A 124853-nucleotide genomic window follows, 5' to 3' on the forward strand; every position below is an offset into this window, starting at 1 on the left:
TTCTATTTGAAACTATTAGAAATTCGTCTAAAAAATAAGAGAAACATTATTGAACTTATTGAAAGTATGGAAGAACTAATACATCAAAAAAAATTTAATTGAACAATCAAATATGTTATTGTCTAAAATCTTAGAGCGAATCACATTGAATATTCATACCGTATAAAAGAAACATAACCTCTAGCCCTAGCAAAAAGTTTAGGTTGCCTTTAGAGAAAGAAAAATACAAAGTTTTCTCTGCCAAAATTCGTTTTACACAGCCTTCCTTCAAAACCCTAACGTAAAAGTGTCATAAGAAAATAAAACTTTTACTATTCTAATTTTCGTCCAAGTTTACAGCAGTAACTTGTGAGTTAATTTCGGCCTTCAAAAATTGAGAATTTCAAAAAACTCAAAACTGAAAAGTTATAGATATTTAAGTCACGGTTCCAACCCATTTAGCCTTGTGTCAATTGAATTTTTGATGAGAGAGAAACGCCCAAAATACTGATTAGTGCTCAAATCAATTTTTTCCTTTTCAGATTTCGCCTCTTTGATTTCTTTCCTTATTTGAAGCTTCCAATCATGGTAGACGATCCAAGCACTCTAGCTACAACTCCTTAGACATTTAAGCATGGTCCTTTAACTCCACTTAATTCTAGTTTAGCCTCCATTCTCTCACAAATTCATGTAAACTCATCTTTCTCACATGATTTCCTGAAAGTAGAAAATTACACACAATGAATGACATCTTGTTTAAGAAATTATGTAGAGATAAAAATAGGGCTAATGCAAATCATGACTTAATTATACAAATAGTAATAAAGAGATAACCCCCACATAAATATATAACAAGTATACATTTTAAGGCGTTATCATATAGCTAAGTACGTTTTACTATATGTAGATACTTTAGGATAGGCTTGTAATGTAAGATTTCTTGTACCATGTTTTCTTATTAGTGGATTTTTCGAGAGTGGTGACTTGAAATTCACCCGATAAGGTTTTGCTTGTAAGGAAACCCCTTTGTGATCAAATCACCCGTGTCAAACTTATTTTCACTACACATAATTTAGTTTGGTGATTTGATTGTGCCTTAATATGATTTGCATGTAATTTGACTAATTAATGAACTTGAAAATTTTGATTAATTAACTAGGGTCAATCTATAACCCCACAAAGATTCCATAACTAATAAATTGGAAAAAGTGCAAGCTACACCCCTAAAGTTTGGGTTTTTTGGAATTTTCACTCTAAAGTTTCATAATTTAAATTTTACCCCATAGAATTATTCTTTGTTTGCATCAGCAACACACTCATCCAAATTTTTCGCTAAGTGTCACACAATAGTGCCTGAAGTGTTTAATTTGTCCAATAAAATGATGAAATGTAATTTTTGTACCGTAAAATAATTTTAAATAATGTTTAATTATGAAAGTTTTTTTTATGCTACAATAATGGTGTGGCATAATGAAATCGTTAAGGTGTAAATAAAGTTGTTAAAATTCTATTTCAGCCTTCAAGGGTGAGTTTAGAAGTTAGTTTTAACACTTGTTTTAGTTATATAAATAACAAACTCTTAATTCATACATTGTTTAATTTTGAGGAATTGTACATTGTTTAATTAATTCAATACTATCTAAAAATAAGTGTGAGTTTAAGAGGTTTAAAGCCTGTGCTGTGTATCGAAAAGTTAGGCCCTTTTGGATATACATCGCTGTAAATTTCTTTAAAAAATCTTATCCCCTCTCCCCGTATATGTGTTAAAAATACTTAGTATTCTAAAAAAAAAAAAAAAATACTACAAGAAAATAAAAAAAAATTCAATGCAGAAAATTTCTCAGTGTCTAAAAAGGACGACATGCTAAAAAAGAAACGGTGGGAAACTAATTATATTGAAGTTACACCTGTTTTCTCCAAAAAAAAGAAGTTACACCTAAACACCTCTGCTTTCAATTTTAATTTTCCTATCTAGCTAGCAAAAGATAGAAAAAAGACAACATTACATCTCTTTTTCTAATATTGCACAATTAAACCTTGTTGGAGTATCATTTATTTAACAAACTGCATCAAATCTCCCCATTTCTTACCTTTAATTAATTAGTCCATGCAAGAATCTTAAATTTTGGAAAGATTCAAAGATTGTTGCATTTGACATTAGCCTAAAAAGATAGCTTATTTTACTATATTTAGCTTATTTTTGCTATTATTTATGGGTCCTACTGCACTTTCTGATATTATTTATGAATCTCACTGTACTATTTCAACTAACTTTTACTTTTCAATGCTTTCAACAAAAAGTTTTCAATTTCAATTAAATAAACTATTTTTAAATGAACATGTACATTTTAGCTCGAAAATCTCCAGCAGAATAGGTAAACAAAAAAGAGAAAATCTCTGACTATAAATATAGGAGCAAGATGGAAGAGCGGCAGTGCAGTGCATACAAAGTAGGAATAAAAAATGGTTCGAATTTGTATTATCACCCTTTTCCTTCTGGCTACGCAGCTTCATTGGTCATTCACTCATGGTTCTAGTGACACAGTTAGAAAGGTGAATATATTTTGATAATTTGTATGAACATTAATTATTATGTATATTATTTAATATTATAATTTCCTTCATATAATCAGAAATTTGTTTTTCATTACCACATAGGCGTACATCGTGTATTTGGGAGAGGCACCGCAGTCAAAAGCCTCTGCTACTGAGCTTCATCACAACTTGCTTTCTTCAGTTGTTAGAGAGTAAGTGGGATGACAAAATATCTAAACATTGCATGGTTACATCTACTCATGTTCAATTCAAACAATACTAGTTTTCCATTTGTTTCTTACATGGAATAGTTTTTTTTTTTTTTTTTGTGGTGATTTGTACCTGGAATAGTTCATGTAGAAATTTGTAAATGAGATATAAAGAAAAGAGACAGGAAAAGAGAGAAAATACTAGAGTTTACATGATTCAAGCTAATGACCAACATCTACTAGACGAGCCCAAAAGACTATATTTTCTCATACACCTTTCATGATAGTAAATTGTAATAGAATCCGTATTTATAATAGAATTACATACAAGAGTAAAAAATAATCTTAATTTGAATTGCATATTAAACATTAATGAACCCCTTGACTTGAAAAAAAAATAATATATAATATTTTTTTATTAGTTCAAAATATCTTTAAAAATATTATTGCACACTCTGATCACAGATCATTCCAGTCCGAAACCAAATAAAACCACGCATTAGTGCCTCCCAAAACTTTTGGTTTTAAAGTTAGTTATTCAAGAAAAAAAAAATACTAAAGTTAGGAATGTTCAAGTTTTTTATTGGCTAAGTAGATACTTAGTGTATTATTAATGCATGAATGAGTGTGTTAATATAGTGAGTTGAGTTTTGTCAATTAGTTCAAATTTTTTTTTATTTATTTATAAAAACAATGACAAATGCATAAAACTAAAAATGTTATACAAATTTAACAGAATAAAATAGTCACCCGTATCCATATTGAAAATAGATAATGACAATTGATAATGAATTATTACGTAACAATTTCAAAATATGGAGACTTGTAAAATTAAATTGTAAGACTTCATATATTTGTATATTTTTTTATTTCTTATCAATAACTTGATATACTTAAGTTCTTTTTTTATTAAATTTTATTTACTTTAAGTTTCTTAATGACTCTTCTGAAATAAATTCCCAAAGCCGCCATTGCGATCAATCCCTTAATTTGTTCACTAATCCCAAACTTTTCTCTACCAATTAATTTTGATTTGGTCTTCACTTTCATGGAAAGTAAATTATACATTCCAACCGTTCAACTTCATATATAACTAATTGGGTAGAGTGTGATTCATACATGGGTCAAAGATTTGGTGGTGGGGAGGGTTCCATAATGGCTAGGACTTAAGACTTAGGAGCTTATCAATATGTATAGCATCGGACTTTTCTATGCATATAAAATTAGTTTTAAGGGTGTAATCCATATATGATATGACATCACATCTAGCATGCAATAAATTGTAACATTTGGGTAGACAATTAAACGATTGAGTATTGCCCTTTTTCAGTGACCATATTGCCCAACAGTCCAGAATATATAGCTACACAAAGAGCTTTAATGCATTTGCAGCAAACCTGTTGCCACAAGAAGTTCAAAGGCTACAAGGTGCATATTAAAAACTTCATGTTACACATCATTTCTTTCCTTTTTTTTTTTTTTTTCTTGGGGTGATTGTCTTATATAATTTATATACATATATGCATCTATTACAGAGAACGAAAATGTGGTGTCGGTGTTTCCTAGCAAAATGCGAAAACTTCATACCACAAGATCATGGGATTTCTTAGGAATGCCTCAATCAGTGAAGAGAAATCATCAAATTGAAAGTAATATTATTGTTGGTGTATTAGATACAGGTACTAAGTTAAGATTACTTCTCATAGAGTTTTGATTTTTCCATGTTACCTGTCATCATGGAGGAATTTTAATCACTTTTCTAATCTTTCCTTTCTTCTCCCCTTATTTTCTAGGAATTTATATTGATGCTCCAAGTTTTGACGACAAAGGACTAGGACCTCCTCCATCAAAATGGAAGGGTACATGCCAAGTCAAACGCAACTTCCCTCGCTGTAACAAGTAAACAATCTCAATCTCTCTCCTAGATTGTGACCTACCACAAAACAATATGTCTAGTAACACAATATTTGATTAATTAATTTTTTTTTCACAATAGTTTAATATGGCGATGCACAATAAAAATTATGTCGAATGAATCTAAATGAAAAAAAAATGTTGTCTTTTTTAATATTACTTCTGTGCATGCATGGGCGTCTCATTTAATTTCCAAGCCATTCACCATTTTATGCAGCAAGGTAATAGGTGCAAGGTTCTACAACCACGGTTTCAAAATTCCCAACCCAAGTCCGTTAGATGAGGAGGGCCACGGCAGTCACACTTCGTCCACCATAGCAGGTGCCTCGATAGCAGGGGCGAGCTTATACGGTTTAGCCAAAGGCACAGCTCGAGGTGGGGTTCCATCAGCACGCATTGCAGTGTACAAGGTGTGTTGGGAAGGAGGTTGCAGTGATACAGACATTTTGGCTGAACTGGATGATGCCATTAGTGATGGAGTTGACTTGATATCAATATCCATCGGAGGATCTTCGAGTAGCTATTTTGACAATCCCATTGCGATCGGTGCCTTTCATGCAATGAAGAAGGGGATTTTGACAACATGTTCAGCTGGGAATGAAGGCCCAAGATTTTATTCTGTGGGGAACACAGCTCCTTGGATAATGACTGTTGGTGCTACTGGCATGGATAGGCAGTTTAGGACTCCAATTGAACTTGGAAATGGCATAAAAACTTCTGTAAGTTCCTTTTTTTTTGTGGAGAAGATTGATGTAAATTACTTCTTTCTAATATTTGATGAGTCTTTGAGTTCTATAATATTTAATAATGAGTCTAATATTTCTTCATTGATTTGTGTATGGGTTTTTAAAATATATCCCAATATATATGATTTTAAAATATACATTTACTGGTGCTTTTTATAACAGGGATCTTCCATCAACACGTTTGCACCAAATAAACGGATGTACCCTCTAACCACTGCGGCAAAAGCAGCCAATGGAAGTTTACCAAGAAATCAAAATCCCTGGTAATTAAAAGGAATTTTAACCGACACAAACTCTTGACGCGAGGATCACTTTACAAGTATAAGTTCTTGTGGGATAAAGGGAAGCAGGGCAAGGAGTAGAGTTCAAATTTCTAAAAAAGAGGTTCACACACATACACTTAAATTATGTTAGAGCAGAATTATTGTTTCAGATTTAATTGAAGATCATCTAAACTAATATATATTCAGAGTCAGACTGCTAAAATTAGTAGCGCTAATCAATTAAAGAATTGGGCAGGTTGTGTGCTGAAGGGAGTCTAGACGCAAATAAGGTCAAGGGAAAGATTGTGCTATGCAAAAGAGATCTAACTCAAGATTACGTGAAGGACATAGGTGGGTTGGGGGCGATTATATCTCGCCCACAGCAGTTAGATTTGAGCTTTGCATTTGTCATCCCTGCTGCCTTCATTGACACTAATGTTAGTATCGAAATTGAGAAATATGAAAACTCAACCAGGTAAGTATGAGGAACCTTTTCTTTTTCTTTCATTCTACACATTTTTATTTTCTAATTGATATTTTAACTTTCTTTACGGATTTTTTTTTTCATTGGTAAAACTTTCAGAACCCCTCGGGCTGTCATATACAAGTCTATAACAGTACGCAATGCCGCGACACCCTTTGTGGCTTCCTTTTCATCCCGAGGTCCGAACCCAATCTCTTCCACCGTACTTAAGGTAACCCTTGCAATGATTACCAGTACAGGCATTAATTTGTGTATTTTTTTTTTTTAGCATATATACTAGAATGAGGGTTTTAAATTGTGTTTGATTTGCAGCCGGATATTGTGGCACCTGGAATAAATATTCTAGCTGCTTACTCTAAACTTGCATCAGTGACTGGGGATCCTGAAGACAACCGATTTGGTGTATATAATATAATTTCTGGAACATCAATGGCTTGCCCTCATGTGGCTGGTGCTGCTGCCTATGTCAAATCATTCCACCCTAATTGGTCTCCCTCTGCAATCAAATCGGCCTTAATGACAACTGGTTAGTCCCCTTTAATTCTCCCATTTTAACTAATGATGTGTTAAAGATTTGTGCCACTTTACACGAACCACCACTTGAATTGAATGGTGTCAATTAGAGGTTATTAGTGTTTAATTGAAATTCTCCAATGCAATCTCATTGCTCATTGTTTACCAGCACTGTTGTTAATACTTAATATGCCAATTGGTTTAGAGTAAATATTACGCATGTTAATATATATCTATCATGACTAATTAATTCAAATCTTAATTGTGAAACAAAATTTCTTTGTGATTGATGGAGATGATTATTTTTTAACAAGAAATTAATAATTTTCGTTTATAAGTGATATTAGAGATGCTACAAATTTTATTGCACTACCCTTACAAATTTTACATTTATCTATAGTACTTTTAGCAAAAAAAATTTTAGTTTCAACAAAATAAACGGATCCTAAACAGATTCCTTAGTGTGTTAACCTCAAGTAGTAAAATTTATAATAATCTTAACGTATATATTCCGTCTAGATCAAGATATCATCCCATACTTCCCTAAAATAAATAATTTTTATATAAAAAATTACGCTTTTTGAGTGTTTTATATATAATTTTGCTTCTTCTTAATTGATGATCAGCATCTGAATTGAAAATCAAAAATTTCGAATCTGAGTTAGCCTATGGGGCCGGCCAAATCGACCCGGTTAGGGCAGTAGATCCCGGTTTGATCTATGATGTGTCAACGTCCGGCTACATCCGCTTCCTATGTAATGAGGGTTACAACATGACAGCTCTACGATTGTTCACTGAAGTGCCCACAAATTGCTCAAGTGTCCCTGACATTGGAGGACATGATGCCCTAAATTACCCATCCATGTATTTGGAAGTTAATAACATTAACTCTAGTGTATCAGCCATCTTTCATAGGACAGTTACAAATGTGGGCTCTCCAAAATCTATATACAAGGCAATTGTCAAGGCGCCAGCAGTTCTAAGTGTCACTGTTGTTCCGAACCAACTAGCTTTTAGTCACTTGAACGAGAAAAAATCTTTCACGGTTGTCATAAAGGGGCCACCATTGAACAATGTTACCAGTTTATCAGCATCACTGGAATGGAATGACATTAAACACAAAGTTAAGAGCCCTATCCTCCTTTTTTGGGCCTTATAGGTCAAATTATTTTAATGTCTAATAATGTAGAGCTTGGCAAGCTTTTTGAATAAATCATAAATGGGTGCAAGCTTGTTATTTAACTCTGTTTTTTATGTGAAGCTTAGTTTTTTTTTTTTTTTTTGATGGGAAGATTGAAACTTTTATTGCTAATGAGAAATAGAGGTTACATCTTGGATAAGGGTTTGCTCAATACAACAAGGGTCCTCTTCAATCCAAGCAATGTAGTCAGCTATGCTAGATCCATGCTTTGCTAAAATGTGGGCTGGTAAGTTGCCCTATCTTCTAATATGAGAATATCCCACACTCCTAAAATCCCCACTGATATCTAATATACCTTGGACAATTGAAGCTACTGAGGATGGGGGTGGAGAAATATTACATAGTGCATTATAAACGACCAAGGAGTCTCCTTCCAGAATAACATCACTGTTGGGAAATTTCCAGCAAAACAAGGTGTATATTGATGCTCTATTACTTTTTTGATAAGCTAATGCTCTATTACTTGATTCCGTAAGAATGATGGAAATCCATTGTTAAGGGCAGTTACGAAATTAGGTCACCACTCAATGACGTTTTCTAGTCAAACTTTTTAGAAGTACTACCAATATAGAATGAGACTTGGAAGCTCCTACAACATGTGGTTACTAGAAAACAATGTAGGTAATTAATCTTAAGGAATGCTAAGAATGTGCTGGGCATGTGAACCAATTGGTTCTAAACTTATTAAATAAAAAATTCTTTGATAATGATAAAATGATTTAAATTAGTTAGTAATACTAGCCTCATCACATGTGCTTCGTGTATGCGATGAGGCTTTTTTGTAGCAAAAAACAAACCTATGTTTTTATTTTATATATATAATTTTTATTTTGAGATTCTAATTTATAAGTAGATCAACAGGAGAGTGATCCCATTTTTTAGGCAATGTTTTAGTGAAAGTTAATGTTATATTTTTACCAGATTGTTCTTTAGTTTTATATCTACTTAAACATAGGGGTGTAGAGGTATTTTTGAAAAAAAAAAAAAAAGAATCTCAAATAGGAGAAACCTCTTAAATAGTAGTATAGTTAAAATGAGATTCTAAATCAGATATTCAGTTCTTACCTCCTACCAAGCCTTTACTATCATTGACTTTGTCTACATGTCCACACACAAAAAAAAAAAAAAAAAACCCCTATAATTGACTTAGGTATTAGGTCTTTTTAGTACTACTAGTCTACTACTACTACGGGTTCATTGATTATACTTAAATTAGAGATACAAATTGAGATTAAAATTTCCCAAGTTCCTACTTCCTATTGAACTAACTATCATTGACTTTTTTCTTTTTTCTTTTTAAAACAACTATCATTGACTTAGATATTTGATCTTTTTATTAGTAATAATATTATTTGTTACATTAGAAACTCTAATAATATAATCCTCTGATCTTCTTTCTCTCTTCCTTTTGTTCACCCATCTCTCTCTCTCTCTCTCTCTCTCTCTCTCTCTCTCTTTCTCTTTTACAAGTTTTACTATATTAACCTTAAAAAATAGAGAAATGCTATGCTCACAATAAATCGTAAATGGTAGGCTATCATTGGTTGCTATTGATAGGCAAAAAAAAATTTAAGTGATGAGTTTAAGTTAAAATTGATAACAATTTACCATTTAAAATTTGTTGTGAAGTGTTTGTGAACGTAGCACGTCTTTAGAAAATAAGGTGCCAACTTTTGCCATAACATAAAAGAAAAAAATTATTATAATATTGTTGTTGTGACATGAGTTGCTTTAAGTTTTCTTTTTTAAATTAACTTTAATAGCTTATAATTTTTTGTTTTTCTTTTGATATTTTCCTTTTAGATTATTGCATCTTAGAGTACTCCCTTTCTCAACCTTAACTATTTTTTTAGATTAACTCTTTCTCAACCTTAATTTCCATTATATCACCTAATTTTAGATCTCGACCTATTCTTAATTTCTTACATTCTGTATTTTTTATAATGTCACTATTAGAATTGTGAAAGCAACTCCATTATATTCGATGATCAAAACTATACAAGGAAATAGCCTTTATATAGGAAGGCTTATGTATAAGTTTGTTTGCAGTAAATGTAATATGAGTGACAGACAGCCAACCTAAAGTGGGCCTAGAGCTCGGTAAATTTGTACAACTAGCAACACAAAATGTCTTGTAGGGTGTGATTTGTGGCTCGAGGTCCTTATGAAGGTGAATGTCATGGGCTTTATAGATGGGCCTCCTTAGGTATGGGCGGACCCAATAACTGGCTTGCAGAACCTGGTATGTTTTGAGTTTGTTTTCTCTATAAATATAGCTACCATTTTTCTTTGTTTTAAAAAAAATAATAAAAATCCTCAAAAAAATATGTAATAGATGTGGTTGGATTCCATAAGGGCAGTCATGAGATTACGTCACCACTCAATGATGCTATCTAGTCAACTTTTCAAGAAGTAATAAAGAATTAGACTTGGAAGCTCCTGCACTGTAACCTTTGCCATTTGGGGTGTTTGGTAAGGGATTTTAAACAATAATTTTTAGTGTATAAACAAAATTATACGTATTTTTACATATTTTTTCACCTATAAATATTTTTAAAAAATACAAATAACGTTACTAGAACAACAATACCAAACACCCCCTTGGTAATTAGAAAACAACGCAGGTAATCTTACTGAATGCTTTGTGCTGGCCATGTGAACCAATTGGCTATAAATTTATTAATTAAAAGACTCATTGACTATAATTAAATAATTTAAATCAGTGATATAAAAAGAGATTTAAAATCAAATGTACAAGCTCCTAAAGGTATTTGATCAATAGACATATTTTCATTAAATAGACATCTTTTAGGTCAATAGACACATTTTCTGTCAATAGACATATTTTCATTCAATAGAAATTCTTAATATATATCTAATATGAAAGATTATAACTTTTTCAATAGGCACATTTTGGTATAAATATTACAATCTATCTTGTATACACCTATATATGTAACACTATCCAAACTAAAGACGCAACATTCTATCTCTTATTCATTCCCACAAAAAACTAATAAATAAATAAAACATTGTTTTCTTCTGTCTAACTAATAAAACTTCCATTTCTTAAGAGAGTGTGTTGTGTGTAGTATAACTTGCCCACTCTCCCTTAAAAGATACCGTGGTTTTTAAGTGGAGTTTTGGCGTGCTTTTGTGTTAGAACTACCCTTTTCCCACTCCCTTGTGTGTGTGTTTGTTTCTCAAAATAAATAAATAAAACTTGTGCTATTTTTTTCAATATCATTTTTTTTTTTAATTTCATGCATTATTTTTACTACTCCAACTCAAAAACAATGGTTTTTTTTTTAATTCTTTTTTTTTTATACCTGGAACTCATCCAATAGATTTTCCCCTGCATAGCATGAGCTATATATATATACACACGAAAATCTACAACCAAAATCTTAAAAAAAAAAAAGGGGCAAGACCTAATTAATCAATTAACTCAAATTCTATAAAATAGAATTTTTGTGTACTAGGTACATGCACATGCTACATCAATTGTGGTAATATTGGTATGATATCTAAGGGAAAATGATTAAGATTTTAAGGGTCATAAGTTTTGGTATTGGCACATCCTTTAACAAAACACACTTTATGTGTTTTGAGTCTTAGTTTCTAGTGTTTTAAAGAAGACATCATTGGGATAGACAAGTTTAATAAACAAGTGGTATGGTTGAAAACACAAGACTGCTTAAGAAAAATTGTATTTGCAAGTTTCGATACATGGCTCAATACCTATCAATCTATATTAAGATTTAATGAACCTCGATACCTAGCTTGACACCTCTTGATATATCAAGCTTTGGGAAAACTAAATGTTTAGTTCTATTTTCGGCCCATTATGACTTGACTTTCTAGGAATTTGTGCACTAGAGTTCTTGAGCATATAAAAGATATATTTTACAACCGTCATCAAAGAGATAGAGAGACACACACATAATAGGAGTTGCTGCGACGTTTGAGAGCCTAGGGTTGTGTGCCAAGCTACTTTCAGTTCAACCAAGCGTGGATTAAAGAACGTTGCAAAGCTACAACAATCAAAAAGGCTATTGTGGAGTTAGTCATGGATAGGGATATTCATGCGAAGGAAAAATCTTCTCCAAGATCAAGTCCAATTGGGGACTAGAGCTAAGACAAGTATAGATAAGTAGTTTCTATTGTATGTAGGTACTTTAGGATAGGCTTATAAGGTAAGATTTCTTGTAATTGTAACATCTTTTTTCTTATTAGTGGATTCTTTGAGAGTGGTGACTTGAAATCCACCCAATAAGGTATTTCTTGTAAGGAAACCCCTTCGTGATCAAATCACCCATGTCAAACTTATTCCCATTACACTTAGTTTAATTTGGTGATTTGATTGTGCCTTAATATGATTTGCATGTAATTTGACTAATTAATCAACTTGGAAAATTTGATTAATTAACTAGGGTCAATCTATAACCCCACAAAGATTCCATAACTAAAAAAAAAGGCAAAAGTGCAAGCTACACCCCTAAAGTTTGGGTTCTTTGGAATTTTCACTCTAAAGTTTCATAATTTAAATTTTACCCCATAAAATTATTCTTTGTTTGCATCAGTAGCACAATTGTAAATTTCCATTAAGTGTCACATAATCTTGCCTGAAGCATTTAATTTGTCCAATAAAATGATGAAACGTAATTTTTGTACCATAAAATAATTTTAAATAATGTTTAATTATGAAAGTTTTTTTTTATGCTACAATAATGGTGTGGCATGATGAAAATATTAAGTTGTAAATAAAGTTTTTAAAATTCTATTTCAGCCTTCAAAGGTGAGTTTAGAAGTTAGTTTTAACACTTGTTTTAGTTATATAAATAACAAACACTTAATTCAGACATTGTTTAATTTTGAGGAATTGTACATTGTTTAATTAATTCAATACAAAAAAAAAATGATCTAAAAATAAAAAAATTCAATGCAGAAAATTTCTCAGCGTCTCTTCTTAAAAAGGACGACAAGCTAAAAAAGAAATGGTGGGAAACTAATTACATTGAAGTTGCACCTGTTTTCTCAAAAAAGAAGAAGAAGAAGAAGTTACTCCTAAACACCTCTGCTTTCAATTCTAATTTTACTATCTAGCAAAAGATAGAAAAAAGACAACATTACTTCTCTTTTTTTAATATTGCACAATTAAACCTTGTTGGAGTATCATTTATTTAGCAAACTGCATCAAATCTCCCCATTCCTTACCTTTAATTAATTAGTCTATGCAAGAATCTTAAATTTTGGAAAAATTCAAAGATTGTTGCATTTGGCATTGACTTAAAAATCTAGTTTATTTTACTATTTATCTTATTTTTACTATTATTCATTAGTCTTGTTGCACTTTTTGATATTATTCATAGATCTCATTGTACTATTTCAGCTAATTTTTACCTTTTATTTACAGTACTTTCAGCAAAAAAAAAAAAAAAATGTTTTAACTAAATAAGCTGTTTTCAAACAGACATTACATTTTAGCTCTGACTATAAATATAGGAGCAAAACAGAAAGGAAGGAAAAACAGTAGTACAAAGGAGGGATAAAAAATGGTTCGAATTTGTATGATCACCCTTTTCCTTCTGGCTACGCAGCTTCATTGGTCATTCACTCATGGTTCTAGTGACGCAGTTAGAAAGGTGAATATATTTTGATAATTTGTATGAACATTAGTTATGTACATTATTTAATATTATAATTTCCTTCATATAATCAGAAATTTGTTTTTCATTACCACATAGGCGTACATCGTGTATTTGGGAGAGGCACCGCAGTCAAAAGCCTCTGCTACTGAGCTTCATCACAACTTGCTTTCTTCAGTTGTTAGAGAGTAAGTGGGATGACAAAATATCTAAACATTGCATGCTTACATCTACTCATGTTCAATTCAAACAATACTAGTTTTCCATTTGTTTCTTACATGGAATAGTTTTTTTTTTTTTTTGGTGGTGATTTGTACCTGGAATAGTTCATGTAGAAATTTGTAAATGAGATATAAAGAAAAGAGACAGGAGAAGAGAGAAAATACTAGAGTTTACATGATTCAAGCTAATGACCAACATCTACTAGACGAGCCCAAAAGACTATATTTTCTCATACACCTTTCATTATAGTAAATTGCAATAGAATCCATATTTATAATAGAATTACATACAAAAGAAAAAATAATCTAAATTTGAATTGTATATTAAATATTAATTGTCTCAATCCCATGATTTTCTCTAGCAATCAAGCAAGGGCGGCAGCACATAGGCCTCAGGGGGTTCAAATGAATATAATATATAATATTTTTTTATTAGTTCAAAATATCTTTAAAAATATTATTGCATACTTTGATCACAGATCAGTCCAATCCAAAACCAAACAAAAACACACATCAGTGCGTCCCAAAATTTTTAGTTATAAAGTTAGTGATTCAAGAAGAAAAGAATACTAAAGTTAGGAATGGTCAAGTTTTTTATTGGTTAAGTAGATACTTAGTGTATCATTTATGCATAAATAAGTGTGTTAATACAGTGAATTGAGTTTTGTCAATTAGTTCAAAACATTTTTATGAAAACAATGACAAATGCATAAAAATAAAAATGTTATAGAAATTTAACAAAATAAAATAGTCACACCTATAGCCTACCCATATTGAAAATAGATAATGACAATTGATAATAAACTACTATGTAACTATTTCAAAATATGAAGACTTGTAGAAGGAAATTGTAAAACTTCATATATTTGTGTGTGTGTGTGTGTGTGTGTGTTTTTTTTTTTTTCTTATCAATAACTTGATATATTTAAGTTATTTTTTATTAAATTTTATTTACTTTAAGTTTCTTAATGACCTTTCTGAAATAAATCCTGAAGCCGCCATTGCAATCAATCCCTTAATTTGTTCACTAATCCCAAACTTTTCTCTACAAATTAATTTTGATTTGGTCTTCACTTTCATGGAAAGCAAATTATGCATTCCAACTATTCAACTTCATATGTAACAAATTGGGTAGAGTATATTTCATACATGGGTCAAAGCTTTGGTGGTGGGGAGGGTTCCACAATGGCTAGTACTTAAGACTAGACATGGCAAAACTGTCAAAATTTTCTGATTTGACCCAAACCCAATTTTTTTGACCCAAAGCAAAAACGAATTAACCCGTGACCCGACTCGTGTTTTTTTATGACGGGTTAACCTGACCCGACCCGACCCGAACCGAACCCAAGCCATTTTTTAAACTTTTTTTTTTGGGTAAAAAAAAAAGAAGAAGATAAAATTAAGACAATAATGGTTTAATTGTTTTTTGTGAGATTTAAGGAAACAATTGAGACATTTACATGCAAATTAATTGAAAGATAAGTAGTTGAGTATTCTATAATGAGAAAAAAAATTTAGATATCAAATAGCAAAATACATGCCAAGATAATATGATTACAATAGAGTTAAAAATATAGATTTAAAATGGTTGACATGTGTGAGAAACATTCACAAGTGTAAAAATAGTGAAGCCAAAGTATCAAATTAGCATAAATTATGAACGCTTAGACCTATTTTTTAACAATTTATGTTCAAAATAATTAGCTTTTCAAAATAAATTATGATATTTCCTAGAGTGTGTGTTGCTTAATAATAATATGATATTCATAAAAGAAACCATGTATAAATAAGTAAACAATCAAATTTTAATGTATATCTCAAATTAAAATAGAGTATTAACCACAATTGATAATAGATTATAAAATTAATTTTCATGATTGTAAATTTCTTATATGTTTTTATTCTTTGTCAAATAAGTTATCCAATAAGTCATTTGTAATTTTGTATTATATTTTGAGATGTTGATATTGTGTAGAAATAAAACTTGTGTATTTGTTTAACTTATCTTTGTGTTATTTTATTTTAGATAGCAATGTTAGGATTTGTATTATTTTAAAATTATTGAATAAGTATTAATAAGTTTAACTGAATTCGTTCTTGAAATAAATGATGAATTCAAAGTAATGCATTTCACATCAAGTAATTTGTTATGTGACTTTCTAAATGGCAAAAATATATGTTGTTTTCTTTATAAAAAAAAAATCATGTGAAAATACAAGTCAAATCGATCTGACCCGCAACCCAATTGATCCGAACCTGTTTTTAACCCGCTTAAAATGACCTATTTTTGACCCACTTCCCGATTGACCTGACCCGACCCAACCTGACTGTTTTGCCATATCTACTTAAGACTTAGGAGCTTATCAATATGTATAGCATCGGGCTTTTCTATGCATATAAAATTAGTTTTAAGGGTGTAATCCATATATGATATGACATCACATCTCGCATGCAATAAATTGTAACATTTGGGTAGACAATTAAACGATCGATTTTCGCTGTTTTTCAGTGACCATATTGCCCAACAATCCAGAATATATAGCTACACAAAGAGTTTTAATGCATTTGCAGCAAACCTATTGCCACAAGAAGTTCAAAGACTAAAAGGTGCATATTAAAAACTTCATGTTACACATCATTTCTATTTCTATTTCTTTTTCTTTTTTTCTTGTGGTGATTGTCTTATGTAATTATATACATATATGCATCCATTACAGAGAACGAAAATGTGGTGTCGGTGTTTCCTAGCAAAATGCGAAAACTTCATACCACAAGATCATGGGATTTCTTAGGAATGCCTCAATCAGTGAAGAGAAATCATCAAATTGAAAGTAATATTATTGTTGGTGTAGTAGATACAGGTACTAAGTTAAGATTACTTCTCATAGAGTTTTGACTTTTCCATGTTACTTGTCATCGTGGAGGAATTTTAATCACTTTTCTAATCTTTCCTTTCTCCTTCCCTTATTTTTTAGGAGTTTATATCGATGCTCCAAGTTTTGACGACAAAGGACTAGGACCTCCTCCATCAAAATGGAAGGGTACATGCCAAGTCAAAGGCAACTTCTCTGGCTGTAACAAGTAAACAATCTCAATCTCTCTCCTAGATTGTGACCCACCACAAAACAATGTCTAGTATCACAATATTTGATTAATTTTCTTTTTTTCACAATAGTTTAATATGGCGATGCACAATAAAAGTTATGTTGAATGATTCTAAATGAAAGTAATTTTACTCCAATCATAAAATATCATATCAACCATTTTGGAAAAAAATGTTGTCTTTTTCAATATTACTTCTGTGCATGCATGGGTGTCTCATTTAATTTCCAAGCCATTCACCATTTTATGCAGCAAGGTAATAGGTGCAAGGTTCTACAACTACGGTTTCAAAATTCCCAACCCAAGTCCATTAGATGAGGACGGCCACGGCAGTCACACCTCGTCCACCATAGCAGGTTCTTCGATAGCAGGGGCAAGCTTATACGGTTTAGCCAAAGGCACAGCTCGAGGTGGGGTTCCATCAGCACGCATTGCAGTGTACAAGGTGTGTTGGGAATTTGGTTGCAGTGATATAGACATTTTGGCTGCACTGGATGATGCCATTAACGATGGAGTTGACTTGTTATCATTATCCCTCGGAGGGGATTCGAGTAACTATTTTGAAAATCCCATTGCGGTTGGTGCCTTTCATGCAATGAAGAAGGGGATTTTGACAACATGCTCAGCTGGGAATGACGGCCCAAGTTATTATACTGTGGAGAACACAGCTCCTTGGATATTGACTGTTGGTGCTACTGGCATGGATAGGCAGTTTAGGACTCTGGTTGAAGTTGGAAATGGCATAAAAACTTCTGTAAGTTCCTTTTTTTTTTTTCTTTTTTTTTTTGAGAAGATTGATGCAAGTTACTTATTTCTAATATTTGATCAGTCTTTGAGTTCCATAATATTTAATAATGAGTCTAATATTTCTTCATTATTGATTTGTGTATGAGTTTTTAAAATATATCCCAATATATATGATTTTAACATATACATTTATTGGTGCTTTTTATAACAGGGATTTTCCATCAACACGTTTTCGCCAAATAAGCGGATGTACCCTCTAACCACTGCGACAAAAGCAGTCAATGGAAGTATACCACGAAATCAAAATCCCTGGTAATTAAAAGGAATTTTAATTGACACATACACTTAACGCGATGATTACTATACAAGTATAAGTTCTTGTGGGGTAAAGGGAAGAAGAGTAGGGACTATAGTTCAAATCTCTAGAAAAGAGTATCACACACGTACACTTAGATTATGTTAGAAAAAGATTATTATTTCAGATTTAATTGAAGATCACCTAAACTAATATATATTCAGAGTCAGACTGCTAGAATTAGTAGCACTAATCAATTAAAGAATTGGGCAGGTTGTGTGATGTAGGGAGTCTGGACGCGAATAAGGTCAAGGGAAAGATTGTGCTATGCAAACAAGATCTAACTCAAGATTACATTAAGGACATAGGTGGGTTGGGGGCGATTGTATCTCTCTCACAGCAGTCAGATGTGGGGTCTACATTTGTCATCCCTGTTGCCTTCATTGACACTAATTCTAGTAACAAAATTGAGAAATATGTTAACTCAACCAGGTAAGTGTGGGGAACCATTTTTTTTTTTTTTTCATTCTACACATTTTTATTTTCTAATTGATATTTTAACTTTCTTTACGGTTTTTTTTTTTTTTTTCATTGGTAAAACTTTCAGAGCCCCTCGGGCTGTCATATACAAGTCTACAACAGTACGCAATGCTGCGACACCCTTTGTGGCTTCCTTTTCATCCCGAGGTCCGAACCCAATCTCTTCCACCATACTTAAGGTAACCCTTGCAATGATTACCAATATAGGCATAAATTTGTGTATTTTTTTTTTAGCATATATACTAGAATGAGGGTTTTAAATTATGTTTGATTTGCAGCCAGATATTGTGGCACCTGGAATAGATATTCTAGCTGCTTACTCTAAACTTGCATCAGTGACTGCGGAACCTGAAGACAACCGATTTGGTGTGTATAATATAATTTCTGGAACATCAATGTCTTGCCCTCATGTGGCTGGTGCTGCTGCCTATGTCAAATCATTCCACCCTAATTGGTCTCCCTCTGCAATCAAATCGGCCTTAATGACAACTGGTTAGTCCCCTTTAATTCTCCCATTTTAACTCATGATGTGTTAAAGATGTGTGCCACTTTACAAGAACCACCACTTGAATTGAATGGTGTCAATTAGAGGTTATTAGTGTTTAATTGGAATTCTCCAATGCAATCACATTGCTTATTGTTTACCAGCAATGTTGTTAATACTTAATATGCCAATTGGTTTAGAGTAAATGTTACACATGTTAATATATAACTATTGTGACCACCGCACACCTTTGGTGGGATGGTCACTCCACAAGTATTAGTACTTGTGGGTGTGGAGTGTGGTGGGGGCGGGGGGGAAGGGCCGGAGTTCAAGTCTCTAGAAGGGAGTTTCATACATATATACACTTAGATTATGTTAGAGTAGAATATTGTGACTATTTAATTCAAATCTTAATTGTGAAATGGAATTTCTCCGTAATTAATGAAGAAAATTATTTTCTAATAAGAAATTAATAATATTCATTTATAGTTCCTCAAAAAAAAAATCAATATTCATTTATAGGTGATGTTAGAGATGCTACAAATTTTTTTGCACTACCCTTACAAACTAGTGTGACACTATTCACAAAAAGTAATTTAAATATGTATTTATTAGTTATTGAAGTTGCACAAATCAAATTTATAATCACTTTAGTGAGTTAACCTCAAGTAGTAAAATTTGTAATAATCTTAACCTCGTATGTATGTAAACACATATATAGATCAAGATATCATCCCATACTTCCCTAAAAAAATAATTTTTATATTTATGAAAATTAGGCTTTCTGAGTGCTTTATTTATAATTTTGCTTCTTTTTAATTGATGATCAGCATCTGAATTGAAAATAAAAGATGTCGAAACTGGGTTAGCCTATGGGGCCGGCCAAATCGACCCGGTTAGGGCAGTGGATCCCGGTTTGATCTATGATGTGTCAACGTCCGACTACATCCGCTTCCTATGTAATGAGGGTTACACCGGGACAGCTCTACGATTGTTCACTGATGCGCCCACAAATTGCTCAAGTGTCCCTGACATTGGAGGACTTGATGCCCTAAATTACCCATCCATGTATTTGGAACTTAATGACACTAACTCTAGTGTATCAGGCATCTTTCATAGGACAGTTACAAATGTGGGCTCTCCAAAATCTATATACAAGGCAATTGTCAAGGCGCCAGCAGTTCTCAAAGTCACTGTTGTTCCGAACCAACTAGTTTTTAGTCACTTGAACGAGAAAAAATCTTTCACGGTTGTCATAAAGGGGCCACCGTTGGACAATGTTACCAGTTTATCAGCATCACTGGAATGGAATGACACTAAACACAGAGTTAAGAGCCCTATCCAACTTTTTTGGGCCGTATAGGCCAAATTATTATAATGTCTAGTAATGTAGAGCTTGGCAAGCTTTTAGTATAAATCATAAATGGGTGCAAGCTTGATATTTATCTCTGTTTTTTATGTGAAGTTTAGTTGATTTCAAATTTGCACACCGCAATTCAGAGTTATTGATACTCTAAAATTTAAATGTATGTTTGGCTGCTATTTAATTTTTTTTTTCTTTTCTAAGTAATAGAAACAAACAAAGTATTTATAATTTACCATTTTGTTGTAATATAATTCAATAATAGTAGGACAGAAGATATTTGGACTCTTTATAAAAACTAGTTTAGAAAAAACACATTAATGAAATGGCCTGACATATGTCATTTATGGTAACTCTAACCTTATTTGAAATTTTGTGACGAAAGAGTGCTCCAATAATATATAGCTTATTAGGTAGTTAGATTGAGCACTACAGAACAATTGACACAAGAGCCATAAAAATATTAAATAGTTGTGAATTCACTAAAATAAATCTTAGTCCTTTAAAATATATATGTGTGTGTGTGTGTGTGTTTTTTAATATAATTTTTCTACGATTTATATATATGAGAAACAATAATTGAAGAATATTTGCATTTTTTTAGTAGGCATGAAACATACTTATTTATATTAACCACCATATCATGCAATTTTCAATTTACGAACACACACGCACATTAAAAATTTTACAATGAAATTTATTCAAATTTTTTTTTTTATACATCGATAGTTTAGGGATATGAATCATGAATGTTTCTATTGGAAATTGAGGTGCCAACCAATTAACCTATAAGATTCTTGGCAAACTTATTGAAATATTGCAGAAAACTAATAATAAGTTGCACCGCACGTCATGCAAGAATTTAGCTTGTTTCAAAAACAATTGAAATCAACAAGCCTTGCCCTTCACAAGCACTAACTCTCCCAACCCTCTGAAGATGCAATGGAAGTACTGTGACATGTGGTGGAAAAGTGGCATATGCAACTCCACCCTAATCCTATCAATGTCTTCAAAGTAGGGAAGGTAAGGCAAGAACACCATATCTGTGCTTGAAATGAGTGCACTCCCCAACATGAAAAGCATTAAGTTTTTGACAAACTGAGCCACTCTCAAAGTCAAAATCGGTTGCCAACATGAGTAATGGGAATAAAACAGGTTAGCTGTGCCCATCACCTTTCCCCAAGGGTGAGAGATTTCCAAGTGCTTGCTTAATGGCTTTCTTGTTGACTCCAATGTCATAGTCCATCCTCAGCACAGCCCACCAATCTTGATACTTTTAAATGACAATGAAGACTTCAATCATAAGACCACTTCACCCAAATGCCGGAAGAGCAAGGTGTTCCTTGTGTCCCAAAAATGCCTAAGAGCGCTCATGATCATAAGGGATTTATACCTCTGCGTAGTTAGATGCTCATCATTCTTTAAATTGAATCCAAGAAATCTTTCATTTAATGGTGGGTTGATTTTGGCCAAGAGCTTAAAACAAGAGCCTTGGTTCTTACAGGTTTCAGCTTGCCGAAGAGTTCAAGAATACAACAGTACCAAGATAAAGCATGCTAGTCATCCCACACATTTAACACTCCAAATAACTAAAAAGCCACTTCATTGAGACATTTCCACAAATTCCAAGATTCACTAATATCACACATTGGTCCAAGTCATTCCAAAAGGCACAATACAAGTCTCATACTCACTCAAACACAAGCGTTGGTGATTTGAAGGCCGGTGGCTTCAGTGGAGAAGAACTTTTTGCGTGGGCCTTGAATCCCCGCTCCTCTACCAGTCTTCCCATTTCAACAAGAACAGTAATAGCTCGAACAGAGATTGAAGCCTTTGTTCTAAGTGCTACTGATTTTAAGTTTGTGGCCTCTCAGTTTCAGCGTCTTCATAGCAAAAAGTTCCAGCATATTTTCAGGCAGGTCTTTAAGCTAATCTTATCAACATTTTGGATGATTATTGTCAACATTCTCCAAACAAAGTGAGGCTATAAAAAAAAATAGTTCAGAAATTGTACAAAAAGTTGTGGCCATTAATTTTTCGTTTAATTTTAAATCAAAATACCACGGTTATCCCATCAAAATCTACAATGGCCGTCACATTGTATTTCTATACAAACAATTTTAAAAAGAATATGATATCTTTTCCTTGGTTTGTGATACTCTTTCATTGTTAGAATTGAATATTCATAGTGACTTTGAAGAAAAATTACATTAGAACTCTAAGATCTCTTAGAAACATTCGAAGCCATGATAAGTCAGCAGTGCCAGTAGCTAAGGAACGAGCCTCTGCCTCAATTAAGGAGCGAGAAAAGTGTGTGTGTTTTTTTAATAAGTAAATAATGCTTCATTAAAAAAAAACTAAACTTTACAAAAGAAAGTTTTAAGGAAATTTACAGTGATGTATATCCAAAATTGCTCAACTCTTGGATACACAGTATAGACTTTAAACCTCTTTAACTCACACACTCTTTCTAATGTGGGATTAACCTATTGTTTTTTCTTTTGAAAATACTAAATATTTTAACACACACACACGAGGAAAGGAGAGAAGGTTTTAAAGAAGCTTACCGTGGGAATAAACAAATAAACAAGGATATGTAACATATATCAACCATAACAAATAAACAAGTACCAATAATTATGGAGGACAAAGCTCATTAACAAATAAACAAGGATATGTAACATATATCAACAATAAATCCACTTAATCATCAACAAAAAAAGAACCAACTTTCTTCAAAATAATCCTCAAGCTATTAATACAAAAAAAAAAAACTATTAATATTTTTGGATCATTAATTTAATATCTTTTGAATTGTGGATTTCTTGGTACTGATATGCAAATGACCCATTATTAAGGCTGCATTTGTTTTGGTGTCTTGAAAATACTTCGGCAAAACATTTTTCAATATTTATCTCGTATGTAAAATAAAAAATTATATAAAAAAAAACTTTTTTTTTGTTTTCCTTTTTTTCCAACAAGACATTCCTGTATAAATTCATAAATTGCATCATAAACCATGGAAGTTAATGTTCAAAACACACCACTTAGCTTGCTTGAAACATAAGTATCGATTATTCTCGCATTACCCTAATACTACATGTAACAATAAATTTATCAATTCCATATCCATCCAAGTTAATACATAAACATTCCAACTCTACAACTATTCCATACACATAACCATTCCACAACATTGTTCTATATCCATGATACTTCCATCCCAATTCCAATACATAATGATTACAAAACACACAGATTATTCGGAATCCAAAACACTACCATTTATAATATTATTTATAATCTCCAATTGCTTTGGGCACCTTCAGTGCTTTCTAAGTTGCTGGAGCAAATGGGCTTGAGAGGACTGTAATGGATAAGTACTAAGAACAGAGAAACTCCAAATAAAATAAAAAAGCAAAAAACAAGCAAAACCACCCCCATCGACCTGTCTCTCTCTCTTGTCATTGCTTCACGAATCAATAGTGCCAAAAGGCCCAAAAAACAACTGAATACAAGAACTCATTATAACCTGTCATTTAATTAACACATAAAAGAAGGCAGAAAATTATTAGTGAAACAAAATTGAAATAGAGCTTAACGTTTAAAAAAAGACCAAAACTTCCAACTTTACCTTGGAATTAGTCAATGTTGAATCTTTGAGCAAGTACCGCAACTCTACTTATCCAAAAAAAAAAAAAAAAGTTCCACAACTCTAACCAAAACAAAAGAGCAAGTTCCAAAGAATTTCATTTATGATCAATTTACAGGGACATTATTTCCCATTTCCCTCAACCCCAAAATCAAATTCATACAAGAGACCTAAAAATATACTAGAGTCAATTGTAGAAAATGAACCTTAACATGAAAAGCATTCAAAAAAACAAAGAGGTTCATGCATATCATTGTACTCCACAACTCATCAACCCCATTTGCGTACATCCCCTTCACCACATGATACAACAGAGAACCCAAAACACATAACATTCAGTCATAAGGACCAACAAGCGACATATGGGGACTGGGTAGCTATAACAAATATAATCTCGCACCATTTTTCCTAATTGGGCAGAGAAACTAGACATCAGAGGACCCAAATCACAGACAACTTTCATATAGAAGAGCGAACCTGCAAATCATATATGAGTAGCTACCAAACCTCTTAATTTACATCATCTTTCAGATCAGGAAGCATAGGGAATAAAAAAAATAAAAAGGAAGCCACTAAATCACAGCTAATTCCATTCTGTTTGCTCTGTTTTGGTTGGAATGAGTTAAAAATTCCATACAACCCACTAGTATGTAGCAAATATGTTACATTCGTTAATAAATAACTTTATTAATTACATTCATTAATGAAGAAGTTCATTAACGTGTCATTACTTTGTAACTCCATTCTAACACATTGATTCATCTATCGTTCATACCTAAAATCACTATAATGACAACACCTCTTATAGGAGGCAAGTTACTGGTAATGACACGATAGATTTATTAAGGTCAATGTTCAACGTGCATAAATCTCATTATGAAAGGACTATCAAGATTATTATGCACTAACCATTGAAGACTAGCCCTTATTGTCTTTCATAGCCTAAGCAATTTTAACTTTTGCCTCCTTTCCATCATGGTCCAATAATGTACCTATAAGAATAGGCTACATCATGATGGATATGGTCAAGTCAAGAACTATAACGAAATGATTCATATTCTTAGTCTACAAAATCAAGAAGACTTATTTCAATATACCAATATTTTACATCATAAAAATATTGCAAAATTTCACAAGAAATTTGAATAATAAATTATTGATAATAGAGACATTATAAAATATCACGTTGGGCCACATTATTATAACACCTAATACCCCCAAAATGCCATAAAATGACCCAAATATTGCTAAAACCTAAAAAATGAATAAGTAAAATTGGTGAAATATTCACTCACACACACATCACCCTAGTGTCACACATTTCAAACACATACCACATATTTCCCCAATAAAACTTCCAAGGGTTCGAGTAAGTGTGTGTCGAATGCCAAGGGTTCGGTAGAAACTCACAACCTATAACAATATCAATAACCATAACAATAACATTTTTACATTTTTTTATGTTGACATTGAAACCAAGGCGAAAATACATTTTTTTGATCGCTATGTTTTGACTTGAATTCCAGAAGTGCACCATTAACACACTAATTGTTGACATGGCCATTCAAGTAATAATAAAAAAATTTATTTGGAATTTCAAAAATGCCATGGCAGATCAATAATTAGTTTTTATTTTTATTTTTTTAATCTTGAATCAAATAATATAAGAAAATTGTTGTAGATAAATTATTAAGGAAGTCAATACCGTACCGGAGGTTGTACCGGTTTGGCCACCGGTACGATATATTTCGGATACTAGTCAATACCGGTGTACCGTTTCGGGTTTACCGCTATTTTATATATATATATATACACACACACACACACACACACACACACACACACCAAAATCTCTAGAACCATGTTTATAAACATATAATATTTCACTTATATTATAGTAAATATAAAAGTTTATTATAAAACATTACCTCAATTCAGAACAAATTATTCATAGTTTTAGACTTTAGTATCAAATAAAAGAGAAAAAAAAAACACAATATAAAAAAAAGAAAGCTTAGTTGTTCATTGCATACTAAGAAAAGAAATAATACTAAGAAGTTAATGTAAATAAGTTACCATTATGCCTTTACAAAAATTCAAAAATTACAAAACTAAAATAAAAAAATAAAAAAAACTTTTTTCTGTACCGGCTGGTATTGCCCGAAATTGGCCAATATGGCCGGTACAGCCGGTATTTTTTCCGGTACAATATAAAAGTGTGCTAGTACCTGTGTATTGGCCGGTACCGGTACGGTATCGGCCACACTGTAAATTACATTCACAAATCAAAAACAATAATTGTAACAAAAAAACTGATGCTATTATATATAATAACTACTAAGCAAATTCAATGATACTACATACTAGTCTAAAACTTATAAAAATATAAAGGAAAAATAGTTAATACCTTTTTGTATTTTTGGAAGAGGCCACACAATATTGCTCCCGCAATATGCGGGAGCTTTAGGTTTTTTATACAAATTTGACAAATTTGATTATAGGATTCTGCCACCAACGGTAGTTTGAACTACAAAACATGTCCAATGAAATCCCTAATGGTTTCAATTTGTTCCAAATGTTAAGAGGTCATTAAATTGGACAATTGAAAATTGGAGGACAAAATGTTGATATCCCCAAACCACATTGGGTAGTTTGTAATTTACCTTATAAAGATGCAAGTGAAATTACATTGCTCACCCTCTAAATAACATTACTCATCCTCTAAAATGTCACTCGATAAAATGCTAAAAATGACACATATACTGCTGAAACCTTAAAAAAGAGTAAGTAAAATGATTAAAAGACTCACACACACATTGCCCCAGTGTCATTCATTTCAAACACATATCACATATTTTTCGAAGAAAACTTCCAAGGTTTCTAGTAAGTGAGACCCAAATGCCAAAAGAACTAGTATCCATAAAATCGATAGAAACTCACAATTTGTAAAAATAACCGTAACCATAACATTTTATATTTTTTTAATGTTAACACCAAAGCCAAATCTCCACCTAACAATGTATTGAGGTGCTTTATACAACCCTTATAACATATCCAGCAACATATCCAATGAATTTTTAGAGATAGGCATATAGTTTTAATAGCATCTAAAGTTTGTAGTAAATATTTCTAGAAATTATAGTTGCTTGAATTTAAAATTTTTGACATTGTCATCATCCAAGTCTACAATTTTGTTAATGGACTTCATAATTCTCTATTCGGCCTTCCCTTTTAAAAGCTTTCTTGCCTTTTGGATTGAATGACAACAATCCATTTGCCTTTGCATTTGCTAGTTCTCTCTTTGAAGTTGATCAAGTACCGTAGATGACTCAACTTAATATGTTTTTGAAACTCTTAACCCTTTCACATATAGCTTTGACTACAGTGATTCTTCCATGGATTCTATCATAGTATCGATTGTAATTAATTGCTTAGGTTCATTGATCATGTCTTTTTGTCTCTTTTATTGATTTTTATTTTTATTTTCTTTAAAATGTAGTTAGTGATTGAATTTTTATGTTTATTTTTATTTACTATTTACTTTTAGATTGAGTTCCATGAAAAGTTGATTCTAAAAGGAAGTGGTGGATTTTTTATGGGTTTCAAAGAAGTTGTGAGCATGAAAGAGTGGTACAAGAATTGGGGATTTCTTAATATTGTTATTTTTAGAGCATTAGTTGTTGAATGTTTTTATATTTACCCTAAAAGTTGCAACCTTCAAAAGATCTCTTTTGGGAAGGGTATACATATATATTGTTTCTTAGTCTATTGGAATAATTGAAATATTTATTTGAATTTCTATGTATTCAAGATAGTAGGATGTTATAAACCCTTCAAACCAGTAATGTCTCTCATTTTAAACGAGTTTAGGTTTATGTTGAAAATATGCTTTCAATTAATAAAATGGAAAGGAAAAAATATTTATTATATCATGTCACTTTTGACACTTGATTTGATGGCTCTTGAACCTTCCTATTATGTATCATTCATAACTTAGTTTCATCAGCAATATTCTGTATTTTTGTGGTACCTTTGTTTACAATGTATGAATTGGTGGAGGTAGACCCTTTTCTCTACTCAATTTGTTATTGTTATTTGTTATTTATTTTTGTTTTTGTTTTTGTTTTTGTGCAAGATAGTAAACAGATGTAAATATTCTAATAAGTTAACCAAAAAGGCTAATCCAAACCAATTGCACACAAGCATTATGTCATGATAATGATAGTAAACTTTTTGTTACCAATACAAAACTTAATAGGAACAAACTCATAATCAATTAATTAGTAGCAGCTGATAGTATATAAATAATTGTAAACTTGTAATACTTAAACACTTCTTCTTCTCCTTTTATGGTTATTGATATTGTTATTGTTATTGTTATTGTTTTTACTTCCCCAAATTAAATAGTTGAAAATTCATTCACTTCTTATTTGCACGTCATTAAAGTATCTTAATCCTTCTTTTTTCATGTCTACTTTTGTTGTTGTCTTTTTGGAGTGCTTGATGAAACAAATTGTACATAGTCTAGTATGTGAGTTTTGTTTACCAACAGCACTCTAAGAAAAGATAGATTTTTGCTTAAAAAAAACTGTGAGTTTTGTTTAGAAAAATTCTAGTGCCACAAACTAGTGCACAAATTTGTGGCACAAGATGAACTCTTTTGTTCACCAATAATTTTTGCTTTGTTGTTCCCAAAAAATAAAAAGGGTCAACATCAATATCAATGCGACAGGTAGGTTCAACTCACACTCTAAGAAAAGCAATGAAAAATCCCAATCTGATTTAAGTTGTTATTCTAATAAGCTAAGTGCCGAAGTCAATCCAAATGAGCATTAGGACCACAAGACCAATTGTTGAGATAGATTTGCTAAGACGCACAAAGAACTCAGAACAACCCAAATGATGTAAGGCCCTATTGTATAGCAATTAAGCCATAGCAAGATATGAATGCTGTCGGGAAGTAGATGAGCCGAAGACTCAAAGTCACAGTATTAGGTGGAAAGGAGTGCGAAAGTCCATGGGAAAGTATCCCAAAATTTGCTAAGACGCTCTCAATCTCCCAAAATTTTTCTGTCCAATATCAGTATGAGGAAGCACCAAGTTGATTCAGGTAAGTTTCAAAGAATTTTGAGTCAGACAAGAAAATTGTAGTGACTGAATACTATATAATTTCAACTTTGAACATTTCTGTATTTCGTAATTTTTGGTTGCAGAATTTGTAGCCAACAACTCGCACTGTGGTAGTACAGTAAGGGAAGAAAGAAGTGAATCACTAGTAGAGTACTCTGTTTTCCCATCAGCCAACTCAGAGTCCGGCAGTTTTAGTTTGATATGGAATGGAACAAATCCGGACTCCCCTATTTCCATTCCATCAATCTTCCCAGCCATTAACACAGATAGTGAAAATGATGATAGTTCAGAATCCAACGAAACATCTCCAAGATTCTCTGATAATTCCAATTCCATAGTGTCATTATTCCCACCAGCCAGGTCTGCAACAGACAGTCCCGAAAATTATGAGATAATAACTACAAGATTTTCCATTCCATCAATCTTCCCAGCCATTAACACAGATAGTGAAAATGATGGTAGTTCAGAATCCAACGAAACATCTCCAAGATTCTCTCACAATTCCAATTCCATACTGTCATTATTCCCACCAGCCAGGTCTGCTACAGACAGTCCTGAAAATTATGAGATAATAATTACAAGTTTTTCCAGTCCATTAATATTCCCACCCACCATTTCCGACACTGAGACTAACGATAGTTGTTCAGAGTCTAACCAATCACCTCGGGCACAATTCTCTTGTTCGTCACTATTCCCACCAGCCGGGTCTGAAACAGACAGTAGTAGCGCCAAAAATTATGAAATAATACTTGGTCAGATCTTGCCCACCCCAAACTTGAGGATCTTCACTTTTACAGAATTAAAGGTTGCAACCAAGAATTTTAGACCTGATACAGTACTTGGTGAAGGAGAATTTGGGCAGGTTTTTAAGGGTCTGCTCAAGGATAAGGGGCAATCCATGAGTGGAAAACCCAAGAATTTTAGACCTGATACAGTGCTTGGTGGAGGAGGATTTGGGCAGGTCTTTAAGGGTTGGCTCAAGTATATGAGGCAATCCAAGAGTGGAAATAGGATGGCAATTACTGTCAAAAAATTGAGCACCGAGGGCCTGCAAGGATTTCAGGAGTGGCTGGTAATTCTACCAACTTGCTAGGGAAGAATATATAGTTGTGAAGTTCATGTGTTTTGAATTCCTTTCGTCCTTTCAGTTGCACTTTTACTGTGCTTATTGTTGCTATATTTGTCCTTGCTTGTTTCTTTTTAATGTACCCTTCTTCACTTCAAGAAAAAGATCATGCAAAAGGTAATTGGACAGGAAAGGTAGTTGCAAATGGTATAAACCACTTTCAATTGTAGTCATGTAAGATCTTATTCACGACTTCTCTTTCTTGTTTGGGTTAATTGCAGCTATCCACCCAAACCTATAAGCTCATTGCAATGTTTATCATCATTTTTTATTTTCCTTGCAATCAACACCCTGATTCGAGATCAATTTGTAATGTTCACTACGCTTTTTAAAATTAGTGGGCTGATTAGGTGGTGGGATGCTCTAATGTGTTAGCTTTCATTAACCTGCAATGTCCACCCTAACCAACTCACTAATTTGTTAGATTTTAGACACTAATTTGGATGGTTGGGTAAACATTGCTAATTAAGTTCAAATTAGCACGTTGATTTCAAAGATTTGAGATTTAGAGCAGACATTGCAAACAATCCCATATTTTATATTTTTATGATGATAACTATAATGAACCCTTTGATATATTATATCCAAAAGAAACCTTTGGATATGTTATTTTTCTGTCTTAAATACTGTAAACAATTGCAGAGAAAAAGAGAAAGGAAAAAATGTATTCAGTTGTGATTTGGTTTTACTTTGGCTGAACTGCAGCTTCCTCATTGCTACTAAGTCTGGGGTACACAATACTATTCTGGTTTATAATGATTAGTGCAAATGGTGCCTAACATAACTAGTTTTAGTGGAGACCAAGGCTTTATAGACAATTAATTACCTGATGTTGTGAATGCTCGTTCTGTATTAAATTAAGCCACAGTTCTTTTTTTTTTCTAAAACACATCAGAGCCCCCCCCCCCCCCCCCCCCCCCCCCCCTTTTCCAACACACACACATGCATTATTTGGAGTTTGGTTAGATGTTTCACTAATTTTCTTTTTAACATTACATTTAAACCATTTTAAATATGTATGCTTATCTCAGTGCTAATTTATTGGTGCAGTCAGAGGTGAATCTCTTAGGAAGACTCTCTCATCCTAACCTAATCAAGCTGTTAGGCTACTGCAGGGAGGACAGAGAGTTTCTCCTCATTTATGAATTCATGCCAAAAGGCAGCCTAGAAAACCATCTGTTTGGAAGTAAGAGCTTAAAACATAATTGAATTCTATTACTGTCCATATGTGCAGGGAATGTTCTGTGAATGTGATTCAAATATAAAAGTTCATTTGGTTCACCATGCACATCTTTTATTTATGCAGGGGGGTCAGCTGTTCAGCCTCTTCCATGGGATATACGGCTTAAGATTGCAATTGGAGCAGCTCGGGGCCTGGCATTTTTGCACACATCTGATAAGCAAGTTGTTTATGGAGATTTTAAACCCTCCAATATACTGCTGGATGGGGTGAATTTCTATTGGAAAGTGAAAAACTATCAAATTACAAGAGATGCACTAAGGAATGATATATTGCTACTGTCCCTAGCCCATTGATTATTATATCATCTTTTCATCTTGTTCACATTTCCAACCTTTATGCACACCCATTTTTCCCTTTGTGAACTCACCTCTCACAATTGATGCACCACGTCATGAAATTAAAAAGTTTAAAAATTCCTTGGTCACAAAAAGAATGTCTCACAAATAAATTTTGAACTTGTCTAACTTTTGGTTTTATTGCAGTCCTATACTGCCAAGATATCAGAATTTGGCTTGGTGAAGTTGGGTCCATCAGCTAGTCAATCACATGTGACAACACGAGTAATGGGCACGTATGGTTATGCAGCTCCAGAGTATATTGCCACAGGTATTATTTCTGCCAAAACTTTTGGACTTTTGGTGCTCTTGAGGCCAAATGAGGGTGAGGCTTAAGCTTGACCTAAATTTTGGCAAACTTCAGCTACTTAACCCTGAATTTTTTAAAAGCTGTGCCATGACAATATGTTATGCTGATTATACAGGGCATCTGTACATCAAGAGCGACGGGTATGGTTTTGGTGTTGTTTTAGTTGAGATACTAACAGGTTTACGGGCATTTGATACAAAACGTCCAAGTGGGAAACATAAACTGGTAGATTGGATCAAACCGTATCTATCAGAAAGAATTAAGTTGAAACAAATCATGGACTACCGGTTGGAGGGAAAATATCTATCCAAGGATGCATTCTATATATCTCAGCTTGCTTTAAAGTGCCTTGCAGCTGAACCTAAGCACCGACCATCAATGAAAGAAGTTTTAGAAAAATTGGTACGGTTTGAAGCTGCCAATGAAAGATCAAGGGAGCCTAGAAATCATGCTAGTCATCCTATGGTTCATCGACAAGGCCAGTAGCCTTTGTATGAGAAAACTAATTTGGTGAAAACTGATTTGCTCAGATTCATTCATTGAATAAAATTCCTATATATACAAGCTAAGTAAGGTAAGCAATTGATCTGTTCTATAACTGACTTAACAGACTCACACATGTAAACAGTAAATAAGAAACTTAACAAACTAAAACTCATGCGTGATTAAGCTAACTAACTCTATTAACAAAAACTACAGGTCGTTTACTGTACAAACATGAACTAAGCTACAATGTCGTTTAGACAGACTTAGATGCATCGTTGATTCCTTTATCTCTAGAGCTCGAAGCTTAATCCCTTGAGGACTGAGCTTGATTCCTGGTGGACTGAGCTGTTAGTTCTTCATTACTTGAGTCTTCAAGCTCTGCACTATGTGAATCTTTGAGCTGCTTTGGTGCAATGGCTTGACTTCCTTCATTCCTTTGCCTTTGATACTCCCCCTTCAAGATGGACTAAGGAAGGATATATATATTAATCAGTCCCATCTTGGATATTAACTCAGAAAATTGCTTGTAACTCAAAGCTTTAGTCAACAAGTCAGCCAATTGATATTAAGTTCTCACATGATTCAACTTAATCACTATAGCTAGAACTTTATCTCTCACAATATGGCAATCAATCTCAATGTGTTTGGTCCTCTCATAAAACATTGGATTGGAACCTATATGCAAGGCTAATTGGTTGTCACAAAATAACAATGCTTCTCTATCTTGACCAACCTGCTAGTCCCTCAATAAGTAAAGAATCCACACAATTTCACATGTTGACACAGCCATAACTCTATATTCTGCCTCAACTTAAGATCTTGATATAGTGGATTGTTTCTTTGACTTCCAAGAGACTAATGAATCCCTAATAAAGATGCAATACCCTGTAATTGACCTTCTTGTATTACGACAAGATGCCCAATCTGAATCACTAAACCCTTTGACATGAAGTTTTGAACTTGCAGAGAAGAAAACTTCTTTCCCTAGCTCGTTCTTTAATAATGCAAGACCTTTAGAGCAGTGCAAAATGAGGCTTCCTTGGCTTTTCCATAAATTGGCTCAACTTGTGCACTACAAACGTGATGTCTAGTTTGGTGATAGTCAAGTAAAGCAACTTACTTACAAGCCTTCTATATTGACTTGGATCATCAAGCAACTCACCCTCATTTTTGCTGAGTTTCAAGGTATGATCCATAGGAACCGTAGCAGGCTTGCATCCAAGTAAACCAGCATCCTCTAATATCTATAGAGCATATTTCCTTTGACACAAGAAAATTACCTTTGCTGTTCTAGCAACCTGCAAACCAAGAAGGTATTTCAATTCCCCTAAATCCTTCAACTTAAATTTTTGATCTAACAAAACCTTAAATTCCTCAACTTGCTTTTTGTCATTGCTTGCAATTAGGACATCATCAATATAAACTTACAACACAATGAAAGAATCACCTTGTTTTCTGGTGAATAAAGAGCAATCTGCCTTGGATTGAACAAATCCAAAACCAATCAAAGTAGTAGAAAATTTGGAAAACCACATTCTAGATGCCTGTTTAAGACCATTGGGTGACTTGTTGAGCTTGCCAACCACTTGTGACTTTGACTACTCCTCCTTGCTATGAAAGCCTAGTGAAAGAGATATGTAAACTTCCTCATGCAGATCTCCATGGAGAAATGCATTATTGACATCAAGTTGCTAAGAAACTAGCCTTTCATAACAACAATAGCAAGCACACATTTGACAGAAACCATTTTGGCCACAAGGGAGAAAGTGTCAAGGTAATCCAATCCCTCGTTCTGGGTGAAACCCTTAGCAATCAACCTAGTTAGGACCTCAATATAAAATTTAAACTTTTCATGTCAGTCAATTTGATGCAATTGCATTATTGCACCCTCATGCAATGCAATACCTACCGGATCCTGAAAGAGACACTTTTGTCAATGGTATATCTCAACTAATGGTGCAGTCAATAAATGTAAAGATCCCTCTTCTAGAAAGTAGAAACACTTTATTTGGGATGACCCGTTTTGTATTTATGTCAGACACTTGACATGTCTGAGACACATCTACATGTGTGTCATAGTCGTGTTTATTTTTTTATTTAAAAAAAATATTAAGCAATACGATCAAGACACAAGAACAAAAGGAATTAAATACCCTTTCGCATTCATGCTTTGAATAGTAATAGTGCATTTAAAAAATTAATAAATATATTTATTATTAGTTTGTATTCTAATTTCTAAACATCCTTCAATAGTTGTGGATTTGGTTTATTATCTATTATTAATCTTAATTTGATATATATTTAATATTAAATAAAAAATTTATTAATAATATATAAAATATATATATATATATATATAATAATTATTTAATAGACATGTCCCACTATATCTATGCCTTAATTTTTTTCAAAAATTTCCTTGTCATTCCTATACCAGTACCCGTGTTCATACTTCTCAGTCCCTCTTCCATGAAGTTTTCGTAATACAATGTTCCAACGAGGGTGTCCCACACGTTTTGACATCAATTGAGCCTTAGGAAGATGTGGATTCAAGTCATCTGTTGTACTCAAATTTTAAGGACTTAAGAGGTAAAACAAAAATTTTAATGAAGAAAAGATGGGATTGCATCTAATGGATGAAGATAAAATAATAATAAGTAAATAAGGTAAACATATTGCTAAGAAAATCGTTTAAAATTTCATTTTTTTTTCCTAATAGACTTGTTTGGTAATGTTATTCTAATAACATTGTTTATATTTTTTAAAAATACGTGTATGTGAAAAAGTGTAAAATGTACAATATTATTTAAATACTAAAAATTATTGTTTAAACAATAATAACAATCGGCCTTAATGCAATAGCACCCCTATGCAATGCAATACCCATACTAGGTCCCAATAGGTACATAATGTCAATGGCCCGGTCAATGGTGCAGCAATAAAGTGTCACTAGACTAACTATTAAGCGTTGGCAGTAGTCAATAAAATTAGAGGTCCTTCTTGCAGTCTTGCATGAAGTTTCCGCGATACAATCCTCCAATCGGGTGTCACACTTTATCACAATTAAGTCTTTCTAACAAGTTTCTAAAATAAAAATAAGTCTTTTTTATATATATTTTCATTCTAACAAAATTAGGTGTAGTATCTTATTCACTAAAATAAATATTATTATATATTTTAAAAATTAAACTATTAAATATTTAAGATTCGTTTAGTACATGTGTTTAAAAATTAAAAATTATTATTTGAAAATATTTATAAAAATACGTGTAGATGAAAAAATATATAAAAATACGTCTAATATTATTTAAAAACTAAAAATTATTATTTAAAAACATAAACTAAACACCTTCTTAGTATTCTTGTGTTAAAAATATTAAATATTCTAAAAAAATAAAAAATAAAAAAACCAACCTTATTATAATATTATATAGTTCCGTAAATCGATGTAAATCTAGAAATTTTCATCACCACCTCGTCAAAATATCTAAAGTCACCAGATTCCACCAACTTTTGATGGCACTTGTTCAAATATTAATAGAGGGGAAACTTCCTGTTCTTTCTTTTTTTTCTTCTTTGAAAGCACCATCATGTGGAAATGACAAATGTCAGTATTTTCGCTGAATTCTTTTGAAAACTTCCAAATTCTTATAAATTATTAACACCAACACACCATTTTGATATTCAACTCTCTCTCTCTCTCTCTCTCTCTCTCTCTAAATTATGTCAGTCTCCCAGAATTATTTGTCCAAGGTCGGTATGCAGAAGCACCAAGTTGATCTAGGTAATTAAGATTCAATGAATTTTGAGTTAGACAAGAAAATTTTAGTGAGGGAATACTATATAATTCATTGCAATTTTTACCATCTTTATTTGTAATTTTTGGTTGCAAGTTTTTTTGGCAACAACAACTCAGACCCTGGTAGTCTAACAGATAGTGAAGAAAGAAGTGAATCACTAATAGAGTCAGTTTCCATTCCAACACTCTTTCCGGCTAACAAATCTGACACTGATGGAAGTTCAGAATCCAACGAAATATCTCCAATATTCACTCATTATCCCAATTTCATAACGTCATTCTTTCCACCGGCTAGGTCTTGTAGTGATTCCGAAAATAATTATGAAATAATATTTCCAAATCCTTCCATACCAACTAATGGACCAACATGTCATTCCAATTTATTACTCTTCCCACCCACAATGTCTGAGACTGAAACATACGGTAGTTGTTCAGAATCCAATGAAACACCACGTGCAACACAATTCTCTTATTCCATAATGTCATTCTTCCCACCAGCCAGGTCTCAATCAAACACTTCTGAAAGTTTTGCAAGAATTTCGACTGATCCTTCTATATCAGCTAGCCCAATACACACAAACGGGAACAGCAACCTTCAAAGGAAATTTTACTTTGCAAATGCTTCTTGAAGCCACTAACAACTTCTCAGAAGATCACAAAATTCAAACAAGTAGCTTTGGCTTAGTCTACCGTGCAACTTTAGATAATGGTCGAGAAGTGGCTATAAAGCGTGCTGAAATTTCAATGTCTAAACCATATGTGAGCAAGCACAGTGACAATGCTTTCCTAAATGAATTGAAAGTTTTGTCCCTCCTCAATCACAAGAATCTTGTTTGCTTATTGGGATCTTATGAGGATAGTAATGAGCACATATTGGTCTACGATAACATGAAAAATGGTACCCTCCATGACCATCTTCACAGGCTTTAAAGTACTCCTTTAATGTCTTGGGCTGCCCGGATTAAAGTGGCACTAGACGCAGCTAGAGGCATTGAGTATCTACACCTATATGCAGTACCACCAATCATACACCGTGGTATTAAGTCATCTAACATAATACTAGATGCCACTTTGACTGCCAAGCTGTCTAATTTCAGCCTATCTGTGAAGGCCCCCATGGATGACGAATCACACCAATGGTCTGATTTTGCAGTAGTGGGCACCCCAGGTTACATCAACCCTGAGTACTTATGGCATCAACAATTGACAACCAAAAGTGATGTATACAGCTTTGGAGTAGTATTGCTAAAAATGTTGTCCGGGTACAAGGCGATTCATAAAAATGAAAATGGGTTGCCACGGAATGTAGTTGATTTCCTAGTGCCATACATTGCCCAAGATGAAATTCACGGGGTTTTGGACCCAAAGGTACCATCACCTACCCCATTTGAAAGAAAGGCAGTTGCAGATGTTGGTTCCCTAGCAATGGCTTATGTAAGTCTAAAAGGTCAAGATCGCCCCTCAATGACTGATATTGTAAATAGCCTACAAAGAGCCTTGGATGCATGTGTGGATCCGGATCTTGAAGAGTGTCTACTGTGGCAGCCCAACAAATTCAGAAGCCTAAAATGAGGCTTTTTTGTCAACACTTAAGCAATATTTAACTAGTACTTAATATTATAATTTTTTTATAACAAAAATCTATTGCTTTTATTTTGTAATATGCTTTTTTTTTTATAGAAAAATGCTAAAGGTATAATAAATTTTACTACAAAAACACTTACAAATAAAGTATAGTGATGTGATTAATGACACTTCAAGAAGATAATAAATAAGTATTTGAATGAATGATGTTAAAAATATGATAAATTTTACAACATGAGGCTTACAAAGATGTATCATCAATCACAAAAAGTACGTAATTCAAAAATACATTTAATAGGTTGTTGACATACATAAATCATATTAATTATTACATCAAATTATAAAGGCTTTAACTAAAACTTATAGTATTTCTAGCATTTTCCTATCTAAATTATTTCTCGTGATTACTGACACATATATTTGTAAAACTCATATATTTAAAATTGTATTATTTTTAGTATTACTCAATTCTTTAATACTTCTTAAAAGTAAAAGTAGAAAAAATAAATTAAAACTATTTTTTCCCCAAATCTCTAGAAAAATATTTTTTTTCAAAAAGATATATTAATTTTTGCCCCAAAATTTGGGGGCCTTTCTCTAGTAGGGACCCTACGTGGTGGCCTAAGTGGCCTAGGGCCAGCCTTGAAGGATTAGATTAATTATTGAATTGTGATTAAACCATCAAACTGTGCAGTCTTTTTACGATGTAAAAAAGAGTTGTGTAAAGGGAATTTCGTTCCCCAATGTTTTTAAGCGGCATTAGATGCCCATGGGGATACCATTATGTTTGATGGGGCATGAATGTTTGACGAAGCATTGAGATAATTTCTCTATGTTTCAGTCGGCATTTGAAGTCTACTTTTCTTCTTTTCTTACATCAGCATTATACTACGTTTTATAAATATAGAGAACCACTTGTTGCATGATTTCAACTTCCAGAATACGGGCTATAGCTAGCTATCTTTCAAGAAAAAAAAAAAAAAAAGCTTCCAAAATACGGGCTGAATGCTCTAGAGTGGATTTGGTATGAAATAGCTAGAGTGGGTTCAGGGGGTCTGTTATCAGATTTTGGGGTTCGTGGGTTAGGGATTTGGGAATAGGTTCAATTTGGGTGAAACGGTGTCATAAGAAATCTGGAATTTGTGTTTTGATTTTTGGGTGAAATGATGTTGTTTTGGAGATGCCAGCTATCCTCTATGTTTTAAGTAAGGGTCATGTTAATAAACTATAATAAGAATATTTTTACACAACTTTTATGGAAAATATAAAAAACTGTCAACAACATTTATTATTTTATTATTCTCCCAATAAAATGTATTTTAAAATAGCTCTTAAACCGATGCCCTAAGAGCATTAGTTAACGAATAATTTTAGAGATACAAACTATTTTAAGGGTTGATTTCTCTTTAAGTAAAATATCATCGTTTAAGGGTTGATTTGGCAAAAAAAAAAAAAGAACTTCCGCACAATGACGTGTTACTTAATAGCCAAAACTAATTGATGACGTGTTTTTGCTAACGAAACCAAATTTCAAAATGTAAAATCTAAGCAACCCTAAACTTCAAAGATATTCTTTGCAAAATACATTTTTTTTTAAAACATATATAAATTAAACTACATGTCCTACTTTGGAGATAGAATTTGGCCTATCAATGGAATCTCATCATCCATACATAAAAGTTAAATAGATGGCTGAGATCCCAATATAAGATTTTAACTTTTTCTGTCAGTCAATTTGAAGCAATTGCATTATTGCACCCTCATGCAATGCAATACCTACCAGATCCCAAAAGAGACATTTTTGTCAATGGCCCCGATGAATGGTGCAGTCAATAAATGTAAAGATCCCTTTTCTAGAAAGCACGAACAATTTATTTGGGATGACCTATTTTGTATTTATGTCAGACACTTGACATACTTGGGACACGTCTACATGCGTGTCATAGCCGTGTTTATTTATTTTTTTTAAAAAAAATTAAACAATGCACGGTCAAGACACAAGAACAAAAGGAATTAAATACCCTTTCACAAAACAGATAGAGCATTCATGCTTTGAATAGTAATAGTGCTTTTAAAAATTAATAAATATTTTTATTCTTGGTTTGTATTCTAGTTTCTAAACATCCTTCAAGTATGAATTGGATCTAAATATGCATTATCAAATTGATAGTTGTTAAATATGATAATTAATAGTTGTTAAATATGCAATATGATAATATCATATTGATTAAGATCTACCACACATTTAGCTTCCTCAGTTTCTCACATTTTTTTTTTAAATTGTGTGGAAAGGAAAAAAAAAATTAGTATATGTTTTGAGAAGAAAAAATTATGTAATAGTTGATTCCCATATGTGAATTTAGAGATTATCAAAATATAAATTTTTATAGTGTTGTTTAATAGTTCTTATGTGATAAAATGGAAACAAAGTTTGTATAAATTGCTCACCAACTTCTCCAAAAATGCAAAATAATGTTCGATTTCATATGAAATAATGAAGATTCATTTTCGTGTTCTAATCAAAATTATACATTCTCCAATTTTTTATTGTGTTGCATTTTGATGCATATCTCTATTTTGCCATATATAATAATTGAAAGTAAAATGCAGCACGTGTCCTTGCCAAAAAATACAAAAAAAAAAAAAAAAATCAAGATATAGACTTTTTACTTACAAAAGATATATTATATATTACAATGAAATCACATTATTTTGAAATGAGTTTAAGATTATTACTTATAAGTCTTAGCTGCTATTCTCATTTTTCACTTAACAAAAAAAAAAATATATATATATATATATATAAAATATAAACTTTCCTTTTCTTTCATTTATTTCTCCATTAAACACCTTAAATCCACCACATTCAACACTATAAATCCTCAACTGCTCCATTAGATAAACTTTCCTTTTCTTTCATTTATTTCTCCTGGAAAGTATCCTCAATCACGCCCAAAGTAACACGGCAAAAGAGTGCATGAGAAAGTATCTTCGCTGAAACTTCCAAATTCTTATAAATTATGAAAATTCACCACAATAAATCCTCAACTACTCCATTAGAAAAACTTCCCTTTTCTTTCATTTATTTCTCCTGGAAAGTATCCTCAGTCAAACCTAAAGTAACACGGCAAGAGAGTGCATGAGAAAGTATCTTCGTTGAAACTTTCAAATTCTTATAAATTATGAAAATTCACCACAATAAATCCTCAATTGCTCCATTAGAAAAACTTCCGTTTTCTTTCATTTATTTCTCCTGGAAAGTATCCTCAGTCACGCCCAAAGTAACACGGCAAGAGAGTGCATGAGAAAGTATCTTCGCTGAAACTTCCAAATTCTTATAAATTATGAATACCAACCCGCCATTTTGATATGCAATCTCTCTCTCTCTCTCTCTCTCTCTCTCTCTCTCTCTCTCTCTCCCAATTCAGTTATGTGAATTCCCCATAATATTTTTTCCAATATTGATATGGGGAAGCACCAAGTTGATCCAAGTAAGTTTCAAAGAATTTTGATTCAGGATGAGAAAATTCTAGTAACTGAATATTATATAATTGCAATTATTAACATTTTGTAATATTTGGTTGCAGAATTTGTTGCCAACAACTCGAACCCTGATAGTCCTACAATTAGTGAAGAAAGAGGTCAATCACTAGTAGACTACTCATTTTTCCCATCAGACAAGTCGGAGTTTGGTAGTTGCAGTCGGATATGGAATGAAACAAATCCAGACGACTTCTCTGTTTCCATTTCAACACTATTCCCAACCAACAACTCTAGCAGTGACGCTAATTCAGATTCAAATGAAACATCTCCAAGATTCTGTCATTATTCCAATTCCATAGTATCATTCTTCTCACCTGCCAGGTCTCAAATAGACAATAGTTCAGAAAATTGTGAGATCATAATTCCAAATCCTTCCATTACAACACCCTCCTCATTTACTCACTTCTTTCCACTACCTAATGGACAAACAAGTATTTCCATTCCATTAATCTTCCCACCCACCATGACTGAGACTGAAACAGAAGATAGTTGTTCAGAATCTAACAAGACACAATTCTCTTATTCCATAGTGTCAATCTTCCCACCAGCCAGGTCTCAAACAGACAGTAGTAGTTGTGAAAATTGTGAAATAATTCCCACTGATCGTTCCATATCAGCAAGCCCTAGACAAACAATTCGAACAACAATCTTCAAACACTTGATTGAGTTTCTTAAGCCAAAGAGCAATAATAGTCTAAAATTCTCTCATCCCAAAAAAAATTCCATACTATCAGCGTTTTCCGCAACCATAAACTTGATTAATATTATTCATAGCAAACAATTTCCTTTGCAAATGCTTCTTAAAGCCACTAACAACTTCTCAAAAGATAACAAGATTGAAACACGTAGCTCTGGTTCCGCTTACCGTGCCATTTTAAGTGATGGCCGAGAAGTGGCCGTCAAGCGCAAGGACAATGACCATGCTTTCCAATGTGAATTGAAAACTTTGTCTTGCCTCAATCACAGTAATCTTATTCGCTTGTTGGGATATTGTACGGATAGAAACGTACGCATATTGGTCTACAAGTACATGAAAAATGGGACCCTTTATGATCATCTTCATGAGCTAAAAAGTACTCCTCTAATGTCATGGGCAACTCGGATTAAGGTGGCACTAGACGCAGCTAGAGGCATTGAATACCTGCACATGTATGCAGTACCACCAATCATACACCGCAATATCAAGTCGTCTGACATATTACTAGATGACACATGGACTGCCAAGGTGTCTGATTTCAGCCTATCTGAGGAGGCCCCGGAGGATGAAAAGTCACACCATTGGTCTGATGACAATTATCCGGTGGTGGGCACCATTGGTTACATGGACCCCGAGTACTTTGTTCTTCAAAAGTTGACAACCAAAATTGATGTGTACAGCTTTGGAGTAGTATTGCTAGAAATGTTGTCTGGGTACAAGGCAATTCATTACCTTGAAAATGGTGAGCGTCGGACTTTAGTTGATATTGTAGTGCCATACATTGTCCGGCATGAAATTCACAGGGTTTTGGACCCAAAAGTAGCACCACCTACCCCATTTGAAATGGAGGCACTAGCATATGTTGGGTTCCTAGCATTGGTTTGTGTAAATCTAAGAGGTCAAGATCGCCCCTCAATGACTGAGATTGTAAATAGCCTAAAAAGTGCTTTGGACACATGTAGATCCGAATGGTGAAGAGTGCTCATTTAATGGTGATACCTTATACGAAGACATGTTCCATCATCGAAAATTTCTTCTACTTAGATTTCAAGCATCTACAGGATGAGTGAAGGAAAGATACTTGTGGATTCCCCACCAATTTAACTTTCTTTACTCATTTTAGAAGAAAAATTAAAAATTCCAAAAAACACTTCCTTGTATTGTTTCTTGTAAGATCCGGACAATATTGTGCTGCCCAACTAAAACCCACATATTCTCCTTGTGTGGTAATTAAATTACTATGAAGATTGTGTACCCCCACGACCTATGCCACTAGATCAATTGGCATTTACAATATGATGCATAATTCAGGACAAAATTTGTGCACTTGTGTATATATATAATGTTATTGTGCATTATGTTGGTTACAGGCTTAAGCTTTTTAAGTTAAATGGTGTATCTATTCTATATGTTATATTGATTATTGAAGAAATCTCCCCAAGATGATTTTCTAACCAACAAGTGTTATCAGATCCAGTAATTAAAGGGCATGGAAGACTCAAATGCCTCTACCCATGGTTGAGCAAAAGTTCTTTTAGTGGTGAGTCAAGGTGACTGTGTATTGGTGACTCTCATAGTTGTTCAAAGAAGATTCCCATTTTCGCCCTGAGCATGGTTAAGTAAAGGGCACACTGTTAGGACATATGTGGTTCACTTGTTAAGAACATATGTCCTTTTTTATGTGATTGGCATATCCTTTGACAAAACGCACTTTACTTGTATTTGGATAAATCTAAGTAAGTTCAAGATAATCATTACAAGTGGTTAAATTGAAGACATGAAGATTACTTAAGAAATGCTTAAGAAAAGTGCAATCTGCAAGTCTCGACACCTCCTCAACGGAAACTCAATCTGCCGAGATTTATTAAAGTTCGACAAATGTCTCGATCTATCGAGCTTACAGGATTCAAACTATAGCCAGCAACGTTTTTACTGTAAAAGGCTATTTGTTTATAGGTTTGTATAATTCTTATTGGACTAGGAAAGCCCAAGATTTGTGTAAACCTATTTGGAATAAGAAAGCCGATTAAGCTTCTATTTAAAGGAAGTGGAAAAAGAAAAACCTAACCCTAGAGAGTTTCATAAGATTTTCTTTTTGAAACCCCAGCCTCCTCCTATAGAAGAAAGAGCTCTTGCTGCGTTTCTTGTACGCCTTTGAGTTCTGTAACCAAGCAAAGTCTCTTGCACCAACATTGAAGATCTTATTGGTGTTTCTTTGTGAAACTGCTGCAAATCAACTACAACAATCAAAGGGTTGCTGTGGAGTTAGTCACGTACTGAGATTCGTGCAAAGGAGTAAGTCGCGTACTGGGATCCGCACATCAGATTAGTTAGTCACGTACTGGGAGTTGTGCATCAAAAATGAGAGATTATCACTACAGAACAAGTCTAGTTGGGTATTGGGGTAAGAGTTCAACTGTAGGTTGGTAGAAGGTACTGGATTCCTTTACTTGTAACCGCTTGTTTTAATAATAGTGGATTCTTAGGAGTGGTGACCTTAAAATCATCCGGTGAGATTTTTGGCTAGGAGGTTTTCTCCATTCGTAAACGAATCACCATGTCAATTTATTTTTCGATGTACTTTAGTTTATTGGTGATTTGTTTGTGCTACCACGCGTTTGCATGTTAATTTAGTTAATTAATTAAACTTGGTTAATTAATCAATTAATCCATCATAAGGGGTCAATACATTTTTTGCCTATCAAGTGATATCAGAGCAGGCACACTCTAATTAGGGTTTAATCCATGTGTGTGATCCATTAACCATTTTTTGTAATGGATAGAGGACAATCTCTTATTATCCCTCCTTTATTTGATGGAACTAACTATGCATACTGAAAAGTACGCATGAGAACGTTTTTTGTAGTCTCTAGATAAGAAAATGTGGCAAGCTGTAGAGATTGGATGAACCAAGCCAAAGGAAGCGCCGACCGATTGGGATGAGGCTAAGATCAAGGCGGAAAACTTCAACAACAAGGGATTGAATGCGTTGTTCAATGCAGTCACGAATGAGGAGTTCAAGAAGATATCATCCACTGAAACTGCAAAGGAAGCATGGACCATCCTCCAGACAATATATAAGGGAACAAAGGCTGTTAAGGATTAAAAGTTACAGAGGCTCACTGCAAGCTCCAAAGAGATAAAGATGGAGGAAAATGAGTCATTTGATGAATTCTATGCCAAACTCAAAGACATAGTGAACTTTGTCTTTAATCTTAGAGAAACTATTCCAGAATCCAAGATTGTGAGAAAGGTGCTCAGATCTCTGCTCGAAAGATTCCATGCCAAGATCACTTTAATTGAGGAATCAAAGGATATTGATAAAATTCCTTTGACAGAGTTGGTTGGAAATCTACAAACCTATGAGTTGGGTTTGTCTAGAATTGGGAAGTCTAGCAAGAGTAAGAGTATGACACTGAAGGCCAAGAGCAGCGACACGGAAGAGTCTTCAGATGATGAAGATTCTAAGATGAATTCCTACATCACCAGGCAATTCAAGAAGTTTATGAAGAATGCTAATGGGAAAGGCTTCAACAAGGACCGTAGGCAATCCAGTTCTTCTTAGTTCAAGAGCCAAGACAAAGGGAAGAAGGATGCTAGGGATGGCGGTCAGTACATTGTTCCTACAAGACCTAAGTGCTTTGGGTGCCAAGGCTTCAGACACATTAAACAGGAGTGCCCAACATATCTCAAGACAATTGGGAAAAGTAAGGCACTTGCTGTTACGCTAAGCGACACCGAGCCTGAAGATGATTCTGATAATGAGGATGATGGAATCTTGAATGCCTTCACTGCCACAGTCAATCCTACTGAGGGGATTGTTAAAGATGTGGATGAAGAAGAGGAATTTGTGGAAACCAAGTTTGAGAAGATGGATGATCAAGATGACATTCACACAGCCTATGCTAAGTTATACAAGGTCTTAGAAAAGCACGAGAAGTTGTATAGGTTGACCACCAAGAAGCTTAGTGATGTGGAGCTTGAACGTGAAGAGCTTTCCACAAAGTTTGATGAAACAAATCAAACTATTGGAGCACTAAGGTTTAAGAATAACTTCTTGGCTGAGAAGACTAAGAAGTTTAAGGCTGAACTATTCCAAGTCAGAGCTCAGCTGGAAAGGACTTCAAGCGCTAAGTTTGATGAGATGCTCAATTTTTAGAAATCCGCTTCAGATCGAATAGGTTTAGGGTATGATTTCTCTTCCTCTAATATTACTTCTTCTAGAAATACTGTTTTTATTTCTCTTAGCAATAATGTTAAAACTAAATTAGCTAGTGAGAACATAGACAAGGAAAAATCTATCTTAGGAGCACCCCTTAAGCAGGATAAGAATGAAATTAAAAACCCTAGGGCAAAGAAGACTAACACTCAAAGGCCTAAAAAAAAGAAGCAGCTGTAGAGAGGGAAAATTCCCGACCTATCACAAGTTGACACATCATACTATCAAGTCCACAAAATACAACCAATTACAAAGCCCCACGTACTGCTGCTAGGTTTTGCCATCACTATTCAGAACCAATAGAAATTCGCCAAGTGTCATTGAAATGAAGGCATGAAACTGCATCAGCAGATGTAAGCGATGACACAAGCAGCCTCGCACGTGTAAGCAATGACACAAGCACTCAGCACGTGTAAGCGATGACATAAGCGGACCAATCAAGCTGTGACAAGTGTCACCAATCAGACTCGGCCACGTGTCGCTCACCTACCCCTAAACTCCTATAAATAGAAGCCTTCCCAAGACATTGAAGGACACAACACAACACACAGAGACGGGACAGAGACAGAAGGAAGAAGATATCTTGAGTTCAGAAATCCAGAAGCTCTGCCGAAATCAAACCCCAAAGCCTCCAAGAATTTCAAGAACTTCAACCTCGAATACAAACAACATTCGAAGCGAAGTCATCCAAACAACTTGTCTAGATCTCAAAGTTCACTGGAATCAAGCTCAAAAGCCTCCAAAAACCTCAACAAACTACAAATCGGTGAAGTTCTACAGATTCAAGCCTCCAAAGCCCCGAAGAATTTCCACCACAAACCTTCAAAGACGAAGAACGCCAAGAACAATCGAAGAGGAATCATCCAAATCATATTCCTAAATCTCAAAGTTCACTGGAATCAAGCTCAAAAGCCTCCAGAAACCTCAACAAACTACAAATTGGTAAAGCTCTACGGATTCAAACCTCCAAAGCCCCGAAGAATTTCCACCACAAACCTTCAAAGACGAAAAACGCCAAGAACACACGAAGAACAATCGAAGAGGAATTATCCAGATCATATTCCTAAATCTCAAAGTTCACTGGAATCAAGCTCAAAAGCCTCTAGAAACCTCAACAAACCACAAATCGGTGAAGTTCTACGGATTCAAGCCTCTAAAGCACCGAAGAATTTCCACCACAAACCTTCAAACACGAAGAACACACGAAGAACACGAAGAACAAAGAATTTCTAACAAGCTCATAGCCAGAGATTCATCGTAATTCCGTTTCAAAGATCTTCGATCCATTCTTTAGCTAAATTGAAGAATATCTTATGTTCAAATCAAAATCACATTACCACAATTACAATCAATAAATCTTTCAAGGAGATCGAATCAGAGGATCACTCTTTTGTAATTACAGAGAATTGTACCACATATTTATCAATACAAATTCGTATTTGTGAAACTATTTTACTTGTTTGATTTATTTCGAACTAAGAAATTTAGTCGTCCACAGCAGCATCTCTGTCATCACTGTGGAGCAGCTGGTCATACTCGACCAAATTACTATAAGTGGTTAGCCACTCAAAATAGCAACAGCATGATGGCGTCAAGAAACCAAAATCAACTTCCATCATCATTTGCTCCTCTCGGAGATCTTCTCAAAACCCTCATATTCCTTTCAAACTTGAACGGTCTTAATTCTTCCCCCTCACTGCCAGTTCAAGGGTTTGCGAAAAGGAAAAGGTTCTTTCAAGGTGTGGAAGGAAAAAGATGCCAAGTGATTTAATCACTTTTCTTTCTCTCTCTCCATCTGTTTTTGTTTTTGCATTACTTGTGTGTTTGCTTTTATGTTTTGAGTCAGCCTAGTTTTATGCATTACTTTGTTTTACATGTTTTTGTTTGTTAGTTTTTCAGTTTAATTATTTTGTTTTTGTTAAAAAAAATGAAAAATTCAGAAAAATACAAAAACAGTGTATGTATGTGTACATTGGTTCTTGTGAACCTTAAAATGGCCATTGAAACAGAATTTTCTAAATTTTGTATATTTTATAGCTTAGATAAGCATCTCTATGCACAACTAAGCAAGTATGCTTATCTAAGCAAGTGAGCTTTGTGGCTCTTTGTTTGTGATGAGTAAGGTTAAGTAATCTCTTGTACTTAACACTCGTATTACTCTTTTTGACGGGAAGGACTAGAAAATCCTAAGAGAAATGCATAAATAATCATCTCACCATTGTAACCCGACAATCATGACAATGACTCTGTATGTTTCGGCATAGCAAAAGTGCAATGTCAATGATATCTATATGCTTCGGCATAGCAAAAGTGCAATGTCAAAAAGCTTAATATAAATGAATATTTCTTTTCTTTCTCTTGTATACCCATGCATGATTTTTGCTTGATAAAATTAAAAAAATATATATGCAAAGAAAATAAAAAGCAAAAAGAACAAAATGCTTTAAAACATGATTGCAAGCGTGTTTTCTAGGAGATGTGAGAGTTATAGGATGTACCTCGAAGGTGATAGTCTCCATCAAATAGTTATGATTGTGTGTGAGTTAAAGTGATTTTCTCATATCTCAAATCGTCATAACATTGAGACACTTATGCAATCTTGCAATGTTTTTCACACACAACACGCAATATTCTTTGCTACTCTTGATACATGTGCAGGTACAATGTGATTTGGCCATCACAAGGTTTACATGTGTTGATGTATGCTCACTAAACTGTCTTAACTTGTTTTTGAAGTATAAAATTGGTTAGACTCGTTTATTATGTGTGTGTGTGTGTGTTTTTGGGATCTAAATGCTTATCAATTTTATTGATGAGAGATGATTTTGAGAGTTCTAAATGTTGTTTGAATCATTGGTTAAGTTGTATGTATGATTGCATTCATATCTGTGTTTTTCCTTTCTTGAAAAAACTGTTTTTATGCAATCTCGACACCTCCTGGACACCTCTTGGCATTTGACATATCTGTCGAGCTCTTCTGTTGCATTTTATCGCAATCTCAACACCTCTCGATTCTGGTTGGTACTTTATCTCTTGCAAAGTATGTCGTAAAAAGGCAAAATCAAGAGATGAATTTTTATATTGCAACAATTGCAAGTTTGCAACAAAAAGCATGCTTCCTAATCCCAAGGTACAAAAAAAAAGGTTTACTTTATATTAAAATACACAAAACTAATATGATATTAACATTATATATGTCATTTTCTCTTATCAGGTATAGAATTCAATTAAAGGTTGAAGATAGCTCATGAATGACCATATTCATTTTATTTGATTCAGAAGCAAAAAAATTACTCAACATATCAGCAAAAGACCTTTTGAACAAATGTTTAGAGTTAAGAATATGGAAGATAAAATTAGTGTTTAATATTTACTAAACTTTATTTGAGTGTACAATTTGAAAAATATTACTTTTGTTAGGTGCCCGAAGAAGTCGTCCTTCCTGTGCAAATAAAAAATCTAAATGGAAAAGAATTTGTTTTCTAAACACAACTAAATGACTATAATCTCAAGTATCGATGGGAATTCTACCCCATCGAGAAAGTTTTTGAATCTTTTGACAAAGCAATTCAGCTTGATAAAATGACAGAAATACATATTCTTTAATATAGCAAAATTACAAATATGATATTTAACTTCTATATGTTGTAATACATTTCTCAACATGTTCTATTGCCAGGCTTACATCAGTGATACTTCAAATGAATGTAGCAACAACATATCAAGTGAACAAGGTGGTGAATCTATAAAAATTCAAAGAGTTCATGTTCAAAGCAATGTGCAACTCACACCAACATCTGTACTCAAGGAAAACAAAAGGACATATTCAGTGACTACTACGAAGCAACAAGGAAGAAGATACAAAAAACACTTTAGAGTTGTCTTTCAATTTATTTGAAATATTGATTAAGTAGTTCTTTAAATTTGTATTTCATACATTTTATGGATAATTGAGGATGTTAAAGATTTAATTCTTCATTTTATTTTAAGCTTAAGTTTGATTTATATTTTTTATTATGTAAATTAATGTTTCATATCAAAGATAGAAAACTATAAGATTGAAATCCTAATGTACAATTAAAGAGGAAGAGAAAAAAAAATAGTTTACATTTTTATACACAATAGGTTTCCCGTGCATCGCACGGATTAGAGACCAGTAACGATATTAATAGCAAACCTTATCATAAGCCGAAAGTCATGAAGTGAATCAATAATGTGGGCTATGAGCCCATTATATGATGTTGAAGAACATTGGCCATGGGGCCATTACGTGAAGCGAAGAGAATTGTGTGCCACGAGCTTCCTGAAAAGCATGAGGAATTTTGGGCAAAAAGTCTAACAACTATGGTTGGATAGAATTTTGTACCTTGGGAACTTAAATGAGCTTGGCCTCGGTCCCATTTCTTTAACTTTACAAATTGGTGTGATAATAAATGTGATTGGTGTTACTTCAATACATAATACATTAAAACATTGATAACTTTTTCTTTTTTTTTCAATCATTGGTGACACATCGGTTTGTAATGCTTACATAAAATATTTATAGTAATCCTAACATTACTCGTAACTTTATAAATTAATGCTAATGTGACATGAATTTTCCAATAAAATTGTACAACATGATCCAATAAAAAAAGTGAACTTGATCAAAGTATTGTTTTTGGCTCTGTAGATATTCCTAGCTTTTTGATTAAGCAATAAGTTGGGAGGGATGAGAATGTGAGAGCATTCCTTTAAAGTTGCTTAGCAATTAACTTCGAGCCGTACAATTGCAATGCTTACCATGAAAGCAGTTCTTGGCTGTGCTTGGGCTTTAAGACTCTATACACGTTGAACACATTGTGCATGTAACATGCCTGCCCATAAAGCAAAGCCAGACTCAGAAAATTGAACATTCACAAGCATCATGTTGGCAGATTATATACATTGCTTACTAAGTGCTCTTTGCACAGAAGGTAGCTTTAGTTTCTGATCAATTATTCTTGGTTTTTTTTTTTTTTGACTTTTCACTATTCTTATACCACTTGTTACATGTGAACCCTGTGCAGACAATTAAACACCACACAAAGTGCCTTCTATCACTTATGTGATGCGATTGCCATGAGTTTCACAGAACCATATTTCTTTCCGTAGACTTTTGTATATATATAAGACATAGAATAAGAATCACATTGAGGAAAAAAAAAAAAGAGTAACGTTAAGGACACAATATTTTTTAAAATTGTAAAATTGGTTTGTTGCAATTAGGACAAAATTATTTTTAACTAGATTTATTATTAACACCACTTTTATTACGTGGAAAAAAATTGTAAAATAGATTGTGTCCCAGTCCCAGCATTACTCAGACAAAGAAAATGATGGAGAATGAGGAATGTGTTGAAAATGATGAAAGAAGATTGAAAAGACAGGGTCATTTTGTGTAAATGAGGAGTTGATGACACTTATTGACGCAACACCGTTTTGTAGTTTCTTTAGTAATTGTCTTTAGAAATTGTTTTAATCAAACGCTACCATATCACTTAGATAGTTTAGTTCCCATGTCTGTCATTAACTAACGCCACATGTCAGCTTGTAATTGGTAGTTAGTCTAAAACAGATTTTCCTGCTTATTCCGGGAAGTTAGTTAGTTAGTTAGTTTTTCTCTTTTGTTCTTATAGATCTTGTATATATGGGACCAGATATTTTCCATCTATTCTCAATTGCTTGTGTTCATTTTTCATCAATAAAAGAACTGAGTTCTCTTGAGAGAGAGAGAGAGAGAGAGAGAGAGAGAGAGAGAGAGAGAGAATTCTAAGTTTTTACAGAATGGATGGGATATGTGAAAAAGAAAGTGGACACATCACACATGGAGAAGAAGAAACATATCATTATCTGGTTAACACTCTTGAAAGGTATATTAATATCAGTAAGCAAACAATACAGAAGCACATGACAAATTATGTATCAAATAGCACTCAGAAAGCCACACCAAATCCAAGATTACATTAGGGTATAAATATTCCCCCTCAAAGCCAAAAGGTTAGAAAATGTAGAGTACACCTCAATAAACAAAGCAAAGAAAGAAAGATGAGGAGGGAAGGGTGGTCCTACATTTTTCCCTCTACAACTACAGGTATCCCACACCAGGCTGTTAAAGAAAAACAAATAATGCAAAAGTGTTGTGATGGGTCACATGGAAATAAAAAAGCAATCTGACACCTACACATGCCATTGCCTCCCAATTGCACATGGACATGCACATGCTCACTGTCTCTCCTAGCCCTCCCACCATTGCACAACACCATCCTACTTTTTCTTCTCCCTAATAATCAATCCTAACTTAACTCTATCTACTTCAAATCACACACACTGCTGTCATTAAAAATTTCACAGTCACACAAAGTCACAACCTCCTTCTATCTATATAATATTGTACACAAACCATTAACAGTAAATTGTAGTTAGCAAACTATATATGCACTTTGCATACATATACTTTGAGCACTTTTGGGTTATTCTTTCTTTTTCTTTTCTCTCGTTATTCTTTCATGTCATTTTTGAGTCTATAGAGCTGGTTCTTCTGTTGTTGGACGACGGGCTGCAGCCATTAAAGCACATTGGAGATGCCTATGACAAGTGATCAAGTGGTCATTGGTGAGCCCTGCAGCTTGCATAAAGGAATGAACCACTGTTGGACCAACGAACCTGAAACCCCTCCTCACCATGTCTTTGCTAATGCTCTCTGATTTTGATGTCTTTACTGGTATCTTGTGCCCCATTTTGTATTGGGTGGAGATTGGCTTGTGATTGACAAATCCCCAAATATATTTGTTAAATGATCCAAACTCCCTCTGAATCTGTAATACCAGAATTTGCAAGACAACAACAAACATTTAGAATCAAACAAAAGTGTAATAATCTAATACACTATCAAAATCAGAAATTAGTGTTCAAAACGTGTAGATTCTAAAATAATAGATGGTAACTTATTCTAAGACACACATTTGATGGTGGACCCAAGTGTTAATATTGTCACCTAGGTCCATCAATGATACATCATTTAACCATTATTCTAACCTATAAACATTAAGGTTACCTTAGGTGTAATGATTAACAGCCCATGTGGAGTGCTTAGCAGAAATCCATAAAGAAAGAGCCCATGTGGGGCTTGGTGTTAAATCAGAACAGGTTGGAACTTGCTTGTCAACTAGTAAAGACTAATAAGATGTTGACAATCAAGTCCTACATAGTTGCATCTTTATTTAATGACGTAGTTATATTGGCTTTTCCATTCCAACTAGAAAGTTCATCTAAACAGAAGAAAAAAAAATTGCTTTTTTTGGTCACAAAGGTCATAACCAAAAGGGTTCAAAGAATTTAAAAATCTAGCACAAACTACTACTTTTGGAATAGACTTGGAACTCACTCTTATGAACCCTTTGCATCCACTAATTCTCAATCAATCAATTAATTAACATGAGAAAGAGAAATCTAAGACAAACATTTTGTGACTTTTCCAGATTTTCTTAGAAAAATATATATCTTTTAATTTTGCTAGAATGAGGTTAGTATGAAGCTTATAATTACCTCCAGAATTCGGTTTGAGTTGTCCACAACACCCCTAACTCGGCTTATATCAATGCCATACCCTAAACCAATTGAAGTCATTTGTTTATCAGTGAAGTTGGCAACAGTTTCTGCATCAAATCCTGAAAATGCATTCCTGCATAAAAGATAAATTTTAAAATGCATTAATCCCATGAGACAATATATAGGGTACACCAATTAAGTGTGTTTGTTTGCAAAGGAAAGCGAAACCCTACCTGAAATCTTGGCGTTTCTTCAAGATTGTGGTCCAGTCTGAACCAACCTGCGCACCACTTAGGACTAGCAATTCAAACAACATCCTGCAAGAGATACATAGGAATTAGATAATGAGTCATATATTTTTTTGTGTGGATATGTCTATGTCTGTGTGTGTGTAATAGATAGGCTTACTTGTCATCATGGACAGGAACTCCCCATTCTTCATCATGGTAAGCAACATAGATAGGATCTAAGCATAGAAAAAGAAAATATTGATCAGCACAACTAACTTCAACAAGGTGCCAAAATTCTGGACATCAGAAATAGTCCTTATATATTGAACTTAACCACATGTCTTTGAATTATTTGGGCAAATTACATACCTGAATTGGGTGTGATAAAGCTGCATCTCTTCTCTTCCTCAGTAGTCTTTGTTGAAGAGTCAAAGGGAACCACCTTGTCAAAATTGGCAGACTTTGATCTTCCATAATGGGCAATTCTCATCTTTCTTTGGGCCTGTTGCTGTGCCATGTGTTCCCTCCTGACTGCAGCTATGCTTCCTGGTGCCTCAGTGATCAAAGATGAAGAGTAACTCAAGGTTGCTTCAAAAGAAGGAGAAACCCCACAAGTAGTATTATTCATAACAGCAGCTCCATGGTGATCACCACAAGTACCCTTGAAACTTTTAGACTTCTTTCTCTCTAAAGTTGGAGTCTTTGTGGTACTTCTTGGAATGAAAATCTTCTCTGCACTCAAACTCAAGCCATTAGTGTCATTTCCTCGCTTTATTGCAGGTGGTCGTGGTGATTTTGAGAACTTTGGAGAGATGGGTGGTGTCAATGAAGTTTTGGTTCTAGGACTAGTAGCAGAAGTAGGAGGTGTTGGTGGTGGTGGTGATATTTTCTTTAGTGAGTTACGCCTGTCAAGGCTAGGAACACGATTACAAGTAGGCTGAAGGACAGGTCTACCATTGATACGAGCCACTGTGGGGGTTGGGATGACATCAATGCCCATAGTCACTCTGGCCTTAGAGCTGCACATTTTTTTTTTTGGGTATGGTACTGTATTGTATGGTAATGTAATGTTATGTGTTGAGAGCTTAAGTTGGAAAGGACTTTAATGGGTTAGGAAGTAAGGAATAAATGGCACAAGATGGAAGGGAAGTGATGAGAAATTGGAGGAGAGGATTGGGGAGGGTTGTGGGGTTTTATAAAGAGGAAAAGGGTAGGGACGGATGAAGCTGAACTTGTAACATGGGGAGGTTGGGGTTTGCCAAACAACCTCTTGTGAGGGGCATTACTTTTTGTTAACTAGGCCACGAGGAGGACTATGATTTGGCATTGTTAGGTTATTATTATTATAATTATCATCGAATCGAGTAATGTTAGCAACACAATATTTTTTAGGAACATTTTCACAACAGTTGACATATCATATTGTGATTGGAACGACTTTACTTTCACCTAAGTCTATCTTTGATAATATTTTTATCATGCATCAATCATAATATGCCACGTCTGTAGTTTTAAAAAAAAATTGTGAAAATTGTTGTGGTAGACTTAGACTTAGGGTCTGTTTAGATACCATTTATTTTGCTGAAACTAAAAACTTATTACAAAAAGTACGGTAGATAAAAGTAAAAATTAGTTGAAATAATGCAGTAAAACTCATGAATAGTACCAAAAAATACAGTGGGCACATGAATAGTACAAAAAATAAACTGAATAGTAAATTAATTTTAATTTTTTATTGGTATTCAAACACACACTTAGCATGTGTTTGGATTGGGCAAAACGCCCAATTTGCGCACTCGGTGTTTTTTTAGTGGGTCCCGGTGGTACTATTCACGTACCACCAAACTCACTTTTTTCACACCTTTAAAAATTATTTTGCTATAGTGTTTTCAGCAATAAATTTTTAGTTTTCAGCAAATAAACGGTATCCAAACACACTCTTATTATATTAGAGATTATTATGATGATTATTGGGTAAGGAGAGAATCAAGGAAATTGGTTTAATAGGGGGATTCGTTGGGTGGGATAATATGCTAGAATGCATGGTGTCTTTTCTTACTTGGAACTTCCCCTGTTTCCACTTTATTGCTGGATGATATATCATGTATATACCTAGACAAATGCTTCTCTTCCCAAGGATATAAGCTGGAGTGGTGGATAAGGAAGGTAACAGTGGAAGAAAAAGACCAATCATTGGTCTACTCTTTTTAGCTGGAGGAATCTCTCTCTCTCTTTCTCGAAGACAGTTGTTTTGATGAGAGGAATATAACATGGAAGATTTTTTTTTTATAACCATTAACAAGCTGAAAAAAAAAAACTTTTGAGGTAAGCAAAAACTAATTAACAACCTTATGAGGTTGAAATATGTCAGTCTTGATTTAAGTATTACAACTAATCAAAATAAAAGTGATCAAAAATCCATTCTTGATCTTTTGTGAATTATAATGCTAATTTATTGTGTCTTTTTGTCAAATTCCTAATGTATGTAGCTTTTTCAGATGTACTTTCCAGGTAAACTGGGGGGCTCCTGCATATGCATACCATTAGGACCCTGTATCAGTTTATAACTGAATCAGATTCCTTGAGATTAAGGAAATTTTAATATTCATAATATAATCTAATAATTCAGGGTCCATTTTAGACAAATTTCGCATCAAAAGTAGGTTTTAACTTAAGATGGATGGTCCACAAAACACAACTGCAATGTTGAAGTCTTAAAAGATGCAAAATTTTCAACATTTTTCATAACTTGTTAATATAATAAATCATGATTGAAGTAAATAACTTTTACATGAGTTCACCATTTATGTTACCTTTATTATGCATCCAATATGCCATGTCAAGCGTGGTAAAAAAAAAATTGTAAAAAATTGTCTTCATACTTATTTGAATAAATCTTTAGGAATGGTTCTAAAAATTCGTATTCATATATAATTGTTAGAATGGATCCTTAGGAATGGCTCTAAAGAATGATGAGTGAGGGACCATAAAACCAGCCTGCTGGGGCTAAAGTTAGGGATGGTCCTTGTGCAGCACTAGAAAAGTTGTATTTCCAAATCCTACACTGTTTTATTATTCCCATTACCTTGCAAAGTATATGGCTTTTCACTATGTGAGCTTCAACAATTGTCATACTTCAATTGAGGGTACTGTAGCCCAGTTGCAATGTGAAAATGACTGGAGGAGGATAAGGATAAAGGAGTAGGCAAAATACCATATGTATATGTGTGCAATGTGAAAATGACTGAAAATTATACCGTTCAATTCGTTTTCTTTTTCCGTTATTTGTCACATTAAAGGATGGGGACAACCTTAAGCTTGAGAGCTCCATAAATATAATGAGGAAAATGAGTAGGTGTAGAGACCCTTGAGGGCTATACCATCATAGGCCTAGGTTGTAACCCTCAATCAGTCATTTGCTCAATCCTCATGAATAAATAAAGCAACCGTGATTATAACTACTGTCATATCTTAATAATCATCACCATTATATTCTTTTTTGTGCTTAGTAAATTCCAAACCGACCACAGCCCATTTTACTTATTTAACTTGCACTTGGTTGTCAATTTCACTATTTTAGGAGTTGGGGGTTAGTTAAGGAGTTCTTAAATAAGAAAACAAATTCTCTGTACTATTTTTTGTGTTTCACTTTATATTCCACCAATCATAATTTGTCATGTATTTGTTTAACTTTCTTAATAAAATAGTCAAAGTTTAAAATAGAAAAAATAAATAAGCACATGACAAGTTATAATTAATGAAACATAAAGTGAAACACAAAAAGTGATATTGAGAATTTGTATTCTATAAGTAAACCTAAACAACAAGAACAAGTCAAGACATACACATCTTCCAAACTACAAAAAGGATAATGTTCGTTACGCACAATCTTGTGATCATTTATAAGAGACCTAAACTTGGATGACCTCTAGACAAAGTGGTGAAAAAAGAATGCACAACAAGATCATATAATTCAATAATAACATTTGAGAACCCCATAGATGATAGGCCATAGTGATCTCAAATGACCCACCACCACTAGCTTACCAAGGAGAAACCATATCCATATGTGTTCAACATAACACACCCTAGGCTTGGTTTTAACCACTTGACAAGAGTGGATTTCAGAGGACAAGACTTTGTAAAATTACAATTCAAAGGCACTATACAAAATGTAATGCCCAAAAATTACAATTAGTTTAAAACTATAGTTAATCCAAAATAGCTAGGAAACCTCCAAATCAAATAAATTCAGTCTCAAAATAAAAGTACATGTTAATTCATTTCTAATCTCTAAAATAACCAAATGATATAAACTTGACAAGATTTGAGCATAAACAAAAGTTTTAGACAACTTCTCACAAAAGCAATCTTTTTAAATTAAAATGTAAAATCTTAACACATATGAAACTGCTTCCAGAACTAGTCCACCTGTAACAAAGTGATCACGTTCTAGCACCCACATGTAACTACAAACCTGAGCAGCTAAAAAAAAACAGAGGGATATATAGGAGCAGTGGGAATGAGCTAAAGCTAGGAAGCACGGACAATGACACAAGTATGGGTATAGACACATATACGACATGGTGACATTAGCAATTTCTGAAGAATTATAACATTATAAAATGACCAATACAACACTAATATAATACAGATACTACATAAATGGGACACGGGTACGACATTTTAAATGAAGTATTTATGCTTTTTAGGCTAAAAGACCAGTAAGTGATACTTTACTACTTCACGCACCACATTGGGGAACAACAAAATGTACTAGGTGCGCGTGAAAAAAAAAAGCCAATATATGATTGATAAGGGCGGCTAAAAAAAAAGGTCCATAAATTCCATGAATCATAACGTAAATATTTAGACCAAATAAGGATAACTTTCTTTTTCTTTCTTGAGAAAGAAATAAGGAGAACCTTGATGGTTGGATGTACGTAAATGCATGTTTGCTCAATTTAGAATAAAAGGAATATGCACAATGTTGCAAATACAATATGCCATGTCTTTTGTATTGCCCCCTTAGGGTCACAATCAGAGCTTTGCTATCTTAATTTGATAAGTGCACCTTTAATTTTGCATAAAAGAATTAAGAAAATCAAAAACACTAAATTTAGCCGAGGTCATAATCTTAACGACTTTACTTCTTTTATAAATCTCAAATATGTTATGTTTTCAGCCGATGAGTGTTACAAAACCCTAATTAGATGTTCCAATTACATATTATTTCATCTGATTTCAATAAATTCCTTATCACAAAGTCAAATTTAATTAAAAAACTTAAGATATAACATCTAATTAAAGAACTATATTGTAACTAAGTTTTATCCAATTTCAAATTATTGTAACTAAGTTTTAATCTATTTTATTTAATATTCTTGCATAACATTTTAAGTTTTTAACACCTAGAGCAGGTGAAGTATATTAGTTATTGAAAATGGAACTCATTGATTATCTAACAGAGATCAATGGGCAACTGGCTCTTCCTCATTGGTAGCTGATGAGTAGATGACTTAAATTTTTAATAATGATACTTTGTGGACCCTCTGCTGAGCTCAATTGCAGAGACTATTACTATGTCATAGGGCCTAGTTAGTGTATTTAGGAAAGCTTTTTTCTTTTTTGCTCAGAAGTCAGAACAATTCTTATGAAACCTTGCTTTTAAGTGAGCTCAAAGTAAGAATTGATTGTCAAGCCTGCTGGCATGGGTACATGATGTCCCATCTGAATTTGATCATTCTACATTTTTTTGGCCGAGATTTCTATTTACCAATTGATTTAAGATTGTTGCACTACTGTATTGTGCAAGCACTAGGTACTGTTCCCTATTATTCTCTTAATTTTGACCTATATGTTTTCTATCATAGCAAGGCTCCATGTACCAATATTGTCACTATTGTTACACAGTTTTTAACAAGTGCATTAAATAGGTGCCTATAAAAGAATAAAGTGCCAAAAGGATCAATTCGAATTACCCCAAAAGAACAAAGTGTTAAGTGCATGCATTAGGCAATTGCATGTGAAATCATAGCTAGGTTTTACCTACCGATTCAATACTATACCAAGTAAGTGCATAATTTGCATTCACAAGGAACGTATTATTTATCTTTAGTCAAAAAAGGAAACCTATTACCTAAAATAACAAAGCGTTAAGTGCATGCATGAGATAGATATGGTTCCCTATTATTTATTCTCTTACTGGTTCTTGGCTCAATGGCTTATAAGATATCATTGCTAAGTTTTAACCTAACGTAAAGTTGATTCCAAATTGTTAATAAATTAAAGTGCAATAAAAAAGAACTATAAAAGAACAAAGTGTTAAAGAAAAATCCAACTACCACTAGCTTAATTAGGGTTTAAATATTCATCATTTATCCGAGAATGGTAAAGAAACAGTTTTTCCATTATTCAACCCAATTAAGTTCTATACAAAATTTAAACGGCCCAAATTATATAATTATAGTTGGGGAAAAAAAAAGATACTCTCTTCTCAACTCTTAAACCCACACGTGTACAAAGCTTGTCAACAATTTATAAATAGGAAAAACATAGTCGTGTAAACAAATAACACCTACCCTAAAAACAAATAGATAATAATAGAAGATACAAATTAAAGCATCTTTCTTTTAAAAATCGCCTAAGTTTATAGATATAGATATAGATATAGATATATATATATATATATATATATATATATATATATATATATATTAAATCCATATATATTTAATTTGTTGAGGCTTAATTGATGGATTATTCCACTGATGATGACCACCGGCCACCACATGAGAGTTTCCGTGTGATAACTAGGAAATTAATGGATTAAGGAAATGACTATATATATATATATTAATCTCTTGCTTAATATAACGTTTAAAATTTCTATTTTGGAATAATGTCACACTCACCCTAGCTACCATGTATCAAACTTGGTACGAGAGTAACGGGACACCCCATGTGATTCTAAGGGCCACTTTCATAATTGTAAACCAATAATTTGTAGCAAAATATAGACAAAAACAAGGCAAATATCATGCAAGTGAAAATTGTATTGTTCAATCTAATTATTCTTTTGTTTTTAGCTTATTGTCTTTTTTGAGTGAAGTGAAGACCCACTAAATTCTTGTTTCCTGGAGGCTTCCCTTTTGAATTATTCACATTAAACTCTCTCTCTCTCTTTCATGGATATTTTTTGTGTGATTTGGAGGATGAAAGTTACATATACCTTTTATTACCTAAAACTAATTAATAAAAAAATTAGGTGTACGTCAACTGTCAAGTTTCTTGGTGACCTACTATACACTAGAAATAACACTTCATCCATAAAACGTAAAGATCAGAGAAATTTAAGAAATGGTACGTGGATGATAATAATGATTGTTAGATTATGAAGCCTAAGTCAATTCTTGTGTTTACTATATTGTTATTACTAGAAGTTTATCCGTGTGGATGGAGAATATTCCTTCTTACCTTCAAGATATTATTGTAGTCAATTATGGCTAATTTTCTTCATTAATAAAGTTTTGATGTCTTTCTTCTAAAAAAACAATTATATTTGTTCTTTATTACTAAGTTAATTGACATTTATACTCATATCAGTCATTTTGCAATATTATACATTTCTAGTTTTTTTTTTTAATTTTTTTTATATAAGATTGAATTCTACTCTAGCCTAATTTAAGTGTATATGTGCGGTGGTATACATTTCTAGTTTCAACAATGATAAAATGACTTTTCTTTTAATCCACATATCTAATTATTATTACCATATATACTTTCCTATCTCAAATGCCAAACATGTAAAATATATAGAGACACACGACACACGTGATTATATATAATCAAAGGAGACAAAAAAGAGAAGTGAAAAATGACAAACAATAACATTCCCTAATTATATAATATATAAATTGATGGCAATTTATTTTTTTATAAAAAAATTGAAAGTAATCAATTGTTTTGGGTACAGAAAATGGTGCACAAGCACCTAATTAATGATTCCTATATAATAAATTGAGTTTAAGAACCTTGTATATGTGTGTGTACGGCTTTATTCTAAACACCGTCGTTATCATGGAGGAGCTTCAATAAGCACATAGGTAATCGGAAACAATATGAAGTTTTTTCTGACAAATTCACTCCCAGGTAAGTCATTCATATATGCCCGATGTTGTTGTTGTTATTTCTTGTTTGTCTCGTTAATATATGCCCTTAGGACATACATTAACAAATTCATTTTTTTAAAAAAATTTAACGGGAACTTTTTCAATTTTCGATAATTTTTTTTAAAAAAAAATGGTATACTATTATGTGCCCTTAAAACAAACATTAGTATTTTTTTTTTTCTCTTATTTCAGAGAGTGAGAATTCACGTACGGACAAATTGGAGGACCCTGATTGTATTATTGTACGTACAGATTGGAGGGGAATATTTAGTTGTCTTGCATTGAACAAAAAAAGATTGCACTTTGTTTTATAGTTATATTACATCATGTTGAAGATCCGAAGGAAGCAGTGTACAATTCCTTTCATTCTCAATGTGTGTGTTTATAGATGTAGACATATATATAAGAACACATTTTGATTGTTTTTCTTCTTATTTTCAATGAAAAGGGCCAGCCAAAGTACATGTATTTTTGGATAATGTTATATTCTTGTTCTAATTTTATGATTTTTTTTTTTTTTGGAGTTATTTCTTTAGAGGTAGAAAGACTGAAACCATGCATAGGATATGTTGTATGTAAAGAGATTAGCTTAAGTATTTATTATATACGTACGTTAAGTAACAAAAAATCTAGAAAAAATCACAAAAAAATTTGGGTCGCCTTTAGTATTATTAACCAATTAAAGAATTAACTACAATTTGAAAACTATGATTATGGACAAGTTGAGTCAAGTGGAGACAAAGGAGGCAATAACAATTAATTGAACTGCAAAGTATATTACTGGAAATTTAATGAACTTGTATATTTGTGAGGGAAATAGAAGGTTGTTCAAGTAGGAGTTTTACGTAAAGGTAGGATTAGGTTGTTTATTTATTTTTGTTACTCGAATATAGTAACTAATGCGTGATCATAAATAAACTACATTAAATTGATTTATCTACCTCTTTTCATTAATTGATTTCCTGAATCACAATTTAGATTACTACTTTAGATGAGAAAGAATTATGCTTTGAACCACTGTGAGTGCATCAGTTTCTAACATGATATGAGAGAATATTTGGTTGATCACAAGAAGTCTAATTCTCCAAGAGACGCGTGAATTATGACATACCCTATCCCACTTTGTTAATTCAAAACTTACGACTCTCGTAAATTTTGAGTTTGACAATCTTGGGTCTGACAGCCAATAAAATTGTTCCAACATTCAATTTAGGAGGCTATGGGCCTACTCCATTAGTATAAATAAGCTGCTAAGGAAAGAGTATTTGTCAAGTAGCTAGAAATTCAGCAAAACTCTAATTGTTCAATCATCCCTTTATAGAAAAATTTCTGCAATCCCTTCCTTCTCTTTCTCTCTCTTCCTCCTCCTTAGAAGGGGTTTGTAGCTTTTATTGATTTTTTTTTTATAACTTTGTGATATTAATGGATACCATTTTTCCTCTTGTATACCAGGGCAGAGATTTATGTTTGGATCAAAGTTCTTACAGCTATAGTTCTCTTCGGAACTGGTGTTCTCTTTTTCTATAGAGTTTAGAAGAATAGGCATAGAACAAACAACAATGTTACACATCCCTATGCATGTAATAATGAAGATACTATGCATGTAAGAAAATTCTTAGGTACTCTCGGAGCACGAAAAAATAGTGCTCCCTCCTCTTACATTCATGGTGGACCCCACTATGAATTTAATGAGCGGACTCTACCATAAATGTGAAAGAAGGGAGTATCATTCTCCATATTCCGGGAGTACCTAAGAATTGCTCATGTATGTAACACCCTAGAGCTGGGATGTCAATTGGCCTAAATAGGCCATTGGAAATTTCCTAGTTTCATCGTGTTGACAATTTTTGGTTTGATTATTCCGTGATTCTTTTGAGGCCGCAAAGTCTGAAATTAGATTCCATTATTAAAATTAAGTCTAAATAGCTTGTTCAAATGTCCATTTCATATCTTTCTAAAAAAAAATGGTCATTTCATAACATTAAAAACAGGTATTCCAGAAACATTTTAAAAGCTACACGCATCATTTATACAAACTTGGTCTTAGCCAAATCTAGTCCACTAAAGGTACTTTTTTTTTTACTTAAGGAACACTTTTTGAAAAATGTGGTCTAAATTTAACAATATGTCTGAAATTCTATATATGCGTGTGTATATATATTTCATTATTAAAATTTTCTGAAATTAGATATGAAATAAAACTAGAAGAAGAAAATGAACATATTTATCCAACCCCAAATACTCGAATGATAAACTGTCTGCAATTAGATTGAAAAAAAATATTGAAAATAGTTTTTAATAATTTCAGAATTACTTTTAAAAATCCAAAGGGGTTTAAATTTTTGAAATTAACTTCTATTCTAATCTGTCTTCTCAACAACAATGAAATTTATTGTATTTATAGCACTTTTATTTATTATTTTCATATGTAAGAACCCATGAACATCTTCATAGTCTTTTCACAGGCTTAACTAACAAGATAGGTGCAATGGAAGACTAATTTAATAAACGCATTTGCTCATATACTTTTACGTCTTCCCTATAGATAGATGCAAAATTGAAATATATGAAATGAAGTTCAATCATTTTCTCAAAAAAAAAAAAATGCTCATTCAATCTTGCAATCATAGTAAGGTACCGAATTGTGTTTGGATTAGGTTTCCAAGTTGTTGTTGTTGTTTTTATTTTTTTATACAAAATAAAAATTCTACTTTAACTTAATCTAAGTATATATAAATGTGAAACTTTCTTCTGGAGACTTGAACTCCTGCCCTTACTCCCTACACCCCACAAGCACTTATACTTGTAGAACGATTATCGTGTCAAGAGTGCGCGATGGTTATTTATATTTGTAAAGTTAACATTTATATGCACCTTTAATAAACTTTTAAGCAAGATAAATTGAGTAAAATAAGCTAAAACCTTACGCATGCAATAGTAAATTATATTAGCATATATGATACGAAAACAAGTATGATGATTGGTGTTATCTGTCTATTTTTTTTTTTAGAAAGTCTTAATCTGTGTCGTCCTTTTTTAATAATAACTTTTTATCATCAAATTCAAACATCAATCGATTTTTGGTGTTGACAAAGATTGAATCTCAAATTTTTTATTCAATTGTCAGAAATTTTACAAATTAAGCTAACTGAAACACATCTCTACGTCCACTTAAGTGTAGCCGACAATGACAATGTCCATCAACCTATAACCAGTGCCATTTAACAAAACAAGAAAAATCCATGGTACTAAAAGTTGTCATATATAGACGTCGGTATCCATTGTATTCTTCACAATTTTATAAAAAATGTTTTTTGTTTTCTCAAGAAACAAGCACGATAGGGATCATTTCCTGGAGACTTCTTGGACAGTCACCATCATGGAGCTGCTTCTTGGAATTCAGGAATCTGAGAGAAAGGTCTGCACTTTCTGACACATTCACTTCTGCAATAAAGTCATTCATTCATGCCGGCAGAGATGCTTATTAAAATTTATTGGAATGAAACCTCACACATGCGACCAAAATTGGAGGCCACTCATCATAGCATTTTATTGTCCATACAAAATTAACGAATCTCTACTTTCCCTGCATTAGTTAGATCTAAATTCCTATTTTTTATAATAGATTCAATTCATGCTTAAGATTTAAATTTTATAAATTTAAAGGTGTGCTACTGTTATGTATGTGATAAATTGCTACCGTTATGGATTGGCAGATGATGTCAACTTGTGTTTTGGAGATTATGAATAGAAATGATCACTTGTGCATTTTATTGCTAGCAAGAGTTGAAACCTTGGGTATATGTACATTTCAAAGATTTGAAAGTTATTATGTACTGCAACCATTTTCATAGTAGATTTCATTAATTGAGTAGTCTAAGGGTGTGTTTGAATACCTCTTATTACTAAAAATTGAAAATTGAAAACTAAAAACATTATAGTAAAATAATTTTTAAATATGTGAATAGTATCATAAGATCCTGTTTTAAAGTTATTTTAAATGAAAAAAAAGTACTTACAGATCTCGTGAACAGTACACGAAACCTACTGAATCGAAAAAGGAAACGCAAACGCATGGATAACGCAAAACGCACTATCCAAACGTGCACTGAGTCAATCCTAGCCTTAGAGAGTTTTTCCTTTTCTAGTTTCTCTTCCATAACATGTCTCTATGTATGTGTGTTGTGATTTATTTACAGCTATATTTATTTGCAATGCTTGTAAATTAAATCTTGACTAATTAAACACTTGGTTTAGGGAAAATCGGTTAAAATTAGTAGAAAGCCGTACTAATTAAAGTCTAAATGCAAAACTTTCATACCTAACCCAAATTTAAAATTAAAAAAAAAATCCTAAGACATGTTGTCAAATCAAACATGGAACAAAATGATGAACGAAAAGCTTGTAATGCAAAATTGTAATCATTTCCCTAAGCTTTATATAATCCAATCAGAAACACCTACAAATTTGATTGCTAACATGACTGTCTTAAAAGTTTTCAGGTGAAATATGGGCCACTTCCTTCAATCAATATTGTTCAGGAACTTGGTAAAGACGGATTTATCTGTGATTTAGTTAATTGCGGTTGGGATTATAAATGCAATTTCAGGTTTATTTGGCAAATAGAATTGTATTGAAATGGACACTTTTTGTCATGTTGCTATGCAGGGGAGGTGCACATGCAAGACATTCGTGGTGTCACTGTCTAGTGTCTATGTATAATTAGACTTTTCATGCTAAAAGCACATTTATTAGGCAAATGGGCCACTGCTTTCTATTGACAAATTAAACTTCAACTTTAATTTCCCTAATTAATTACAATTCACTATTAATTTTTATTTCTGATAGGTTACAAATCATTATGAATTGTTTGTTGTGTGCGGATGTGCAATTAATTAGGGACATGAAAACTTGAAACTTGCACAAGTAACATCATTCAACTCATTACAAATATGATATTAATTAAAGAATACAATTAAGAGAGAAGGTAATTAATGGAGAAAATATATGGTCATCTATTTGTGGAGCCACAAACACTTTTTTTTTTTTTTATAAGAATGGAGACACAAACACTTGAGTGGATGCAATTGCCAACTTATTTATTTTTAAAGTAAAGCAAATTACAACTTACTCACATATGGTTTGACCGAAATTTAAGTTGCTTACCTGTGGTTTGAAATTTGACACTTTATCCATTTGAGATTTGACTGAAATTTAAGTTGTCTACTTGTGATTTGCAATCACATGATACAAGTATTCCACTAGATTCTTTTTAATCTAACTTGTTTATGTATTTTAATGTTTTCTTTATTTTTAGAGGAGAAATATATAAAATTGAAGAAAAATTACATATTTAGCCATGTTTTTAACAAATGTGGTTTATGAAACTCTAACTAAGCTAATCTCAGATGGGTAAAATGTCAAATTTCAAACCCTAGGTAGGCAACTTAAATTTCAGAAAAACCACGGATATGTATGTTGTAATATATAAAACATAGGTAAGTTGTAATTTCACTATCTAAATTTTTTTATGAAATCAATTAAATGATGAACATTTTTAAATATTAGATTCTTTATTATGATATATTTACTACTTATTATTCTCATTAGTGTCTAGTGTGGGACTTTACTATTGTAAATAAAAGGTAAAAATTAAATAAAATAAGTAGGCGGCTTACGTGGGACTTGCAAATAATAGAAAAAAATAAGCAAAAATCAAATAAAATAAGTAGGTGACTTACGTAGGACTCATAAATAGTAGAGTAATAAGCTAGCTTATAAATACATCCCAAGCAGGTACTTAGTATCTGTTTGGCTAGAGAGCTTATAAGTTTAGCTTTTAGCTTTTAGCTTTTTATAACCTCAATTTTTCTCACTTTTTCAAAATACAAGTATACTTTACCACATTTTTAGCAAAAAACTAAATAAGCTAAATAAATATACTTTAGCACATGTTTGCTTGTAATTTTTCAGCTTAATTCATATATTTACTATGTACATAACGTAATCTTTTAAAAAACTGCCAAGACCCTTGTAACTTAACTGCTTATCAATTACTCTCTTTGTCACTGTCTTAAATATCTTTTCTTTTATCTTCCTCTAATGTCACATTTGAATCTTCAAGTTTATTGCAAGAATGGTTTCTTATTTGGGTCTATAACTAATATCACTCTTTTACTTGCCAATAAATAATTTTCTAAAATTAAACATTTTTTTTATAAGTACTTTTCTTGCATTGAAATTTTTTTTTTTATAAGTAACATAATACATAGTTTAATACGGTTCGTGTAAGTATTCTAATTTTAATTAAAATAGTATTGTAAAGTCACGGCAAGAGAAGTACGCTTAATAAAATATGAAATCATGTTTCCTTAAAAATGTTTATCGCAATAACTATGTACCATAATCATCAAGTTTATTGCAAGAATGATTTCATGTATGATTTTGAAATAAAAAAAATTACTATTTCCTAAAATTATCCATATAATTTTAAATAATAAAAAGAATATTAACCTTTAAATAATAAAAAAAGAGTGAAAATTGAGTCTAAGGTGAATTATATATATATTTTTTGAACCAGTGAATTATATTTTGAGTCATCCTAAAATTAGAAATTCCAAAATTAAATTAATAATAATAATAGACAAAGAAAATGAGATATAGGAGTCAAGAACCTTGTAATTCAAATAGTTTGTGTGATTCAAATCCCTCCATCCCAATTTTCGAGTTATAAAAAATAAAAATAAAAAATTGACGAAATATTAATTTGAAGTGGGAATGAAGAATTCAATAATAGCAGCCAACCGTAAGCCTTTTCTTTACGAGCCGCCAAATTGGTTATTGACAGCCCAATGTTTGTGGCCCGCAGCAAAATGAAAAGCCCAAATACAGGTACTCAATCTAATTCCAAAAAATAGTAATTAAAACCTATTGCTTTTAGAATTTACTGCCATGTATTTCAATTTCAATTTCAATTTCAATTTCAATTCATTAATTATAAAAGTAAATTGGACAGCTGCCTTGATATTATTATTATTGACAGTCTAACATAGATTCTGGGTGATTTTCAATTGGTTTTACAATTAATACACTGCTTTGGCAGCTAAAACAAATTTAGTTTTAATGGCTATCAGTGTGAAAAGGAACAACCTTTGCCTGAAGGAAACAATATGATCAGTGTACAGTTTTAATGGGTCCTCCACATTCAAATTTTGCTCCTTCATATTTGATGAAGTTATTTTTCTTTTTTAGGATATTAATTGTTGCAATGTTTTAACTATATGGAGTATGTTAATCACTGTGTATGGGCTTTTTAGATGTATAAGACTCACTACCTAGTAAACAACGACTCATGTAATGGATGCATGATATATCACTTAGAAGAGAGACTGAGAGAGTATATCATGAGATTATCATATGAGACCCTCCTCTCACACCTTGTGTAAAAAACCTTATAAAACTGCCTCATAAGTTATAAGATACTTTTTCCATCTAAATTGAGTAGATATAATTAGTTCATTTTATTTTTAATTTTATTTTTTACTGGAGTCAAATCTAATAATGTTAATTAATATAAAATGCAAGAAGAGAATATTTTTTTGATAATCTATGCAAGAAGAGGAGATAGTGTTGGTGCCACTGACAACTTACATCTTATATTGTAGCTGCCTTGAATTAATCTTTTTATTTATTTTTTCTTGCTTTGAGTTAAATAAATCCTAGGATTTGACCAAAAAAAAACTCAAACAACTGCTGAATTTGAAGGGCCTGAGATGGGGTCTTTATAAGCTTAAGGCCCAACATATACCACAATCTTCAGTTTAAGCCTTAATTGTAGCATTCCATAGCATGACCTTTATATCCCATATTGGGTCAGACATTCCTTAAAGGGCCCATGGTGGTTTGACAGTTGACACTAGAAACTTGACACGCAAGAGGCTCTTGTCAACCTTCTAAACAATCTTGATAATTTTTTTCCCTTTTGCCTTTATCCACCATTACAACATCTGTACTTCTTAGGGCAATTCAACATGAAGTTGGGATCAGGATCCTCTAGGGTGACTTCATCCCAAAGTTTTTGAAATTTTATTCCATCAATTTTAAACGAGTGTATTAAATTTGGTACATTATCTACATTTAATAGATATTAAAATGGTGATAATAGATATTTTCTTCAATGTTGATGGTTTGGTAAAATCTAATCCACTTATTTTAAAATTAATTAATAGAAGTTTAAGAACTCCATGATAGAGTTACCCTAAATGATCTTAATTCTATGGAATTCCAAAATCTATCATTCAACTTTGAACTAATTGAATTGTATTTTAAATAAATTTCAAAATAGTAATTTTCATTAAAAAAATTAAATTAAATGTCGATGTAGCAAAATCTAATTAATCCACACTAATTTTCAAATGTACAGATGGGATCTTAGTAATTTTGTGGTGGAGTTATTTTAAGAATTCTAAGTGACCCTTTTATTTTTGACAATCTATAGTTACTAGTTAGAATGGAGGATGAATGATTTTAAACCCTTGATATCTCTCTTGAAAACATTAAGAAATGTCAATTGAGTTACAATGCTCTTATCAACTCTATGATCTTAAGAACTCTAAATAATTTTTTTTTATGAAACTCTAAATAATTCTTAATTCCTCTATTAGTCTATTACTATCTATATCGACCTAATATTATTGGTAATAATAACAAAAAAAAGTTTTTACTTTACATTTTACTAACAATGTAAATTTATATTGTAGACACACAAAATGTGCACAACATTGTACATATTTTGTGTGTCTACAATGTAAGTTTACAAATTTATAAAAGCCCAATAATAATTAGTTTTTAAACAACAAATCTAAATTGATCTAAATTGAATGGTATGCCCTATTCATAAATGGTCATCTGAGGTTTTAATATGGTTTGAATTTGTTAATTTGTTTAAAATGAATACAAGTATGATAGTATCTCAAAGAAAATAAAGTTTTAAAAAACTTCACACTTGTGATTAAACTAATTTATACCAACTAATATCTCCACACCAAAAATATAAAAAAAATAAAAAGACAAACTAAATGCCACCATTTCTTCAGGTAAAAAAAAAAAAAAAAAGTGGCTTAGACTTTAGTCATAATAATTAAAAACGAAAAGTAATTATCGATGATGGATAAGCTTCAATAATTGTTTCTGTTTTAACTATTTGTCTATTTCCAGTAACTACCAGAGACTTCCTGTAAGTAAAGAACTTTGTCCAACGTTCTTCTGGATTCCTAATAGCGTCCAGAAATTTCAGGAACCCACTTTCCCTTCTATTCCATCCAATATATAAACCAACACCAATCAGCTCACCAAACCATCAGTAACAAACAAGAAAACCTTTTCCAAACTGCTAGCACATATCAGTCAAACAGCTAAAAACATGTCCCTCTTTCAAACCCTCTTTGATCAGAGAAACTTTTTTGATCCTTTCAAAGGGTTTCTCTCAGAAAACTCAGATATCATAGCCTCTGGGAACACCAACATGGACTGGAAAGAAACCCCACATGCCCACATCTTCGAAATTGATCTTCCGGGTCTTACAAAAGAGGATGTGAAGCTTGAAGTTCATGAAGGGAAAGTGATTCATATAAGTGCAGAGAGGAAAGAAGAGCTAGACAATGAGAAAACCGACAAGTGGCACTGCAAGGAGAGAAGTAGAGGTAGCTTCATGAGGCAGTTTCGGTTGCCTGATAATGCAAAAGTTGATGAGATTAAGGCTTCGATGCATGATGGGGTACTTGTTGTGACTGTGCCTAAAGATGAGACCAAAAAGAAGCATAAACAACATAAGGAGGTTGGAATTTCTGGGGATGAAGAAGGTAAACGACATGCTCCAAAAGGACTTGGTCGTTTTGTGTGCTGCAAAGCTTAAATAAGCATGAAACTTACTTGCAACACTTATGTCTATATAGTCTTTGTGGAATATTGGTGAATGTAATTTTCTTTTGTGATAAGTTGGTGTGATTTTTTTATCCTGGCATTGTAATATAGATTGTTGTTTTGATCTTTCTTTCTTTTGGGTTTATTGTTGGTTTGTCTATAGATTGTTGTTTTACTATTGTGTCTGTCTTCAATATTTGAACTTTGAAGTATGCATGTAAGCAATGGCACAAAAGCTCTCTCTCCCTTTCAAGTGAAAGGAAAACATTTGCACTCCTAAAAAAGGGAAAGATTTTTTTTTTTTAAGAGCATAATATATTATTAAAGAAAAAAAATAAAATAAAAAGGGCAAATTTCACGCAACTAACCAGTTGATACTAAGGGTCCGTTTGGATAAAGCTTATTGCTGAAAACTGAAAATACTGTAGCAAAATATTTTTTAAATGTGTGAATAGTATTGTGGGACCTATTTTTAATATTTTTTTCTGAATAAAGTGTTTGTGGGTCCCATAAACAGTGCATAAACAGTAAAATTGGTCTCCCGCACAGTAAAATACCGTGCATAAACAATACCGGTTACTGTTCATGCACGTTGAAAAAAAAAAAAAAAACGCAAAAAATTCTCAGCAAAACACAAACGCAGCGTATCCAAACACAACACAACTTAAGTTTAAGAATTTTCAAAATTAACCAATTTACCACAGCACATTTTTGGTATGATGATTACAAATATAAGTTTTTATGGAATGTAAAGGTAATGATTAGAAGTCAAATTTTCAAGAAATAGTTTCTCATATATATATATATATATATATATATATATATATATATATATATATATCCACTTGATTTAGATGAGGGATAAAATTCTATCTTGTATCAAAAAAATAATTAACCAACTCAATCCTAAAAAGACAATTTTGTCCCTAAATAGCTAAACACTGTTACCTTCTCTTCTCCCTCTTCCCTTTCTATCTCACTCTCTCACCAAACCCATTACCCCCTTTCTTGGTAGTGACAGGTTGGAGCTCGGGCCATGTGGAGATTTTTGGCTAGTAAGGTAAGGAAAAAGAATGTGATCCAAATTACGTCCATATATCTTCGACTTTCCATATATTTGGCTAAAATAGAAAAGTAAATGTTCTCAAACTCCATAAAATCAGAGCCAGAAGATCTAAAGCTATGAGCAAGAAAAAGATTTGGACAACCAAAGTAGATTCAGTTTGGCCAGCGATGCAGCACTAGCTGATAAGGCAAGACAGCCAATAGAGATGGTTAGTGGTGACCAAACATAATATTTGAACTTTCAACTAATTTTTAGGTTCAAATGATTTGAGTGTGGGTTTAAAAAATTGGATTTTGGGTATAATATTCATAGATCTATTGGTTTGCTTTTTAATTTGGGTTTTGGGGTTTCTAGTAAATGATGATTGAATGGATTTTGGGTATACTGTTTGGATGTTTTTTTTTTTTTTTTTTTACTGGGTTGAAGGTGGTGGTAGCTGTGGGTTGTTGCTGCACTTTTTTTTTTTTCCTTGCTGTTTGGGTCGAAGGTGGTCATAGCCATGGGTTGTTACTGATGTTACTGTTTTTTGGGTAGGTAGAAAATAGGGAAGAGAGAGAGAGAGAGAGAGTTGATGCTAACTGACCTTTAGTAGTGATGGTTGTTTAGTTGCTGATGCCGATGAACACTTTTGGGTTTTGCAGGTGGCCAACTTCGGTGAGAGAGAGACAAGAGAAGAGGGTTAAAAGAGATAATGGTGTTTAGCTATTTGATGACAAAGTTGTCTTTTAGAGATTAAGGGTCCGTTTAGATTGAACTTATTGCTGAAAACTGAAAACTGAAAACACTGTAGTAAAATAATTTTTAAATGAGTAAAAAACACTGTTCATTCTAGAAGTTACTGTTCATTGGCCTAAAATCACTGTTCATGGCCAATGAACAGTAACAAACACGTGTTGAAAAAAAAAAAAACAAAAACAAAACGTGGACGCAGTTAAAAGAAGCTGGATCCAAACGTATTCTAAATTAGTTGGTTTCAAAAAGTCTTGGGTCTAGTTTGTATTAACTTAAACCTGTCAAAGTAGTTGTTTGGAATTTACCTAAACAATAAATTTTTAAAGGATAAAAAAAATTTTAAAAATAAAAAAGGCAATGCTATTAAAAGTTGAGGCATTGTTAAACAAAACACACGCACCATCACAAACACCTGACCAATATGAACTACCATAAATTGATCCCACCTAGAAAATTTCTAATAGGACAATGGGCAATTAGTATTTTCCAAGAAAAGCAAAAAATATATATATATTTTTTTTTCAACAAGGCACAAGCTTCACAACACCAAAAATAAAATAAAACAAAAAAGGTTTCTCTCTAAATTATTTTGAAGAAAACCTTTCAAAAAAATTTTTTTTTTTATTGAGTGTGATTTTTGAAAATTTAACTGCTGGATTGCACGCTTTTATTATATCTTTCAAGGTTGAAAATTATCAAGAAAATCAAAGATCAATTATTATGTCATTAATCAAATATTTAAATTTCAGGTTTTTATGGTCTAAAAGTATGCATAAAAAATAAGTTTATTGATCAAATTGTTAATAACATCCAATTTGATATGCATATTAAGAACATACAGAATATGCAATACAATGCTCGTAAAGTTCCTAGAAAGCTCTAGCTTTTGTTTTAGATGATGTTGGTGATCTTTTGGGACATTATAATTTCCTAAACTTGTTGGATTAATTTAATAGCTTTTTAATTTCTTGGACTTGTTAAAATTGTTGGATTAACTTGTTGAAATATAATGATCCTAAACTTGTGAGATTTTATTTTGTAGCCTTTTGAACTTGTTCTAATGGTCCTAGAATTGAACTTGTGGGATTTATTTTGTAGTTTTTTTTTTAATGTTTAACAGGTGATCTTAGCTATGATTTATGATTAACAGGCGATCTTAGCTAGATTTGGACTTATGGGATTTACGTTTAACAAGTGATTTTTGTTATAGTTTTTTTTTTTTTTTTTTTTTTTTGCTTATTTATGTTTGATTTGGCATTTGGACTATGATATAGGCTTAAAGATTCAGGCAAACATTATTTTATTTTATTTTTTGATTTGGTCACTGATTGGGCCTTAAGGTGGCATGGCTGGACGGGCCTGTCGACACTGACGGAGCCAGTTTGAGTGTTAAAAAAAAACTTACTTATTAAATGAGGCTGGTTTGGGTTTCAGGAGCGAGTTCAGATTTAAAAAAACTCGCCCAAAACCCAACCAGTTGCCATTTCTACTAGAGACCAAGAAGCTAGATTCCATAAAAAAAAAATATATATATATATATATATATAAAATAAATAAATAAAAACAAGCAAACAAATTACTAGTTCCCCAACTCAGTGCCTCATCTTTTTTGCACTAAGTCCCGTACAATCTTATTACTCTTTTTGTCATATCTTTACTTGAAGAAAATTTTGTACTCCCCATTGTTGGTAGAGGATTCTTTCTTGTTATTTTGTGAGAAGTATATTCACATCTCTCTAGGGTCTTTTTGTTTGGTCCTCTGAAGAAAGAGGGAAATAGATCCTTTCCATTTCAAAACTGAGATGATAGTATGTCATTTTCATATTTCTAACTTAGAGAACATCCATAAGACGAAGTATGTATGTTCTCCTCTCGTCCTAAACACTCTTTTTTTTTTTCTTTTTTTTCTTTTTAAGTACTATAGATCCATTCGCTCTTTGTTTTTTTGGGGCAAGTATTTCACCAAGCTCATCAAAATTTGATAGCTCGTGTATTTCCTAATGTATTGCCTTTAGTATTTTTTTTAATTCCTATTATGTTTAAGTCAAAATTCTCAACCTCTAAAGTTTGGCATGAACGCTGAATAGGAAAATAAAGAACACTTTTTTTTGTCACATTTGTACCATCTGGTGCGCAATAAAGAATGGTCTAACCACCAATTATTGGACTTTAGTCATGTTCCAATCTTGCTGAGGATTTGCAGAAGCATGCAGGGCGGCCAATATATGGAAAGCAAGGATATTCAACATGGATAATCACAAGGATTTGTGTCGGCTTCTTCTCCATCTAGCCCTTCAAATGCACTGAATCACATCTCTCTTAATCGGGCATGTTTATGGGTTTTTAAAACTGGCTATAAGAGTGGGTTAGGAATGGCCTCAATTAAGAGAACTTCAATACTAATAAAAACATGTACAACTTTCAAGCAAGAATGAATGAGAAATTTATTTGCATCAAACTTGTTCGATCAATATAATAGGAATTTATGAGTAAACTCATGCGAACTCCAAAAACTAACACTAATTGTTGCTAATTACCATTAATTCTTCTAAATAAGAGTATGTAACACTTCAGTCCAGTTTTTAAGTATACTAAATGAGATACAAGACCGACATATAACCATTAGAAGACATGTATCCTTTTCTCAAAAAAAAAAAACATGTATTGTGTTGGTGTCACATCTACTATCCGTTTAGATACAAATTATAATTGTTGCGTTTTGCAATCCTGCATTTTCTCTTCTTTTTTTTTTTTTTTCTGCTACGGGGGACAAAATGCGCAATGTGCACTGTGCTTGCACTGTTCATGCACTTTTTTAGGAATTTTTTATTAAAAATGGGTTCCGCAGTACTATTCACACATTTAAAAATTATTTTGCTACAATATTTTCAATTTTCAGTTTTCAGCAATAAGTTCTATCCAAATGGACCCCTAGTGCATTAGAGGATTAGATGCAAGCAAATTAGACCCCTAAATCATACTGCCAATGTGATAATTTGGTGAAGACCTTGAAATCTTTCTTTTGAATATAGCGTTTCTCCCAAAAATTTGGAACAAATACTCTTTTAGTCTTGCATCTAAAGTTGTGATGCTTCTCCCACCATCTTTCAATTTTCGAATATGTAATTTATTTGGCCTATAATAATAAGCCATGTATCAATTGTTATGTTCTTTGTAAATTAATTTCCCACTCCTTAACCTCCTGTTGGTGGGAGCATTGTGGTCAACTTAGACCAATAACAAAGTGACATGTAATGAAAAATATATCAATGTAAGTATTTATGTGGGGGCAATGATGTGAATTTTTTAATTATTTGTCATTTTGTTATTGGCCTAAGTTGACCACGTAGTAAGAATTGCATATTATTTATTTCGCCTATAATATTACGCCATGTGTCACTTATTCTATTCTTTGCAAAGTTACCACATGGCATCATTTTAGGGGCAAACAATGATAAATAATGAACATAGACTGAAAATTGTGTATAAAGAGTTGTAGATGATAAGTTTGCAATTACAAAATTAATGGAAAAACTGTTGATCACTTGACAGTTGGTCGAGATAACAGGCCTCAGCCTCTTGTGGGTTCTTCACCACTATAATAAATTTCAAAATTCTCTATTAGGTGAGAGATACCTCAAACACAGAGAGGAATTAAAAATGGTATTATTCTTTGACTTGAGAATTATTTCCCAAAATCTACATGTTTGCATGTCAACTTTTTGTGTGGAGAGTGGTGCTTCTCACGTTTTATATACAAACTCAAAAGCATCAATTATACAATGAAGGGCTATAAAATGAGAGTAAGACGTGAAGCACAAACTCACACTTCTCTCTTACAAGCCTTGGGCTAGTGATAGAAACTCAAAGAAAACATGATGAAGAAGTGTTGCTATTTGACTATCTTTGTCCTCCTTGTTCATTCGGAGTTTTTGGCCATTCAACCTGTAAATGCGACAGCTAAAAGGGTGGTCGTTCCTCAAAATCCTGCAGATTATCTGTCTTTGACTTACTACCTAAACAAATGTCCAGATGCTGAGGGCATCATTCAGCAAAAATTGGGAGCTTGGATTCAGAGGGATTTCACCTTGGCTGCTAGTCTCATTCGTTTACACTTCCACGATTGTGCTGTTCGGGTAAGTGTATATATATTGAGTTATGGCATGTTCATTAATTGGCCTTTTGTTATAATCTTATTTATTTATTTGTTGAAATTTGATTGAAAAATACCATTGTCCATAGCTAGAAAATGTATGGTATTATAGAAAATTTCTGTAATGATTTTCTCAAATAATTTATCTTCATCCACTTTTCATGTTTTAAATGTAGACATCATCGTTGTATATTTTAAAATGTGCATATTAGCAATTTAGCGCATACACTTATAGATATTGAATAAAAGAATATGTAAAATGGGTATGAGAAAATATTACCAATTAGAAATATATAATTAATTAAGTTGCAAACCCATATAGTTTATAGATAAAATTTCTATAGATAACATCAATGAACTCATTCCTCATTGGTAAAACTTTTCCTTAGACATTCCTTTTGGAGGGATGTCTAACATGCAAACCAAAACAATAATCTCTACTTTAACTTAAAATATTACAATGCATGTCACATCTATGAGTCTATGACATCATGCTTGTTTGGCTTAAACTTAATTTACCTATTTTTGTGAACAGAGCAAATTAAGTTTCTTAGCAAGGTATAATAATTTTGCATATGATATTAATTTACTACAAAGCTAATCAAATTTTCTAATCAAACTCGTCATATATCTTCATAATAAGTTCATTATGTGGTACAAGTAATTCTTATAAAAGAAAGGGTGTGCATTGCAGGGATGTGATGCATCCATATTGCTGAACTACAAAGGGAGCGAGAGGTCATCTTATGTGAGCAGCACTTTGAGAGGCTTCCAAGTGATTGATGACATTAAGGCAGAACTTGAGAAGAGATGTCCCAGAACTGTCTCTTGCGCTGACATTCTCACTGCTGCGGCTAGAGACGCCACTGTTTTCGCCGGAGGACCCTTCTGGGAAGTCCTATTTGGACGTAAAGATGGTAGAATTTCTTTAGCCAAAGAAGCAGAAGTTGTCCCTCAAGGCCATGAAAATGTAACCGCTTTGATTGAGTTCTTCCAAACCAAAGGTTTGAATATACTTGACTTAGTCACTCTCTCTGGGGCACATACCATTGGTAGATGTACCTGTGGTACAATTCTAAATAGGCTCTATAACTTCAATGGAACCAGAAAGCCTGATCCCTCACTCAATACCACTTACTTGAACTTGTTGAAGAAAAGATGTAAGCGTTCAACAGATTTGGTTTACCTTGATGTCATAACTCCAAGGACTTTTGACACTATTTTCTACACAAATCTTCAGAGGAAAGTAGGGCTGTTAACAACGGATCAAGAACTCTATTCAGATCAAAGAACCTTACCCTTTGTAGAAGCTATGGCATCTCAGCCATTTCTATTTCAGAACCAGTTTATAGTGTCTATGACAAACCTTGGAAACGTGCAAGTTCTTACTGGAAATGAAGGTGAAGTTAGAGTGAACTGCAACTATGTTAATCCTCGTTGAAGAGTGGGGTGGTGCATTTTATGTTCCCAGTTTTGCGTTCAAATAAATTGAAGGATTGAAGTCTTGAATCAATTGGCTTGTTTGACCCAAAATGTTAAGAGAATTTGATTGGTTCACTATTAAAGAGAGATTTTATATAGTTTTATATAAGTTATTAATCCTACACTTAATTTTCTTTTTCTTTTTCTTTCTTATAAGCATGCTAAACTTACTAACAATCAATAAAGGGTGATTTTCATTATTATTTGAGCATATAATCTCATGAGAATTATAAATCACTTCCTTTGTGAGATATTTTTACAGTATTCTATGTAGCAAGGGAGAAGGGAGAAAAGTACAATGATTTTTTTTTTCATCTTTTAGAGGATCCCAATGCCCAAGAAGTTTTAAACTGTAACCTATATATAAAATATTAGATCAAGATCCTCTTTATTTGCTTTGAGATGGAAATGATTCATTTCATATGGTAAAAAATAAATGGGTAAATTACAGTGTACCAAAATGGAGGTTTGGAAAAATATTCTGTGTATTAGTGTATAGGTTGGTAGGAAGGCCTTTTGAATTGAATGGATTAAAAGACAGGATTGCCCTAAGGCAGGATTGCCCTAAGGCCATTGATGAACTCGATTAACATCTTTATTTGGCATCTATTTCAACTTTTGACATTCTTCTTGCCATTAAGAGTAAACTCCTTTATATTCAAAAAAAGAATAAACTCCTTTAAAAAATATTATTATTTTTTGGTAACGGGTTACTTAGGAATTGTTAATAGATCATAGATTCCATTAGAATAACGACTTTAATTTCACGGATATGAGTTATTTAGTTTTGTTGGACCTTAGTGTTTTAATCATGATATTAAAGCCTGGACTGTTAAAAGAACAAAAAATGGAGAAATTCAAGGTTTTTAAGAATGAATCCAGATTAAACTGTAATGTGTCATTTAATTTTTTAATGATTATGATACTTCAATTGTATTTATGTATATTAATTTTTCATTATTTACCAAGAGAACACATGTGGCCCAATGAAGTATAATCCAAACTATCACTTTAGTGCCTTCTCTTGTGTTATTGGCCAGCACATGGGCTTGCTTATAGGCCTCTTGAATTACAAGTAGGTCCACAGGTAACCGAAAAAGGCCCACTCCTTACCCTCCATATCATACTCATTCAATTTTTCTTATAAAATACATTAGCCCATGTACAAGATAAAATAACTCATATAAACCCAATCAGGTAGGGCCTTGTGGGCTTTTAAAGTCTTTAGAAAAAAAATATATTAGCCAAAAAAAAAGTCTTTAGAAAAAATGAGCATTAAAAAATGTCATATCAAGCCACAATTAGAAGAGAGAGGAAGAATATATATATAGTTTTAAAATGAATATTTAGTGGGTAGGTGATTTGAAGGAGATGAAATCACGGCAAAATTGTCTAGTAAGGCCGAACAAATACAACTCTAGTTGAGGGAAGACTTTTGGCGTGAATAGGCTAATAAGTGGGGATGCAATTAGGGGTGTATTTATTGTGGTTTGGTGAGGTTTTGGGTCATATTTAACACTGCACCATGTGGTGAAATTTAAGGGCAAGTATTTGTTAGTGAATTCCACCAAGTAGAATGAGGAAAACTCTTATGCCTCCACTCATGGTTGAGTAAAGAGTTCTACCAAGTACCTGTCAGTGACTCTTATAGTTGTGCAAGGTAGACTACAATGTTTGCTCTAACCATGGTCGAGTAAAGTGCATACTATTGGTGATGGTGATGTATAACACTTGAATTGTTAAGAAAAAGCTTTTGTTCAAGGGAGAGATTAAAACTGAAGTACCACAAGTGACTCAGTAGTTAGAAAACTCACACATGAAGAGGAAAATTTGTTGTAATATTCACATGTGAATAATGTGGTTAGCTATGGAGTGAAGTCCCATATTGAATACTAATAAGAAGAATGAGTGGTTAATTGAATACAGTTGGGCTCATACCAATAGACTTAAGCTTTTTGGGTCAAGTGATATCTCGACATGTTATATTAACTACTCAATTAGAGTCTCTCAAAGGTGTTAACTTCACAACACAAGGAGATAAAGAAAACAATATCAATTGCTTTTTTTTTTTTTCATTTAAACTTTCATTATTTTATAAGGAATAGAGAACAAAAACTATAAAGTTAACACTCAATTTAATTTTTGATATATTTGAGTAAAAGGCACAAAAAAACAATAAATTAAATAATTAGGATATAAATTATAAACTGTCGCCACATCAAATAGTTGTGAAAATAGATATGGAATTTGTTGTGACTCTAGAATTTTTCCCATTTAATAAAAGTCAATCCAAGACTTTAGACATTTTTTTATGGGAAAATTTTACTCTTTTTTTTGTGTGCAAACCGAAAATTCTTAAATAGTCCCAGAGTATAGTGAAATGGTACTCCCTTCTCTCACATTCATAATAGACCCCACCATAAATTTAATGAGCGGATCTCACCATGAATGTAAGAGAAAAAAGCACCATTTTTCGTACTCTGAAAATACCTAAGAATTACTATAAAAAAAAAAAAGTAATAAAGCCATTATGCTCTCATATGGTATTTTTTGCTTAAAACTCTCTGGCCAACACACTCCCCATGAATAGCAACTATTAAAGAACGACTCCCACCACTCAAAGAAAAGAAAAGTTAAATAAAGAATTATTTATTTATTTATTCCCATCAATAATTCCATTAAAAACTTTGAATAGTGGTTGGAAACCCCTTTTTTTTCTTTTCCACCAAAATAAAATAAGTCAGAAAGAAAATAAGTCAGAAAGACAGAAAAAAATTTATTTTAAGATCCCAAGAGAATATAGATATACAAATAGACCCTTTTGAGATAGCGTTTGTTTCCATCATCTTGTGACCTGTCTTTCTCTTTATACATCCTCAGCAAAACACAGAAAAAAAAAAAACAGTGAGTGATCATCATGACAAAGAGAGCGGTGCTGATAGGGTGCAACTACCCAGATACGAAGGCAGAGCTGAGAGGGTGTATCAACGATGTGAAGAGGATGTACCAGTGTTTGGTGGACAAGTACGGATACTCAGAGGAAGACATCACTGTTTTGATCGACACAGATGAGTCTTACACTCAGCCAACAGGGAAAAACATCCGCAGGGCTTTGAAGGATCTGGTGGGATCGGCTGAGTCTGGAGATTTGTTGTTTGTGCACTACAGTGGCCACGGGACTCGTCTGCCAGCGGAGACCGGTGAAGATGATGATACAGGATATGATGAGTGCATTGTTCCCTGTGATATGAATCTCATCACTGGTTAATATCTCTTTCTTTCTCATCTTTTTGAATCTTTTTTGTTTGTGTTATAGTTCCTTTTTGATTGATTACTTTATTGGGTTTCTTTTTTCTTTTTTTCTCTTTTCTTTTTCATAATTGTGATGACTTTGATTTCAGATCTCTTTGTCTGATTGTGGAATTCTTGAACATGATCTAGAAATGGTCCTAAGTGATGCTTAGGTTTTCATTAGAAAAAAAAAAAAACAAAACAAAAAATCTTTCTTGAATTTCTCGAATTTAAGGAATGATGTGAATCATGATCCGTGACCCTGGTTTTTTCATTTGATTCTAAATCTATATGTGCATCACAAATAAAAATTCATGATAAAATAAACAAATAAATAAACTAAGAGAAATTTATGGAAGAGGCAATATGATCTGTTTTTCCAATGATTGATGGCAATGTCTCTTGGAGTGAAATTTTTCCTCAAAGAAGTTTTCTTTTTTATTATTTTTTTTTTTTTTTTATATTGGGAGTGTTTTATTTAGTAACGTGCGTTGGAATTTGGAACCTTGTAAGAATTCAATTCATAATAATTATTATTAGCTCATTGACAGCTCAAAAGAGTCGCATTTGAATGGTTGAATCTCATCTTTCCTGATCAGAAAAAAAGGGATGCTAGATGCTAACGCTTAGTGGGGGTGTGTGTGTAAACAGATGATGATTTCAGGGAATTGGTAGACCAGATCCCAGAAGGTTGCCGGTTGACCATTGTCTCTGATTCATGCCACAGCGGTGGCCTCATTGACGAGGCTAAGGAGCAGATTGGGGAGAGTACAAAGCGTGAGGGAAATGGCTCAGGCTCAGGCTCTGGCTCTGGATTTGGATTTAAAAATTTTCTGAAACAGAGTGTGGGAGATGCATTTGAGTCCCGTGGAATCCGCATCCCACATCGTCGTCATCATGAGGAGGAGGAAGAAGAAGATGTTGACAGAGATATTGATTATGGGGAGCACGGCTATGTGAAGAGTAGGTCTCTGCCTCTCTCCACTCTCATCGAAATACTCAAGCAGAAAACCGGTAAAGATGACATTGATGTTGGGAAGCTGCGGCCAGCACTTTACAACATCTTTGGGGAAGATGCAACCCCAAAGGTGAAGAAGTTCATGAAGGTAATCTTTAACAAACTTCAGCATAGGGACGATGAAGGTGAAAGTGGAGGGGGCGGTGGGTTGTTGGGAATGGTTGGAAGTCTGGCTCAAGATTTCCTCAAACAAAGCCTGGAGGAGAACAATGAGGGGTACTCAAAGCCAGCCCTGGAGACACAAGTAGGTAGCAAGAAAGAGGCTTATGCTGGATCAATGCAGCGAGCACTTCCTGACAATGGAATTCTGATTAGTGGCTGCCAGACTGACCAAACCTCAGCTGATGCTACTCCTGGAGGCAATGCTGCTAGAGCTTATGGAGCTCTTAGCAATGCAATTCAGACCATCATCGAGGAGACAGGTGGTGAAATCACCAATCAGGAGCTTGTTTTGAGGACTAGACAGCTGCTAAAGAGCCAGGGTTTTAAACAGCGACCCGGCCTCTATTGCAGTGACCATCATGTTGATGCTCCTTTTGTGTGCTGATCTACAAGTTTATTTGATGTATTCATAGTGGGAATAAATTACAGCGTGTTTTGGCCCTTTTGGGTGAGGTGTGTCTACAGCGTGTTTTGGCCCTTTTGGGTGAGGTGTGTCTGTCTGATGTAATTGTACTGCTTGCTTTGGATTTGGTAAATTAATCTATTCAAAAAGGATTTTCTATTTCATCTAATATTTAAATTAAAACAGTATGGTTATTGATACAAAATTAGTTCAAGCAGAACTATGATCAATACAGCCTAGTAACCTATCGACTTTTCACCTTTCGTGACAATGTTGACAATATACAAAATTATATCACAAAAAAATTGGACCAGATTCCAGAATCAAAAAAATCACAATGAATGGGACTGCACAGTGCCTTTGGATGGTGCAGAGTATGCCTTTTTCTTTTTCTTTCCCCTCCTTCCTCTTCTTCAGTGACAACCTTGCCTGGGCTCCCTTAAACATTTTACGTTCCCTGCTTCAAGAATGTTGCATCTTGGCAGGAGTGATAATGGATACTAACAGCTATCACTTTGAGCAAAAAGCTGTTCATATCAATTGTCGATATCTTGTACCCATGCTAAATCTGCAATGTGCGCAAATAAAAATTATATTGATGTCCCCCATGTGTGAATTCCACGGAAGAAATAAATTTGATCAGGATACAATAGATATGTAGTTGGAGGCTTCATTCATGAGTTCTCTAAAGATGTATTTTTGGGTCATATTTAGCATTGCACCATGCAATGCGGTTTGGGGGCAAGTGTTTGTTAGTGAATTTTACCAAGTAGAATGAGGAAGACTCCCATGCCTCCTCTCATGGCTGAGTAAAGAGTTCTACCATGTACCTGTTAATGGCTCCTATTGTTGTGCAAGGTAGACTACAATGTTCACCCTAACCATGGTCGAGTAAAGGGCATACTATTTGTGATGGTGATGGTGATGTATGACACTTGGATTGTTAAGAAAAAGCTTTTGTTCAAGAGAGAGATTAAAATTGAAGTACCCCTAGTGACTCCGTAGCTAGAAGACTCACACATGAAGAGGGAATTTTTTGTGATATTCACTTGTGAATAGTGTGGTTGGCTAAGGAGTAAAGTTCCACATTAAATACTAATAAGAAAAGTAAGTGGTTAATTGAATACAGTTAGGCTCATACCCATAGGGTTAAGTCTTTTTGGTCAAGTGGTATCCTAATATGTTATATTAAGGGTTTGGCTTATCTCCAATACTTTTTTACTAGAATCTCTTTTTATTTTAATGAGAGATTGTCACATCACCCACAAACTAAATAAAAGGTGGAGATTAAACCCACCACCACTTGCTATTATATATTTAAAACAAAATGATACGTCCAGTTAAAAAAGTACTAGAAATAAGCAAAACCCTTATATTAACTACTCAATTGGAGTCTCTCGAAAGTGTTGACTTCACAACACAAGGAAATAGGGAAAACGATATGAATTATAAATTGCTTTTTGTATATATAAGGAAGAGAAAAAAGAAAAGAAAAGAAATATATGGCAAGTTATGATTGATAGAATATAAATTATAAAGTGAACACTCAATTTTAATTTTTGATTTAATATTTGCGTAAAAGGCACACAAAAAAAACATTAAATTAAATAATTAGGATATAAATTATAAACTGTAGCCACATCATATAGTTGTGAAAATAGATATAGAATTGATTGTGATTCTAGAATTTTTCCTTTTAATAGAAGTCGATCCAAAACTTTACATTTTTTATGGGAAAATTTTACTCTCTTTTGTGCAAAAGATAAAAAGTAATAAAGCCATTATGCTCTCATATGGTATTTTTTGCTTAAAACTCTCTGGCCAACACACTGCCCATGAATAGCAAGTAGTAAAGAATGACTCCCACCACTCACAGAAAAGAAAAGTTAAATAAAGAATTTTTTAATTTATTTGTTACTATCAATAATTCCATTAAAAACTTTGAATAGTGGTTGGAATCCCCTTTTTTTTCTTTTCCACCAAAATAAAATAAGTCAGAAAGACAAAGAAAAATTTTATTTTAAGATCCCAAGAGAATATAGATATACATATAGACCCATTGAGACCCTTTACAGATTGCTTTTGTTTCCATCAGTAGTGACTTGTTTTTCGAGGTAATTTGCAAGATAGCATTAATGATGGAAAGAATATAATAAGTTGACATGTATTAGAAACAATACTGGAAACTAGCATCTTGAGTTTTAAATGCTCGATTTCAATCTAAATAACAAGTCTCAAATACTCGAGTTCCACTTGCTGATTTGGGGTTTTTTTGACTCAAGTTTGTAAAAAGTAAATCCGAGTTCACAATACTCGATTTCCATAGTGAAACAGATCAAAACAAATCAGATCAAGCAGGAATAGAGAAATAGAGATCAGAGGAACAGATCAGGAAGGAAGAAGAAGAGGAGAATGAGGAGAGGAAGAAGATCATAGGACTAGATTGGGCAGGAAGAAGAAGATTTAAATCTGGAAGGAAGAAGAAAAGAACTAAGAAAGAAGAAGAAGAAATAGACTTGTTCGTGGAATGGAAAGAATGGGAACTCAAGTTTTAAATCCTTGATTTCCAAGTGAATTTTTTTCCGCCTCAAACTGCCATCACATGCAATTCAAGTCTTAGAAACTCAAGTTAAACTCTGAACTTGAGTTTTAGAGCATGTTTGTTTGAAAAGATTTTAGGGAGGACGGAAAATTGAGGAGAGAAAAGTGGAGAGAAAACTTTTTAATGGGTGTTTGGTTGAAAGGAGGAGAGTAAAAAAATATGGTAGAGTCTAAATATTTTCTCTCCATACCCACCAAAATGTTTTCTCTCCAAAATGGAGAGAAAACTTAAAAGAGAAAACTCAGTGCATTAAAAAGATTGGAATACCCTTGTGCACTTGCACATGGGTTTTCGTTTCTATGCCAGTTTGGCTTTTTTTTTTTTCCTCCTCTGATTTTTATCCCTGTCCGTAGTGCACTAGTGCTATCTATTTCTTCTTTTCTTTATTTGGTTATCAAAAAATATCTTCCTTTTTGTTTAATTTTACGATTCTTTTCCTTTTCTTCTTTTTTTTTTTTTTTGTCTTCTCCTGTACCTCTCTTCTTCTTTTTTTAGTGATCGTCTTCCTTTAGCTTAACTTCTTTTTAAAAAAATTTGAAGTGTTCATACTTAAGGCACAATTTTTTAAATAAAAAATGACATAATTTTAAATTTATACTTACTTCATTTTTCATCTTCTTATTTTTCCTCTCAATCAAACAAAAAAATTTTTCATCCTTCTACTTTTTCATCATTCCAACCAAACACACATTAGGAGAAATTAAATCTTTTCTATCCTCTCACTTTTCTATCTTACCATAATTTTTTATTCTTCTACTTTTCGAAGCCTGAGAGTATAGAGATGCCAGTTTGCTATATAGTTTTGCAAATATGACAACTAGCTAAAATATTTCAAAAATAATGTTAAGAGGCAAAAAAAATTCGAGAAGACAGTGAGTGATCATCATGACAAAGAGGGCGGTTCTCATAGGGTGCAACTACCCAGATACGAAGGCAGAGCTGAGAGGGTGTATCAACGATGTGAAGAGGATGTACCAGTGCTTGGTGGACAAGTATGGATACTCAGAGGAAGACATCACTGTTTTGATCGACACAGATAAGTCTTACACTCAGCCAACAGGGAAAAACATCCGCAAGGCTTTGAAGGATCTGGTGGGATCAGCTGAGCCTGGAGATTTGTTGTTTGTGCACTACAGTGGCCACGGGACTCGTCTGCCAGCGGAGGCTGGTGAAGATGATGATACTGGATATGAGGAGTGCATTGTTCCCTGTGATATGAATCTCATCACTGGTTAATATCTCTTTCTTTCTCATCTTTTTTAATCTTTCTTTTGATTGTGTTATGGTTCCTTTTTGATTGTTTACTTTATCGGGTTTCTTTTTTCTTTTTCATAATTGTGATGACTATGATTTCAGATCTCTTTGCCTGACTGTGGAATTCTTGAACATGATCTGGAAATGGTCCTAGGGTATATTCCTAAATGATGCATAGATTTTCATTGGAAAAAAGACAAAACAAAAAATCTTTCTTGAATTTCTCGAATTTAAGGAATGATGTGGAACGTGATCCGTGACCCCTGGTTTTTTGTTATTTGATTCTCAATCTATATGTGCATTACAAATAAAACATCATGATAAAAAACACTAAGAGAAGTTTATGGAAGAGGCAATATGATCTGTTTTTCCAATGTTTGATGGCAATGTCTCTTGGGTGAAATTTTTCCTCAAAAAAGTTCTCTTTTTTATTTTTTTTTTTATATTTGGGAGTGTTTTATTTAGTAACGTGCGTTGGAATTTGGAACCTTGGAAGAATTCAATTCATCATAATTATTATTAGCTCCTTGACTGTCAAGGAGCTAATAATGGCATTTGAATGGTTGAATCTCATCTTTCCTGGTCAGAAAAAAGGGATGCTAGATGCTAAAGCTTAGTGGGGCTGTGTGTGTGTGTGTGTAAACAGATGATGATTTCAGGGATTTGGTAGACCAGATCCCAGAAGGTTGCCGGCTGACCATTGTCTCTGATTCATGCCACAGTGGTGGCCTCATTGATGAGGCTAAGGAGCAGATTGGGGAGAGTACAAAGCGTGAAGGAAATGGCTCGGGCTCAGGCTCGGGCTCGGGCTCTGGATTTGGATTTAGAAATTTCCTGAAACAGAGTGTGGAAGATGCATTTGAGTCCCGTGGAATCCGCATCCCACATCGTCGTCATCATGAGGAGGAAGAAGATGTTGACAGAGATATTGCTTATGGGGAGCACGGCTATTTGAAGAGTAGATCTCTGCCGCTCTCAACTCTCATCGAAATACTCAAGCAGAAATCCGGTAAAGATGACATTGATGTTGGGAAGCTACGGCCAGCACTTTACAACATCTTTGGGGAAGATGCAACGCCAAAGGTGAAGAAGTTCATGAAGGTCATCTTTAACAAACTTCAGCATAGGCACGATGAAGGTGACAGTGGAGAGGGTGGTGGGTTGTTGGGAATGGTTGGAAGTCTGGCTCAAGATTTCCTCAAACAAAGCCTGGAGAACCATGAGGGGTATTCAAAGCCAGCCCTGGAGACACAAGTAGGTAGCAAGAAAGAGGCTTATGCTGGATCAATGAAGCGAGCACTTCCTGACAATGGAATTCTGATTAGTGGCTGCCAGACTGACCAAACCTCAGCTGATGCTACTCCTGGAGGCAGTGCTGCCGCAGCTTATGGAGCTTTTAGCAATGCAATTCAGACCATCATCAAGGAGACGGGTGGTGAAATCACCAATCAGGAGCTTGTTTTGAGGGCTAGACAGCTGCTAAAGAGCCAGGGTTTTAGCCAGCGACCCGGCCTCTATTGCAGTGACCATCATGTTGATGCTCCTTTTGTGTGCTGATCTACGAGTTTATTTGATGTATTCATAGTGGGAATAAATTACGGCGTGTTTTGGCCCTTTTGGGTGAGGTGTGTCTGTCTGATGTAATTGTACTGCTTGCTTTGGATTTGGTAAATTAATCTATTTAAAAAGGATTTTCTATTTCATCTAATATTTAAATTAAAACAGTATGGTTATTGATACAAAATTAGTTCAAGCAGAACTATGATCAATACAGCCTAGTAACCTATCGTCTTTCACCTTTCGTGACAATGTTGACAATATACAAAATTATATCACAAAAAAATTGGAGCCAGATTCCAGAATCAAAAAAATCACAATGAATGGGACTGCACAGTGCCTTTGGATGGTGCAGAGTATGCGTTTTTCTTTTTCTTTCCCCTTTCCTCTTCTACAGTGACAACCTTGCACGGGCTCCTTCAAACAATTTACGTTCCCTGCTTCAAAAATGTTGCATCTTGGCAGGAGTGATAACAGATACAAACAGCTATCACTTTGAGCAAAAAGCTGTTCATATCAATCGTCGATATCTTGTACCCATGCTAAATCTGCAATGTGCGCAAATAAAAATTATATTGATTTCCCCCATGTGTGAATTCCTCAGAAGAAATAAATTTGATCAGGATACAATAGATATGTAGTTGCAGGCTTCATTCATGAGCTCTCTAAAGATGTATTTTTGGATTTTCCCCCTGATATTAATAATATAGTGTTGTGGAGAGAGAGAGAGAGAGAGAGCAACCTTGAAGCACTGATTCAACCGCTGCATTGGGGACAAGAAGCCCAACTATTCGGCGATTGTCTGCAGTAGTTTCTATACGCACCACACGTAGCCGCTTGTGGCTTTGGCGGGCCTACATAACATTTCAGTACCCATTGATAAGTAATTATTTACGTAGAACAAAATATACATTAGTCCTCACAATTGGAGGACCAAAGCGAAAATTTATTACTCTCTAGCAAGCCAAAATACAGTCCTAATACCTCTACATTTTAACATGATGGAACTAAAATATTAGGGTCAGAAAGAAGTATGCTTATTACTAGACAAGACATGTAAACACAGAATTCCCAACCCGCCCCATCTGAGAAGGCCATGCAAAGACTTATATATAGTCACATTTGTCTCTCCTCATACTAGCATCCAAATCTTACCCTTGAAAATTTTGCTACTTCTCACTTTCCAAAGACACCAGAGATACAGAAATTTATCCAAATGGGTTGTCAATAGGGATTCAATTTCTTATTGTTAACTTAGGTCCTCGTAGTTTATTAGACTATTAGTATTTCAATTTGGATATAGGTTATTGTTGTAATAAGAAAACTAGGGTCTCCTACGCCAATTAGATCTAAGGTTTAACAATCTTTTATAAGTAACCTATTGTACTCCTTGAGGAGATGATTGATATTTTGATAAATGAAAAAACAAATGGCTGTTTGGTCTCTTTGGTCTGGTGCCAACACCAATTCCACCCTAGGTGTCGACTCCTAGCGGTTTTTCCCACTTGGTGCTGACTCCAAGCTAGGACTCATTGGTTATATTCCTTTATTTTCCTTTCTTTCAATTTTATTGTTAAATTGTTCCGGTTGCCCTGTGTCACTCTTATTCCAAATCAGGACGAAGTACCCAAAAGTAATCTTTGATAGAGCTCAAGCTCCCAAATTCCCTTTTCCAGGAATAAGAACACCTATCAAGCACTCAAAATTACAATACACAGAATCAGAGAAATAAGCAGCCAATATCAATATCTTATTTATCAAAGAATCTACTCTTGGACCCCTTGACTGGTGCCTTCTCAATGGCAAGAATCGACTTGAACTGAGAATTGAACATTAATAGTTTTGTGTATCAAACATTATCCTAAAAATTATACTTTGTCCTTTACCCCATCACAAACTCGATCACCTTTCAAAATTTGGATAATGACTAAGCAATTAGGCTGAGGATAAACTACCCCTTTTGATAGGATCAGTTGGAGGACATAGCTTCGGGGACAAGGAAGGAATAAACTAAATGAAAACTTAGTAAAATAAAAGTAGCTTGCTTTTGCTGTATCGTATTTTCTGCTGCTTCACTCAAAACCTGAGCAGTGATGTGGAGAAAAGGGAGGTTCAAGGAAGTAGTTCCAATGGGTTGATCTTGGAAAGAATATGTACAAGAGTGTTCAAAACCTCTATTAAAAGGAAGAAAGAAAGATAGACTAGGCAATTGCAGTAGAGGACAACCTAGAATCATGGAGATAGTTTGACATTCTAGTGTCTGCGTAACAAACTTGTCACATTATTATTGTTATTTTAATTTTTAATCTTTAGAATAGTACAAACTTATTTCACAATTAATATCCAACTTCCAACTCTAAATTTTGTTCACCTTCAGATGCAATGAACTCTGAACTTTAACCTTGGTAAATAAATGCAGAACTTAGTAGGACTCTTTTGAACCTTGAACACAGTAAATTACCAAGTTTGAAAACAAGCTTCCTTTTAACAACTATTTGCTTTGCAAATTACAAAACCAGCACAGATATATTAATTGAGAAGCAGGTGAAGCAAGGTTACCTGCTTAGAAAGGGCCTTCTCAATAGTGCCCCAAACAGGAAGGATGATCCCACCCAATACATTTACTTCCTGTATTCTTCTGCCGGTTTGACAGTAGTCACCAAGCTTACAATTGGGGCCATGCATGCACTACAAATAAAGATAAATAAGCTAAAAGAAAAGATGAAAAAAAAAAAAAAAACCAGAAACGATAGGCATGTACACCAACCATTAATTTAGGGTATCAGGTTTAGAAATTAAAAATCTACAGTACAAGTTCTTGCACAAGTACAGAATAGATAACAGTTTAATTAATTCTAAAGACTCATAAACTTTTAAGAGAGAAATTGAAGAAGTAAAGGAGGTAATACAAGGAATCCTTTGCACTTACTACTCCAGGGTTCTTATTTATTTATATAGGCTAACATTTAAGCTACACCTAATGTAATTATGTTATTTCCACACCACTTAACAACTTTTTATTGGATGAGTTTTTTAACAGTCCAACATTGCATTATACTATCTCTTTATACCCTCCTCGTAAATTTAAAAATATCAAGATGATTAAAAATCAATAACTACTAAATCTAACAAATTTGTTAAGATTTCAAGTTTTTCGTATTTTAGAATTGCACATAAAACTTAGTTTTTTTTTCTTTACTAGTAATAGTGCTTCTTTGAAAATAAGAATAAAACAAAAGGGAGAACCCCAAGTACACAGGCAGTGTACTTTGGATACTACATATAAAATATATTTACGGATAGAATGGTAAATAACATCCAATTGGCATGCAATTTGGCATTCGTATTAAAAACATATAATCTAACATTGGGATTCTTTTAGTCTTGCTAAAATTAAAATTTTGTACCATGTGGTGTGTAAACTAGATAATGCTGAAAAAATAATGAGTTTGCAGTATCAAACATTTATTAGTCACCCCCTGTTTAGTTGGAACAACTAAATGTTAATCTACATAGTCCAGCAAGACATTTTAGGAAATATTAGGTGGAAAGAAATTATGAGCCACATTGTTTCAGCGTGAGCGTACACATCTAGTTGAAGGTGGCTTGAACAGCATTGTTACAGAATAGCAAGTAAGCAATTCATGCTTTTAATCACAAATATAATAGCAATTTTCAATATCAGGTCATGTACACCTAATTAGCCAATTATTCATATGAAACTGATCATTTATGTTGTTCTATGCAGACATCACTCAACTATATATACAAAAATAACTTCACCAACAGTCTACCTGTTTAGATGATACTTCATATTCATCTTCCCAACCACTACGAGCCTTCTCTAAAGATGATAATTTTCTGTACTTGTTTTTAAGCTCTGACAGGGTCATTTCCCTGGAGAACATATAAATAAGGTGGTTAGAAATTAGAGGTTAAAGTGCAAAGCTTAATAAAGCCAGGTAACTACCAAGAAAAAAACAATATAGTTATGATCTTTTATCATATAAATCTATTAATTATGAAAATAAAAAAATCTATACCTTATTGACTCCCCAACAGCAGGACGGACTATCTTATACATTCCAGAAGCAGAACTGAAACACAGTTCAGAGCATAACAATGAAAAGAGCAAGTCAAGCAGGTAGCTTTACTACTTTGAATTATAAACATGCAATTGTGTACGTCGGTGTGCATTAGTAATGCAGGTGCACATAAATATGACAATTGAGGTTTTTTTTGTAAGATTTAGTAAAGAATAAACTATATGGGATGGTTTCAAAATAAAAAGGACATAAGTTCCAATAGTAAAGTGAAAAAATCACACTAGGTAACTTAACCCCAAAAAAATATAGTCAACAGATCTAGACCTTGAGATGGTTTAACATAAAAAGTAAAATCAAGCCCGCAATTTCAACATGTCAAAGAGAAACAACCGGTTTTGATATAAGAACATCAAATTACATTCATATTGTTCAACTAACTCGAGATAACTTCCCTTAATGCGAGAAGCATGTCTGGACTTGGGAGTTTCAAGCCACTCATATTCTAGCAATTAGTAACCAAAGTAGATATTTACTTAATGGTACCATGCAAGATGAATAACAAGCAATTTGAAGGGGAAAAAAATGATAACATTAGCTAATCCCATATAATACCAATATACAGTCCAGTCTAGTTAAAATGTAATACACCCTCTGTCCCCTTTTTTTGTCCACTTTATATATATATATATAGACACACACACTTAAATAATATAAATGGCAGGGTAATTGGAAAAAAAGTAATTAATGACAGTTGACTTTTAAAACTGAAGTATTTTAGGACAACCAAGAATAGAATACGGGACCAAAAAAAAAAGGATAGGGAGAAATATTTACCTAAATTAAGAACTAAATAATATACATAAGGAACAATTTTATTCAACATCAGTTCCCCTCATCCGAACGCTGCCAAAGATCTAGTACCTCTAATCTAAAATTCAATATGTATGACTTTTGTTGACTTTGAAACTGCCACCCATAATATGAGCATACAACATTCCTTGCGTTTTCAAGCAGAAGATATCCAAATTCTTAATGTATCAATTTAGGGCCAGTTTGGTAGAAGGTTTTTAATACATTATTTTGCTTTTGAAACCTGAGAATGCTGGGTCCCACTTATGAATCTAGTGTTGAGTAGGTGTTTTGAGGATACAGTTTTAATAAAATAGTTTCCAAAATACAGTGTTCAAAACATGCATTCTGAAAAGAGCCCTTGGGGGAGTTTTCAGTATTCTGAAAATCAATGGCATTATTGTAAATATTTTGGCCCCAAACAAAATATTTTTTGTTTTCAGTTCTTTAAAAAAGATTCTCAAAAAATGCAGCCAAACACGCATATTGCAAAAATTTGTTCCCTGGAAACTGATTTCTAACCCAATTTTTTGAAAAACATATTCACATTGTTTTGAAAACAAAAACAGGAATCCTCACACCAAATAGGCCCTTAGCATTTTAGAAAATAGTATCATTCTTATGAAGACAGGCCAACAAGTCAGAAAGTTGAAACCCCCAAAAAAATAATATATATAAAGAAGACATGAAAACAATAAGTTGTTCTAGACTCCTTTGATTTATTTATGTAAATGTATATTTTTTATAAGTAATAAAATTTTTATTAAAAATCAAAAAGTAGACCATGTACACAGGAAATTTATATTTATACAAGTGCATGATTGCATGGATATAAGATTCAACAAGAAAAAGCATGGATATAAGAAAATCCAAATATAATACCTTTCAAATGCCAAAATGAAGTGACGTCTCCCCAACCACTCCCTTCTAGATTCATAGAACCCATCATTTGCTGAACTAAGCCCATCTTTTTGCTTCTCGTCAAGCATGGTACTTGCAGACTGAAACAGGAAAATTGAACTAGACGTGTTTAGTTACTTTCCAAAATCAACAACCCACTCAACTTAACATTTGGAATGGAAAAGGCACCTCCCACGTGACTCCACGATCAAGAGTGAAAGTAAACAGCACCGTTGATGCCCCAGACATTTGGTCCTCGTGAACAGTCTGCACGGAAAAAGAAATTAGTAAGACAAAATTTGAAAACCCAGTGAGAGATTCAGAAGAAGAATTAACCTTGGGAGTTCCTTGCAATTCAATGACATTAGCTTTGATATCAACAATCCCTGAGTCAAGATTCCCTTCAATGCGTGCATTCTGAATAAGGAGATCCAAGATGCTGATGAATAACTCAAACAGCCTGTGTTTCGATGGATGTGTTAAGATAACAAGCACAATTCTAACTGCAGTGACCATATCACTTTCCAATCAACAACCCACAGACCTGTTTTGAATATCAGGGGGCAAGCCTAAAATCCGATTAAGGAAACGTCCAACGTCATGCATGTCTGAGTCAACAATACGGCCAGACAACTTTCCAGAATCTTTTCCATTAGCTGTGCCAAATATAAAACTCGATCATATATATAAAACCAAGTAAAAGTGATAGTTCCAAGAATGTGAACAAGTAGATGGTTTTATTCCACTCAGTTGTAAGTAGATGGTTTTAGTATTAACAATTACCAAGAACTGTGTCCCTAACTATTCCAACAGACACAAGAGCAGCTTTTGCCTTCACAATGAAATCTTGGATTGTCTCTGGTTTTTCCGATGAACATCCAGGAGGTACAACTGGCAGAGAATCCTGAAAAGTATGAGTTTTTTAGTTCCCACGGTATACCGCCTATTTTTTCCACTAGTTTTAGCACAAAGAGAGCAAGGGAGATATTATTGTCAGGAAATGCTATAAAATAAAATAAGAACCTGCTCCATTATTCCTTTATACATCACCACAAGGGCCCTCTTTCCATAAGCACTATCATAATTATAAGCACCAAAACTCAAAGTTGGCCCTGCCCTGCAATGTATTCAATCACATATAAGGCACAGGATTCAGTGGGTTCATGAATAAATTTTTTTTTTTTTTTTTTTGATAAGTTGAATTCACATAGTGCTTTCATAACCAAAATACCAGAACAAATCCAACTTGCCTGCGGTCTCCCTGTGTTAAAGCACCAAGAGATTCTAATCTCTTGGCAACAATTGATGCAAATCTGCGCTCTCCGCCTAGATTAGTGAAGAGTAGCCTGCAAAGCATAGGAGTAAAAATTAATTTGTCAAACAAATTCAAAGACGTCTACTTTGAATGCAGCAACCATTTGCAACTGTCTCAACTAATTCAAATTGGCAAAAGCATTACTAGGGTATAAGGATTGTGTAGTTAACGGAATTGTAACAAGTGTGAGAACAAGTGGAGACGTCACGAGTTTCCTATCACAATAGGATTGCATCAAGAATTCATTGTGTTGGTTATGAATGAACTTACTACACTTTTAAGTTGAAGTCCCTTAGTGTATGCTTTTTCGAGGACAGTATAGTTTTAGTGGATGAAATTAGTTGCGTAGTCAACACCAAGTAAGAAATATAGAGGGTTGCTTTAAATCTAAAGGACTGAGGCTAAGTCTAAAATAGAGTACATAGAGAGCAAGTTTAGTAAAAAGAGAAACAAGCATGACAGTTGTAACACGTAATGGTCAAGAGACAAATGGATGGCGTAACCATAAAATAGTTAGAGAAATACTTATTAAAAAAAATAACATGGTTAAAGAAAGAATATCCTCTTTGGAAGCCTAAGGTTAAGGCAAAATCCAAGAATAAGTGTCCACAGTGGTTAACTAGGGTTTACATTTTATTTTATGTTTTATTTCTTCATTCTAGAGTCAAGGGTATTTTTGTAATTCTACAATTGTTGGGTATGGGCCATGGGTTTTCATTTTTGACAAGTACAATTTTAATAATTGAAAAGGACAGAAGCACCAAGCAGTACACAAGATGAATACTGAAGGTGAATCAAAATCACTGAAAAGTATGGCAATCAAGAAATTCCAGCAAGCTAGAAAAAGAATGACCACTTAAAGTAGCCATCCACGCATAGAAAGTACTTAAAAACTGAGCTCCAAATTTGCAATAGATGGTTCCACGCCTTCGAAAGTGTGGCTATTCCGTTCCTTCCAGATAACCCACAAAATAAAAAGAGGGAAAGCAGTCCAAATATCTCCGAAACTGTGGGCTTTGGTTTAATTCAATTAGAATTTGGTTTACTAGTTGAAGCAGAAGTCCTCATTCTACTAAAAGAAGTTAGAGTTAGGGTCTATGAGTTCTGTACTCAAAACAAGTTATAGTTGATCAATAAACTATTGAGTGTTTTGAGTATTGAAACACATTAGCCTTATTGATCTTTTTCCCTTCCTTTTCTCTTCGATTTTTTTTCCCTTGCAATACTATTTGCGGAACTGTTAACAGGTTGTGAAAAAAAATCGACTTATGTTTTTTTTTGTTCTTTTCAACCCTAAATCAAATCTTCTCTGTTCTACTACAATCACACTCAATCTTGAACCCTAACCTTTCATCAACAATTCTACACCCTAGATCCACCCTAAACCCTAAACCCTCCACAACCACACACATTTGATGTAGGTCAAAGAGAGGTTGCCTTTTCTAATTCATTTCTGGGGAAAAGTTAAGAGTACAAGCTATTGTAGCCTTTTCTCCTTTTCTTTTTGCTAGGCCAAGCTATTGCAGCTATCATTTGAATATATGGCATTTAGTAACCTGTACTCAGGCGCTGAGGCTTGATTTGACCGATGAGTTCTTCCAAACTGTTGAATTGCTCGGTCAGCACTCCACGGAAGTTCTAGTGTCAAATGCACCCTTCTTTTCTGTCATTAAATAGTAAAATGAAAAAAAAAAAAAAATGAGAAAAGGGAACAGCTTGAAAAGAAAATGGCGAACAAATTACATATCTGAATCCTCTAGGGATGTTATTTTCAGTTCTTACTAAGAAGAAAATTGCAGTACACATGCAGATGAGGTAGTTGAAAAACCATGCCCTGCATATGAGAAAATGTTTCACAAAATAAACATACCTGATTTGTGGCTCTTCTATCTGCCTGCAAAGAAACACCAGCTGACCCCGCTTCGGAAATGATGGCCACCAATTTCTTACCATCCATGAAGAGCTGCTTCTCATGCATGTTGACCATCTCCATTGTGATATCTTTTCTAAAGCAATATACAAAATAGTAACTTTTAGCCACCATGAAAAAAAACAAAAACAAAGAACCATGAGGAAAAGGATACCCAAACTCACGTGTTCCGTGCCTGGTAAGTTACACCTTTTCCACTAGCAGCCCTTACAAGCATGCCTCGCCTCCCTGTAATTTCTGACACTTTTTCTGGCCCTCCAAGCTGCATAAAGTTACATGCATGGTCAACAAGGATAATAGCATTAGATGCAGCAGAACTGCCCATGATTCCACTGTTAACTAAACAGATCCAATGTCCAGGTATAAAAAGTGAAGTTTGACAGTGCACACAAGAACAAAGACTAACATGTGAGGCAACAAATTACAATAATAAATTATCACACCCCACCCCCCCCCCCTTTCTTTTACTCCCCCTCCCCCTCTTATTCATATTAAAAAGAATGTAGTCACCTTCCTCACAGATAGGCTTTGTTAACGAGAAAGTAGCTGTTGAGCTCTCAAAGAACTCAGGAAGTTACAACAGTATCACCACTCAACTAATGGCTTCAATCTGGAAAAACAGACATAAAGTTCACAGTTCTTAGTCTTTCAGGACTGATCCCACAGCCAACTGAAAAACAGAACCTAGCAAGTTGACAATGTCACCTAGGAAAGCCACATCCCATCTGCCAGCTATTAGGTACAGTGCTACAACATTTCCAGGTACTGGACTTCAACTATTAACTCTGAACTAAATATAATACTCTCAAGGGCAGAATATTGGAAAATGTTCACCCCAAATGTTGCTGCATTCACTTGGCCAATATTGTTTTGTTTGCCAATTCAAATCCCACTTCACAGGTCATTGACACCATACCCTGGTTAGGAAAGTCTTGTTTGATTTCAGAACTGCAGCTCATTTTGCATATTCAGTAACTTCAGCTGACTGCAGTTCTTGGGTTAGTGATGGAAATTGAATAATTAGGTCAGATACAATCATACAAAGAAGCATCTCATCAATCTTCACAGGTTCCCAAACCAGAAGCATAGAGGTTGACTGCAGATGCTATATGCAAAACAGTCTCTATATTAAGCCTATAACTGGTCATAGCCATGCTTCAACTCAATGCCAAAAAATCATGAAGCTATCCTTCTTCAGCAGAATTTTGGAGAACTTTTGAAAAGCCATGGAATGCATACAAAACTACAAATATTCATACTAATACAATGTAAACAATTCATGAAAATGATAACGACATGTGGACACCACCTGATCAATAATGTCATCTAAAGGATTGTTTGGAAGACCCAAAGTACGAATAATCTCCAAAATTTTGGTCTTACGCTCCATAGCAGCTTCATACCTATGACCAAGGTTTAAACACATGTATTACTAACTTAAGCAATTTGTAACTTAAAAAATTACCACCCCCAGACCCATAAACCCTCCAAAGATGAACAACTCTTGAAATAGGAAACCTCTTTAAAAGTTCGGTTAGATAGGCATGTCTTGCTTGAAGATATTCTTCTGTTTTTTCCTTGCATGAATGACATGACCAATCTCCGGTTACTATTTCCATGACAGGCGGGACTAAACAAGCAGGATGGAACAGTTGGGAACAACAGGAACATTGAAGCAATTTCTTCCTATCCTGCAGGGAAGAATGTAATCATTAGTAACATATTGCAGACTCTCAAGCCAGCTTGTTATGTCAAAAGAAATTACCTCTTCACAATTGCAAATATCGCAAATCTGAAACTCATCATCAGATTCAGTAGATTCATGAGCAGAATCAGCTGCATTGATTAAACAGAAACTTGGTGACAAGAATTCAAAGGAAAAAAAAAAACCATAGTGACAAGAAAGCAAGTACTTCAACAAGTTCACAACTTTTGTCTCAGCAGATAATATGCACCGCACCAAAAGCAGTAACACCCAAGTAAAACATATATTATGAATGATATTATTGACAAAAAAATTGTTGCACCTACTAAACAGTCTAAAAGTGATGCACCCTATGAAAAGTCCAGTAGAAGATAAAGACAAGGAAAACAAGTAACAATTGAGAAACCTCCAGACACGAAAAAGGTCAGACATTGATGAAGGTCAAGGTCGGGAAACGGCACACCAAGTTTGCAAGTTAAATACAAATATATAAAATCTGATTTGCAAAAGATTTATAGTACAAAAGAGAAGGTAGTTGATAGATAAACGCAACAGATCCAACAGTGTCTAGTAAACTCACTATCAGATTCTTCATCACTTTCACCATCACTTGCAGGTTTCCATTTTGCAACTTTCCTAACCCTCCCCTTTATTGAGACACCGGGAGTCGCTGAGTGTCTTTTCCGTTGAAGCTCCTTTACACTTTCCTCTCCTATAATAAAATAAGAAAGTAACGCTCAGTTACGAAGACTTATGAAAGATACAAAAAAAGCTCTAGATAACCAACTACATGCCTTGGAGAGGTTCAGGCTTTTCTGGCAAAGGATAATTTTCCTCCACAAATTTTAGCAATAGTTCTCGAGGTCCCGAAATAAAATCATCTAGTTCAAGACCCTAGTTCAAGGCAAGGAATTAAAAAGCATTCAAATATGAATATCAAATAATCCAAAAAACATAGATTAGTAGTATACGCTTAGAACTAACACAAAACCAAAACGCACATATTTTGTCACAGCTTCCTCAGTCCGTGCCTCTCCGGTACTCTGAAGGCCAATCACCACACACTTATCTTCATTCAATGCTTGCTTAGCTAGTCTTACAGTAGCAGGCACCTTAGCTGACATACACATATGTCTAAAGAAACGCTACAACAGCACATGGAGAAACATAGCAACTATGTGAATAGAGTAAGAGCTTGAAAAAGAAATAAAAATTCAAATGAAATGCCATTAAAGCCAGTACCAATGACCCCGCATGTCATATACCTGATGGCTTGCCCAATATAATCGCCACAACTGACTATTAGGTTTCTCATTTGAAAGAACCGCACTTGCTGACAGCAATTCCACGCGTAACTCTGCCCAAAACTCTGCAGCCTTTTTATACATTTCCTAAGAAAAGCAAAGTAGGATGATAAAACTCTAGAGATCTATAGAAATTTCAAGAAACAAGAAAATTATAAATTGAATATTATATTGAAAATAAATAAGGACAATGCTTTATGGTGTTTAAAATGCGCTCATACGAGATATTGAATTTAGTTGTTCACAATGATCATTAAAAAAAAATACACCTCAGCAAAAAAGAAGCAAAGCCTACAGAAAGCCACAAAAAAAACATTTAAAAAACACATGCACATTCTTGTAGGAATCAGCAGTTCCCATCCCTTAAGCTCAAACCAGACAACTAGTACAATTTCCACTACACTGGTCACAATCATAATATTGCAAAGATTTTCTCTCTTTTTCACCCACAGCTACAGAATTCAGACAAACATGGATGTCTGCATGTGTGCGTATTTAAAGTTGCATCTCCACGAAAGTACCTCCTCCATTCCTTTGGCTGGCCTACTCAAGGGGGCCCGATAGAACTTGAGCACAAGGTCTAACCAATTAACAAATTTTCCCGCCCAGGGGGGGTGGAGAACAACATCAAGGACAACAACCCAAATAAGCTCACCCAAGAGCAACCAAACAATGTGAGCAATTTTATGGATTACAGCCAAGTACCAACAATAATTTTCATTAAGCCAAGGCCAAAAACTGAGATTATGAAGCATGTACACACCAAATTGCAACTGTTGCTTGCATTGGAAACATATACATATCAACTAATAACAACAAAAGGTGATTTTATTTATGCAGTGTCAATATAGCAAAGTAGTGCCTTATACCATCATTTCATCTTCTAATGGTGCTTCAACAACTTCAAACTCTGCTCCTTTGTAGCTAAGTGTACGACATACATACATCCCCCTGACATGTGGAGAACATATTTTTGATAAGTAACAAAAAATTTAAAACACCCATGTGCACCAGCGGTGTACTTGGGGAGTACAAGCAATCCCTCAAATTTAAATGCTCAAGTAAATCAAGCAAAGAAGAATGGGGAAGAGATTTAAAAGCAACATTCCATTATTAGCAAAACAAAATATTTTCTTTAATTTTACACAAAAAATAACCTTGCTTTCATGTCCATGGCAACAAGTTCCAATGCTCCAACACCACCCTTTTCAAGAGCATCTGCAAATAAATTTCTTTTAGAAAATGATGTGTGTTATTTTAACTAGTTTAAGTAGGACATTAACAAAGTGACATAAAAAAAAATTTTAAAAAAAAAAAAAACACGAAAGTGATTGGGGGAAGAGAGTGTAAACAAATTGTATGAACAGTAACCATTAACCAAAAATGAAATATTATTACCTTCATCATTAATAAAGAGTAAATGAATTGATGAATTTTGTGCTAGTGTGTGGTGTGCATGGATGATGGATGCATGCATATATCTTTATACGATGAACTGCTTAAAATTAAAGCCATGTGTTTAAACATGACACTGCAATTGAGATTGTCACTTGAACCATTACTTGTCTGGCTAATTAAATAATGATAGATAGGGAAAGGAATGACACAGAGTAGATAAGAGAAGCTAGCATGATTAAGTTATTGTAAGCAGCAACTACAGGTATTCTAACATTTAAAACACACAGACATTCCAGTTATAGTTTACTAATCCAAATATGATCATATCAACATCATATTCTACCCATACACTATATCCATATTCACGCTTCACAGGTTGGCATCATTTAAGTTGCCTTGCTGAGACACCATAACATGCTAAACCTGGGCTTTAAGCTTTAAAGCACGCCGGGTGCAGCAGGGATTCTGTTTAAGCTTATAACATGCACACATTTCGGACTATAATCAAGTGACACACAAGCATTCTATTAGCCATGTCAGCAATTTCGACAATAAGATCACGGAAAGGATAGTAACAAGACACAGTACATGAGGCATATTTAAGTTGAGGACCAAAATGAAATCACCCCTAAAAGTTGAGGACCAAAAGCATATTTAAGCCAAAATTATATGAAGTGGCAAAAAAAAGTAGCAAAGAACGCTATCCAAGAGGAAAAATTTAAGAGTTACTATGAATTATATAGCAAGTTAGGGACAAAGGATGGAGAAAAAAATAAATATAAATTTGCTAAGGCAAACAGAAATGAAAACAAACTTATCATAAACATTAGAAATGAAAACAAGAGACTTGAATTGTGCCAAGTGCATTAAAGATGAAGATCAAATAGTGTTAGTAAAGGAAGAAATTAAAGAGAGATGAAAGGATTATTATAAGAAACTTTATAATTTTAGAGATACGTGAGATTGGAGCAATTTGAGTAAGCCAATAGAGGATAGAAACCTTAGAAGTACTTGGGTGAAAAAAGAAAATGGGAAAAGCTGAGTTTAAAGACACATTGAGGAGGATGAAAATGTTGGGAAAAGCCATGGAACCTAATGATATTCCCATTTAAGTTTAGAGGTGCTTGGGGTCATGTGGGTATATGCTAGTTGGCAAACATATTCAATAAGATCTTAAGTGCTAACAAAATGCCTACCTGAACGGAGGAGAAGCACCCTATTATATTTATAAGAACAAGATATTCAATACTGTACAAATTTGTGCAACTATGATGCTAATAATAAAGAGTTCAAGAAAAACAACATTAAGTACCAAAGGATTCAATATTTGTGGTCTGGTTTAGCTGTGGGGATTTCATGGCACCTTTCATAGGCTACTTAGTTATTATTTAGTCTTAGTATTAAGTTTCTTTATTTTATTTTTAGTTTTTGATAGGTAATCAGAAAACTTTTATAAATCATAGAAAAAAGAGGAATACAAGAAGTTCATGATGATGAACAACAAGAAATAGGCCTATCCCTAGCTGGTTCAGTTTTACTAAATTAGGGGCAGTTTTGGTAGGTTTCCAGTATTTAAGAAAGGCCTATCCCTAGCTGTACCAAAGGTCCATGAGTTATTTTGTGTTTTGAGTACTTTCCCTATTTGGTTTACAAGTTCTTAAGTACTTTTCTTTATTTTTAGTAATCCTAGTTGTTAGAAAATTAATTAAATTATTGAATTCACCATTTCCTAACAACTTAAACTTTTGGGAAAATTGTTAACTTAACAAAGTATCAAAGCAAGAGGCCTTGAGTTCAATCTTTATCTCCACTCTACCTCCCACTTAAAATGTTAAAAATCTCACATGTTGGACCTTACTTATCAAATGGGAGTTTGGGCCCACACATGAGGGAAAGAGTTAGAATTATCATTAAATGGTAAAATTTAGGGGAAATCATACTTTATCTCCCTAAACTATACCCTCATTTATACTTACCACCCTAAATTTTCAGAATACATGATTAACACCCTAAACTATAACTTATATTTCACTTTGCAACCTACCGTCAATTGGCTGTTAACTTGAACGAAAAAGCATGTCACGTGCAACTCATGTAACTCTGCATATGTGCCACAACATGAAAAGACCAAATTTTCCTTCTCCAATCCCTTAAAACAAAATCATTTAACAAATTTAACTCTTGTAGTGCCACGTAACCATTGTTTTTGAAGAGAGGCGATTCGGTGTTTTCATGTGGTGCCCCGTATGTAGAGGTTGCATGAGTGGCATGTGACATGCTTTTTCGTTCAAGTTAACAGCCCAATTAACTGTAAGGTACAAAGTGAAACACGAGTTATAGTTTAGGGTGGTAATTGTGCATTCTAAAAATTGAAGATGGTAAGTGTAATCGAGATATAGTTTAGGCCCTTCAGGGTGGTAGAGCGTAGTTACCCCTTAAATTTACAACTTTCAAACAACTTAAACTTTTGGAACAATCAATAATTTATCAAGTTAGAATTATGGCTAAATGATTAAATTTACAATTTCTTAAAAATTTAAACTTTTAGAACAATCGAAAATTTATTATGGTATCAGATCAGGAGATCCTAAGTTCGATCTATGTCTCCACTCTATCTCCCATTTAAAATGTTAAATCCCACGTGTTGGGCCCTACAAATTAAGGTAGAGTTTGGGCCCACAAATGAGGGGAGAGGGTTAGAATATTAATTAAATGATTAAATTTTACATTTCCTACAATCAGTAACTAGGAATAAGTTAGTTAGAAATCCTAGTCCTTCTAAAAAAGGATTCAACAATAGCCTATATAAAGCAGTGTTGGTAAAAGTGCACTTAAGCGCAAAGCCTCAAGGCTCTAGTGCTTTTTGCCTCTAAAGCGAGGAGCATTCAACTTTTTTCAGAAAACCCAAAGCGTGATTTTCACCCTTTTTTATATTTTTTAAAAATCAACCAAAACTGAATTAAAACTATGGGATCTTGACATTATTAATATAATCCATTGATTTGGCATAATTTTAATGTAACTTACTTATCCAAAAAAATATATATATTGAGTGTAACTTCTCTTGAAACCCACAACCCCTAGTTCTTCTCTATTTTTATTTTTATTTTTTCTTGGTTTATTCTCCCCAAAGCAATAACCCACCCAGCTTTTTCTTCTTCTATTTTTTCCCTTTTAAATATCTGCTCAATACAAATTACCAGACTGTTATTTCCTAATATTCTTAGCTCATTCATGGGAAAAAAAAAATAAGAGTATGATATAATATATTTGTGATAATTTTTTTAGTTACTTTAGTAGTTGATGTTGAACATAGCAAACTACTTCTTATAATCTTATAGTCATTAAGTGATTAGATTATTAACTATTATTAGTAATTAGTCATAGGGAATTATGGCTATTGGAGATTTAAGAAACGTTACATGGAAATATTCATATCTAGCTGATCCAAAAAATTAAAATGACTTGACTAACAATTTTTGTGTTAAAAACACAAACATTACAAAAGTAGGGCTTATATAAATGTTATATAAATTATATAAAATGTTTTATTTCAATTTATATGATAATTTGATAATTTGATTGTTATCTTTCTCATTAATAATTATTTTTAAATTTATTAAATTATTTTTTTAAAACATGTGCTTCACTTCAATTCTAGCAACCCATTTAAGTTGAGGATATGATTTCCAAGTGTTCTTTCTTTATTTCATGTTTAAGTCATTCTTTAATACCAAAAAGTCATCAATAAATCCCGTATTCTCATTAACTAAACCCCTAAACATCAACTCATGTTAAAGAACCTTTCAAGATCTCAACAAGAAATATAATTTAGTGCTAAGTTTCTAAAGATACTACATCAAAATTGGTAGCAGAGCCCATTCAAGCTTCCGTCTTGTCTTAGATTTGGTATCAGAGCAAGTTTCGCCATAGTGCTTGACATCATGGGAGATCCTATACAAGTGGATTGACTTAGCAAGATGGTAAGGTGCTTCTAGGAGAAAAATTCTTCAATGACACCTTCAAGATTTTCTGCTTGATTGGTTGTATACTCTTGAGCAAGGTGAGTGCATGTGATTGATTATGCAAAGCTATAGAAGAAATTATTTATTATTTTTGAAGTTGTAGAAGGTGAACCTATGACTATTGCTCGATTCAGGAGTGGGCTGAGGTATGAAATTAAAAAGGAGATGTCTCATGTGTATTTTTTTTTCATTTGTGAAACTGTCTATGTGTACTTAAAAGATCTTGAAGATGCTACAGAAACTGCCCTTTTGCAACTTTGTATTCCAATGCCTAGGAGCTTGGAACACGTTGAAAATTCAATTTGGTTAAAACCCTAAAAAAAAGGTGCGTAAGGGGGAAAAAGGAGAGAGTAAAGTTTTTTTTTTTTGGGTAAGTAAGAAAGATGTATATTCAATATAGATAAAAAATGATATAAAATAAAACAAAACAAAAAAAAAAAAAGCACAATTATGCATAGCTATGACTTAAGAGACAAGAAAACACACTCAAAAAATCACGGAAATTTATGAAACTTGTTCCAGCTCCCCAAAGACCAAGGCGGACCATATAACCCATATTGCGTGGTTCAGATGCACCAGTTGCTGAGCAATAAACAACACGAGCTTCAGGAAGTCGAGCCTGTGATATTCAAATTTTGAACATTTTAAGAGTTAGTGGACGCCCAGTTTTACTATTATCTGCCTGCATCTAGTTTTTTAGGACAAACCTGCAGATCAAGAACTGCTTCACCCGTACGTGTTGGCTGACTTCCAGCTTCTGGTACCAAATTTTTGGCTTTGTGGCACTACAATGAAGCCATTGACCCTTAGCAATGAAAGGTAAAAATATATATATATATATTGAAACCTTGGAGCACTTAATTGCATCAGTTACACAACTTAAAAAATAACATTTCCAAAGAACAAAAGTCTAGTACCTCATCAAATATGACAAGACCATCAAATCCTGATGCACACCACTGCACAAGCTGCAGCAGACGAGACCGACCTTTCTCAGAAGATGCTATGAGGCTGCTGTATGTCAAAAATACAACTCCCTCCTTGATCCCAACAGACTTTGAATCAAGCTTAGAATAAGGCAGCTTGTTCAAAGCATGCACTACAAACATAAAATATATTATAGCAATCAGGCAAGGAATAACAGCAATAATCCTATAAACATTTCAAAAATCCTCAAAATAAGAAACCCAAATCTATACTTAGTAGTTGAGACGATAGTGCCCTACAAGTAATATTCTTCTTTAAATTATTTTAACAAATTGATCACTTACATGTGAAGAATTAAACCAAGCAAAATCAAACAACAAAATGAGGCAACCATATAGAAAGCAAACAAGAAAAAGAAAAAAAATCAAAATTCCCAAATACACTCAGAAACCATGCAAAAAAAATATACTTGAAATGCAATTAAATATATATATTTTACTTAAATATAATTGCTACAATTACTCCCCAGTGCTCCACGATTAAAATTGTGTGGAAATTGTAAACAATGAGGATCTCTTTATTTTTCTCTACAAGTGAATAAGTCATGAAACTCACATCACATCTATCCTTTCTAGTTCTTTCAATCGCCACCCCATCCTCAAATTTATTAAGTGTAATGCCAATCTTGATAAAGCCTTTACATTTGCAGAATTACAACACTCTAATGAGAATATTTTATATACTAAAACAACCAAATTATTGCCGTATATATTACTTCTGGTATAATTTTTTTTACCTTCAATACAATTTGCTCCCACATCATCCAAGTCTCTTCTAGCATCAAACTTCAAGTCTGAACCAACAGAAATCCACCTGTGTAAGATCATTGAATATAGGAAAAAATAATTACAAAACACGAATTGAAATATATTTCAAGTACTGCCCAGCAGAATATGCAGTTATCTTTCCTCCCAAGGGGAAGGGAAGGTTTCAAAAAATAAATAAATATATATATATATGATACGAAACTAAGCATGCACACAGAGATTGCAACTGAACATACAATGATTTCCTCCTCCCATGGTGCCAGTTTTCCCATATTAAACCTGCAATTGTTCGGCCTTTACCCACACCAGCTCCATCTCCGACAAAGAATCCCGCCCTAGTACCAGTGGGAAGGTGCTGGAGGTGTCTCTGCCATGGAAACTCACATTATCTTACAAGTAAAGGAGCATTCAAAGAATTATAACCATGTGTTTTATAAAAGCTACCTGACAAGCATAGACCAATGTCTCAATTTGCAAACATGACAAAGCTTTGGAGCTTTCCAAGTCGTCTCTGATTGTTAGATCATAAGTTGGCTCAGGTGGCTGAACTGCAGATAAGGATGATGTCTCCACAATAGGATCTGGATGGGGAGGGCCAATAGATAGTTTCGGAGGGCGCTGCAAAAAGATTCATGCAAGAATCATCAGAAATTCTGGTTTGAAAGTTTCAACTGAAATGTCAAGTCACTATAAGAAAAGAGAGAAAATGCCCAAATAGCATTTCTTATGTCTTGAAAAACAAATCACTCACATAGTCTGTGAACGTCTCTCCCACCAAGCCACCTTCATCTTCTTCTCGCTCTACTTCAATGGCTACCTGACAAAGTACAATGTAAATGGGAGAACAGAAGTACTTATCAAAAAAAAGGGAGAACAGAAGTGTGGGTGGAAGGAAACCAAAATGACTTTAAAATAAAAATCAATCGGAAGAAAAAGTCTTCCTAAACAATTAATGACGATGGCATGTACAAATTTCACAAATTAAAAGCAGATATTTGCGTGAGGATCACCAAAAATTGGAACCTTTAAGGACTCCTTGCTGCCAGCAACATTGAAGCAAAGGTATCAAGTGTCACTAAGGTTAAGACTAGGGTTTGAAGACCAACAAGATCTGAGGATCTGGTTGCTATACAAAGTAAGCTGCATTTGGTGACAATTTGTAATAGGGGCAGACCTACTTGCCCGAAGTGATTGGTGGAAAATTATATGGTTTTCATTCGCATTTCTGAGGCATGCCTTTGTTCTTTGGCTTGCTATGAGGAAAAGGCTTACCACAAGGGGAAAATTAGCTCAGTGGAGAATCGAGGTGAAATGAGTTGTTACTACTGCAGAAGTAATATGGAAGATAGAGAGCATCTATTCTTCCAATGCAGCTTAACTGGCAGGATATGTAGAGAAGCTATGAGATGCTGTTTAATTGAGAATCCTGAACTGGATGGAGTACATTGTTGGATTGGGATCTAGTTAGCTTGAAGGCTATAACTGATAACATGCAAAATTGGGTGCAGCAGTCTACCATATCTGGTCCCTGAGGATGCAAAAACACATGGAGGCCAAGACTAAAAGTAAAGAGCTGATGATGCAAGCAATTAAGAGGAAAGTTAAAGTCAGAATTTGTGATAAGGAAACATCAATAAATCGGAGATTAATGAAGCTTTATGTAGAAAATGAGAGATTCCTGGCAGTATTCTTACCAGGAAGGCCCCTTAGTGTAATCAATAGCTTTATCATGGTTGGAACCTGGCTGTGGGTGTAGTTCTGAATGAGTGATGAAAAGTTGCAATGATTTGTATGGTACAAGGGATGGGACTCCACTGCCTTGATAATTAATTACTTAAATTCCTAATTCCTAATTTTCCTAAAGCAAGCATGAAAAACCTAGAGTTGTAAAGTTTGGTGGCATTTTTTTTTTTAAATAGAAAACTGAATCAATGAAAATGTAAGGGAAGCTTTGAAATTGCTAAACAAAGAAGAGGTTCGCCTATTCAGGGGCTTGTATAACTGCTAATAGCATTCGGTTTTGGGGGAGGATTTCTTGCATTTCTCTTAAGGGTATCCAGCACATTTATTAAACTAAGATGAGGTGCTTTAGCCGTTGACCAAATACAGAAAATGAAATCCTATCCTCTAACATAAATATATAGTGCAATCCAATTTGTGATAGCATACAATTTCACAAATTGGGAAAACTCTTAACCCTAATGTGCCTTCTTTTATTGAATGAAGACTGCATGTACAAAATTTGACACAAAGGAGTCTGAAGAAGTTCAAGAAGAAAATTATGTACACAAGAGTAGTAACTCAATAAAATCTGGTATGGAATTACTATTAGTAAAACCCCATGCAAGGGACTACTCAAAGAAAGATCTATGGAACAATGCTATCAAAAGAGTCACCAAAGTTTTCATATCCTCCAACGTACAATGGTTTCGTTCCATCCACAATGTCCACACCAAATATAACAGCACTAAGTTCAAAGTATCTGAGAAAAGTTTATCGACCCAATTCCTCCAGCCACACAAGAGATCAAGGACTTTTTCCGGTAACATCCATTGCATTTAAGACAAAACTCCACAAATCAAATGCAACAATGCAGATGAACAATAAATGATGCACCATCTCCCTTCCAACCTCCTACTCAATATATCGCCGCCTTCTCCTCAAGGGATATTTGAATAAAGAAGAATAAGGAAGGAAGCTACCACCCAAACTCCCAATCATTAAAATCAAAAGGAACGATTACATCCCGACTCCTCATTTCCCCTACGGTCTGTCTAACCAGCATAGAAGCAACCAATTCCTCTCTAGCAATGGAGCATTCAAACAAAACCAGAAAAAACTCCTTCAAAGAATGATCCCCACACCATCTGTCATGCCGAAAACAAATACAAGAACCATCTCCCACATCAAAGTGTAAACACTGTAAAAGTATGTCCTAAACTACTACCCCATCCTAATGCTTTTCCATAAGCCACACCCATATGTTCTTCAAACAGGTTTCTAACTCGAACCACCCAATTCCTCACCATACTTCATAGCTACAAAACACCTCACCAAATGTGTTTTTCTTCTGTTTTAAATCGCCATAGCCATTTTCCCATTAGGGCTTGGTTAAAAGTTCCTATCATCCTAACCCTCAAGCAACCATTAGTAATAGGAATGCAAACCATACCCACCCCACCAAATGGTACTTGAACTCATCACCTATCATTGAGAGACAATCTAATAGACCTTATACATCTATTCAAAAGATAAAATAATCATAAGTGCATAAAGTGATTTTGAGTCACCTTTTGCTGTATTTGATTGGTTGCCCTATTTTTCTTCATAAGAGTTAGTGATGCATGTTCTTTATGTCTACACAATGATCTTTTTCTTCTGTTGGACATCAAATTAGAGGAAAATGTAGATGAATGGCAAACATGATAATGAATCCATTCATATGCTAAGTCAAAATTGGATTGGCGCCTTCTATTGTTTAATTCAAAAAAATATATGTACATGCACTAATGTTTTCTAGGTGGTGATTGTAGGTAAACAAATTTCAAATTGCAGAAATGTTTATCTCTATTGGTAAGTTACACATGCACCTAGTGAATTTTGAACCCGTTATTATTATTGAAGAGTCTATGACTTTGTATAGAATTGAGCTGCAAAAGAAGAAAACATGTGACAGGCCCTGAATAGTCTCGTGAATATACATAGTCAACCCCAAAATTTTCAGACTAAGACTTGGCTTTGTTGTTGTTGTTGTTGTTGTATTATAAATAGAACTTCTACAAACATAACAGCATTATATGTTATGCTATATGTGTCAATGCTAAACCATTTCTTGTAGTATAGGGTTTCTTTCCATTTCTGGCGCACTCTGGTTGAGGAGTTTGATCTACTAGGTAATAATGGCCAGTGGCTAAGGGTGTAAGCAGAGTATGATTCTTCTCAAGAGACCCACTCTGCCAATGTCGCACGTATCTTCACACCTCCCTTATGATGACTTCTCTTATCTTTCAAACGATATCAGTAACGTTTCAATTAAAACGAAACGAATCCTAAATTCACATCTGTATCAATCAAACAATGTACATCCTCCCACAGCAAACACAACTCATCCTCGTCAATAACTCTAACAACATAACCATATATGTAACCAATTCAATCGTTTAAGAAAAACCTCTACACTTGGCTTTGTTGTTGCTGTAGTATTATAAATAGAACCAATATAAACATAAAAGCAATACATGTTAATCTGCATCAATCAAACAATGTACATCATCTCGCGCCAAATACAACTCATATATGCAATCAATTCAATCATTTTAAGCAATTCCACCAATAGTAACACTGGCACTAGAAGCAAAAAAGACGGTCACAAAAACCTAATCAATTGAATGAAATTTTACAGAGAGAAAAGGAGCAAAACCTCGTTGATTTCCTCGGGAGGCGGAGGCGGAGGCGGAGTCGGGCGAGGTTGATAGAACTGTTTGAGCTTCGACAAATCGACCGCGAGGTCAACGTTGCACTGAGGGCAAGTGAACCTCGCCAAGCCGTGAGGGACATTGAGAATGGCCTTGCAGTGAGCGCACGGCACCTGGATCTTCGTCGGATCGATGCCGTGCGCCGGCACGTGTTGTTGCTGCTGCTGCTGCTGCGACGAAGGAGGCGCGGGGAGAATCAGAGGCGGAGGAGGCAGAGACGGAGAGTAAGAGGGAGGAACCGCAGGAGGAGGAGGAGGCGGCGTCGTTGCGGCGGCGGCGGCGGAGGTCTTGAATTGGACTTTCATGAGCTCCGGAGGAAGCATCTGAGGCAATTGACAAGTCGGACACACGAACTCCGTCACGCCAGGCGCCACCGTCAAGATCAGTTTGCAACCGGCGCATCGAACCTGGACTCCGCCTGCTCCGACGGTAGACGGCGGCGGCGCCGGAGCGATTGGCGGAGGAGGCGCCGACGGCTGACTCATAATTGAGTGATTCGAGAACGATCACTCTCTCGCTCTCTCTCTCTCGCACTCAGAAATGCAATGATGTATAGAGTGTAGAGAGAGAGAGAGAGTGTGTGTAGTGTTTGTGTTGTGTATAGGAATAGATAGGAGGTTAGGGCGCGAAGAGGGTTTGGGGATTTTTTTTTTTGCGTTCTTTTCTTCTTCGTTAGCGTTGGCGCTTCGTGTTTTTTGTCTCTCTTTTTCTTTTGGAGTATTGTATTGTATTTTGGTGGGTTAACCAAAAATGAGACCTGTGACGTTTGAAATGGATCATTCTCTCGCCTTTTTAACTGCTAACAGTACTCTCTTTTCTCACGTGATTTTTCCACGTGATCATTATTCCTTTCCTTTTTTTTCTTTTTTTTTTTTTAATTCCAGATCTCTTATTTAATCATCAAAAAGTTTATTGGTTAAATTATCTGGAATTCATATTTTCTTTCCTTTTTTATCTTTATAAAACTGAAAAAAAAAAATATTAGGACAAATTACTAGTGCTTAAAATAAGTTAACCCGTTTATGAACAACTCCATAAAAAATTTGTTCATGTTTGTTTTTTATAAATGAATCAAATTTAGTAATTAATTTTAGGCTTGTTTAATAAACAAGCTGAACTCAAACAAAAAAGAAATTATGCATGAACACGCTCATGAATAAGAGGAATCTCAAGAAAAAACAAGCCAAGTTTTTGCTGGTTTATATGGCTTAGTAATACAGCTTGATGTGAGCGTGAAAAATGAATTAGTATCTTACTAAATATTTACTTAATTGGGAGTTAAGACCTCGTGTCTGAATCAAATGAGTTCAACAATCAATAATGTACTTGTATTGAATCTCAAGCGCAAAAGATTGATATTGGGCTCTAATTTGGCTTGATGAATGAATTAAATCATTAAGCTCGAACTTTGATTGACTAATGAATTAAGTCAAACCAAGCTCAAGCTTAAGCCAAATTTAAACATTCAATACTTGATAAAACTCGGCTTATTTACAATCTTACAAATTACATATAAATCACCCATAATTTATAATTTTATACTAGCCTCATTGTCACACACACTATGCATGTGGTCAAAGTTTTTTTTTTTTTTAAATGTCAAAATTTTTCATTCATCTCACTCTTGGCTTTTTTCATGATGGAGAAAAGCCTCAACCCCAAATTGGGATTAATAGAAAACTTTGAAAAGAAATCTATATGCATGCAATTTGGTTAGCCTTCTTTTAAAGGGAAGTAAAAGCACCAATTTATTTTACCTCTTCTTCCAAAGGTTCTATATAATCTTCAACTTAAGATATGATTTACCAAGATTGTTATGTTTTATATACTCTTGATTTGGTTTAGTTAAAGTTCGGAAGAATACATATATGGTTATATGGCTTGCTTATGTTATTTGCCTATATTTTATTTAAGAGTTGGATAATCAAATAATGATAGGATTGATGGTTAGGTTAGTCTTTAAATAAATCATGTCTACTTATAGTAGATAAAGATAAATTTCTTTTGAATTTAAATGTTAGCTTAATCTTGTAAGTTATCTATTTATATAGCTTAATGTTGGATAATAAATTAGACTGAAAAGTATTATTACAATTATTAAGCGAAATTTTTACTTTAAAGATCTAGTCTCCTTCAAAGAAGTCCATTTTATCAAATTAGGAGGTCTTGATTCCCTCAAAGCAACAAGTAAAGAAATTAGATAAGAAGTCCATTTTATCATATTTAACAGGTCTTGATTCCCTAAGCAACCAATAAAGAAATTAGATCCTCAAGTTCAAAATTTGAGCCTGTATGGGGACAGATATTGCTTGTGTAATTAACATAACTAACGGTGGAGGTACTTCCACTGTGAATGGAGCACAGTAGAATTTCAAGCATATATTGGGAAATTGCCTTTGCACATTTCTTTCTTTCTGTTAATCTTTTGCTTCAGTTTTTTGTTTTAAAAGCCTCACTTGACTGTTCAATTTAGTTTATATGATTGTGTGTATACAAAAGAAATAAAAGCTGTACATTCACTAACATTAATGTTGTAGTAATCATGTAATGTTTCTAATAAATTATGGTTAAGGCTTCCAAGCACTAGGGAACATTGCTTTTGCCTGTCCATACTCGAGTATGGATTACACTCTGTTAATATATGAACAACTGAACATGTTTAAACAACACCAAGATTCACATCCCCCTGGCAAATAAAACAAAGCTCAATTAATCATTCACTAAATCTCTAGGAGTTAAGGAGAAAACCAAGATAAAAAAAATGTTTATTTATTATTAATGAGCCCAATTCAATGATTTTTGGATATAACTAAACCTAGTTAAATTTCAATATCACCTTTCGTTCTTATCAAAAAGAATTATCTATATATCCCCTTTCATAGAAGATTTCTTACCACTATTCCAGGGGTTTTCACTAGTTTGTCGCACACATTGATGATCTTAAAGGGCCTGAAAATCGGATAGGCCACTCACTGATCTAGCATGCGCACTTATGCATGAATTATATGCACATACACTCTCCCTTTTTGTTTGCTTATCAAAAAAAAGGAAGTTTCTTCCCCGACTTTTTCATTCATCTGCCTCATTAATTTTTACAAAATCAATTCTAAACAAAGCAATGAAACTCTGAAGTGGTTCAAAAATACATACATTGTGATCATAAAGTTCAAACATTGACATTCGTTAAAACTTTAATTTACTTTCAAATGTATGAAACTAGCCCTGGACCAAAAAAATGATCTTTTTTGTTTCCAATAAAAATGCTGGAAATGTTAACAAACGCATGCACATACACATAACAAAGACAAAGAAAGAAAAACATAAACTAACAAGTTTGTGAATAGATCTAGTAGCTAGGTCTTCTCATTCTCTTCGAGACTCGTCGAGCAGTGATGCTTCCTGAAGAATTGGCATGTCTTGTGTCATCCTCAGACTGATCACTCCCCTTATGCAGAAGGCGAGAATATCGAGTAACCTCTAGCTTTAGGTTCCCGACCATCCATATAAGGTCCTGCACCTCAGCATTTGTGATCTGCAATCAAGTGAAAATGTTAGAACATAGGAATATTGCAAAAGAGACAAACACTTAAAAGTGAAAGACCATTTACCTGGCGAGTCCCAAGGGCTAGTGGATACCCCATCACATTTTTCTTCCGGGGTATTGGTACCTCTTTGATGGCACCCTCTTCTGTGAAGACAGGTACGGTCCAAGAAGGAAAGACTGGCTCTTTCCCCTGGAATCGAGAAGGAGGTGGAGCCTCGTCTGAATGATCACCTGAAGAGCACTCCTAAAAGAATCGAAACAAATGGTTAAAAGTGAGGAATATAAACTTATAGTCAAAGATGCAGAGATTGAAGGTCCCATAGTTGAGCTGTGACCAAGCAATTGCAAGGATTACATAATTTAGAATTATGCTCGAATGTGTCCCCATATGATCCACTGACATACCATTACCAATCACAACTCGTCATGTGGCGAATTGTGGCACAAAATTATGACAAAAGTTGTGTCCCTAGCATAATTCCATAAATTATAGTTTTGTATATAAAATTGATCATAACTTGTAATTTTAAACCCAAATTAAAAACAGTTTTAACCTTATTAGGACACATAATAGTCCCATTGCATGTAAAAAGAGTGTGTGATGAGTTTTTTTTTTTGGGTCTAGTGTCATAATTTTCCATTTTCTTTTTTTAAATTTTAGATAAGTTTATTTTGAAAACATGGATTAGTAGGAAAATGTCATATTTTATAGACATTTTAAGTTGAGTTAGAGATATATTTTTACTAGATTGTCCTCAAGTTTTTTTCCATATAAAACCTAAGGTTTAGGTGTATTTCTAAACCATATAAAAGGTTTGTCTAAAAAGAGGAATCCTCTTATAGATAGTATAGCAGATAACTAGATCTTTAAACTCACACGACTATTACTATAATAAATTAGATTTTACATATGAGCCCAAAAAATAAACCTCGAATAAACAAATTTCTTAAATACTAAGAAATTAATCTAGAATTTAATGAGCAAAAAAATGGAGTGTCTTACGTGGGTGGTGCTCTAATATTTATAGGTCACCGTATGTAGTTAGCTTGTGGTGGCATATAAGAAATGGTAGAGTAAATTCTAGAAGTTGTTTAGTTTAAGATAGGGTATGGGTCGAGAATCAATTTCATGTGGGACAACTTGTCTAATGATGCTTATGCTAGATTTTACAACTTACAAGGGATAAAGATGAAAAGGTGGTAGATTACTTAGAATGGAAGAATAGGGGGTTATTATTGGATCCTATTTTTGTCTGTTCTTTACAGGATTGGGGATTAGAGTCCATGACTACATTTTCAAAGATTTATCTGTTGTTTAGATTAATGCCATAAAATAGTATAGCATGATTTTTATTCCTTCAACAAGTATGGGATTCCAAGTTAAAAATTATTACAAAAGCTTTTAAATGGGGTGTGGGGGTGGGGGGAGCATTTGAAATGAGATTTTTTTTTTTATTTTTGGTATGGACAGAAATGATGGGGAAAATCCTTAAAATAGGAAGGATATTATGATCATGGATTGGTATTATATGTGTAAGATGGATAGGATTTCGTGAATCATTTAGTTCTCCACTGCAGTGTTGCTCATGAGCTATGCAAGGAGGAGTTCATTTTGGTCATGGTACTAGCAAATTGAATCCTAGAATGGAACCTTATATCTCTTCAAAGCGTAAGGGTATTCATATTATAAATCTTATTAGAACTGCCCGTTTTTTATCAGAAGCTTGTGATTTAGTTTTTGATACAGCAAGTAGGGGAAAGCAATTCTTAATTGTTGGTACCAAAAATGAAGCAGCCGATTCAGCTCTGTTTAGTTGTGATTAACTAGGTGATACCATGTACACACGGTAGACAGTCTTTTTGATGTTGGAAACAAAGGTTTGATAATCACAAAGGAATTGACATTTGAAAGGCCATTCTCATATGCTTTATGTAGTGTATTTAGAGAGAAATGAATGAGTAAACATTTGTGGGAAATGGGATACCAGTGGACAGATTGAAGAATGTTATCTTAAAGACTACATAAATGGACCAATAATGCCATGAATCAGACTCCCTCCTTTACCTTTCTTTCCTTAGACTAGTTGAATTTTAGTACTTAATAACGTTTTATTGTCTTTTATTTTTTTTGGCATTAGAGTGATGTTTCTTGAGTTTATGACATATATGAAAATGTTTTCACTGCCAGGGCCGGCCCAAGGCCCAGGCCTAAGGCTCCACCAAATAATAAAATTTCTCTTATGAAAAAGGCTTCACTTTCCATGGTTAGAGACCCAAATTTTTATAAAATTGTATATATTTTTTAAAGGTTGTACATTTTTTATTTATTAAAGATATTAAGGATACTACAAATTTTACTATTGGCTTACAAATTGCCATGTTACTAATTACAAAAAAGCGATATAAATATTTATTAGTTAAATTGAAGAATTTTATCAATGAGAGTCAATATCACATTATATTTTATAGTGCTTTAATTAGCGCATTTTTCTTTTTCATTTCTATTAGGACTTTCAAAGTAAGAGACTAATAGAACCTTAACCCAATTGAAACCCTAAAATATTTCAAAAAGATGTTGTAAATGTGTTAAATCCTCAATTATAAATTAATCTCTCCTAATAGTTTGAGACTTTAATTTTTGTAAACTGATATCCTACGAGACCACACACCAAATAATATCTATCTCTCTCTCTCTTAAAAACAAGATACAAAAGTAAAAATTAGATTACAACTTTACTTAACTATGCATCATCATATATCCAAAATAAAGTATCTTTTTTTATCGTAATATTTTTTTATTTTTTTATTAATATTTATAGTTCAACTATGATATTCAATTCTTTATATGAAATTAACATTAGTTTAGTTGGTTGGTTTTTTTTTTTTAGAATAAGTTTAGTTGGTATTATTTATGTATTTAATGTATCAAAATAACTTTGATTTGATTAATATTAAATAATTTTGTTTAAATTAATATTTATATATTAAAGGCCCGCCTTAGGCCCCAAATTATGTTGGGTCACCCCTGTTCACTGCTAAGTAATATAAAACCATTGTCTAAGTGCTATAGTAATTTTAAGGGGGTGTTTGGTAGTGTAGTTTGAGATAGGATTTTTGTAATTTTTTAAAATACGTGTGGGTGAAAAAATGTGTGTAATGTTGTTTAAAATGTAAAAATGTGAGTTTGAGATGATTAAACAAACAGGCCCTAAGAATTTGTGAAATCAAAACTACAATATTAACCTTTTATTACAGATTTAGAGCAACCTTAGAAATCTAACGAGAATTTTATGATTTCTTATTTGTTTTCTGGTTTAGACCATGGGTTTAAAGATCATATTCTTGCTAGTGAGTTCTTAACTACAAACGCTAATGCTTATTCTTGATTATTGCACTTATCCTTGAGAATAAACTCCATCATTCCTTAAGGTCTTCTTTTCAGTTTTAAGCAGCAAAGGTCTTGGTAATTCTAGTGGTGATAGTGGAAGAAATGGTTTTCGCGGTAGTTCTTGCGGTGGTCATGCAGGTTGTAAATTTTGTGGTAGTTCTCATGGTAATGGTCGCCATTCTATTGGTAATGGTCGCCATTCTATTGGAAATGGTGATATAGGATGTGCTGTCACTATGGTATTTCCAATCATGCATCAAGTCATTAATGGTAAAACCCATAACCTGTTCTACTATATCCATCTGGGCATGCAACTCATGGTTTTGGTTCTCATGATGCACCCATTAATCAACTTAGTGAGCATGTTCAACCAGTACACACCACACTTTCCTCTTCTTCCACTGCTTCATTTGATGATTCAAGTAATGTTGCATGTGTGGTCAATATAAAAATTCCCTCTTAGGTCATTGATTCCAATTCTAACAAAGCATCTTTCTCATCTTCTTCTTTCGATTTGATTCCTTTTAGGCACTATATCATTTTAGCTAATGGTTCTTCATGACATGTTCTTTATATATAAAATAATGTATTTATTAATTTAATTTATTATGAAAACTGACTTCTTATTCGTGATTGCTAGTTGTAATATGCACCAAATTTAGCTCCACATAAAAATTATTAATAACAGGCTAACAGTTACTCATATTGGCTTCTAGCTTCTTGAGAGCTACATCAAATGATGTTTTCATGAGTTAATTAAGATTGATAAATAGTTTTGGATTCTATTATTTATGATTTAATTATAGAATGGCGTATTGGAACACTACTAGAAAAGTGTTTTAAGAGCCTTAATTTTTTTTAGAAATTGTTAGATTTATTTTAAATGCATCAGTGAAATCTTGTTAGCTAATATTCTTGAGCATGTGAGATGCACCTTACAAAGGCGAGGCCACAATACCAATGGTATTATACCACGGTGAAAAGCTTATGTGTTCATTTTATTTTGTTAAGTTTATATAACATTTTTATTTCATGCGGTAAACAACATAATTAAAAACGTTATTAATTATTATCTATTTGTTATTGGTTTTATAAAAATATTTTATTAAATTAAATGACAAAAACTCAACTCACTGGCACAGTATTAAGTATTGACTATATAACCGCATTCATTCGTACATAAATAATACATTAAGAGGGCGTTTGGATTCCACTGAAAAATGCTGCGTTTGCGTTTTCAGTTTTTTTTTTCCAGCCGTAGTTATTGACCCAGTCTTCTGTGAAGAGTGCATTCGTGCACTGTTCATGGACCCACAAATTTCACTTTTCAGCAACTTTTTCATTAAAAATGGGTCTCGCGGTACTATTCACACATTTTAAAATTATTTTGCTACAGTGTTTTCAGTTTTCAGTTTTCAATTTTTAGCAATAAGTTCTATCCAAACAGACCCTAAGTATCTATTTAACCAATCAAATGTTTGAACAGTCACAAACATTACTATTTTTTTCTTGAATCTCCAATTTTATAACAATAAGTTATTATAACATGATAACAATACACATACATGTAAAAAACTCTATGCATTTCCTAATTATTAAATTATATAAAATTATAATTTATAACTCTAACCATTTAACCATATATGTAACCAATTTACAATCATTTAAGAAAAACCTCTATACTTATTGGCTTTGTTGTTGTCCTTGTATTATAAATAGAACCAATATAAACATAACAGCAATACCTGTTTAACAACCATATATCATTTAAGCAATTCCACCAATATTAACACTAGCACTAGCACTGGCATTAGTAGCAAACAAAGACAGTCACAAAACCTAATCAACTGAATGAAATTTACAGTGAGAAAAGAAGCAAAACCTCGTTGATTTCCTCGGGAGGCGGAGGCGGAGGCCTTGGGCGAGGTTGGAAGAACTGCTTCCTGAGCTTGGACAAATCGACAGCGAGGTCAACGTTGCACTGAGGGCAAGTGAACCTAGCCAAGCCATGAGGGACATTGAGAATGGCCTTGCAGTGAGCGCACGGTACCTGCATCTTCGTCTTATCGATGCCTTGGGCACCACCGTCAAGATCAGCTTGCAACCACAGCACCGCACCTGGACCCGACCACCTCCGCTCCCTTGCGGCAGCACCACCGGTGGTTGACTCATAGTTAACTACGTACTCTTCTTTCTCTCTATCACTTGCTAATGCTATCTATTCTACAGACTACACTGTATTTATTATGGATAGAGAGAGAGAGAGAGAGAGAGAGAGAGGGGTGTATCTTATTTGGGCGGGAAGAGGATTTGAGGGATTTCTTTTCTTGTAATCTTGTTGACGCTTCCGCTTCGTCTCCCCCACTTTTGCGTCCTTGTTTTTCTGGCTCTGGATTCCTTACTTTGGTAGTAGCATCCATTAATTACAGTTCAGAGTTCTGATCGAGGGAGAGATATTATTGATCATGCGTATAGGATGAAGCTAGTGACGGCCATGTAGGTAGATGTAATTATGTCACATGCATGATCAAATACTGAAGGCAGCAACTAAAGTGGAAAACTTAAAAGTTGTAGTGTCCGAAGTAAAATAGGGTGGGTAGAAAATTTTGGAAAAAAAAAAATAGAAGGGGAATTTTTTTAGAGTATGTTTGGTTAAATAGAGAGGAAGAAGAATATATAATAAGACCCAAATATTTTCTTTCTCGACTCATCATAAAATTTTCCCTTCAAAATAAAGAGAAAATTGAGAGGGAGAAGGTCATGATACCCCCTCACATTGGATTTCACCTCCAAATTGTTGGCTTCTCGGCTTCTTCTCTTTTTTTTCTTTTTTTTTTCCTTTGATTTTTTCTTTCTCGGTTAATGTGTGGATCAGGTTTTTCCCTTATAAAATTTTAAAGTTAAGCTTCCTAGATCATATTTGTCAAAACGGTGAATAAGTTTTTTTTTTAATTGTGCATCGTACCATATTAATGTATTGTAAGATATAGATTCACTTTATGAAATTTATAAAGAATTATATATAGATATAAATATATAAAATGTATATTTATTATAGATTTGGAATGTATTTAACAAATGATCAATTTAATCATTATTTATGCAATAATATTTTACAAAGATAAGTAAATAAATTAAGAGGTTGATTAACGAGTGCCCTTAAGGTATTCGTTACAACATCATTTTATGAAAGATTTAATATCACATTCATGAGAAATATAAAAAGATGTTAAAAAATCAATTAATTTTTCTTTTCTTATAAAAAATTTCTAAAAATATTTTTAAAATCAATACCCTTAATACATTTATTAACTTTTCGCATAAATTAACTTCAAATATCTTTATGACATCAACATTCAAATTGATCAAATTCAAAAGTGATGACATATACAATATATATATAAGCCAAAATTTCATAGGGTAGAGAGAGAGAGAGAGATCTAAAGAAAAACAAAATACTAATGGAAATGCTATTTAACTAGTTCCAACGAAGTAACCCAATAATTTGGCCTCCAAGATAAGCCCAACAAGTTGATGCATCAGAAGAAGTCAAAGGCATAACAATAAACAAAATTATGATTTATATCTCATTTACCAAAAACATGAGCTGCTCTACTAATATTGGGGTCATGTTAACGAATACCCTTCGGGTATTGGTTAATAATCTATTTAAAGAAAGTTTTTATGGGAAAAAAAAATAAAACAATTAATGTTTTGATAATTTTTTCATTTCCCATAAAAGTGGTGTCAAAACTTTCTTAAAATAGATTATTAACCAATACCCGAAGGGCATTCGTTAGCATTTCCCTTAATATTGATATACAACCCGAACTAAACTTGCAATAATATCTCCCAAAATAGGAGAAATTATACAATCATCTGGTGGACCACGTCACTTGTCCACCATTCCACTAAAAGACTCCCACTTGTTTAAAATTGCTGAGTCAGTAATCAGTTTCTGTTTAAAAAAAAATTTCTGACTCAGCAATTTTAAACAAGTGTAAGTTTTTTAGTGGAATGGTGGACCACGTCACTTATCCACCATGTGGACCTTATAACTTCTCCCAAAATAGGTTCAACTTTCTATTATGAATAAGATCATTCACATCAACTTGAATGCAATTATGAATAAGATCATTCACATCAACTTTAATGCAGTTTTAGCAAAATTTAGTTTAAAAAATCCAACTTTTGCTATTTTAACAAGCTTAAATTCACACACACTTATGTCAGACTCTATA

The 124853-nt window shown here is 33.6% G+C and overlaps 11 protein-coding genes across 12 annotated transcripts; 9 read left to right on the forward strand and 2 right to left on the reverse strand.

Annotated features, from left to right (window-relative positions):
• Positions 1-2442: 2442 nt before the first annotated feature.
• On the forward strand, positions 2443-7802 carry LOC142615479 (subtilisin-like protease SBT4.15). Its single transcript, XM_075788217.1, has 11 exons — positions 2443-2532; positions 2638-2726; positions 4054-4151; positions 4259-4402; positions 4517-4622; positions 4855-5356; positions 5546-5646; positions 5903-6121; positions 6230-6341; positions 6443-6656; positions 7270-7802. Exons 1-11 carry the CDS (start codon positions 2443-2445, stop codon positions 7800-7802), a joined length of 2208 nt encoding a protein of 735 aa, XP_075644332.1.
• A 5597-nt stretch (positions 7803-13399) lies between these two features.
• On the forward strand, positions 13400-20244 carry LOC142615481 (subtilisin-like protease SBT4.15). The gene is made up of 11 exons (XM_075788218.1): positions 13400-13489; positions 13592-13680; positions 16223-16320; positions 16431-16574; positions 16689-16794; positions 17068-17569; positions 17774-17874; positions 18131-18349; positions 18465-18576; positions 18676-18889; positions 19712-20244. The coding sequence occupies exons 1-11, from the start codon at positions 13400-13402 to the stop codon at positions 20242-20244; spliced, it is 2208 nt and encodes a 735-aa protein (XP_075644333.1).
• Positions 20245-28802: 8558 nt separating this feature from the next.
• On the forward strand, positions 28803-32609 carry LOC142614971 (putative serine/threonine-protein kinase PIX13). The gene is made up of 6 exons (XM_075787619.1): positions 28803-29006; positions 29110-30098; positions 31203-31338; positions 31459-31601; positions 31878-32001; positions 32156-32609. Exons 1-6 carry the CDS (start codon positions 28982-28984, stop codon positions 32524-32526), a joined length of 1788 nt encoding a protein of 595 aa, XP_075643734.1. The 5' UTR covers positions 28803-28981; the 3' UTR covers positions 32527-32609.
• A 4334-nt stretch (positions 32610-36943) lies between these two features.
• LOC142615484 (serine/threonine-protein kinase-like protein CCR4) lies at positions 36944-37255 on the forward strand. The gene has a single exon (XM_075788226.1). The coding sequence runs from the start codon at positions 36944-36946 to the stop codon at positions 37253-37255; it is 312 nt and encodes a 103-aa protein (XP_075644341.1).
• A 12-nt stretch (positions 37256-37267) lies between these two features.
• Positions 37268-37897, forward strand: LOC142615488 (serine/threonine-protein kinase-like protein CCR4). Its single transcript, XM_075788231.1, has one exon. The coding sequence runs from the start codon at positions 37268-37270 to the stop codon at positions 37895-37897; it is 630 nt and encodes a 209-aa protein (XP_075644346.1).
• A 14338-nt stretch (positions 37898-52235) lies between these two features.
• LOC142617426 (uncharacterized) lies at positions 52236-55395 on the reverse strand. Its single transcript, XM_075790299.1, has 5 exons — positions 54537-55395; positions 54346-54403; positions 54171-54254; positions 53935-54070; positions 52236-53204 (listed from the first exon to the last, which is right to left on the reverse strand). Exons 1-5 carry the CDS (start codon positions 55192-55194, stop codon positions 52911-52913), a joined length of 1230 nt encoding a protein of 409 aa, XP_075646414.1. The 5' UTR covers positions 55195-55395; the 3' UTR covers positions 52236-52910.
• A 16168-nt stretch (positions 55396-71563) lies between these two features.
• On the forward strand, positions 71564-72386 carry LOC142617908 (17.8 kDa class I heat shock protein-like). Its single transcript, XM_075790880.1, has one exon. It carries the CDS (start codon positions 71760-71762, stop codon positions 72249-72251), a length of 492 nt encoding a protein of 163 aa, XP_075646995.1. The 5' UTR covers positions 71564-71759; the 3' UTR covers positions 72252-72386.
• Positions 72387-77932: 5546 nt separating this feature from the next.
• On the forward strand, positions 77933-79775 carry LOC142614838 (peroxidase 7-like). Its single transcript, XM_075787480.1, has 2 exons — positions 77933-78193; positions 78905-79775. The coding sequence occupies exons 1-2, from the start codon at positions 77933-77935 to the stop codon at positions 79649-79651; spliced, it is 1008 nt and encodes a 335-aa protein (XP_075643595.1). The 3' UTR covers positions 79652-79775.
• Positions 79776-82402: 2627 nt separating this feature from the next.
• LOC142617144 (metacaspase-4-like) lies at positions 82403-84730 on the forward strand. Its single transcript, XM_075789858.1, has 2 exons — positions 82403-82955; positions 83635-84730. The coding sequence occupies exons 1-2, from the start codon at positions 82610-82612 to the stop codon at positions 84546-84548; spliced, it is 1260 nt and encodes a 419-aa protein (XP_075645973.1). The 5' UTR covers positions 82403-82609; the 3' UTR covers positions 84549-84730.
• Positions 84731-87951: 3221 nt separating this feature from the next.
• On the forward strand, positions 87952-90123 carry LOC142617147 (metacaspase-4-like). The gene is made up of 2 exons (XM_075789860.1): positions 87952-88399; positions 89069-90123. Exons 1-2 carry the CDS (start codon positions 88054-88056, stop codon positions 89977-89979), a joined length of 1257 nt encoding a protein of 418 aa, XP_075645975.1. The 5' UTR covers positions 87952-88053; the 3' UTR covers positions 89980-90123.
• LOC142617145 (protein FORGETTER 1) lies at positions 90101-114431 on the reverse strand. 2 transcript variants are annotated; one of them, XR_012840906.1, is made up of 32 exons: positions 113626-114431; positions 109957-110022; positions 109650-109823; positions 109442-109572; positions 109175-109251; positions 108369-108550; positions 108159-108236; positions 107938-108070; positions 103186-103246; positions 102898-102979; positions 101990-102115; positions 101726-101869; positions 101519-101618; positions 101305-101436; positions 100785-100855; positions 100538-100710; positions 100329-100422; positions 99184-99281; positions 98960-99095; positions 98646-98752; positions 97025-97120; positions 96798-96891; positions 96558-96678; positions 96319-96430; positions 96111-96191; positions 95964-96041; positions 95757-95875; positions 94023-94076; positions 93774-93876; positions 92539-92667; positions 90722-90833; positions 90101-90527 (listed from the first exon to the last, which is right to left on the reverse strand). XR_012840906.1 is itself a non-coding variant. In XM_075789859.1 (32 exons), exons 1-32 carry the CDS (start codon positions 114163-114165, stop codon positions 90496-90498), a joined length of 3879 nt encoding a protein of 1292 aa, XP_075645974.1. In that variant the 5' UTR covers positions 114166-114431; the 3' UTR covers positions 90101-90495. The 2 variants fall into 2 exon arrangements, 1 of the variants encoding a protein (XP_075645974.1); XM_075789859.1 differs by having other exon boundaries at positions 96111-96234.
• Between the last annotated feature and the right edge of the window lie 10422 nt (positions 114432-124853).

The sequence above is a fragment of the Castanea sativa genome, chromosome 11 (assembly GCF_040712315.1).
Source record: "Castanea sativa cultivar Marrone di Chiusa Pesio chromosome 11, ASM4071231v1".
Lineage (NCBI taxonomy): Eukaryota > Viridiplantae > Streptophyta > Magnoliopsida > Fagales > Fagaceae > Castanea > Castanea sativa.

Bases quoted from the DNA above. Each gene is read 5' to 3' on its own strand.
- LOC142617145 (XM_075789859.1), bottom strand. From the start codon at position 114,165: ATGAGTCAGCCGTCGGCGCCTCCTCCGCCAATCGCTCCGGCGCCGCCG. The intron at 101,437-101,518 runs GCATGTAGTTGG...ATTTTATTATAG, and splicing joins AAAGCCTGAACCTCTCCAAG to GAGAGGAAAGTGTAAAGGAG. The intron at 96,042-96,110 runs GTTAATTCTTCT...TTTTCCGTGCAG, and splicing joins AATTGCAAGGAACTCCCAAG to ACTGTTCACGAGGACCAAAT.
- LOC142617147 (XM_075789860.1), top strand. From the start codon at position 88,054: ATGACAAAGAGGGCGGTTCTCATAGGGTGCAACTACCCAGATACGAAG. The intron at 88,400-89,068 runs GTTAATATCTCT...GTGTGTAAACAG, and splicing joins TGATATGAATCTCATCACTG to ATGATGATTTCAGGGATTTG.
- LOC142614838 (XM_075787480.1), top strand. From the start codon at position 77,933: ATGATGAAGAAGTGTTGCTATTTGACTATCTTTGTCCTCCTTGTTCAT. The intron at 78,194-78,904 runs GTAAGTGTATAT...TGTGCATTGCAG, and splicing joins TCCACGATTGTGCTGTTCGG to GGATGTGATGCATCCATATT.
- LOC142617908 (XM_075790880.1), top strand. From the start codon at position 71,760: ATGTCCCTCTTTCAAACCCTCTTTGATCAGAGAAACTTTTTTGATCCT.
- LOC142615479 (XM_075788217.1), top strand. From the start codon at position 2,443: ATGGTTCGAATTTGTATTATCACCCTTTTCCTTCTGGCTACGCAGCTT. The intron at 2,727-4,053 runs GTAAGTGGGATG...GCCCTTTTTCAG, and splicing joins CTTTCTTCAGTTGTTAGAGA to TGACCATATTGCCCAACAGT. The intron at 4,403-4,516 runs GTACTAAGTTAA...CTTATTTTCTAG, and splicing joins TGTTGGTGTATTAGATACAG to GAATTTATATTGATGCTCCA.
- LOC142615484 (XM_075788226.1), top strand. From the start codon at position 36,944: ATGCTTCTTGAAGCCACTAACAACTTCTCAGAAGATCACAAAATTCAA.
- LOC142615481 (XM_075788218.1), top strand. From the start codon at position 13,400: ATGGTTCGAATTTGTATGATCACCCTTTTCCTTCTGGCTACGCAGCTT. The intron at 13,490-13,591 runs GTGAATATATTT...ATTACCACATAG, and splicing joins CTAGTGACGCAGTTAGAAAG to GCGTACATCGTGTATTTGGG. The intron at 17,875-18,130 runs GTAATTAAAAGG...AGAATTGGGCAG, and splicing joins CCACGAAATCAAAATCCCTG to GTTGTGTGATGTAGGGAGTC.
- LOC142617426 (XM_075790299.1), bottom strand. From the start codon at position 55,194: ATGTGCAGCTCTAAGGCCAGAGTGACTATGGGCATTGATGTCATCCCA. The intron at 54,404-54,536 runs GTATGTAATTTG...TTCTATGCTTAG, and splicing joins CTTTATCACACCCAATTCAG to ATCCTATCTATGTTGCTTAC. The intron at 54,255-54,345 runs GTAAGCCTATCT...TATCTCTTGCAG, and splicing joins GTTCCTGTCCATGATGACAA to GATGTTGTTTGAATTGCTAG.
- LOC142614971 (XM_075787619.1), top strand. From the start codon at position 28,982: ATGAGGAAGCACCAAGTTGATTCAG. The intron at 30,099-31,202 runs GTAATTCTACCA...TTATTGGTGCAG, and splicing joins AAGGATTTCAGGAGTGGCTG to TCAGAGGTGAATCTCTTAGG. The intron at 31,602-31,877 runs GTGAATTTCTAT...GTTTTATTGCAG, and splicing joins CCAATATACTGCTGGATGGG to TCCTATACTGCCAAGATATC.
- LOC142615488 (XM_075788231.1), top strand. From the start codon at position 37,268: ATGTCTTGGGCTGCCCGGATTAAAGTGGCACTAGACGCAGCTAGAGGC.
- LOC142617144 (XM_075789858.1), top strand. From the start codon at position 82,610: ATGACAAAGAGAGCGGTGCTGATAGGGTGCAACTACCCAGATACGAAG. The intron at 82,956-83,634 runs GTTAATATCTCT...GTGTGTAAACAG, and splicing joins TGATATGAATCTCATCACTG to ATGATGATTTCAGGGAATTG.